Genomic DNA, 144,179 nt, shown 5'->3' on the forward strand with positions numbered 1-144,179 from the left:
AAATCATATCATAACTCACACAAATAGATGTGTTGACAAGGGAGTTAATGACGGGTTGCTATATTTAGAAAGTTCACCGTTTGTTAAAGGCGGAATCAATAACAAACATATGGTTGCTTAAAACGTATTCAAAGGTAATCAACACAAACAAGATTTACTCAAAAGATTTCCATTTATATAAATGAATCATACAAAGTGGATAATCGTTTTAGGGTTTCTTGATAAGGAAGGTTTTTAGCCGTCACACATAAAATTCTTTCTTAATAAATGCGAATGTCTACCTTGTTGTGTTTTTTGTGTGTTTTTATCCAGGCGTGCCCTAAATTATTCTATTTATAGGCCTGACACCTGTGGACAACAGTCATTCCTTGTAGAAACCCTATCCGATAATATATATTCAAATTACATATTCAGAAATATTCTAAGTGTAAAACAAGTCTTCCGGGTAGGCTTTGCATCAATCTTGTCTTTCCGAGTATGCTCGGCCATCCTTCATAACTTGGTAACATAGAAGTGTGCTCGGGATCAGTTTCCGGGTAGACTTTACTTGAAGAGTATTTTACCAAGTAAAATACTCACCTGGTAGACTTCAATCTTCTTGGCTTTATCAGACTTTGCCCGACAAATCCTTACAAGCAACCTTGTTTTTCAATGGTCCTATCAACTCCTTGCCTGGAATAAGCTTATTAGCAAAGTGTGCTCGGAGGCACTTTACCTTGCTAGAGTTGAATCCTGCCCAATGATACTTGTGATACTTCATTAAACACTGGGCATACCCGGACCATCTTTATTAATGAATACCTTGCCCGATCTCCAAATACTTGGTTTCTTGAGCTTGGTTAGCCTAAAGCTTACTCGGAAGTGAACTTTACTTGGCTATGAAAAACAACCTTCTTGATAAAGTGATCCTTGCCCGGACTTGCATATATTAGTGAACCATACCCGGTAATGCACTAGTTTGCAAACCCTGCTCGGATATTCACTAAAAAAGACTTAGTGAAGATAACCTTGCCCGATAGACAAAATATCGTGCCCGGCTAAGTAAAAGTATGCTCGGAGGTTTAAGGTGTGCCCGGATCCATACTTAGCGAATTCTGAGGAGGTTGAGAAGATTCCAATCTTCCGTCTGATCAGTTTTATGTCAAATCTTGACTCAACAATATGTATGATGCATGAAAGACGTATGTATGAATATGTATGATGTATGAACAAGATATGTATGAAATGTTGATGGTACGTGAACGCTCTTCGGAGATTGCACATATCGTCGAGGAAAGTATGTAAATGACAGGTATGTTATAGTAGCGCGAATGTAGGGAACCGACCCTAATAATGTCAGCGAATGAAGGGAACCGACCCTAATAGTATCGGCGAATGTAGGGAACCAACCCTAATAATATCGGCGAACGTAGGGAACCGACCCTAATAATATCAGCGAAGGTTATAGGGCGGAATGCTCTTTAAAACGCATATGTATGAATGAAAGTATGTAAGTAAGTACGAAAGAAAGAATGAAAGTACGTATGTAAGTAAGTGCGTAAGAAGATATGAAGGTATGTACCTCCGGGTGCATATGCTAGTATGTGAATGTATTGTATGTTGTATGATTAACTAGAACTCACTCAGCGTAGCTGACTTTTAGTATGCACGCAGGCTAATCGACTGAGGCAGTTGGCTTGAGGAAGACACATGGCAGGATCCGAGAGGCTGGCATCTGGAGATTTTCGTGATGTTTGAAATACTATGTTTTATGTTATGTTTTTGAAAGACACGTTATGGATGTTGTAATGAATGGTTGACTTTTATATTATTCCGCGAAAGTTTTTATTAACTCTTATATCTAGAACCGCGTTTATGAGTAAACCCAACATTAAAGTAGGCCTACCGGTAACGGGGCCTTACAAGTTGGTATCAGATCAAAATTCGAGAGATTTAAGAATCCTACATGCTTAGACTCGAACAGAGAATGGGATTAAACTAAGAAAATAAAGAAGATGCCAGTACGAGAATGCCATGTGTCACTCAAGCAAGCTAAGTAAAGGTAAAGTATGTGATTAAATTCACATGTAAAGTAGAATAATGAATAAATGTTCGCGTAGTAGCTAAATAAAGAATGTATGAATGCTAGCTTAATTGCAAGGGATAGGGTACGTGATGATATGAACTGTTTGATTTTCTAACTGTTAGAAATAGAACTAGCACAAATAGACTCATAAGAGGAAGTGTATAGGACACGGAAAGTAACGTGATCAGCTAATCACAGCTGGCCACTGTTATTTCCTGTTAGCCTTACTATCCTTGTACTAAATGGTTCTTTAAGTGATGACGTTTGTGTTTCCTTATAGAATACGAATGGCTGGAGCTAAGAAAGCTACTGGAAAAGGAGGGCGTACAGGACGTCGTGGTAGGCCACGTGTTGCCCGAGAGCCGTCAGTAGAGGCCGCTACTAACAATGAAGGCGAAGGAAGTGCAGCCGGTGGAAGTTCGAGTAACAACGAAGGGTATCAACTTGACCCTGTTGTTCAAGCTGCCATTGCTCAAGCGGTAGCTGCTGCTGCGAAGAACTGGAATGATGAAGGGTCTGCTGGAGGCCGTGAAAGAACCGCTGAAAGGGCGGAAAGAGATGGTAAGAAAAATGATGAAGGGGAGGGGGAAGAATCAAGCGTGGTTAAGTCAGTGAAGGTTGATGACAGGAAAAGGGGCCGAGGTGGGTGCAACTATAAGTCTTTCAAAGGTTATGGTCCACCGGAGCTAACCGGCTTGGGAGACGCAATCACTACTCTCCAATGGATAACCGCGATGGACAAAATTATCCGAATTAGCGAATGTCGTCCCGACCAAGCTGTGTGGTATGCTACCCAATCATTCGGGGAGGAGGCGATGTACTGGTGGGAGATAGTTGAGCAAAGGAAGATTCGAGAAGAGGTCAAGGCCTTGAGATGGGACGATCTAAAGGAGTTAGTGATGAAACGATTCTGTGCTGATGCAGAGATAGAGAAGGTTGAGATGAAGTTCTTGAGTCTGAAGGCGGGTAAGATGACGCACCGAGAATACCTCACTGAATTCAACCGTCTGTCAAGGTTGGTGCCAGACATGGTGAACACCGAGGCCAAGCGGATCAAATGCTACCTCAGGGGACTGCCACAGAATGTTCGTGTCTTGGTCAAGGCTGGTAGACCAGGTACTTTTGATTCTGTTGTGGGGCTCGCGGTAACGGTTTATGAGGACTTGACAGATGAGATGGCTATGGATGAGAAGAAGGAGAAGAAGTGGGTCGCGCCTGCCAAACGACCTGGTACTCAGATGTGGAATCCCAAGAACAAGCAACCGAGAGTGTGGGAGAAAAGGTCATGTAGGACGTGCGGAAAGATGCATGCTGGAGAGTGCAAGTGGGGCACTGGGACTGAGGTGTGCCGCAAGTGTGGGAAGTCCCATGGTGGGGAGTGTAGATTAGGGTTAAATGCCTGCTACAAATGTAGTAAGATGGGGCACTTTGCCCAAGATTGTTATGTGAAGCCCGCGTGTTATAAGTGCGGACAGACAGGTCACTTGGAGAGGACTTGTACGAGTGGTGAAGCAGGAGGGAGTGAGAAGAAAGATGCTGATCAAGCGAGGCCGAGAACAAGAGCCTACATGCTGACCCAGGAACAAGCTAGACAAGTTCCTGATGTTGTGACCGGTACGTTCCTAGTAAACGGTATTTCTGCTTCAGTATTATTTGATTCGGGTGCGAATAGAAGTTTTGTAACTACGACATCTAGTAAACTAGCTAAAATGAAACGTTGCCGAGTGTCTGAAACCTTCATAGTAGAAACCGCTAGTGAGACCTCGGTGAAAGTAACGAAAATGGTTAAGGACTGTAAGATAGAATTAGAAGGACATGAGTTCCCTGTTACCTTGTATGTCATGACCTTAGGAGGGTTCGATGTAGTTTTGGGAATGGATTGGTTGTCCGAGTATGAAGCTCAGACAGTATGTAGGAGTAGGATAATAAAGCTAAAGTCCTTGGATGGCAGTGCGGTGACGGTTTATGGTGATAAGGAAAGTTCAGGGCTTAACGTCATTTCGATGATAAAAGCCGAAGGGTTATTAAGGCGAGGGTGTGGTGCCTACCTGGCGTATGTTGTCAACGCTACGGCCGAGACAAAAGAAACGAAAGATGTTCCTATAGTGCGCGATTACCCAGAAGTATTTCCTGAGGATCTTCCGGGGTTGCCACCGGAGCGAGAGATAGAATTCCAGATAGACTTAGTACCATGAGCCCAGCCCATCGCGAAAGCGCCTTACCGTCTAGCCGTCTGAGATGAAAGAATTGATGTCCCAACTGCAAGAACTCCTCGACAAAGGTTTCATAAGACCAAGTGTTTCTCCTTGGGGCACGCCAGTGTTGTTCGTGAAGAAGAAAGATGGAAGTATGAGAATGTGCATAGACTATCGCGAGTTGAACAAGCTTACGGTAAAGAATAGATATCCTTTTCCAAGGATTGACGATCTGTTTGACCAACTGCAAGGGTCAAGTTGGTTCTCATGAATAGATCTCAGATCAGGCTATCATCTGTTGAAAGTGAAAGAGGCATGCCAGACATCCCTAAAACAGCGTTTCGGACGCGGTATGGACACTACGAGTTCCTCGTAATGTCATTCGGTCTAACGAATGCTCTTGCAGCATTTATGGATATGATGAACAGGGTGTGTCGACCAATGTTGGATAAGTCGATTATTGTCTTCATCGACGATATATTGATTTATTCCAAAAGCGAGTCTGATCATGCTGAGCATCTGCGACAAGTATTGGAGACTCTGAAGAAAGAGAAGTTGTATGCTAAGTTTTCGAAATGCGCGTTCTGGTTGCGAGAAGTGCAATTTCTAGGTCACGTGATCAATCCTGAAGGGATTACCGTGGACCCAGCTAAGATTGAGGCGATAACCAATTGGAAGACTCCGCAGAACCCGGCTGATATACAAAGCTTCTTAAGGTTAGCTGGCTACTATAGGAGATTCATCGAAGGTTTCTCCAAGATAGCCGCACCGTTGACCGGTATGACCCCAAAGTCAATAGTATTCAGTTTGGGTAAGTTTTAGGAAGAGGCTTTCCAGGAGTTAAAGAAGAGACTCACGCAAGCTCCAATCCTTGCTTTAACCGATGGTGATGAGGATTTGGTTGTTTGTAGTGATGCTTCGCAACGTGGGTTAGGTTGCGTGTTGATGCAACGAGGAAAGGTGATAGCTTACGCGTCTAGACAATTGAAAGTCCATGAGAGTACTTATCCGACGCATGATTTGGAGCTAGCAGCAGTAGTGCATGCTCTCAAGGTATGGAGACACTATCTGTATGGTACTAAGTGTACCATTTACACAGATCATAAGAGTTTAAAGTACTTCTTCGAGCAGAAGGAATTGAACATGAGGCAAAGAAGATGGTTAGAATTGATAAAGGATTACGACTGCGATATTAAGTACTACCCTGGTAAAGCTAACGTGGTAGCTGATGCTCTAAGCCGTGAGAATGAGGAAGTCATTGCAACAGTAAAGTCATATCAGCTAATTATGAACTCAAGCTTATTTGAAGAAATCATCAAGGTGCAGTCTGAAGTGCTGGTAGATGAAGGGCTAGTAAAGAAAGAAAGGATTTTTGGTCAGCAAGACGAGTTGATGGAAAACACGCATGGTGTTAGGACTAGGTTTGACCGCATGTGGATTCCACGCCATGGAGATCTCAGAGGTCGAATCTTAGATGAAGCTCATAAGTTAAGATATTCGATTCATCCAGGAGCTACGAAGATGTACCAAGATTTGAAAAGAGACTATTGGTGGCCATGAATGAAGAATGATGTGGTAGATTATGTCAGTAGGTGCTTAACTTGTTTACAAGTCAAGGCGGAGCATCAGAAGCCTTATGGGAAGATGCAACCTTTAGAGATACAAGAATGGAAATGGGAACACATCACCATGGATTTCATAACTAAGCTACCTCGTACAGCTAAGCATCATGATACCATCTGGGTGGTTGTGGACCGTTTGACCAAGAGTGCTCACTTTCTGCCTATACGAGAGGCTATCTCGTCAGAGACGTTAGCAAGCTTGTTCATTAAAGAGGTTGTATCTAAGCATGGAGTGCCGTTATCGATCGTGTCTGGTAGAGATACTCGGTTTACTTCGAGGTTTTGGAAGAAGTTCCATGAAGCTATGGGAACAAGATTGAACATCAGTACGGCGTATCATCCTCAAACAGACGGACAGTCTGAAAGAACGATCCAAACCCCTGAGGATATCCTACGTGCTTGTGTTTTAGACTTTGGAGGGAGTTGGGACGATCATCTGCATCTGGCAGAGTTCTCTTATAACAACAGCTACCATTCAAGTATTGGGATGCCACCGTTCGAGATGTTGTATGGAAGACGCTGTAGAACTCCAGTATGCTGGGGAGAGATTGGTCAGAAGGAGATGGGAAGCCTAGAAGTTGTGAAAGAAACCTCCTCAAGGTTGGACCATATCAAATCAAGAATGAAAGCTGCTCAAGACAGACAGAAGTCGTATGCCGATAAGCGGCGACGACCGATTGAGTTTAAAGTTGGTGATAATGTGATGCTCAAGGTCTCGCCTTGGAAAGGAATTATTCATTTTAGGAAGAGAGGAAAGTTAAGTCCGAGGTACATTGGACCGTTCAAGACTTTAGATCGAGTAGGTGAAGTGGCTTACAAGTTAGATTTGCCAGAAGAGTTAGAAGGAATTCACTCAACCTTCCATGTTTCTCATCTAAGAAAATGTCTAGCTGATGACATGTCGCACGTGCCATTAATGGACATTGAGGTTGATGAACAGTTGAACTACATTGAGCAACCAATCGAGATAGTTGACCGTAAGGAAAAGCAACTACGACGCAAGGTTATACCCTTAGTGAAAGTGATTTGGAAGCACCGCAAAGGATCTGATGCTACATGGGAAGTTGAAGAAGAAATGCGCAAATTTTATCCAAATTTGTTTATGTAATAGTTAGGTTTCGGGGACGAAACCTCTTTAAGGAGGGAAGACTTGTAACATCCTACTTTTGGTTATAATAATAAAATAAATTTCGCCTATTTTATAGTAGGTCGTTATCGGTTTAGATAACTAGAAAATGAGTTGGGCTAGTGTTGGGTTAAATGGATATGAGTTATGGACTAGGGTATGAAAGAAAGAAGGAAAGACCATGGGCTAAGCCCATGATCCATAAATATATAAACCTTTAATACCCAATTTTCATTCATTTACACATATTCCATACACCTCTCAAACACACACTTAAGCTCTCTCTCTCTCTCTCTCTCTAGTCTCTCTCTAGCCGAAACCAAGAAAGAATCTGAGCACCGACCCGAGGTAATGATAGTTTAATATTGTATGAGCTTAACCCGTTAGATATAGTCACGAAACGACGAGCCGACACCGTTAAACCGTTTAAGTCACAAAATCCGGGTGGAATCGGGTATAAACCGAACCTATTATGAGCTTAGGGGTCACCCTAGCTCAGATATGGATCGGGACGAAAAACGGTGAAAAACGAGTTAAACCTCGTTTTTCCGACGTGTTCGCGGTTTTCCGGCGGCGGCGCCGGAAATGTTAATACGAGGACGTCAGGGAATGTTCTGACATTCCCTGACCTAACCCTAGTTCGATACGGGAATTTAACGAATGACAGGTGATTCGCTAGCTGGTTCGTCTATAGGAACATAACGAACTAGCTACAGTTCGTGTTCAATTCGTTAAGTTGATTCGCTGAGGAAAGAATAACGAACTCGCCTTAGTTCGCGTCTAGATTCGTTAAGGAAAAGATAACGGATTCGTTATAGTCATTCGTTAGAAAAGATAACGAATTGGATGGACCAATTCGTTACCAGGACTGGTTCGTTATGGATTGATTCGTTATAAGATCCAGTTCGCTTAATAACCAGTTCTTTAAAGGGTTCACTTCGCTGCATGGATCAGTTCGTTAAGATAACACAATTCGTTAAGAACCAAGTAACGAACCAGAATTTTTAAAGAATGACAGAATGGTCCCCGGACTTAGAAAAGAAGAATTTAATTACAAAGAAGCCCTTGAACTGTTAAGTAGCAAATTACTTAATAATTCAAAATCTTAATGGAAAATGTGTTAAGACAGTTAATGAAAATAAAAATTTTTCCAAGCTGACCTGACAGCATAACCCCAGCCAGGGGCTCTGCCCCTTGGACCCCGCCAGGGGCTGCCGCCCCTAGAACCCCGCTGCCAGGAGCGCTGCCCCCGGACCCCCGTTCGTTGAGGGTATTAATTAAACTAGAAAGACGATATGTGTAGTGATAGTTTATTGATACGTATAATTATTATACAGTTAGTCGTGCACAGCTCAAGAAGGGAATAACCGTAAACGGTGAACGCAACCGCATTGAGGTAAGTTTCTAGCCCCACTTCCTTGTTATGTTTTCGGGGTTGTGTGCATAATCGATGTGATAGTCAATACACTTACCTTAGGTGGTAATTGTATGCCTTGTATGATTTATGTATGACGATTGCTTGACTGTGCGTGAACGATCTTCGGATATTGCATGTGCCGTCAAGTGTTAGTTAAAGGTATGATTGATATGTGTCAGGTCCCCGATTTCAGCTGTATCTTACTCAAATCATGTCATAACTCACACAAATAGATGTGTTGACAAGGGAGTTAATGACGGGTTGCTATATTTAGAAAGTTCATCGTTTGTTAAAGGCGGAATCAATAACAAACATATGGTTGCTTAAAACGTATTCAAAGGTAATCAACACAAACAAGATTTACTCAAAAGATTTCCATTTATATAAATGAATCATACAAAGTGGATAATCGTTTTAGGGTTACTTGATAAGGAAGGTTTTTAGCCGTCACACATAAAATTCTTTCTTAATAAATGCGAATGTCTACCTTGTTGTGTTTTTTGTTTGTTTTTATCCAGGCGTGCCCTAAATTATTCTATTTATAGGCCTGACACCTGTGGACAACAGTCATTCCTTGTAGAAACCCTATCCGATAATACATATTCAAATTACATATTCAGAAATATTCTAAGTGTAAAACAAGTCTTCCGGGTAGGCTTTGCATCAATCTTGTCTTTCCGAGTATGCTCGGCCATCCTTCATAACTTGGTAACATAGAAGTGTGCTCGGGATCAGTTTCCGGGTAGACTTTACTTGAAGAGTATTTTACCAAGTAAAATACTCACCTGGTAGACTTCAATCTTCTTGGCTTTATCAGACTTTGCCCGACAAATCCTTACAAGCAACCTTGTTCTTCAATGGTCCTATCAACTCCTTGCCTGGAATAAGCTTATTAGCAAAGTGTGCTCGGAGGCACTTTACCTTGCTAGAGTTGAATCCTGCCCAATGATACTTGTGATACTTCATTAAACACTGGGCATACCCGGACCATCTTTATTAATGAATACCTTGCCCGATCTCCAAATACTTGGTTTCTTGAGCTTGGTTAGCCTAAAGCTTACTCGGAAGTGAACTTTACTTGGCTATGAAAAACAACCTTCTTGATAAAGTGATCCTTGCCCGGACTTGCATATATTAGTGAACCATACCCGGTAATGCACTAGTTTGCAAACCCTGCTCGGATATTCACTAAAAAAGACTTAGTGAAGATAACCTTGCCCGATAGACAAAATATCGTGCCCGGCTAAGTAAAAGTATGCTCGGAGGTTTAAGGTGTGCCCGGATCCATACTTAGCGAATTCTGAGGAGGTTGAGAAGATTCCAATCTTCCGTCTGATCAGTTTTATGTCAAATCTTGACTCAACAATATGTATGATGCATGAAAGACGTATGTATGAATATGTATGATGTATGAACAAGATATGTATGAAATGTTGATGGTACGTGAACGCTCTTCGGAGATTGCACATATCGTCGAGGAAAGTATGTAAATGACAGGTATGTTATAGTAGCGCGAATGTAGGGAACCGACCCTAATAATGTCGGCGAATGAAGGGAACCGACCCTAATAGTATCGGCGAATGTAGGGAACCAACCCTAATAATATCGGCGAACGTAGGGAACCGACCCTAATAATATCAGCGAAGGTTATAGGGCGGAATGCTCTTTAAAACGCATATGTATGAATGAAAGTATCTAAGTAAGTACGAAAGAAAGAATGAAAGTACGTATGTAAGTAAGTGCGTAAGAAGATATGAAGGTATGTACCTCCGGGTGCATATGCTAGTATGTGAATGTATTGTATGTTGTATGATTAACTAGAACTCACTCAGCGTAGCTGACTTTTAGTATGCACGCAGGCTAATCGACTGAGGCAGTTGGCTTGAGGAAGACACATGGCAGGATCTGAGAGGCTGGCATCTGGAGATTTTCGTGATGTTTGAAATGCTATGTTTTATGTTATGTTTTTGAAAGACACGTTATGGATGTTGTAATGAATGGTTGACTTTTATATTATTCCGCGAAAGTTTTTATTAACTCTGACATCTAGAACCGCGTTTATGAGTAAATCCAACACTAAAGTAGGGCTACCGGTAACGGGGCCTTACAGTATGCAACCCTTTAACCTTCGCATATATTATTAGGGTATGCGACCCTTTAACCTTCGCATATATTATTAGAGTATGCAACCCTTTAACCTTCGCATATGTATGTCTTAATGTTGAATGTGATATTTATGAATGTATGCTTGACAGTACGTGAACGACCCTCGGGTATTGCACGTATTGTTAAGGCAAGTATAGTGTAGTATGTATGATATGAGTATGTGAATAAAGCTACTTCCTTATTCACATACTCATATCATACATACTACACTATACTTGCCTTAACAATACGTGCAATACCCGAGGGTCGTTCACGTACTGTCAAGCATACATTCATAACTATCACATTCAGCATTAAGACATACACTTACCATTTAAGGTAAATGTATTAACATTCACATCGAGTATGCACACAGCCCCGAAAACATAACAAGGAGGGCTAGAAACTCACCTGGACCTGTTTCTTTCTCCGTTTATCGTAATCCCTTTCTTTAACTGAGCTCGGCTAACTATATATGAGTTTCACGTATCAATACTCGTCCTATTGTATCATATTACTTTTTCTTAGATTTTAAGCGAACTTAATTTAAGCGGACAACATTAAGTGAACTTAGCTTTAGGTGAACTTAACTTTAAGCGAACTTAAACATAAAGCGAACTTTAGCTTTAGGCGAACTTAAACATTAAGCGAACTTAAGCTTTAGGCGAACTTAACTTTAAGAGAACTTTAAACATTAAGCGAACTTTAGCTTTAGGCGAACTTAACTTTAAGCGAACTTAAACATTAAGCGAACTTAGCTTTAGGCGAACTTAACTTGGCGAAGTTGCCCAGTAGCTTAACCCCCAAAATCATCCCCGTTTCATCGTGAAACTCTTGGATATGATATTAACCAAACCCGTGATCATTCCCATGGTCTTTTTCGGGTAAAACTTGACCCAGGGAATCGTAAAGTTTGGATCTTTAGGCTTAAAACGTTCAAAACTAGATCTAGGGCTTTCTTTAACGAGCCGTACATAGCCATGGGTCGTTAATTTCATTTTAAACATCAAGTTTGCAACTTTATCACATAATAAGGTCCATTTCACTATCCTACTACGTTTCATGCAAAACCGACTTCGTTTACCCGTTCTTGTCACAAACCGAACACTACCCGTTTTACCTGAAACGAACCAACTAACCCATTTACTATCAAGTTCATTACTTTATCAATTATCATGACCCGATCAATCATCCTACTAATTTTCATGTAAATCCATTCATGAAAAGTAAGCCTTTTTAACAAAAACGTACCTTTGAGGTTTTTGTCTGAAATCACTCGAGAGGCTCAAAACCATATCAAACTAGATCTAGGGCTTTCTTTAACGAGCCGTACATAGCCATGGGTTCATTAAGTTCATTTTAAACATCAAGTTTGCAACTTTATCACATAATAAGGTCCGTTTCACTATCCTACTAAGTTTCATGCAAAACCGACTTCGTTTACCCGTTCTTGTCACAAACCGAACACTACCCATTTTACCCGAAACGAACCAACTAACCCGTTTACTATCAAGTTCATTACTTTATCAATTATCATGACCCGATCAATCATCCTACTAATTTTCATGTAAATCCGTTCATGAAAAGTAAGCCTTTTTAACAAAAACGTACCTTTGAGGTTTTTGTCTGAAATCACTCGAGAGGCTCAAAACCATATCAAACAAACTCCGATTCGAGTGATTCAAGCGGCCACGGAACCGTCTTGTCCCTATCTACAAACCCATCAGCTCAACTTCGCTGGAAACGGCCGCTACAGTCGCCGGAATAGTGGAACAGTGACCGGAAATCTTCATTTTGAGCTGCTACGGTTTTGCTAATAAAAACCGTACTTCCCGACCTATGATCAAAGATCTAATCGGTGGGAATCTTCAGTTATATACCGTGAACACTCAGTTAAAATTTGAGACCGATCCGACGGCTAGATCTCCGGGAATCTTTGTGTCTTTGTGGGTGGTTTTCTCAAAAACGGGAATTGGGTTAAGTGTGTGTTTTGATGGTGTAGGCTATGGTGTAGAGATGTATGAAAATGGAAAGGTTTAGAGTTTTAAGGGGTATTTATACTCCCTTAAGCCCATTGACCTTAGGCCCATCTTTCCTTTTTGGTCCATAATTAATTACATCTAACTAGCCTACTAATCCTTCCATCTTTATTATTTTTCTATTTTTCTATTAACTCAAGTAAACTTTTCCGTCTTAAATAAATAATATATTAATTATTTATTCTTGTAAATTTCGGGATGTTACAGTACAGTTGGCGTGTCCATGGCGTCCCATGGGTTTTACACCCAACTAGACATTTTAAAATAATAAAACACAATAAAGGGTGTAACCGTTTAGCCGATTACGTTAAACGCTTAAAGTGTCGGTCGCATGACAATTTCCACTATGACGGGGTCACACTCCCTAGTTTTAAGTGAAAAAAAGCAAAAACAAAGCTAGGAAATTCTCAATGAACTTTCCGATAATAAAAAGCAATCTAATAAAATTAAAAATATATATATTTTTTTTAGGTTGAGGCGTAGCCTCAGAGTTATAAAAACATTTTGAGAATGAGACATAGTCTCGGGGTAAAAAAAATATTTTGAGAGTGAAGCATAGCTTCAGAATTGTGTGTGCATAACAATAAAATAAATAATTAATTAAGCACTTAAATAAGTACCTATTCTAGCTAGTAATTATGTAAGCTGTAAATAATCAAATAGAACACATCAGGTAAACAAATAAGCAAGTATGGGGTTCCTAAGCATGTTACTAAGGCACCACTAACGACCAATCTTAAACCTTCGGATCTGATACCAATCTGTCACACCCCAACCTATGGCGGAAATGTCGGGGCGTGAGCTGATTGCCACAGCTCTCAAGGTACTATCATGTAATTATAAAGCGACAATATCTAATTAATTTATTAATTATCAAACAACATTGAATACAACAAAAATAAAGAAATCACAAATACAAAACCAACTATTCTTGTATATGTATAACATCCTAAAGTCATCTCTACGTGAACTTCAGTTTGATAAGCAATCCAAACGATATAAGCTGCAAATGCTTACAAAATATATTTGTCAACAACACATGTTGAGTGAGTAGATCACCTGTTTTGAAACAAACTGATAATATATAATAATATAGATAATAGAATAAAAGTAAGCAAAACTGTTATCTGTGAGTATAAACAATGAAAATCATTAAGCAAGTAATGTGTGTCGGTGAAACCATTGCCAATGTGAATCGGGCTCCGGTCACTACGACGGTCGTATGATTATACTATGTGGATTAGGATGAGGATGGGATAACAACCAATCATAAAAACAGTAAACACATAAGCATATAACAAATACCACGGAGTCATTCAATTGATACACAACACAAAGATCACAGTGTTCATTTGAGAAATAATAGTGTAAGTAATTTGATAGTTGGTACGCAAGTGTCCCCAAAACATTTGTAAACAAGTAAAAATAGGGGAGTGATTACTCACCTGAAAATAAGCGCCTAAGATGGAATGTAGCGCAGGTTAAGCGAGTGAACTAGACGAGTTCGGTTTGACAAGTGACCCTAAATTATATAAAGGAACTAGGTTCAATATGAGGTTCGTATGAAATAATAGTAATCATAAGTAAACGTCGAGGGAACCTAGAATACTACCACATCTTAAATTATATTTTGGTATTCACAGTGATAATTGGTGTGTTTTAAGAATATATTTGTGTAAATATATATTCACTTGATTGTACAATAAAGATATCCTTCTTTTCCAACGTTATATGCATACTTGTGTACATATGACAATATGTTAAGTAAGTAATATATTTACCAACCATCGAAAACCGTGCATTTTAGGACCTGGTTTGTTTCAAAAATATATAGGTAATGTTTATATTATAATTTCTTCAAACTTACATAAAATGACAAGACTGGTGAATATTTATAATACTATATACATATGACATTAGATATATAATTTAATACCATAAAAAAGAAATGAAAAACTATTTTTTTTTTTTGAAGGCCAAGTTAATCATGAAAACCATGGTTTGGTTTATATAGAAAAGTTGTGGTAAAACAAGTATATATAAATATATTCATGAAAGAGAGGGATGAGCTACATGGTCTAGATCCCTAATCTCTATACTTGTTTTGAATATCGTCTATGATACCTATTTGATAAAGCCCATTAACATAATCCTTAGTATTGAGAGGTTTGGTCGTATTACCATTAATTAGAACCATAAGCCAATTGGGTTGTTCATACTGCGTCCTTGATATCTGATACAGAGTAAGAGGAAAACATGGCGGCCGCTATGGCTATCTTCATCGGTAGTTGTATGTCGTGATGGTTTTGAACAGAGGTGCAACGGCTTAGATCGGAAAACAAAAGAGACGTCGACGGCGATGTCCGGTGTTCAAAAACAACACAGAGAGATATGGGGTGTAACAATGCTTTGTATGGTCTTTCACGAATTTTCTTTTTAATGGAAGAATTTCATTAATGCCAAATTTAATGTCAATAACTAACCTATTAAAGCTATATTGTAATTGTAGTTGTCGGTTACTATGGGGAAAGGTTGTCAAAAAAAACCACGATTTCATTTCCAAATTTTCAATAAGTTTCCCTCTAGTGTTGGTAATAAGAAAATTGCATGTTGAGCTTTCTATAATTTAATTCAATTACTCACCATTTTATTATTCAAAATCATTTAATTATGTTTATTTACCCAAAACGTTTATTATTTGTTGATATCATCTATATCAATTCCGATGAAAGAAATTTGTCCGAATCCAAACACAATAATTTGTTTATTATAGATTAAATTACCAAAAACGAGGGTCGGTTATTAAACATTAATAAATTAAACGAAAAAACCCGAGTTGTTACATTATCCCCTACTTTTTGGAAATGTTGTCCCGAAATTAGAGAATACTAAAACAACTTTAGTATTTAAAATGGATAAATTTCGAGAAAGTAAAAAAAAAATTGCAAAATAAAGTTTAAAATATATCTAAATAATTTTGGGTGCACACTTAATTATCGAAATCCCCGTATGGAAGCCATGGTAAGTATGGTTGTGTGCGATAAATCAGACCCGAGGATGATGGCCGAAAAACGATAAAAAAATGTGAAATCATGATAAGGGCATGGTGGATACGCCGCTGGTACATCTTATATATAAGTGCCTTTATTATGTTTCTCATTTGTAAAGTTTTTCAAATCATGCAATGATTTGACATTATTCTTTGCTAAAAATAAATTCATGCAATTGTTTTATCAAGAGCGATGTTCGTTAATAATTACCTTTTTCTTTGATTTTATTTTAATTTCGGGACGAAATTTACAAAAAGTTTGGTATACTGTGACATTCGTCAAATTCGGGCCTCGATTTTTTTTCGTGTTGTAAACTTTTATTATGTAAACCCGACTCAACATTTTTGTTTCCTTCTTTAATTATTATATAATATTATTATATACCTCGATCATCAATAAATCGATGTTTGTCATGTTATAGTGTCGTTATGAAAAAACACAAGGGGTAATATTTGTCATTTTCGAATCTATATTATCATTTCTTAAGTTTAAAATCTTTTCATAAAATATGTCAAACTTGGAGGGCCTTTATCTAAATATGTAATATATATAGATATATGAACATAGAAAAAACCCTAACCCTAACTTTATACATTCAGCCCCCCCCCCCCCAGCCGTTTTTCGGCCAGCCCGATGTAAGGCCCCGAACCCGGTAGCCCTACTTTCGCGTCGGATTTACTCATAAACACAGTTCTTACAAATCAGAGTTCATTAAAACTTTCGCGGAATATAAAAACTTTCTTAAAACATTTCATATCAAAACACGTCTTGTCTTAAAACATCATTTTGCCTTTCAAAATAAACGAAACATTAAACTTAAACATCTTGAGTCTTCCGATGCCAGCCTCTTATTCAGTGCCACGTGTCTCCTCAAGCGAGATGCCTCCTCCTACTCACCTGCGTGCATACTAAAAGTCAGCTACGCTGAGTGAGTTCTAGTTAATCAAGCAACTTATCATACAACCACTACATGCATCATATACGTATCCGAAGACACGTAGTCCACTATCTAACCTGCTTACCTTACCACTTAGCCTCTTATTTACACCTACCACCTTACCACTTTGCCACTTTAATAACGTATAACGTTATGCCACTTTGCCACTTTGCCACTTTAATAACGTTTAACGTTATGCCACTTTGCCACTTTCCCACTTTAATGACGTAGTCACGTATAGGCTTACCCTGCCACGTACTATCGTCATGCCACTATCACTCTTACTATACCCTTGCCACTTCTAACACGCTCTACCTCTACTTATCTACAACATGCTTCATATCATTTACATAATAAGCAAGTCACATCATAGCATACATACACACTAATAACCACTTGGCAATCACTGTCCTTGGCGATGCGTGCAATATCCGAAGATCGTTCACGCACCAACAAGTATTATATAATAGCTACCTCGTATAAGATCTATAGCATACACTTACCACTTAAGGTAAGTGTATTCACACTTCACATCGAGTATGCACACAGCCCCGAAATCATAACAAGGAAATGGGGCTAGAAACTCACATGAACTCTGCTTCTTCCTCCGATAGTTGTAAATCCCTTCTTTAACTGAGCTCGGCTGACTGTATAAGTTACACGTATCAATACTCGCCTGATCTAATATGGCGGCCTAGTATTAGCTTACTTTTACTTATCGTTTATAATTTATTTTCTAATCGAACTCGACTTTAGGCGAAGTTAAACCTTAGGCGAACTTAGCTTTAGGCGAAGTTAAACCTTAAGCGAACTTAGCTTTAGGCGAAGTTAACCCTTAGGCGAACTTAGCTTTAGGCGAAGTTGTCATCAGGCGAACTTAGCTTTTAGGCGAAGTTGTCATCAGGCGAACTTAGCTTGCAGGCGAAGTTCATCAGGCGAACTTAGCTTGCAGGTGAAGTTGTCGGCTGCAGCTACTGTTCGTCCTTAATCATCTTCGTTTCTTAACCAAATAACTCGATTTAGGTATCCACGTAATCGTCTGACCAGCGCCTACAAACCCCAACCATCAAATCGGCCTAACATCGATGTTTAAGGGGTGCGATTTAGGCATATAGGTTACGGGTTCTTTTAGGTTAACAATTAACCTATCAAATGCTAATCAATTCCAGTAATATTTGTTGTTTTAGGTTCGTTTATAACAAACTAACACAGATCTATGATTTCCCAAATCAAACCGAACCTATACGAACGATTTCTAACTATAAACGTACCTTGAACGAGTCGAACTATGAACCCGGTTAAGCCTTGATGTTGTTTTGGTCCGTCACGACGTTCCAGCACCAACAAGCTCGGGTTTTCGCCTTCGGATCTTGGTTCGGGTTATAAGATGGTGTTGTATGTGTTTTGGTGGTGTATGGAATATGTGAGAATGAGGATTAAATGGTGATTAATGGTATTTATATTTAGGGATCATGGGCTTAAGCCCATGGACTCTCCTTCCTTCTTTCATAACCCAAGTCCATAACCCATATCCATTACCCAACACTAGCCCGACCCATACCAACTCCTACTCTATTTATTTATTTCCCGATAACCCGAGTAAACTTTCCCTCTATTATTATGTAATACAATTAATATTATTTTGGAAATTTCGGGATGTTACAAGTCTTCCCTCCTTAAAGTGGTTTCGTCCCCGAAACCTAACTTATTCCCTATAAAAGGAAAACTTCTTATATTTACACACTTTATTGAATCGCCTTTGCTTTCTGGGTTATCCCTCTTACTCCTGACTTGTAGTCATCGAGCGGTGATCATGTGTTTTAGCTATTACGGTAGCTTGTCCATGAAGCCCTCGATGTACCAAGCCTCGTATCGCCTTCCAGAGGAACCTTGTTTTATATAATAACGCTAACTCCTAAGGCGACGCTTTACCATCACACAACTATTTATCATAACCAACATGCATTCAAGATAAATTCATAGGTCGTTCATACAAAATCACAAGAAGTCACAAGTACTTCATAACATAAAAGAAAATCATTCAAGCTTGCTAAACAAACATAGGTTCAACTGTAACATAAAACACTCTTCAACTACTAAACATAAAACAACTGTGACATGCCACTTATTCTCCGGCAACCTCCTCAGCAGCTAATAGACCATCCTTTCACGCGTCTCCTCTTCCTTCCCCCACTGCCACGGCTTCTCCACACTCCCTAGCTATGTGACCTGACTTACCACACTTGTAATACTTCTGGTCCTCGGTGCATTCACGGGAGATGTGCCCCTTCCTCCCACATCGGTAGCACTGATTTGGACCAGCCTTGCATTCCCCCAAGTGCATCTTCCCGCACACCTTACATGCTTCCCTTCCTGCCATCTTCTGTGTTTTTCTCCCTGCACGCTCCACGACATCCCTAGCTCTTTTAGTTCCTTTCCCTTCTTCCTCATCTTCCACTTCCACATCATCCGCCGCCAGATCAACATAGACCATCTCCGCCAACTCGACCGCAGACTCAAAGGTAACAGGTTTGTTGGCCCTGACTAACATGCGGACCTTCTGGGGAAGTCCTCTAACATAGCACTTGATCCGTTTCGCCTCGGTGTTCACCATGTCAGGAACCAGCCTAGACATGCGGTTGAATTCAGTGATGTACTCACGATGTGTCATCTTGTCCGCCTTCAGATTCAGAAATTTCATCTCGGCCCTCTCAACCTCAGCATCAGCACAGAACCTTTTCATCACTAACTCCTTAAGGTCATCCCATCTCATGGCCTTAATCTCCTCTCGGGTCTTCCTTTGTTCCACAGTTTCCCACCAGTACATGGCCTCATCTTCAAATGACCGAGTGGCATAACCCACTGCTTGGTTGGGACGGCATTCGCTAATTCGGATTTTCTTGTCCATTGTGGTTATCCACTGGAGAGTAGCGATTGCGTCTCCCAACCCAGTCAGCTTTGGCGGGTCGCATCCTTTGAAGGACTTATAGTTGCACCCATCTTGGCCTCTTTTCCTGTCACCGACCTCCACAGACTTATCCTCACTCGAAGCCTCTCTTTCTCCCTCCCCATCCTTCCTACCATCACCACCCGCCCCTTCAGCAGTTCGTTCACGTCTTCCAGCAGATCTTTCGGGATTCAGGTTCTTCACAGCAGCAACTACAGCTTGAACAATGGCTGCTTGAACTGCAGGGCTAAGTTGAACCTCTTTGTTGTTGTTCTGGTCTCTTCCAGCTGCGCTTCCTTCATCTTCGGTGTTGGAAGCTTCTTCTACCGAGGGTTGCCAGACAGGACGAGGCCTACCACGACGTCCAGTGCGACCTCCAGTTCCAACAATTTCTCCAGCTCCAGCCATTAGTATTCTAAAAGGGAAAACACAAACGTCATCACTCTAGGAATTATTTAGCACATGATTTGTAAGTAGTAGTTAATGACGTTGATCAAGTGTAATTAACTATTTGCGTTACTCCTCAGGTTCTACATACTTCCCTTCATGATTTCACTTGTGCTTGTTTATACTCTTAAACAGTTAATCAGTTAAGATCAATTAATCCTATCCCTAACCTGCACTCATTCTTCATTTAGCAAATAAGCCAACATTAACATACACCATTTACCATACACTTTACCTTTACTGAGCTTGCTTGAGTGACACATGGCTATCTTGAACTGGCAACTTCTTTCTTTCTCATTTTAAATCTCATTCTCTGTTCGAGTCTAAGCATGTAAGATGCTTAAATCTCTCGAACTTATGCTCTGATACCAACTTGTAAGGCCCCGAACCCGGTAGCCCTACTTTCGCGTCGGATTTACTCATAAACACAGTTCTTACAAATCAGAGTTCATTAAAACTTTCGCGGAATATAAAAACTTTCTTAAAACATTTCATATCAAAACACGTCTTGTCTTAAAACATCATTTTGCCTTTCAAAATAAACGAAACATTAAACTTAAACATCTTGAGTCTTCCGATGCCAGCCTCTTATTCAGTGCCACGTGTCTCCTCAAGCGAGATGCCTCCTCCTACTCACCTGCGTGCATACTAAAAGTCAGCTACGCTGAGTGAGTTCTAGTTAATCAAGCAACTTATCATACAACCACTACATGCATCATATACGTATCCGAAGACACGTAGTCCACTATCTAACCTGCTTACCTTACCACTTAGCCTCTTATTTACACCTACCACCTTACCACTTTGCCACTTTAATAACGTATAACGTTATGCCACTTTGCCACTTTAATAACGTTTAACGTTATGCCACTTTGCCACTTTCCCACTTTAATGACGTAGTCACGTATAGGCTTACCCTGCCACGTACTATCGTCATGCCACTATCACTCTTACTACACCCTTGCCACTTCTAACACGCTCTACCTCTACTTATCTACAACATGCTTCATATCATTTACATAATAAGCAAGTCACATCATAGCATACATACACACTAATAACCACTTGGCAATCACTGTCCTTGGCGATGCGTGCAATATCCGAAGATCGTTCACGCACCAACAAGTATTATATAATAGCTACCTCGTATAACATCTATAGCATACACTTACCACTTAAGGTAAGTGTATTCACACTTCACATCGAGTATGCACACAGCCCCGAAAACATAACAAGGAAATGGGGCTAGAAACTCACCTGAACTCTGCTTCTTCCTCCGATAGTTGTAAATCCCTTCTTTAACTGAGCTCGGCTGACTGTATAAGTTACACGTATCAATACTTGCCTGATCTAATCTGGCGGCCTAGTATTAGCTTACTTTTACTTATCGTTTATAATTTATTTTCTAATCGAACTCGACTTTAGGCGAAGTTAAACCTTAGGCGAACTTAGCTTTAGGCGAAGTTTAACCTTAGGCGAACTTAGCTTTAGGCGAAGTTAAACCTTAGGCGAACTTAGCTTTAGGCGAAGTTAACCCTTAGGCGAACTTAGCTTTAGGCGAAGTTGTCATCAGGCGAACTTAGCTTTTAGGCGAAGTTGTCATCAGGCGAACTTAGCTTGCAGGCGAAGTTCATCAGGCGAACTTAGCTTGCAGGCGAAGTTGTCGGCTGCAGCTACTGTTCGTCCTTAATCATCTTCGTTTCTTAACCAAATAACTCGATTTAGGTATCCACGTAATCGTCTGACCAGCGCCTACAAACCCCAACCATCAAATCGGCCTAACATCGATGTTTAAGGGGTGCGATTTAGGCATATAGGTTACGGGTTCTTTTAGGTTAACAATTAACCTATCAAATGCTAATCAATTCCAGTAATATTTGTTGTTTTAGGTTCGTTTATAACAAACTAACACAGATCTATGATTTCCCAAATCAAACCGAACCTATACGAACGATTTCTAACTATAAACGTACCTTGAACGAGTCGAACTACGAACCCGGTTAAGCCTTGATGTTGTTTTGGTCCGTCACGACGTTCCAGCACCAACAAGCTCGGGTTTTCGCCTTCGGATCTTGGTTCGGGTTATAAGATGGTGTTGTGTGTATTTTGGTGGTGTATGGAATATGTGAGAATGAGGATTAAATGGTGATTAATGGTATTTATATTTAGGGATCATGGGCTTAAGCCCATGGACTCTCCTTCCTTCTTTCATAACCCAAGTCCATAACCCATATCCATTACCCAACACTAGCCCAACCCATACCAACTCCTACTCTATTTATTTATTTCCCGATAACCCGAGTAAACTTTTCCTCTATTATTAAGTAATACAATTAATATTATTTTGGAAATTTCAGGATGTTACACCTGAACCTCCAGCCACCCGTCTCCGACCGACGACCTCCGACGCCGTTTCCGGCCACCCTCTCCCCCCTGTAGCTCTAACACTGGCCACTCCCTCTTCCCCTCCCTCGTTTTTCTTTTCCGGCGAGCCTCTGCTCCGGCAGCCCCCTCCCTCTCCGCTCGTTTTTTCAGCGACCGGATAACCGGACGCCGGTGCACGTCGCAACCCTATCTCTCTCCGTCTCTATCTATCTCTCTCTGTCTCTCTCTATCTCTATCTCTCTCCGTCGGTCTCTCTCTCTCCCCGCCGTTCTCTCTCTCCGTCGCTCTCTCTCTCTCTCAGTCGCTCTCTCTCTCTCTCTCTCTCTCTCTCTCTCTCTCTCTCTCTCCGGCTGTAGTCTTCAATCTCCGGGTGGTATCGGCTCGGTTTTTCCCGGTGTAGAGCCACGACCTCATAAACATCTAAAAGGTAAATTAATAATGGGTTTTAGTGCTATCAGTTTTCGTATATCGATTATCATATTTAAATTGTTAATAACCGGTTATATATTTGGTTATATACTTTGAAACGAGTTGGACGGATATGGTGTTGTTTTGAATTGGGGGAAAAGATGAACGATCGGGTAATGGATATATTAAGTTCCTATGAGTTTAATTATCTTGGTTCGTTTGGTTTGTACATTAGTTATTAAACTAGAGGTCACGGGTTCGAGCCTAATCCTAGACCGGTTTCGGTGTTATTTTTTTATACTTAACAAAATTTTTATTACTATTAATACTAATATTACTACATAAAGATTATTTTTAGTATTATTATGTTTAACTTATTATTATATATATGTATTCATTACTAATATTATTATTATCATTATTTTTATAAATATTAAAGTTATTATTATTAATAAAGACCAAATTATTACTATTTATAAAAATCATATTTTTATCACTAATTAGTAACAATAATATTATTATATTTATTTTGTGAACTCGTTTAGAAATCGAATCAACATCGAGTATGGTATCGTTATTACTATCAATATTATTTATTATTATTATTATTATTATTATTTTTATCAACAACATTTTAATTAATACTAAGATCTTTATTCTTTAACTATTATTATTAGTATTATACTATATTAGTATTATTAATAATAATTATTGTTATTATTATTTTCATCGTTATCTTATATATCTATATATATATATATATAACATATCTTTTTAGAATAGTTATTATTATCATTACTATCATTATCATTAATAATATTATTATAAACTCTATTATCAATTCATTTTATAAAAATCGAACTCTTGATTTAAAACCCGTACTGTTTCTATTTAATATTGGTTTAGTTATTTAAAAGCCCAAATAAAATAATATTATTTTTGTTTTAATTATCAATTAAGTACGAGACCCTAATCGTTAACAAATTAACCGTTAACCCGATTAACAATCGGACCTTCTCGTTCAATGTTTCAAATGTAGTTTCAACTAAAGTTCAAGTTCATTAATATATTTTATTTATTCGTTTTCAATTAGCTTTCAAGTCGGATTCGTTAGTTTCATAGCAAGCTTTCTATATTTCGATCATTTATTATTTCTCGATTCGTCAATCGAGGTGAGTACATTCATACCCTGTTTTCCATCTTTCGTTTTGGGGTGACATATTATACTTATCAAACTAAATGTCTTTTTTGCTTGAATCTTAAACCCACAAACGTGATTGTATACCTTAAATAATTGCTCAATTTGGTGTTCTATGCTTACATGTTTATGTGTTTATCGTTTTTGGATTGTGGAACTATATATCCTAGACCATTTGGCAACCCCTCATGGCAAGGTGTCGTTAACGTTATGCAATTAACGATAACTATAAAATCCTAGACTACTTGGCAACCCCTTGTAGCTAGGTGGTGCTAATGTGTTTAGCAATAGTCAATAAAATCCTAAACTACTTGGCAACCCCTTGTAGCTAGGTGGCGCTAACGTAATTTCTATTAGCGATTGTCAATTTATCCAAGTTGTTGCTTTTATTTATTGTTTTGTATACAAGTTTTGTGGCTTTCTTTTATTATTATATACTTATATGCTCAAACTTATGAATTGATCACCAACCTTTGTGTTGACAAACTTTATTTTATGAAATGTTAAAGGTTTGACTTTTGTTGACTCGAGGACTTGACGGAAAAACGTTATCAAGACTATTAGGGTATTAGTAACACAAACAATATGATTGCTACTTGTTTTCAAATTTGTTTATATAAACGAGATGCGTTGTTTATTGATTTATGAAATAAAATAAGTTAATTAAATATTGTCACTTTAAACAGTGTCTTGTGTATTTGGGCAATCGGTTGCACCACGGCATGTTCCGCCGCCTTTGGTCGGGGTGTGACAGATTGGTATCAGAGCCACAAGACTATAAGATAGGTGGTTAGACATAACGACCTAGTATAGTCTTTACTTTAGGGTCCTTGTACGTGTTACCTACACGTGTTTACCCTACTTAATTGTTCAATACACTTGTTTATTTATATACTTATTTATTTTATCAAATCGTAAATATACACATACACACATTGTCATAGTACTCCAATGTATCATTACCTTAAAACGCAAAAACATTAGTTTTTATTGTGTTTTATGGATCACGAGCTTAACTTGGATCCCGTTGTTTCAAATCTCCTTAAAGATTGTCTCATATGAGATGACCACTTTAAGTAGTCGAATGCGAGCGTTCCGCTCGCCATCCTAATTTTCGGTGTCAAAACAATAGAACTGCGGTGGTACGTGGACTAGCGTTTTGACATGACGTTGTATTCTGATTTATTATTTTTGTTACAATCATTATTTGAGTCGAAGACGTGAAAAAGACGCGGTGGTACGTGCACAAGTTTAGGCTCCAACATGGTATTTTTGTAATAAAGGTTTTTAGTGTCGGAATATCAAGTCATGGTGGTTCATGCACGATTTTTCACTCTTAAAATCTTAAAACATTATTATTACATTTCAAGAATTTAAACCATTTTCCATTTCTTTTGTTATAAATTCTTATCACAAGCCTTCATTTATAAATGTTATATATTTTTTTTATATTGTTAATAATTCTTTTATATCTCGATTTTATATGGTAAAGTATTACACCAATTTTTTCATTTTGATTTCACAAGGATTTCTATTGCAAATTTTTTTCATTAAAAATCTCTTCGGTATAAGTTAAAAGCTCATAATAATAATAATAATAATAATAATAATATATAAGTATATATAGTTTGATCTATTCATAATGATTTTTAATATGTCATTTATTTTCATTAAGACTATTTACAACCAAAAATCTTATTATATAAATTTCATCATATTAAGAAAGTTTTATGATAAATTTCACCTCAACTTTTCAAGTAAATTTTCCTATTTTATAGACTATAAATTGTCTTTAAAGTCCTTGTACAAAAATTTTATAAAAATTTTATTTTTATAACTATTCCGTTTATTTGGGCGATCACTTCAAAAATTTTAATTATTTAAACTTCTCACGACATTTCTTAATTATACTACATTATATAATACACGTGGTAGAATTTTCGCCACCCAAATTTACAACTTTAATCATGCAATCTTTGGTTCATTATAAATTTTCGCAAATAAAAATTTCTATCATACGATTTTCCGCATTTTAAAATTCTTATGATAGTATTGCCATGAATTTTTCAAGAAAAGTCACAAACATATATCTTGTAGTTTTCTCGAAATCCTCACGCAAAACTTTATAGAAATTTTTATTTAAAGAAAAAAAATCGTTTACTTGTGATTTCTCGATTTACAATGCCATTCATTTTAACTTATCATGATATTCATCATTACACGATATTAAATAACGAACTTTGTAAAAAAATTCATTTCGCAACTTTATATTCCCAAAACGACACTCATCATTCAATGTTTGATACCTCATAATAAATTTTGACATTCAAATTACGTATTTTAAATTTCTTCATAAGCAAAAAAAAATTGTGTGATTCACACGCTCGGATCTCAAAAATTCTATTTATATAATATATATATATTCATATATATATATATATATATATATATATATATATTAACTTGTAATTTTTATTAACAAAATTTTCATGGATGTTTCAAATATTATTTATAAATTATGATAATTTCAAATTAATACTTGTTAATAGTCAAAAATCTCCATAAACACAACCCCAAGTCTCCAAACACCAGTATTCCCTCTCAAACTGCCGCCTCAAAAATCAAACCATCCTTCCACTACAAAAGCTTTCTCGCGTACTCAATTCTTTCCTCGGTATGACCGAACCCTAAACATCCAAAAGTATACCCTCACCTACCCAAACCCCATGCAAGTCCAAGATATACAAAAATCAACCCAACAAAAGGCCTTAACTATCGACACTCCCACGCCACGAAAACCTATCAATCTCACCATCCTAATACTTCAAAGACACCGACATACACACTCACGAATGCTTTGAACATATACAAACCAAAGTTTACCCAACTATGACTCAAAACCCTTCGACCCATACTATGTCGAGTCACAAACCATATCGCCACACCGTTCCTATACAACCATAGAGTTTGGTATCAAAATAGCAACCCAAACACTCCTTACAAAATACATGAATAAATCAAATCTTAACCCAAACTAGTCAAGATCAAATTATCCAACCCATTAACTTAGCCCGAGCTCAAATAAGCAAAACCCCACCCATTAGCCAAACCACTACTCACACAAATCATCTAAAGCCTAACCCACTCAAAAGACCTAAACTCAAAAAACCTCATAAATCCAACTCAAGAAAACCCAACTATGCAAGCCAACCGAAACACACTCACTCCTCCCCAAATTCCCAACCATTAACTATTCAGAGCCTAAAACCCATCCATGCACACGTAAGCTTCGTTTTACCCCTAAAATTATATATATATATATATATATATATATATATATATATATATATCCAACTAGTGTATTTATAACGACCTCATATGTTCAAATAATCACTTTTAAATTATAAATTCTTTCAAGGTTGACGATTTACGTATTTTGCTCATATTTTATAAATCATCTCTGTAGAATATAATATTGTCATGGCAACAAAAATTTGATTATGAGGATTTGCTTTCAAAGATTATTAAACGATTATATGGGTGATTTCAAGGATCATAAATATTGTCACCTAAGGTGATAAATCTCATAAAGACTTTATAAATACGAGGTTCCATTTTGAATGTTGAACGCGAGGTTGATACAATAACAAATTACAACTTTTCACCACTTTCATAAACTCAATGACCATGGTTTTGCAAATCTTTTGGGACGCGTTTATGAATATTTTATATTGTTACACAATTTTTTGGTCAATAACGATTTACGTGACTATCACCTCTGATTATCGCAAGCATCATCATTTTATATAATTTATTTTCATCACAATAACTTTATGTATACAAACTCCTTTAACGATTTGGGTTACAAGATTTACATTCAATAATGATTTAAATATTTTCCCAAGCAATGAGTTACCGCGATGCTTTGTTATTATGTACATTTGTTAGAAACAATAAAACGGCTTTACTTAAGACCCCAGTTTCAGTTTTAGTCTATTATATGCTACGCGGTTTACATATTTCGACATTAAATTCGAGTCTCACAATTATTGTGATTTTATTTTCATTTGATTGGATGTTTCGATGACAATATTATGCACATGAGATTTCATTTTTGTGTTTTGATATTCGTGACTGAATGCAAACTATTCAATAACAATTTGTGTAATACTTTCAAAACCTTAACTTCGCCAAAATCTCGTTTATCTTTTAAACGATATTATCATGACTATGTATTTATATTTGAGCATTTATGTAAACACGATTCTATACATTATTCTATAGTATTTTATTGTAACATCCTAATTTCGGTTTTATTAATAGAATAAATATCGTCTATTTTATAGTGGGTCGTTATCGGTTTAGAGAAATAGAATACGAGTTGGGCTAGTGTTGGGTTAAATGGATATGGATTATGGACTTGGATTATGAAAGAAAGAGGAAAGGACCATGGGCTTAAGCCCATGATCCATAATTACATAAACCATTAATCCCTCATTTAATTCATTCTCACACATTCCATACACCACCCAAAACACACACTTAAGATTTCTCTCTAATTCTTCCTTTTCTCTAGCCGAAATCAAGAAGGAAACCGAGCACCGGTCCGAGGTAACGATAGTTTAATATTGTATGAGCTTAACCCGTTAGATAAAGTTGTGAAACAACGAGCCGACACCGTTAAACCGTTTAAATCACGAGATCTGGGTGGAAGCGGGTATAAACCGAACCTATGATGAGCTTAGGGATCACCCTAGCTCAGATCTGGATCTAACGGGGCGAAAAACGGTGAAAAACGAGTTAAAAATCGTTTTTCCCGGTGAGTTCGCGTTTTTCCGGTGGCCTTCCGGCAATGACGGCGCCGGAAAAGTAGTACGAGGTTAAGGGTATGTCAGGGAATGTTCTGACATTCCCTGACCTAACCCTAGTTCGCTAACGGGAATTTAGCGAGTTAAGGGTGATTCGTTAAGTAGATTCGCTGAGGAAAGATAACGAACTAGCCTTAGTTCGTGTCCTGATTCGTTAAGGAAAAGATAACGAATTAACCCCCCCCCCCCTTCGTTATAGCCATTCGTTATAGCCATTCGTTAAAGGAGATAACGAATTAGAAGGTCCAATTCGTTACTTGAACTGATTCGCTATGTGGATTGGTTCGTACAAGGACGGATTCGTAAGAGGTCCAGTTCGCTAGAGGGCTCAGTTCTTTACAAATGACCAGTTCGCTAAGATAAGTCAATTCGTTAAAGATTGAACAACGAACTAGAAAGTTTAATAAAATGACAGAACAGTCCCTGGACTTAGAAAAAGAATGAATTAATTACAATTCACCCCTTGAACTTTTGAGTTAGCAAACTAATTAATGATTCGAAATTATAATGGAAAGTGTGTTACGACAGTTAATGAAAATAAAATTTTTCCAAGCTGACCTGGCAGCTCGACCCCAGCCAGGGGCTCTGCCCCTTGGACCCTGCTAGGGGCTGCCGCCCCTAGACCCCGCTGCCAGGGGCGCTGCCCCCCGGACCCCCGTTCGTTGTGGGTAGTAGCTAAGACTAGAAAGATGATATGAGTAGTGGTAGTTAATTGATACATGTAAATATTATACAGTTAGCCGTGCACAGCTCAAGAAGGGAATAACGATTAATGGAGAGCGTAACAGGATTCAGGTGAGTTTCTAGCCCCATTTATGTGCTATGTTTTCGGGGCTGTGTGCATACTCAATATGTTTGTTAATACGCTTATCCTAAGAGATAAGTGTATGCCTTATGTGAATAATGTGAAATATATGAATGATTGCTTGATGGTACGTGAACGATCTTCGGATATTGCACGTACTGTCAGGTTGTAACGCTATGTATAAGGTAAGTATGATATGTATGCTTATGTATATGAATGTGATAAAGTTAATAAAAGAAGGAAAGGATGGTTGTATGGTTGTATGGTTACGAAAAGGGTACCGAGCCCTAATAATACTCGAGGTATGATGTATGGTTGTATGGTAACGAAGAGGGAATCGAACCCTACTAATATTCGAGAACTAGGGAACCGAACCCTACTAATATTCGAGGAAAGAGGGTACCGAGCCCTAATAATACTCGAGAAAAGAGGGTACCGAGCCCTAATAATACTCGAGGAAGGAGAGTACCGAGCCCTAATAATACTCGAGGAATGTAGGGCGTAATGCTCTTTATAACGTAAGATATGAAAGCAAGTTAGTACAAAAGAAAGTAAGAAAGTATGAAAGTATGAAAGTAAGAAAGTATGAAAGTATGAAAGTATGAAAGTATGAATGAAAGAATATAAGTTTGTGTGTATTGTATAATGTATGATTAACTAGAACTCACTCAGCGTAGCTGACTTTTAGTATGCACGCAGGTGAGTAGGATGAGACAGCTCGCTTGAGGAGACACGTGGCACTGAATAAGAGGCTGGCATCGGAAGACTCAAGACGTTTAAGTCTAATGTTTTGTTTATTTTGAAAAACAAGATGACGTTTTAAGACAAGATGTGTTTTGTTATGAAATGTTTTATGAAAGCTTTTATATTCCGCGAATGTTTTAATTAACTCTGATATTTAGAACTGCGTTTATGAGTAAATCCAACACGAAAGTAGGGCTACCGGCAACGGGGCCTTACATTTATCTAATCTATTAACGGCCTATGTGTGGCTGTCTACAAGTTTTGGCGCTATTCAAAACTGTTATTATAATGACGATTATATAAATGGTTTCACAATAGTGGTCGTATTCACATTTTATCACATTTCGTCGATTGTTTTGGTTGTTAGTCAATACTGTTTTATTTATATTGATGCACGTATGCATTACCCCAAAGAAACTCGCCTCATTCTCGTGTTATCACATTTCATGTAATCATATCCTCAAATACTTATAACCTCAAGTTTGTTCACGCGTGAAACTCGTCGCACGATGTCATTATTAAAATTGTAACGTTGTTTACCCCGACCTCATGTACTCACTTATTGGACTTTTCATTTCTATTTATCGGGTTTCATTTTATCAATTTTATTTAGTATCTTGACTTATATACTTTGGTAATTATGTTGATGACTTTTGATTTCAATCCTTATTTCATATTGTTTACTCAAATTTTTATTTATTTATTTAATTGATCGTCTTACTTAATTTAAGCCGAATTGTTATTTTCGTCTTGGTTTATATTCTAAGACTTTATATTTTTTCGTTTATGTATCCCATTTTCCTACTTATTAAAAAGTCAATCCCGAATTTTTCCTACGCCAGTACTGTTTTGTCAATATTGGTAAAATTCAACAAATTTATTTACACATCTATTCTAAATATTTCAAAATAAATATGACACTTAAACCACACAATGGACGAACCATGTGGACCATACGATGATCTAAATAATTTTGGGTGCACACTTAATTATCGAAATCCCCGTATTGAAGCCATGGTAAGTACGGTTGTATGTGATAACTCAGACCCGAGGATGATGACAGAAAAACGATAAAAAATGCGAAATCATGATAAGGGCATGGTAGATACGCCGCTGGTACATCCTATATATAAGTGCCTTTATTATGTTTCTCATTTGTAGTGTTTTTCAAATCATGCAATGATTTGACGTTATTCTTTGCTAAAAAAAATCATGCAATTGTTTTAACAAGAGCGATGTTCGTTAATAATTACCTTTTTCTTTGATTTTATTTTAATTTCGGGATAAAATTTTCAAAAAGTTTAGGATACTGTGACATTCGTCAAATTCGGGCCTCGATTTGTTTTAGTTTTGTAAACTTTTATTATGTAAACCCAACTCAACATTTTTGTTTCCTTCTTTAATTATTATATAATATTATTATATACCTCGATCATCAATAAATCGATGTTTGTCATGTTATAGTGTCTTTTAGAAAAAACATAAGGGGTAATATTTGTCATTTTCGAATCTATATTATCATTTCTTAAGTTTAAAGCCTTTTCATAAATATGTAGAACATGGAGGGCCTTTATGTAAATATGTAATATATATATATATATATATGAACATAAAAAAACCCTAACCCTAACTTTATACATTCAACCCCCCCCCCCTAGCCGTTTTTCGGCGAGCCCGAACCTCCGGCCACCTGTCTCCGATCGGCGACCTCCGAAGCCATTTCCGGCCACCCTCTCCCCCCTGTAGCTTGTAGCTCTGACACCGGCCGCTCCCTCTTCCCATCCCTCGTTTTTCTTTTCCGGAGAGCCTCTGCTCCGGCAGCCCCCTCTCTCTCCGCTCGTCTTTTCGGCGACCGGAAAACCAGCCACCGGTGCACGTCGCAACCCAATCTCTCTTCGTTTCTCTCTTTCTCTCTCTGTCTCTCTCTATCTCTCTCTATCGGTCTCTCTCTCTCCCCGCCGTTCTCTCTCTCCATCGCTCTCTCTCTCTCTCTCTCTGGCTGCTGTCTTCAATCTCCGGCGGTATCGGCTCGATTTTTCCCGGTGTAGAGCCACGACCTCATAAACATCTAAAACGTAAATTAATATTGGGTTTTAGTGCTATCAGTTTTCGTATATCGATTATCATATTTAAATCGTTAATAACCGGTTATATATTTGGTTATATACTTTGAAACGGGTTGGATGGATATGGTGTGGTTTTGAATTGGGGGAAAAGATGAACGATCGGGTAATGGATATATTAAGTTCTTATGAGTTTAATTATCTTGGTTCGTTTGGTTTATACTTTAGTTATTAAATTAGAGGTCACGGGTTCGAGCCTAATCCTAGACCGGTTTCAGTTTTTTTATACTTAACAAAATTTTTATTAATATTAATACTAATATTACTACATAAAGATTATTTTTAGTATTATTATATTTAACTTATCATTATATATATGTATTCATTACTAATATTATTATTATCATTATTCTTATAAATGTTAAAGTTATTATTATTAATAAAGACCAAATTGTTACTATTTATCAAAATCATATTTTTATCACTAATTAGTAACAATAATATTATTATATTTATTTTGTGAACTCGTTTAGAAATCTAACCAACATCAAGTATGGTATCGTTATTACTATCGATATTATTTATTTTTATTGATATTTTTATCAACAACATTTTAATTAATACTAAGATCTTTATTCTTTAACTATTATTATTAGTATTATACTATATTAGTATTATTAATAATAATTATTGTTATTATTATTATCATCATTATCTTATATATCTATATATATATATATAAATATATATATATACTTATATATATAACATATCTTTTTAGAATTATTATTATCATTACTATCATTATCATTAACAATATTATTATAAACTCTATTATCAATTCATTTTATAAAAACCGAACTCTTGATTTAAAACCCATCTTGTTTCTATTTAATATTGGTTTAGTTATTTAAAAGCCCAAATAAAATAATATTATTTTTGTTTTGATTATCAATTAAGTATGAGTCCCTAATCGTTAACAAATTAACCGTTAACCCGATTAACAATTGGACCTTCTCGTTCAATGTTTCAAATGTAATTTCAACTAAAGTTCAAGTTCATTAATATATTTTATTTATTCGTTTTCAATTAGCTTTCAAGTCGGATTCGTTCGTTTCGTCGCAAGCTTTTTATATTTCGATCATTTATTATTTCTCGATTCGTCAATCGAGGTGAGTACTTTCATACCCCGTTTTCCATCTTTCGTTTTGGGTTGACATTTCATACTTATCAAACTAAATGTCTTATTTACTTGAATCTTAAACCCACAAACGTGATTGTATACCTTACTTAAATAATTGCTCGATTTGGTGTTCTATGCTTACATGCTTATGTGTTTATCGCTTTTGGATGGTGGAACTATAAATCCTAGACCATTTGGCAACCCCTCATGACAAGGTGTCGTTAACGTAATGCAATTAACAATAACTATAAAATCCTAGACTACTTGGCAACCCCTTGTAGCTAGGCGGTGCTAATGTGTTTAGCAATAGTCAATAAAATCCTAAACTACTTGGCAACCCCTTGTAGCTAGGTGGCGCTAACGTAATTCTATTAGCGATTGTCAATTTATCCAAGTTGTTTCTTTTATTTATTGTTTTGTATACATGTTTTGTGGCTTTTTTTTATTATTATATACTTATATGCTCAAACTTATGAATTGCTCACCAACCTTTGTGTTGACAAACTTTAATTTATGAAATGTTACAGGTTTGACTTTTGTTGACTCGAGGACTTGAAGGAAAAACGTTATCAAGACTATTAGGGTATTAGTAAAACGAACAATATGATTGCTACTTGTTTTCAAATTTTTTTATATGAACGAGATGTGTTGTTTATTGATTTATGAAATAAAATGAGTTAATTAAATATTGTCACTTTAAATAGTGTCTTGTGTATTTGGGCAATCGGTTGCACCCCGGCATGTCCCGCCACCTTTGATCAAGGTGTGACACCCTTGTCTTGAGGCACGCTAACTTCACTTAAACCGATAACCATTTCTTTTTTCTCGTATTAATTATTCGAGTTTCGCCAGTAGCGTATACAATCAAGAAACCATGGAAAAACAATGATAACTTCTCTATTTTAGCGCTTTGAAGTTTTTCATTTATCCACCTTTTATCAATCTAATATTAGATAATTTCCATCGTGTGTATATCTATATGGACGAGAAACCAATCACCATAATGAAATGAAAACGGAATATACACTTGGTCAACCTCCTAAAATCATGGATATGTATCTTTTCTCTAGCCACCATATTGTTTTATTTGTAAATGGAGGTTTTCTCTTCCATATGACCCAAATTCACGAATATGAGTATCACAAAACCCAGATAGCCCTTAAACGATGTCACACCCCAACCTACGACGGAATATGCTGGAGAGCAACTGATTGCACGGTAGTTCACAAGACACTATTAATAATAATGACAACAACTAATTAATTCATTTCATAAATCGAAGTACACCACAATACAAACACTTGGTCAACCTCCCAAAATCGTGGATATGTATATTTTCTCTAGCCACCATATTGTTTTATTTGTAAATGGAGGTTTTCTCATCCATGTGACCCAAATTCACGGGTATGGGTCTCACAAAACCCAGATAGCCCTTAAACGGTGTCACACCCCAACCTACGACGGAATATGCTGGAGAGCAATTGATTGCACGGTAGTTCACAAGACACTATTAATAATAATGACAATAACTAATTAATTTATTTCATAAATCGAAGTACACCACAATACAAACAAACGAAACAATATATCATAAAAATTAGCTTTTTATTTAATAACCTAGAATAAAACTAAATATCTACACAACATCCAATTCTTCAACTAGCAAACTTGTGACACGCGTAAAACTAGAGTTTGATCAACGCAGACTTAAGTGAGCATTACACAATTTTAGATTTATTATTATATTGTAAAACAAAACAAGTCATATACGAATATGAATAATTACAACATTAATTATATATAACAATTACCAAATAAAATTAATGTATACCATTTCGGTGTAACCTCAAAGCCAATTTACTGGGGTAATGTATGCATACTAGATGAGGATGAGGTGACCCAACAACCAAACAATAAAAATAAACAACATATAGCTTGTAATCGATGAGCAATAAATCCATATCGCATAAAATCAAATTGTGATTTCTGAGGTATAGATGTAAATAAACAAATTTGATATATATGGTACACATATTATCCCCAAAACTAAAAAATGACAAACGGGTGTGAATTATTCACTTTTGAAAGTTGACGAGCGAAAGAAAATAAGCAAATAAAACAAGCGGGCTAACTGATACAACACGAAACAACCTATAAATTTAATACATGAAAATAGCACTAAAACCGAGAAGAATCCAACTGAAATCGTATTAAAATCATTTACGTATTAAGAATTATAATGAAAAGAAGTTTTAAGCGAGCTGAGGCGGGTCAGAATCTGAACAGTGAAAACGGGCATGGGTTCTAGTCCACCACATGTAAAACATGAAAATAAATATAAAAGTCTTCTGGACTGAAAGCAAATTTTGACCAGAAGATACGTTAATTGTAAAATCCCCAATTTTACCCTAACATAAACCTTTAAAGGAATTTGATTAAATAGAACATGGTAATCTCTCAATACTTTAAAATTGAATGAGGGCTTTTAATTATATGATGAATTAGAACAACTTTGATGTACAAACTTACCCAGAATTCGGATTAGAACTAGGAGAAATTGAGAAGATGAAGAACTTTGACTTTTTAAAGTCAACCGACGAAGAACATTTGAGCTAGGACTAAAATTCGTATACGAGAGAGTGAATTGGTGATTTAAGAGCAGAGAATGAATGATAAGGCACATTAGTTTATACTGGAAAACGGATTTAGGCTTAATGTTTATCAACAAATCACTAAACTTGTTTAAAACTCAAACATAAGTAGGATAAACACTAAATCTCAATCAATAACTTAAACTAGACGATAAGATTCGTAGATTAATGATTGAGTATGCTTAGGGAAATTCTATAACTTTTGTATTTTAACTATAACACGATTCGGGTATACAATAAGATTCGTATATTAATGATGGAATATGCTTAGGGAAATCCTTTTGTCATACCGAAGATGTTTGTGTAGGAAGTTTTAAGTAAAGTGTGTAAATGAAGTCTCAATTAAAACCCGGGCCCACGTGAGGACATTTTGAATTCGTTTGAGATTCAAATTCATTTGAGATTTATTTCATAAACTGAAATTATTGGTCAATTTTATTAATGATCATTATAATGATGATTATTATTTTCGGTTTCAACTCTGCACTAATGACCATTATTATTATTATTAATGATCATTATGAGAGTGGTTATTAATTTCGGTTTTGTAATGCACTAATGGCCATTATTTGATATTTAATGGTCATTATCATTATTGATTATGATTCTATGGTTATATAAACGGATCATCTCTTGAGTTGACAAACCACGGAAAATACACCAACATACACACTTCTTCTTCTTCCTCTTTTCTACAACAACATTGTTACGGTTTTCGTTTCGGACAAGTGATCAAGTCCAGGCAGTACTACGCTTCTGCTTCAAACCGGAGTACCCTGGGAACAGACCGCGGATCTGTTTAAGGGAATCGTGTCAAACACAAGCCCGGTTCACCGTTTCTTGATTATTCCTTTTCTTATTTTCTGATTTTATTATACAAGATTTCCAACAAACTTAAACAGATTACTTATTATTATTCTTGTATTAACGGTGAACCTTATTTATAAACAGAGTTTGTGAGATTGTTGTTACAATCTTAAGACCTTATTTATAAGGTTTTTGGGTTCACGAAATGGTTTGAAATAAAAGTATTTAGATATTATAATCTTATAAATATTTTCTTTTGGGAAATTATGTGCGTAGTACAACTTGGTGTGTTTGGATTTTAGATCATGACGCAATCTTAAATCCTATACAGTGTTACAAAATGTAATATTTGATCAACCGTTTGGTGTTAGAAAACGTTTTGTGTAATCGCTTGTGTTCTAACTATAGTGTTAGAACTGATCTTGTAAAACCGTTGGGATTTTATTAGTTTTGTTTGACGATTTTTGCAATCGTTTGTGTCTAACACTTGTGTTAGAAATGGTTTTGAGTAAACCATTAGTTTCTTGTAAACGTTAAATATCTAACATCTATGTAAGATACGATTTATTTATAACGTTTTGTGTAAACGTTAATTTTCTAATAGATGTTTTAGAAAATTCAAGCTTTGCTACTTAAATGTAGTAATTGTAACAAGTTGATGTTATTTGAACATATTTGTTCAAGAGTATGGTTTCAAAAGTGAAACGAGGATATGAGGATATGTGTGCATGGATTTCTATTTGAGGGAATACTTGTATACATAATATAAAATGATATCACTGAGATGATTCATGTCGGATGACGAAAGTGTTGAAGATAATAACACTTGGAGATTTGATGTGTAAATGTCGTCAAAATAATTTCGTATAATAAACAACTTGTGAGTTGTTACGAAGATTAAAATCTAAGACGACACATCAAATATATAATCACATCATGAGATGGTAATAAAATAATGAGGTGAATATACTAAGATGAGAAAGTGATGTGTAATTCCTTGGAAATTCACTAAATGTGAATTATAACATATGAATTAATATATGTTAATGACGTATTAACTCCTTGGAAATTCACAAAGTGTGGATTGTAACATATGAATTAATATATGTTAATGACGTATTAACTCCTTGGAAATTCACAAAGTGTGGATTGTAACATATGAATTAATATATGTTAATGACGTATTAACTCCTTGGAAATCACTAAGTGTGAATTGTAACATATGGATTAATATATGGTAATGAGATATTTAAATCTTTGGATATTCATCATTGAAGATTCACCGAACCCCTCGAGATGATTCACACCGATGTGTGTAATTTAAAAGCAATTCCTACTCGTGGTGGGAACAAGTACTTCATCACGTTCATTGATGATAGTACAAGATATTGCTATGTTTACTTACTTAAAAGTAAGAACGAGGCTATTGATAAGTTTATCTTATTTAAAGCCAAAGTTGAGAATCAACTAAATCAAAAAATTAAAAGAGTAAGGAGTGACCGGGGAGGTGAATATGTTTCACCTTTTATTGACTTGTGTGAAAAAAGAAGGAATCATACATGAAGTCGCGCCTCCTTACTCCCCTCAATCAAATGGCATAGCGGAACGTAAGAACCGAACCTTGAAAGAAATAATGAATGCCATGATGATAAGTTCTGGGGTAAGCCTGGACATGTGGGCGGAAGCAATCTTATCGGATAATTATGTCTTAAACATGATACCGAATAAGAAGAAAGATCTAACTCCATATGAGTTATGGACGAGAATTAAACCACCATATAAATACTTGTGAGTGTGCTGCCTAGCCAAGGTAGTGGTGACTCCACCAAAACGCCTACTAATAGGACCCAAAACCGTGGATTGTGTGTTTATAGGATATATCCTTCCCGGTGGTGCATATCGATTTCTTGTGCATGATTCCAAGAATCCCGGAATAAACAATGGCACCATAATAGAAGCAAAGGATGCATCATGGTTTGAATATAAGTTCCCATGTTTACCGAGCTATTCTAAACCGGTTGAGGAAAGTATTCAAAACGAGAGTACCGGAGATGAACCTCGGGAACAAGCTGAGACAGAGGAGGTTGAAATCGGAAACAGTATACGGCAAAGGACTGAAAGTCCTTCGACCCTGATTTCCTTACCTACATGGTAGAAGAGGAACCTCAAACGTATCAACAAGCGGTGAACTCCGTTGAAGGACCTCAGTGGAGGGAGGCCATCAAATGCGAGATAGATTCTATCTTACAAAATCATACTTAGGAACTAGTGGATCTTCCTCAAGGGTGTAAACCACTAGGATATCGATGGATCTTCAAGAAGAAGATGAAACCTGATGGCACCATTGACAAGTATTAGGCAAGGTTGGTGATCAAAGGATATAAACAACGAGAAGGTTTAGATTACTTTGATACATATTCACCGGTTACGCGAATAACATCTAGAAGGTTGGTGCTTGCCATTGCCGCCATTAGAAACTTGGAAGTTCACCAAATGGATGTAAAAACGGCTTTCTTGAATGGAAATCTAGAGGAAGAGATTTACATGGAACAACCCGAAGGCTTCATAGCCGTTGGGCAAGAAAAGAAAGAATGTAAACTTGTGAAATCCTTGTATGGATTGAAACAAGCTCCTAAACAATGGCACCAAAATTTTGATCATGCCATGCCTGATGTTGGGTTCAAAATCAATGAATGTGACAAATGTGTGTACATAAAGGACACATCCGATGGATATGTCATATTGTGTCTATACGTAGATGATATGCTCATTGCTGGTAGTGATGACAAAATCATAACGTCCACTAAGAACATGTTAAAAGCAAGATTTGACATGAAGAACATGGGTCTTGCGGATGTGATTTTGGGAGTTAAAATCACACGAACCCAAAATTGACTTGATTTAAGTCAATCCCATTACGTGAGAAAAATTCTTGAGAAGTTTAATGCGAATGACTCTAATGTAGCTAGAACTCTCATTGACACGAGCCAACATCTAGCTAAGAATAGAGGTGAACCCGTTAACCAGTTGGAATACTCAAGAATTATTGGCAGTTTGATGTATCTTATGAGTTGCACTAGACCCGACTTAGCATATGCTGTGAGCAAGCTAAGTAGATACACAAGCAACCCAAGTTCAAGTCATTGGAACTGTGTGATTTGGTTGCTTCGGTACCTAAGATACACTAGAGAATACGGGTTATATTATAATAGATATCCTGCAGTTGTCGAAGGACATTGTGATGCAAATTGGATATCTGACACGAATGATTCCAAAGCAACAAGTGGGTATGTATTCACACTTGGAGGTGCTGCTATATCGTGGAAATCGTCTAAACAAACGGTTATAGCTAGATCCACGATGGAATCAGAATTCATCGCCCTAGATAAAGCGGGCGAAGAGGCAGAATGGTTACGTCAATTTGTTGAGGATATACCAAGATGGCCTAAGCCGGCATCGGCCATCTGTATACATTGGGATAGCCAATCGGAAATTGCCAGAGCTCATAGAACAATGTATAATGGTAAGAATAGACATATTAGACGTAGACATAATACGGTACGACAACTAATATCTACTGGAATTATCACTGTTGACTATGTGAAGTCAAAGGATAATATTGCGGATTCGCTAACAAAAGGCCTAAGTAGAGAGTTAGTTCATAAGTCGTCCATGGGAATGGGACTGAAGCCCTTGAAAAATTAAAGTTCATGCGAAGGAAACCTAACTCAACAGACAGGAAATCCCAAGAGTTGAGTTCAATAGGAAAACCTAATTGTATGAATTAATGCGGTCACTGTGGGGGGGATAACCCTACAATTTTAAGAGGGAGTTTACCACGTAGCAAGGTAACCTTCCTAGTCCATTCCTAAAACTGACAAGTGTGAGGCTAAGCATATGGCTTTTAATGATTCGACCAAGGTAGTCATACATGGTGAATCACCTATGTGAGAGAGAAGTGGGGTCGCTTCGAAGGGTGTTGTTGGGCACAACACTTAATAGCTCTTGCAGAACCAGGTGCATGTTCATGACCATAACGAACATAACTATGAGGACTTGACTTTGTCAGGGAGAGTCTTGTGTGAAGTGTATTGTCGTCTACACAAACGGCAGACGAGTTCAAAGACATCACAGTCTACTCAGAGCCAGTGGGCTAAGTATGCTTCATAAGCAAAGGTTCAAAGGATAACACCTACCTATTGTATGCAAGATTCAACTGCTGAAATCTAATCGGAATAATGTTGTTGTTTCGACCTCCATTCATGTGGGGGATTGTTAGAAGTTTTAAGTAAAGTGTGTGAATGAAGTCTCAATTAAAACCCGGGCCCACGTGAGGACATTTTTGAATTCGTTTAAGATTCAAATTCATTTGAGATTTATTTCATAAACTGAAATTGTTGGTCAATTTTATTACTGATCATTATGATGATGATTATTATTTTCGGTTTCAACTCTGCACTAATGACCATTATTATTAATGATCATTATGAGAATGGTTATTAGTTTTGGTTTTGTAATGCACTAATGGCCATTATTTGATATTTAATGGTCATTATCATTATTGATTATGATTCTATGGTTATATAAACGGACCATCTCTTGAGTTGACAAACCACGGAAAATACACCAACATACACACTTCTTCTTCTTCCTCTTTTCTACAACAACATTGTTACGGTTTTCGTTTCGGGCAAGTGATCAAGTCCGGCAGTACTACGCTTCTGCTTCGAACCGGAGTACCCTGGGAACATACCGCGGATCTGTTTAAGGGAATTGTGTCAAACACAAGCCCGGTTCACCGTTTCTTGATTATTCCTTTTCTTATTTTCTGATTATGAATGAATTTTATATTTTATACCAAGTCACATGGAACTTTACCACCCTTAGTTTCTTAGAGACTTTTGAATCCAATTATAGGGAAGAGATCGATATCATATCTAAATATGTACCCGTAAATGTACCCGAAAGTACTTGTACATAAAATCAGTAAATCCGGGTATCCACACTCGTACCCAATTTTATGGTCCGGTTACATGTACTTTAGGGTACGGTACTCGTTTTGGTACACTTTGTTATTTAAAAAAATATCTCCACTAAACTTGGTATAAAATATAAAATTCATTCATAATCAAGTAATGAATTTCAAAACATACGAAGTCTCCACAAAATAAATTTTAAAACAAAGTTAATTTATGCAAAGAAAGTTAACATTCGTTTAATCTTCATTGGTCATCTTTCAATTTTCCATTTCTTTGTTTATTGCTTCCTCAATTACTATAGAAAAACAAGAGAAAAGGAACTGATTCAACTTATATATATCATATGTTTTGAAATCCCGCTTGAAAGTTAAGTCATGAGTGTTGAAAACTTAAAAAAAACCCCTTATATTCAAAACGGGTACCAGTACCCGTAATACATGTACTTGTACTCGTATCTGTACCCGAAAGTACTCGTACCTAAAATCAGTAAATTTAGGTACCCGTACTCGTACCTTATATACACATACGGGTACCGATACTGGACGGGCACTGACACAAGTATTCAGGAAAAATATCTCATCCCTAAGCTATTCTACACCGTCACATTAACAATTTGGGTTTGGATAACCCATTCAATCATAATGCAAAGGTAACAATATAACCCGTAAGTTAAAGAATAAGATATACCCGCCATGGCCATTTTGTTGATCTCATGATAACTTCGAGTACAAGTAAATTCACTACACTCAATACACTCGATGGGAGATCAATTAATTGTCAGTTTGCAAATGAACTATACCACATTCAATTAATAATCATGGTGATTCATTCAATCACATATAAGACTCAACTTAGATTTATGATTCATATACGCTTATTATGACCTGGTAGTTAAAAACACATTATAGTTTATCATGAATTCATCCAATTATTGTAAGATTTTTATTTGAGTTTTGAGCATTTAATCAGACACCTTTTGTGTATGATATGCTTTAAGTTTTATGCTTGTTTTGCTATTATCCATATCCCAACCTAGATCAAAGCTCCTCACAATTAAACTTGTTCAAAGCTTGTATACGCTTTCATGCTTCATTTCAACCACAATTATATGAAAATTAATGAAGTAACACAAGATATTAAACATCGTAGGCAACTTGATGAAACTCAAGAAATACATTAAGGATACCGCGACACTATGGTGGTGACGTAGACACGAAGACGTTCAATGAGGTACGTGTACCTTGAAAACATGGGTTGAGTTTGTGCGGGAGCCCAATAGACAACTCAGGGAGTACGTTGAGAAAATAACCGATTACCCAAACTTAAGCAAGATCGACATTCAAGGAGCACGTTGAGATTACTCATATTTTGAGCAATGAATCAGTGTTTCTATTTATCTTGATGGAGCACAACATAACCATGATTGAAGACTAGATTGAAGCGACACAATGTTCAAGACCTTGCCTTAGCCATTGTAGTAGTTGAAACTTGAAAGCTTAGTCGACATTGGGGAGAAGCCATCACGTATATAAACTCGTGACTGAAGAAAATAGTGACCAGAAAAGTGGAGCCAAGTTGAACGATGCACAAACTTGAAAGCTTAATGTTGTGTAGTGATAAGAGGCTTGGAGTTTTTAACAAAGACCCAAGTTCAAACCTTACTGATAACACTTTAAAGGGGGATGAGTGACTCAATAAAGGAAAACTGAGATTTTTGTGATCTCCAGCTCGATCAGTAGGGCATTCGGGTTTTACCACTAGTGAGCCTTTGGACAGATGTGTTTTCCTCATAACTGAAAATAACTTGAGACGCTTAAGAATTCCATCCGATTAAATTAGATCAGCTGATAGTGACTTTTTGCCATTAGGTCAACCGGTACAAATAAACTAAGCAACTATATATTTGTTGGTTTTTAAGATAAAAGAAATGTAAATGTGTTTAAATTTAAACTAAATTAATATAAATTAAAAGTATTAAAGTAGAGAAAGAAAAGCCAACCACCTTTCATTATCCTCAAAACAATAAACACCAAATCAGAACCATCCATTCCACTTTCCTCTTATATCCACCCAATCAACGCTTCACACTTACGCCACGTCACGGATCCGCATAATACCCAACCCACCAATCACAACCCATTCACATCTCCTATATAACAACTCCCCACCACACCAATCCATCATCAATTATCAATCAATCAATCAATTCTCCCAATTTCCAAGCCCTAGAAATCTCAATCCACCAAATTCAATGGCACCGAAGGCCGAGAAGAAGCCAGCGGAGAAGAAACCCGCAGAGGAGAAGAAAACACCAGCAGCAGCCGAGAAGAAGCCGAAAGCCGGTAAGAAGCTGCCGAAGGAAGCCGGTGCAGGCGGAGTCGACAAGAAGAAGAAGCGAACGAAGAAGAGCGTGGAGACGTACAAGATCTACATCTTCAAGGTGCTGAAGCAGGTGCATCCGGACATCGGGATATCCAGCAAGGCCATGGGGATCATGAACAGCTTCATTAATGATATCTTTGAGAAGCTTGCCCAGGAGAGTTCAAGGCTGGCCAGGTATAACAAGAAGCCCACCATTACCTCCAGGGAGATTCAGACTGCGGTCAGGCTTGTCCTGCCCGGTGAATTGGCGAAGCATGCTGTGTCTGAGGGGACTAAGGCCGTCACTAAGTTTACCAGTTCGTAAATTTAGGGTTTCGTGTTGATGGCGTTTTTCTAAAATGGCTTTAGGGGTTATGTGTATTGTAATGACGTTTTTCTCAAAAAAAGCTTTAGTGGTTGTAACTGATGTTGTAGGATCTCGTAATTCGATTGGTTCGGGTTATGAGATTTGAAGAATTTGTAATAAAAATCTTTCGTTTTAGTAAATTGTGTTTTGAAGCTAAAATGTGTTGATGAAATGAACTTGTGATATGATTGTATACAACAATGGCAATGTTTGATTTGATCTATTCTATAATTTTGGTAAAGGTTGTGATCTCAACAGGGATTGAGATATAGCTGTGGATGCTTTTTTATACAAACTTATATTCTTCTATCAAATTTGTTGTATTATAACGAATGTGTTTAAAGGCCTGTTTGATTTTTGGTTGGATATATTGGAAGAACTCAAATCCAATGGTAAAGCCGGGGACAAGTATTTGAGTATCATATTAACATGTTTGGATTTTACCTATCCGAATGTACGAACCTGTTTTACTTGTATCCAAGCAGAAATGATGAATAGGCTTGAAATAACATGTTAGGTAAGGTTACATTTCTGTTCTAACATAAAGGAATTTTGTGCATGTTGGTTGAATTGGTTTGTCGTGTGTCGAACTTAATGTTTGGCTAGTGCAAAAGCTACTCACAAATCATGCTACCTTCACATATGTAAGTCAAAAACGCTCTATATAGGCATATGAGGTAGTTAAATCGCGCTTTTGAGTAAGGGCTACAAGAACTTCTACTATCATGAAGTAGTTAAATTGTGTTTTTGAATGAGGGCGATACAACCTTCTAATATGAATCCCACTAGACTGTTTTGGACATGTCTTTATTTGCGCATAATCATTAGTGTGACATGTACCGTTAAACGAAACTCATGTTCACAAATAGAAAATAAACAGGTTTGATACACGAAAGGTTCTATTGCCATATAGGTTTGATACTCAAAACTTCAAATTGAAATATATGCACTTCTTGTAGAAATCTGTATTTCTAGAATGTCGTAGATACCTTTCTAAAACGTGTGGGACTCACTTTCAAATTAAATTGTTTCATATGTTGTGAAATCAATAATCGAAAAAATAGAAAAGTTTCGAGAAAACCGAGAATGAACTCTCTTTATAAACCCATGTTCTAATTTGCGTGTTTCACACGCACTAAAATATTCTTTTATAAGTAAGGAACAATTATAACAATTATCTTGATATGATATGATATAATAAGTAAAGTAATATTTCACATTTTATCCTTTTCTTTTTCACAATTTTCTAGTATGTCAATAATCAATCAAATGTGTAATTGTTAAAGAAGAAGAAGAGGGGTTTTGGTATGGCAAAGAGATTGGTTGGTTCGCAGTTATTTGTGAGCGGTAATCTATCTTTCTCTCTAATCTAAACCACTTTCGAAACCCTAATTCCTCTTTAGCAATTGAATATTATAATTATTATATTCAGGATTGTCGTTTTACACTACACCAAAGGACTTGAAAAGATTGTGTTCACCATTCGGTCCAATCACTGAAGGTACATACATACATACATCTTTGATGTCCAGATTGTTAGAATCAAATATCAACCCTAGTAATTAATTAACTAATATGTTGCAGCTAGACTTGTTGTTGATCCAAGAACTCAGAGGCCCAAGGGATTTGGGTTTGTCACCTTTGAATCACAAGTTGATGCCCACAATGCACTGAAAGTCATCAATGGGAAGGTAGGTTTGGTTCACTTAATCTTTGTCACCTGTTGACTTATTTGCTTGAGGAAACTAAATTGTGATTATGGCTCCATTTACTATCGAGGAAATAGTGTAACAGGTCACTTTTGTAAGGAAAGTTTAGATTTTTACTCAATGTAGATTAAGCTTTAAGTTAGTGCTGAATAATGATTAATCATTGCACATCTTGATATTATAATCTAGGAATCCGTTGTTTAGCATAATCTGATGTAAGAATATATTCAGACTTCACTAGTCCAGTTTGTGTGTGCTTGAGCTGCATATGGGAATAGTGAAATACCTAAAGCCGAGGCTTCACCACTGATCATTTTAGTATCTTATCATGTGGAAGCCTATTGTTTTACGGACTTATTTTGTTTTCTTTATCTGTTTGCATTAGTAATCACCATGATAGAAAAGTCGCCATCATTGTTTCTATACGATAATCATACATGCAGTTGATATTTCCTCCATGTTGTATGTTTTGACTTTGAGCCGTTGAGGCAAACACTGGTATTTTTCAGATGTAAAATTGATACAGATTTTCTTCGCATTTGTTCGTTTAACCTTTTTGTCTGAACTATGTTTTGTTATATATTTCACTGTGATTATTAAATCATCTACCTATAGATTCAACAGTAGTATCTAATGCATAACTGCACATGCAATGGGAGAAATCTTTCATCATTATCATTTTCGGCTCACAAAATCTACTATTTTCTTCGTTAAGTTGACTCGCATAGCCTACTTTCTTCGTATACTTTTCTTTGGCTGATAAGTAGCTCTTTTGGTCTAAAACCTTCTTCTAGTACCATTTTTAGCTTAAAAATCATGCACTCCATATGAGTAAGATGAAATTCCTGTTATCTTGCATATGCATAAACATGGAAAAAGTATCACAAATATAACAAAGTTTAATCAAACAATATGACAAGTAATATAATGATATGCTCAGACAGAGTAACAAAGTTGCAATGATTCTTACGACTTACTGGTTCTGATACTCTTATTGGTCCTGCATGTAACATGTGTATTATTTATATCATTAGTACAAATGTGACGTGGTCTAGTGTTCTTAAGATCCTATTTTTACAATTTTTCTGTTCTCCAGATTGGTTTATCAATGTTGTCCCCTACACGTTCATTACTATAATTTTAACTGAGCTTATGTTTGGCCTTCTTATGATACCTTTTTAACCTAAAATGATGCAAGTAATTATTTCTTAAGAAATCTCGCCTATAGTCATGGAACTCTTGATTGCATTTGTCTCGATTATGGTCTTGTGATCACTCTTAGAAACTTTAGGAACTTTATACTCTCAGAAGCTCTCGAGTAAAAACTCTTTTACTTTTTTTTTGTCAAGAGGTTGAAGACTGCTTATATTCGACCTCTGACAGCTCAATCCATGATCCATGGGTTACATAATTACCCTGCACTTTTTGCTGACAAAGGGTTCAATCCAACCAATTGCTGATATCAGATTAATATACATTCCTATTGTGTTCACACAAATTATAGAATATTAATTACCAATTATTTTATATAATCCGTACGCCATTTTCAAGAAACCCAAATGCTGATATCAAATCATATGCCATTCTTAATTCATTAAGCAGAGAATCTTGTTATCATCTTAACTATAGTTCTTAACCTAATTTTTTGGGAACGGATAATAGATGGTAGATTGATCTGTGTTGAAGTTGCCAAGCACGTAACACCTAAAGAGGGAGATTACACTACCATATGAAGTACTTTCCATCATCCATGATAGTCTTGGAACTTCCGAATGTGAATGATAGGAAATATGCTCTAGTTCTAGTCTAAATGCCATTTACTTATATTACTATAAAGGGTATCAAAAACCAATAAGGAGAGAGGAGAGTATGTTTATGTTTAAGATAGTATTGCCATGGCTCCTGCAAATGCAGTGAGAGAGGGCTAGGCCCTGGAATCTCTTGCTACTTTTTTTTAGGTTTCCGTAATACAATCGTTCGGTCCTTTGTTTTTCTTATTCTCTTCTCTAAACTTAACCAATTACAATCAGAACGTATCAAACCCTATCAGTGAATGGGTAGCAAATTGAAAAGTTACTGCAGGAATACTTGATTGTTAGGCCTACTTTCTTATACTTTTCATTGGCTTGATAAGTAGCTCTTTTTCTAAAACCTTCTTTTAGTACCATTTTCAGCTTAAATAGCGTCACATCTAATATGCTCTTACACTATTACCGAATTTCTAGTGAGCAATTTAATGTCTTGATATAAAATACGCATTTAGCAAGAACTGATCTGGAAATCCAGTTCCTCATTACAAATATAGTACACAATTGTATTAAACAATATGATAGTAATGTTAGGCTCAGAAAAAGTAATAAAGTTCAAATGATTCCTACGACATACTAGTTCCGATGCTTATATTGGTCCTGCATGTCACATGTGTATTATTTATTACATTAGTATAACAATGTAATAAGGTCTAGTGTTCTTAAAGTTCTTTTTCTGACCATCGTGTCTTTTACTATTTTCCGTATTCTCCAGATAGGTTTACTAATGTTATCCACTACACATTCGTTACTATAATGTTAATTAAGCTTATGTTTGGCCTTCTTATAAAACCTTTTTAACCTAAAATGATGTGAGTAATAAAGAAACTGCGCCTACAGTCATGAGCTCTTGATTGCATGTATCTCAATCATGGTCTTGTGATCACTCTTAGATTTAGGAAGTTTATATTGTCAGAATGTCTCGAGTAGAAACTCTTCACTTTTCTTTGTTAAAAGGTTGAATACTGCTCATCTTCAAGACTTCAACCTCTGGACAGCTCAATCCATGATCCATGGGTTACATGATTACCCTGCACTTTTTGTGACAAAGGTTTCAATCCAAGTAATTGCTGATATCAGACTAAAATACATTCCTGTTCCAGCTACATATATTTTACAACTTCTAATTACCATGTCTTTCATAAAGTCTGTAGACCAATGTCGGAAATCCAAATGCTGATATCAATTCATATGCACATGGAATTCCTAACGCCTACATCCTTTACTTATTTGATACGTGCTTACAGTTGTATTACTCTTCTAACCATACCAAGCTAATTACCTGGTTAAAACAGAAACATTGCCAGTAGTTTATACATGCTTGCAAAGAAAAGTTTTACACTGTCTATTTATTCCCAATAGTGTTTAAGGGTTATGAATATGTATAGAAGATCTGTAACTTTAGAGAATTTATGTAAATGGTTAATTTTGTAAGGAAAGTTTAGATTTTTACTGAATGAAGATTAAGCTTTATGTTAGTACTGAATAATGATTAATCATTGCATGTCTTAATCTTATAATCTAGGAATCTGTTGTTTAGCATATCTGATGTTGGAAGATCTTTAGTCTTCACTAGTTAAGTTAGTATACGCTTGAGCTGTATATGGAAATACCCAAAGCTGAGGCTTCACCACTGAACATTCTGTTATCTTATCATGTGAAAGCCTTGTTTTACGTACTTAATATGTTTTCTTAATCTGTTTACGTAGTAATTACCATGATTAAAAGAAACCATTATCATTGTTTCTATACGATGATCATGTATTTAGTTGTATCTTTCGTTTTATATAATGACTTTGAGATCAAACGTCGTATTTTTCACATGCAGAACTGATGCATATTTTCTTCACAGTTTTTGGTTAAATTTTTCTGTTTGCACTATATTTTGTTATACATTTCACATTGAAACATTATTATTTGTTATACATAGTGTATAAAAAGTAGAAAAATAATAAAATAAGTATATGTGAGTCATATGTTATCAAATGCGTTAGGCGCACTTAAGGCGCATAGGCCTCTTCGAGGGCCTAGGCGCTAGGCGCAAAAAAAGCGCGGGTCTCAAATAAGCGCACTTAAAAGCGCGGGTGGGCAAAAGTGAAATTGCACTAATTTTGACGTTATTTTACTAATCTCGTGAAAATAACGTTAAAATTGACGGACGGTTAATCAGGCATCATGTAGTGGCGTTGATAGCTGAAAGATAAGGGTACATGCACCGATCAGCCGGTGTCTCGATGATTGAGTGCTATGTGCCTTATGTCCAAGGCTTGATGCAAAACTACTATCGAGCCGGGGGTCTCACCGGAAGCAGCCTCTCTATCCCTATGGGGTAGAGGTAAGGCTGCCTACATCTTACCCTCCTCAGACCCTACCATAGCTTTGCTATTGGTGGGATATACTGAGTACGACGGCGGCGGCGGCGGCGGCGGCGGCGGCGGCGGCGACGACGACGACGACGAAATAAAAAAAACATCTAAAACAAAATTTGTAATGGAAAATATTACTTTTTTTTAATACCAAAATATTTCAAAACCATAATCCTCAACATAAAGTACCGAATCATCTATAAACCCAAAGCAAGTACCAAAATGATCAATCTCTGGTTATTCATGAAAAATCTTGAAATGTTACTAATGTGATCAACTGCTATAATAGAAGAATTTTGAAATGTTTATTGTAGCCATAATAATGGATGTTACCAAAGTGATCAAATGGGAGAAGTTATTATTTATTTTGATTTTGATAACTTTGTTCTTGGCTTCTTGCTTTGTGATATTGAATAAGCAGAGATCATCATTTTATAACGATATTGTGTTAATTTTGTTAAACCCATTAATTTTAGGTGAGTTCTTTAACTAAGTTAAGTGATAAATCAAAAACAAGTTAAATAGAATCAAGCTAAAAAAACAAAAAAAAAAATAGCGACTAATTGCCTAAAATTGCGCCTGTTTTTAAGGAAGGCGCTGCAGGTGCGCGAACTGAAAAAAAAACGCCTAGGCGCAGAAAAGCAATGCTTTTAATAATTATGATGTAAGTATGAAAAAGATAGAGAATGAGATGTGACAGGGTTTTCATCACTGAACATTTTATCTTATCATGTGGAAGCCTATTGTTTTACCGACTCATTCTTAATCTGTTTGCGTAGTAATCATCATGATAGAAAAGTTACCATCGTTGTTTCTATATGATCATCATACATGTAGTTGCTATATCCTCTGTTTTGTATGTTTTGACTTTGAGGACCCCTAGTATTTTTTCACATGTAAAACTGATACAGATTTTCTTCACATGTTTTGTTATATATTTTACTGCAGTTATTAAGTTATTAGCTATAGGATCAACAGCAGTATCTAACGCACAATTGCACATGCAATCGGAACATTCTTTCATCATTATCATTTTCGGCTCACAAAATCTACTATTTTCTTCGCTAAGTTGACTGGCATGGCCTACTTTTTTCTTATACTTTTCTTTGGCTTGATAAGCAGCTCTTTTTTGGGCTAAAACCTTCTTTTAGTACCTTTTTTAGCTTAAAATGCATGCACTTCTTATGAGATGAAATTCCCATTATCTTGCATATGCATATGCATAAACATGGAAACAGTATCACAAATATTACACGAAGTTGAATTAAACAATATGACGAGTAATGATAGGCTCAGAAAGAGTAATAAAGTTACAATGGTTCTTACCACTTACTGGTTGTCTAGTTCTGATGCTCTTATTGGTCCTACATGACACATGTTTATTATTTATATCGTTTATACAAAAATGGAATGAGGTCTACTGTTCTTAAGATTCTATTTTTGACTGTTGTGCCTTTTACTATTTTTGTATTCTCCAAATAGGTTGATTAATGTTATCCACTGCACGCTCGTTACCATATTTTTAATTGAGCTTACCTTTTTAACCTAAAATGATGTGAGTAATTGTTTTTGAAGAAACCGCACCTATAGTCATAGAAGTATGGAACTCTTGATTGCATTTGTCTCAGTATTCACTCTTAGATACTTTAGGAAGTTTATATTTGCAGAAGCTCTGAGCAAAAACTCTTTTAGTTTTCTTTGTCAAAAGGTTGAATACTGCTCATCTTCAACCTCTGAACAGCTCAATCCATGGGTCACATGATTACCCTGCACGCTTTTTTTGTCAACAAAGGGTTCAATCCAACCAATTTCTGATATCAGACTAAAATACATTCCCATTGCAGCCACACAGGTTTTACATTTTTAATTATCATTTATTTCATAAAATCTGTAGACCAATTTCAGGAAACCTAAATGCTGATATCAAATCATATGCAGATGGAATTCCTAATGCTTACATCCTTTAGACCTTTACGTATTGATGCATGCTTATAGTTTCCATTTTCAGTTTACAATGAAATCACAGAAGAACAACCAAGTTAAGGTGATCTAATCATCTTTCTTCTGAGATTTGGTAGATTTTGTTGGTGATTTGGTAGATTTTGCAGTTGTCTTCTTTGCCGAATACTGATTGATCATTACACGTCTTAATTTTATAATCAAGGGACATGTTGTCTAGCATAATCTGATGTTAGAACTTAGAAGATCTTTACTTCACTAGCCAAGTTAGTATTCTTGAGCTGCATATGGAATGCTTGTGATTCTTATGAGTGGAATAAGGGGAGAGAATTCAACTTGTTTTTGTCCAGGCTCAAACATACAAAATAGGTACTACTCTTAGATTGATATATAATAATATAAGGCTTCACCATTGAAATTTTTATCTAATCACGTGAATGCCTATTGGTTTACAAACTTAATTTGCTTTCTTGACCTTGTTGCATAGTATGCTACATTTTGTAGTTTTTTGACTTTGAGGTTAAATGTAGTATCTTTCACATATAAAATGATACAGATTAGCTACTACGTTTTGTTATACTTCACTGCAATTGTTATGTTATCTAGCTATAGGCTCAGCAATAGTATCGAATGCGTGTGCAATCGACACAATCCTTCATCATTATCATTTTCAGTGCACAGCTATTTTCTACATTTATAAGCGGCTTTTTATTAGGTCTAAAACCTTCTTTTTAGTGCCGTGTTCAGCTTAAAAGGCGCATGCTCCTTATGCGATGAAAAGTCCTATGTTCTTGCACGTGCATCCTCATACACAATGAAAAGTCCTCCTTATGCGAACATTTTAATGTCTTGATATAAAATATGCATTAAGCAGAACTTGTCTAGGAATCCAAATTATCCAATTCCTCTTATGAAATATACATAAAAGCAAAATCACAAGTATTGTACAAAATTTAATTAAACAATAGAGTGATAAAGCTGTATTGATTCTTACGACATTCCTACATGTCACATGTGTATTATTTATATCATAAGCACAACATTGTGATGACGTCTAGTGTTATTAAAGTGGCGGATCTAGAAGAAAAATTCAAGGATATCCAAAAAAATATTTCATATCAAGAGAGGTTTTGCTATATTATAATGAAGAGAGTGAGTAAAGTTTTGGGGTATACAATACATAAAATTACACTTCTCCAAGAAAGTTGAGGGGTATCCCGGATTCCCGGCACCTGCCCCCACATAGGTCCGCCACTGTTTATTAAGATTCTATTTCTGAGTGGCATGTCTTCTTTACTAGCTTCCTATTATCCAGATTATTTATTGATGAGATCCACCATAATTTGTTACTATAAACTTAATTGAGCTTATGTTCGATATCCTTATGATCCCTTATATAACCTACAATGCTGCGAGTAATCATTCCTTTTTTTTTTCCTAAAGTAACTGCGCCTATAGTCATGGAACTCTTGATTGCATTTGTCTTGGTTGTGTTCATGTGTTCAGACTTAGAAACTTTAGGAACTTTATATTCTCCGAAGCTCGCAAGTAAAAACTCTCCACTTTTCTTGGTCACAATGAGATCTTTGAAATTTGGTAGGCAATTAGGCAAAAGATTGAATAATGTTCATCTTCAACCTCTGGACAGGTCAATCCATCATTCACGGGTTACATGATTACCCTGCATAATTTGTCGACATAAGGTTCAATCACACCAATTGTGGATATCAGATATTCAGATTAGTCTACATGGAATTCCTGTTGCAGACACATAAGTTTTATAAATTGAAGAAACCTAAAATGCTGATATCAAATCATATGCACATGGAATTACAGTTGAATCTTGTTATTATCATAATTACTGTTGTTAACCTAATTTTTTGGATTTTTGGGCACAGATAATAGATGGTAGATTGATCTTTGTCGAAGTTGCCAAGCCCGTAACACCTAAAGAGGGAGCTGACACTACTAAATGAAGTGCTTCCCATGAAATTTCTGATTATGAATGGGCTTACAAATTGTAGAATTACTGCAGGAACACTTGATTGTTAGGGCACAATATCTTCATTAATTTTGCTCGTGTAGCCTAATACTTTTTTTGGCTTGATAAGTTGGTGTAAACCTACTTTTAGTACCATTTTCTGCTTAAAAGGCACACCCTACTTATGAGATGAAATTCCCATTTTCAAGCTCTTGACACAATTCAATCAAGCATTTCAAAATATCTTGATATAAAATATGCATTAAGCAACAACTTATCTGAAAATCCAATTTCTTTAATGAAATAAACATGGAAACAATATCACAAATCTCCTACAAAGTTGAATTAAACGATAGGCTCAGAAAGAGTGATAAATTTTAAATGATTCTAGTGTTCTTAAAGTTTCTATTTCATGTTGTGGTGACGTTTTACTAATTTCCTAATATCTAGATAGGTTGAATGAGGAGATCCACTAGAAGTTTGTTTCTATAAAGATATGAGAACTTATATTTGGCCTAATTATGGTCCCTGTTTTAACCTTATTAGATGATGTGAGCGACCAGTGGCGGAGCCAGAATTTATAACCAATGGGGTCCTCTTTTTTCGGTATTCGGATTTTTTGGGTTGGTCGTAGTTCAGGTCGGGGCCGGACTAGGAACATATAAAAAACAATATCATAATAGCAAAAATATGATCATTACTCGTTAGAAAATACACAAAATCACACAAATACAACTCGAACGTCGTTAATATCTTTTGAACATCAAATGCACTAACGGTTGTTGTGATGTGAGTTTGTGTTAGTGATCGATTCGATATGATTAATTACCCCGATTTAGCCTTTTCTAATAGACAAACACTTCTAAAAATTTAAGATAATAACACTATAGCCTTTGTTCCAATTGTGTGCTTGTCTCATTCATAAAAACAACACTTTTTAAAGGCATTGAAACTAAAAAGCATGAAGGATATAAGCATTTCTAATGGGCCAACTGAACCACTCACTAAAATCTGGTGACATATTGTAAATTAAAAGGATAAAAGATAAAAAAAAAATTACAAAAACAGGACTCAAACAGAGTAAAACCCGTGACCTTACTAATATAAACAACGGAATTTTCCACTAGACTAGAGTTGTTTTTAACAATATGGGTTCCATCAAATAATTATTAGGGGTCCATAAAATACTTAACATATTGTCTCTAAGAAAATTTCAAAAATCATTGGTGTCCCGGGACCCCAACCCACTTAATGTGGGGCGGCCCCTGTGAGCGACTATACATTTTTTCTTTTTTTAAGAGGAACTCTTGAATGCAAGTGTATTGGTTATGTTGTTGTGACCACTCTTAGACCACGTGTAGTCAAAACTCTTCACATATATGCGTTGTAAACACGTGGCATCCCCGTCAGCAATGGAGAGTTTTGCAAAAAGTAGTGTAGTGGGAAAAGGTCCACAACTCTTCTACAATAATTACATATATTTCCCCATCTCCCCTTCCCACACACAACTTTATTAAAACTCGAGCCGAACTTACGTTTTGTACACAACGCTTGTGCCAAAACGCCTAAGGAAAAAGCCAGGGGGCGATTTTTCCCTGGCATTTTGTGGCCAAAACACCACACCTTGTGGCGACTACAGATGGTCTTAGGGTGTGTTTGGGATTCCTTATTTAAAGTGAAAAGAACTTTTTGTGATAAGTAGAAAAGGCTTTGTGATATTTGATAAGGAGTTTTAAAAAAAGTGTTTGGATTAATATAAGTCAATAAGTTATTGTTTTAAAAGTGTTTGATTTAACTTATTGATGTAAAATGAATTGGAATAAGGGTGGAAAGGGTATTTCAAAACATATAAGGAGATAAGTTAGGATTTTCCAACTTATTTTAAACCCATCTTTTAACTTTATCAATAAGGAGAAACCCATAAGTTCTTATAACTTCCCAAACACTAAAATGGAGAAAAAAAGACTTATTCAATTTCATAAGTTATAAGGAGAGAAAAATAAGGAATCTGAAGAAACACTAAGTGACCCTGTACAGATTATAGATAATCTGGGGGTTAAGTAATGTTTCCCACGGATGAGGTCTAGCTGAGAAGGCTGTTCTTCAGGAGACCTGCAAAACAAACACCGTAAGCTCGTCACTGAGAAGGGGGGGGGGTTCCTCCTTGTGACCACCCTCCGGCGTGAGAATCAGACTAGGTTGCTCTGAATATAAGTGTATATTAAGAGATTGCTAGATAACTGGATAGCAGATGATCTTACCATTCCAAGATGTTGGAGTATTTATAGCCGAAGGTAGGTTTTCTAGAAGGTACAGCCGGCTGAATAGTATTCCTGTTCAACCAACAGTGGATTACGCACAGGCCATACTGGTTGGTGGGTAGGTTACGGCCAACAGTAACAAAGTCGGCTGCACTATTCCACCAACTGTAGACTATGCACGTCCCACTTACTGTGGATTGTACGCAGGCCATGCTGGTTGGTGAATAGGTTACGGCCAACAGTAACACTATTCCACCAACTGTAGGCTGCGCATGCTCCACAGTAAGGGTTGGTGAGTAGGCAGCGGCTAATAGTGACAAACAGTACTAGAGGGTGCTCCTCCTCGCACTGTTGTCGGTGAGCTGTCACCCTGTGATTGGCTCATGGGCTGTTCTGGTCAGATCGTCTGTCCTATCCATACCTTGGTAGGTATGGTACAAAAGATCTTTCAGAATCAGACTGGCTCATTTGGGCGGGATTGTTCCCGCCTTGCTCATTCCTTCACGTGACTGCTGAAGTAGCTAGTGTCTTGTGCGTGTAGCCCTGCTGTCTGCGGGTAGCCTTCCCTGATGGCTTGCATCCGCAACTGCGGGAACAGGCGGGGTACTTCACCATTGGGAGGCTTTCCCTGCGTGTACAGCTTGCGTACTGCGCGTAAGATTCTATGAGCATGGTGGGTCCTGCGGGAGCAGATGGCCTTTGCGCAGACGTCCCTGTTCAAGGTGAGTCTTGCGGGACCAACTGGTCTCTGCTGGGACCTACCTCTTCAAGTCCCCCCAGTCCAATGTTCTTCTCACGAATGTTTAATAAAGTGAGGTGAACTTTTGGACTTTAAGCAAGGGGTTTTGAAAAGGGTTTAGTTTTAAGGTTCTCCGTGGGGATTCTTCCCGCGGGTTTCCTAATGTCACTTGCAAAAATTCCCGATTTTTTTTTTTTGCTTGATCTTTGGGTATGATGCGGGTAGGTATGTAACCTTCTCGCAAGTCAGGAGCGTTGAGTCTCACTTGTGGATTCTCCTTGAGGTTTTAGTGGTTTTGAACATAGTGATCAATTATGTTTAAACCACCAATTCCATCCTGGAGCCTCAAACAATGTAGTTCTCGACGTTCCCGCTATGCGGGGATGTTATTTCCGTTTCCGCAAGCATTGCCCAGAAGATCCTTCTTGGTTTCAATTCCCTGCGGAGCGCTAGGTACGTGAAGGGTTTTGCCTGAACACTGTACCCGCGCTCGTCTTACGGTTACTTTACTTTCAAGGTGCCCCTGGCATCAATTCCCTGCGGGTGCTAGGTATGTGAAGGGTTTTGCCTTAACACTGCACCCGCACCCGTCTTATAGTTACTTTGTTGCCGGGGTATTCTTGGCTTCAATTCCCTGCGGGTGCAAGGTATGTGAAGGGTTTTGCCTTAACACTGTACCCGCGTCCGTCTTATGGTTACTTGGTTGCCAAGGTAAGGGGTGTTTTCCCGCTTACTTTTGAATCTTTTTGAATTTTGAAATTCAAAAGGTTGGTAAGGATAAGAACAATCCAAACATCTGAAACGCCGTGCGACAGTTTCTTCTGACTGTGTCAGGACGTGCAGGAAGTTATGGTGACGTGACAGAACATGGTCATTCCAGTCGCTTTTTCAGGCGCGTGGGCGTGTTTTTTCGGGCGCGTGGCCGCGAAGTTACTGGCACGTCCTTTCAACAGCTGTTGCCAGCTTGCTTTTTGCCACGTGTCATAGTTTCATTGCACTGTCGATTTCTCTCTCCTCCGCATTAAATTCACCGCATTAATTGCGATTACTATATAAAGGGGAAGAGGGTTATTTGCAATTCACACTTTCACCTCTCTTCTTCTTCTTCTTAGTGATTTCCGGCAAATACTCCCCTTTTTCAGGCAAGCATTTTCCCGAAATCACTCTTCTTTCTGCAAAAATGTCTTCTCATGATGCTGAAGCTGTAGCCGACGATAGGAGTACTGCTGGCGAGTGCCAGTGTGCTCTACCTGTCGATCAGTACCAGTACATCGTCAGGAAGTTCATGCTCGAGTCTCTCGAGCCTGAGTTTCCTGAATCTCACCAGACTGTGTACGATGCCCCCAGTGGCAAGATCGGGGTATATGCTGCATTCTTTGTTTATGGAAACCTTAGGTTCCCATTGACAAAGTTTATGTACCGTGTCCTGGAGAGGCACGGGGTGCACCTGACCGAGGTGCATCCGATGGCGATTGCCAAGGTCCGGCACTTCGAGTGGGTGTGCCGGATTCTGGGTATTGAGCCCTACGTGGACCGCCTGATGACCTTCTATACTTGGAGGTGCGTCCAAGGGTGGTACACCCTGACAACCCGTATTAAGGGTTTAAAGATCTGCGTGACCGAGCGCACTCTCCGATCGTGGAAGCGGGAGTTCTTCTACATCTCTGCCCGCGCCATCCCCATTGCTATGAAGTTCAAGAAGGGTCAAGCGCTTCCGAGCCTTCACGCTTCCAGCTACCAGGAGGCGGAATGGTTCGCGAAGATATCCCGGGTCCAATCTCCGGTTTACCGGTTTGCGGAGTCCGGGATGGTGCTGCTGGGGATGAGCCGGGTATGGAAGGATGCGTCTCGGTTTCCTATCCTTCTCGAATACGGTTTGAACTCTATTCCTTATGGTATGTCTTGTCTTTCTTGCTGATATTAGTTTATTTTCTAACTGTTTCTTTTCTTTCAGAGGGGAATAATTTGGAGTCGCTCCTGTTCCCGCGGGAAGCTGACAGTCCCGTGCGGGTGGGCACTCGTGCTCTGGACGACAATGAGTTGCCCATCCTGGAGCAAACGGCGGATAGGTTTGTGGAGGTCTATCCGCCGGGCCAAGAGATCCTGAGCCACCGGCGGCCAGGTAAGGAGATATTTTATCCCGAACCCCTCAATGCTGTACCCGCTTTTGGAAATCCTTACATCCTATCTTCTGAGGAATCCGCAGATGGTCCTCCCCTTGTGCGGAAGAAGAAGACTGCTGCCGGCGTGAAGGGGAAGGAGAAGGCCTCCACAGCTGATCCAGTGGTTCTATCTGACACGGAGTCAGATAGTGAAGAGGTGGCGGGGAAGCCCGGTGGTGAGAAGACCACTGCTCCGGAGGCTACGACCGTTACCTCCGGAGAACCAACGAAGACGACGGTGACCGGTACCAAGAGGCCGGCTCCATCGGGTTCCTCCCCGCCCGTCCGTACGTTCAGGGTCAAGAAAACCCGTAAGTATAATCATAATGCCTTTGTAGATTTGTCACTTCATAATTTTCTTTTAACACTTTCTTCTTTGTGCAGGCGTGGATGTTGACGCAATCCGGGGTGAAACGCAGGGGAGTACCTCCTCGCCAATGACGGTAGGCTCGGTCAGCCTTCCTGAGGCGTCGACCCAGTCGCCTGCGCCTGCATCCGCTGGTCCAGTTGCTCGTTCCGTCGAGCCAACTGTTCCGGCCGAGATGACGTCACCGCCGGCCGTGAGTGCGATTTTTACAGCATCCTTCACGGAACCGGCGGTTACTGCTGCTTTTAAGGAGGCGGCGACCGCGGCGGAGACCACGACGGCGACCACGGCGGCTGCCACCATGCCCGCGCCACCGGCACCGACAGCCGGACCATCAGGTACGCGCAGGGCTTCCCGCCGATCTTTGCCACCTTCCCATCTGCCTGACCTGTTGGATGGATTTCCTTTAGGTTCAGGTGATGGGTTTGGCGGATATCGGCCTGTCATTGACCCTACAGGTGCGTAGGGTTCCTTTGTTTTTCCCTTTTTTTTATCATCTTTTCCTTACAGTCTTTGTTTCTTTTGCAGTGTCGGATTCCAATGAAGTGTATGTTCCACGATGGAACATACGCCGAGGAACAACCCTTCGTACCCCTGTGGAGTGCGTGGACTGGGCTCGCCACGCTGCTCCTCATGGTGCGTTGGGGGAAGCCATGGCTAGCTACCAGGAGGGTAGGCTAACCAATGAGCTTCGGGTTCTCCAGGCCCGGATGCAGCCGCGCATCGAGCTGCTTTGTCGTGAAAACGACAAGTTGAAAGCAGCTCGCGCCAAAGACGTATCTGAAGCGCGTGCTCTCCGGGAGGAGAACCAACAGCTGGCGGCAGCTGCCGCCGCCAAGGAGAAGGCCTTCAAGGCCCTCGAGGTTGAAGTTCAGGCGCGACTCGAGGCCCGTTCCAAGGCTGCCCAAGCTGTGAATGAACAGCTTCGGCTGGCCAGGGAAACTGCGCGAAACGCAACCGAGAGGGCTGCCCAGGCTGAAGCCGTTGCTGAGCCTCTGCGTTTGGAGAATGAGGAGCTGAAAGGCAAATTAGAGGCTCTCCAACGCGCTCATGATGCCTTGGCAATGGAAGATGCCAAGAAACTCCAGGAAATCCTGGACCAGAGGGGGGTGCTTGACCAAACCGAGCGGAAGCTTAAGGGCGTCGAAGAGGCTGCCGCTAAGGAAGTTTTACTTGCCAACCTTAACAAGAGCGAAGCCGAACGCGCCCATACCGAAGCTCAAGCTGCCCTCCAATGGCTTCTTCGAGAAGCGTTGCCTCAGGTATGTTTAGATTTATCTTCACGCATTTCTTTTGTAAGAAAAGGTTCTAATACTTGTATTTTTTTCTTTGTAGGTTGTGCGTCGGGTCTTTTCAGAGACCTCCTACGATGATGCTATGACCGCAGCCCTCAACGCTTCTCATGATGATGGGGAAAAGGCCGGCTTCATGCTTGGTCTAGGGTTTGTTGAGAAAGGCGTCCCGCCTTCCAACTTCCCTTTGTTCGATGTGGATACCGAAGCCATTTACGACCAAGCATTGAACCAATACGCCGCCTTCCCGCATCCAGTGGTGGAAAAGGTGGATGAAGTAGCTGTTGCTGATGATGGGTTAGCTGTCCTCAAAGCTTTCCTCGAACCACCCCGTTCTTCTGACGGAGCGGGTCCTAGTGGAGGCGGCCCTGAAGCTTGACCCCGAAGATCCCTTTCCATTGCTTAGACTTGTATAGATTCTCTTCTAGGCGGGTAGTAACCCGGCCATTCTTGTAATATATTATTGAAATATAAATCTTTTTGCGTATAAGATTGTTATTTCCTTCTTTGGATTCCTTGCTTTATAAACTCATGACTTGCATACTTAGTTTAAGTTAGCAATTTTCCAAGTGTTCTAGAATAAGTTAACCTCTTGAACGTGGTTGATGATGGGTTAAAGTTTCGCTTCCTCTTTCGTGATTGTGCGGGTAGAACCGTCACTTGCACTTGGTAGGATGGCTAAACTTTAACCTTTATCTGACCTGCGTGCAGGTTTTCCTCATTTCTAAGTATTTAGGATAAGTTAACCTTTGAACGTGGTTGATAGTGGGTTAAAGTTTCGCTTCCTCCTTCGTGATTGTGCGGATAGAACCGTCACTTGCACTTGGTAGGATGGCTAAACTTTACCCATACCTGACCTGCGTGTAGGGTTTCCTTTTTTCCTTGTATTTTTTTTTTTTTTTTTTTTTTTTTTTTTTTTTTTAGGATAACCTTTGAACGTGGTAAATGATAGTTTAAAGTTTTGCTTCCTTATTTGTGATTGTGCGGATAAGACCGTCACTTGCACTTACAAGGATGGCTAAACTTTACTTACATCATACCTGCGTGTAGGTTTCCCTTATTTTTAACGTTGTGTTTATGCGGGTTTTGCCGCCTTCCACACGTAACGACTTACTTCTCCCCCTTTATGTGGTAAACACCGGCACCAGTGGGGAGTTCATAAGAATAAAGGTAAACACATTATGAAAGGAGAATCATTTCCATTAGAAGTGGCTCTTGGCCTTTTCTTTACAAGTTTTGGAATTGATCTACATATAACATTTGCGTAATTGAGCTCCATTCCATGTTCTTGGGATGGGAGTGCCATCGAGCCTTTCGAGCCGGTATGCGCCCTTTCCCAGAACTTGTTTGATAACATATGGCCCTTCCCAGACTGGGGCCAACTTTCCTGGGCGTTCTTGGTTCGAAGCCTCGTTGTTACGCAGTATGTAGTCTCCTTCCTTGAAGTTGCAGAGTTTTACCCGCGTGTTGTAGTACTTTTGCATTTGTCGTTTGTAATTCTCTTCACGCACTGCGGCTAAGTCTCTGCGTTCCTCGGTTAGCATAAGATCCAACCGTCTTTCCGCATCATTGTCTTCTGGCTGACTCAAGACCCTTGGTGAGGGTAGACCAATTTCGACCGGGACCATGGCTTCCGTGCCATAAGTGAGGCTGAACGGGGTTTCCCCCGTACTGGCCTTCTTCAGCGTTCTGTTTGCCCAAAGGACGTGCGGAAGCTCGTCCACCCAGCCGGATCTGTGTTTCAAAAGTCTTTTCTTGATGCCTTCGACGATGCTCTTGTTTGCTCTTTCCACCTCACCATTACCTTGCGGGTGTGCCACTGAGGTAAAGGTGTGGGTGATTTGAAGTTCTTTCAGCCACTGCTGTAGCTTCTTGTCAGCAAAGTTGGTGCCGTTATCGCTCACCAGATTCTGTGGAAGTCCAAAACGACAGATAATAAATTCCCAAATAAATTTTTTAATATGTTTTGCGGTTGTTTGGGCTAAAGGTTTTGCTTCTATCCACTTGGTGAAGTAGTCGATAGCTACCACTAGGAACTGAACATTTCCTGCTGCTGTAGGAAATGGGCCTGTCACATCGATGGCCCACTTCTGAAATGGCCACGAAGAAGTGACTGGAACCAGTTCGTTTTTGGGGCGATGCGTGTTAGGTGCGTAAAGCTGGCAAGACCTGCATTTTCTGATGTATGCCAGTGCATCCGTATGCATCCCCGGCCAAAAGTATCCCGCGTTGTTTAGCTTGGCTACAACAGCGCGGGGGCCTGCGTGTACCCCACAGATGCCTTCGTGTACTTCCCTTAGGAGGTAGTCGGCATCTTGGTTGTCCACGCATCTCAAGAGTGGGCCAAGAAAGTTACGTCTGTAAAGGATGTCATTGACGAGTTGATAATTCAGTGCTTTACAGCGTAGTTTTCTTGCCTGTGTTTTTGACTCTGGTAGTATTCCTGCTGCAAGGTAATTTATTATTGGTGTCATCCATGTTTCTGTATTGTTCTGGATGACACAAATTTCCTTGTGCGGGACTGATGGTGCTTCGAGGAGTTCAATGCGGATGTCCTTTCCCAAGTGGGTGAAGGCTAGAGATGCAAGCTTGCTTAACTCATCCGCAGATTTGTTTTCGCTGCGCTTGACGTGTATGACTTTACAATCACTAAAATCACGCATAAGGGTTTTTGCCTGGGCGAGGTACAGGGCCATGGTGTCATTCACAGCCGTGTATGTTCCATTTATTTGGTTGGCCACCAGCATGGAATCCACGTGGGCTTCTAAGTTTTTCACTCCCATCTTACGCGCAATTCTCAAACCGGCCAAGAATGCTTCATATTCGGCTTCGTTATTCGTACTTGGAAAGTCCAGCCGAATAGCGTAAGTATATTCTTGGCCTGCTGGGTTGGTTAATTTTAACCCTGCGCCTGAACCCTCGTTACTGGCTGCTCCATCAGTGTAGAGTCGCCAGACATCATTGACGTCCTGTGCTGGGGAGGGTTGAGCCTCCTCCTGGCACTCTTTTTCCCGCGAAACGGGGACTTCTGCAATAAAATCGGCCAAGACCTGGCCTTTTATGGCTGGTCTTGGCTTGTACTTAATTGCATATTCTCCCAATTCAATTGCCCATTTGGCTAGACGTCCCGATAATTCGGGTTTGCCTAGAACATTTGAGAGTTTGAAGTTGGTGAGAATGGTGATTGGGTGGCCCTGGAAATATCGTCTTAACCTGCGTGAAGCGTGTATAAGTGCTAAGACCAATTTTTCGAGGGTAGAGTACTGGGTTTCTACGTCTGTTAGTACACGGCTAACATAATAGATTGGCATCTGGATGCCCTTTCGTTCTACTAGCAAGACTGCCCCGGTTGCTCTATCTGTTGCGGAAAGGTATAGGATTAACTCCTCTCCCGCTTGTGGTGCTGTAAGCGTTGGGAGTTCGATCAGGCGTGACCGAATCTCCTGAAAAGCTGCTTCCGCTTCTGGTGTCCAGCGGAAGTGCGTTTTCTTCAAGCAGTTTCTCAGTGTTGACACGAAAGGAAACGACTTATCCGCATGGTTTGCCAAGAAGCGATTAAGTGCGACTAGTCGCCCATTCAGTGTCTGAGCCTGTTTGATGGTGGTAGGTGATTCCATTTTAACAATGGCTTCGACCTTTTCAGGGTTCGCTCTAAAGCCATCTTTAGTAACAATGACTCCCAAGAACTTCCCTTCTTCCATCCCAAATGAACACTTGCTCGGGTTGAGCTTCATGTTTATCTTTCGGAGCGTGTTGAAAGTTTCTTCAATGTCTTTCAACATCGCCTCAGGCTCGAGGCTTTTGATGACCAAATCATCCATATAGACTTCCAAGTTTCTCCCGATTTGGGCATGAAACTCTTTGTCCATTAGTCGTTGGTACGTGGACCCTGCATTCTTAAGTCCGAATGGCATCATTTTATAACAAAATGTACCATCGGGCGTCCGAAATGCGGTTTTGTCCTGGTCATCAATGGCCATGTGGATTTGGTGGTACCCCTTATACGCATCCAAGAAGCATTTAAGGCGAAATGGCGCCAACGAATCCACTTTGAGATCAATTTCTGGTAACGGATAACAATCTTTGGGGCATGCTTTGTTCAAATCTTTGAAATCTATGCACATGCGCCATTGTTTGTCATTCTTCGGTACCATTACGGGATTTGCAACCCATGTTTGATATCTACTAACGCGTACGATGCCTGCGTCAAGGAGTTCCTTGACTTGGGTTCTACACGCGTTAGTTTGTTCAGGCCCCATTACCCTGCGCTTTTGTACGATTGGCGTAACAGCCGGATCGCATTTGAGCTTATGCTCCGCCTTACTTCGGGGTACACCAGTCATGTCAGCTGGTGTCCACGCAAAGATGTCAGCGTTTTTCTGCAGTAAGCGCTTGAGTAAGGTGCGGGTGGGATCAACAATTGTTGGTCCAATGGTAACGGCCTGGTCGGGGTATTTGCCATTGAAGGCCCATTTTTCCGGTTCAGTGACGGTTGGTTTAGCCTTCTTCGGTTTGGGTTTAGATGAGACAGATGCAATGCATACCTGGGGAATGCCAGAGATCATTGCTACACCCTCAGCTGTTGGCCATCCCATCATGCCGTGGACTGAAGATACCACGGCGTTGAATCTTGCCATCCCATCTCTTCCGAATAGGATGTCGTATGTGTGGTGTGGCTTTTTCATCACGACAAAATCCACGTCTTCTGTGCGTGAATGATTCCCATCAGTAAGAGTAACGGGGAAAGATAGGATACCCAGGGGTGTTTCTGTACTGCCATCAAACCCTTCCATTGAAGCGTAGACCGTTTCCAAGCGTTCCTTGTCTTCATCATCCAGCTTATCAAAGAACTGCCTGTTCATCACTGTCGACGAAGCGCCGTTGTCAGCAAGAGTGCGGGAGGTGATGTAGTGCCCCAGCTGGCTTCTGATGACGATGGGGCCTTCTTTGCTGGGGCCTCCTGGCACTCGCGGGAAGCGCACCTCAGCTTCCTTCCACGCGCATGGTTCTATCACCCGTCTTTTTCTTCCTCTGACCTTGCCATGAACCATGTTGATGCTGATGTCGACGGGCTTTCGTCCGTTACCTCTGTACCGGTTGTCATTCCTTCCTCCCTTCCTGATCGATGCCACGAGATGTGCAAGCCTTCCATCCTTAACAAATGTTTCAATAATATCCTTCAAGGATGTGCACTCTTCAGTACCATGACCCTTTGTCCCGTGGAAATCACAGGATTTGCTTTGATCCGCATTAGGTTTCTGCCGGATCGATGGGGCTTTGGGCCATGGCAATTTTTCCGTGGCAAATATCTCCGTGACGCTCTTTGTGAGTGGCGTCCACCGGTGTTTTCGATTTGAAGGGTGTGTGTTGTCCCTTCCGCCAACAAGAGGGCGAGAGCTGGATGAGGTGTCAAAGTTTACCCTTGACTGCCAAATACCTAGCCTCCTCTTTTTGTTCTGCCGGGCGATCCGGACATTGTTCTCTCTTGTCCTCTGCGTGTAGAGGTGCGTACTCTGGGGAAGGTCCCTTCCCAGTTGCTTTTCCGTCTCGGCAAAGCGCTTTGCCGCCGTCATGATGGCATCCCATGTGGATGGCATGCCATCCTTACCCGTCAACGTGCGGATAAGTTCTGGGTATTCGGCGCCTTGGATAAAGGCGGCGCGAACCAGATCCTCACTTATGTTGCCGAGACTAAGCTTTTTGGAGTTGAAGCGAGTGATGAAGTCTAGTAAAGATTCATCCTCCTCTCTCACGCAGTTGAGGATCGTCCACTGCTCTTCAGTGTACTTCCTCTGTTGGCTGAAGTGCTGGCTGAACTTGTTCTGAAAGTCCGCCCAGTCATATATGTGGTGGATCGGTAAACGATCGAACCATGCCCTGGCTGCTCCGACCAGAGTCATCTGGAACATGTAGCACCACGTGGGTTCCGTCCAGTTGCTGACGGTAGCCCCCGCAATGAACCTGTTCAGATGGTCGTCTGGGTCGGATAGACCATCATAAGTGCCAATGTTTGACATTTGTTTGGCACTTCTCGGGGCGATTGCCTCCGCAATGTCTCTTGCGAATTTTGACCTTCCTGCATTTGTAGCAGTTGGTCTAAAGGTTTTGGAGAAGTCACGCGGGTTTCTCTCCGCGATTGGTTTAAAAGCTTCCCCAAAATTCCTTTTTGGTTGGACGTCCGTGTCCTTACGCTTCCCTTTCGCCTTATGGCGAGGGTTCGCGTCGGTATCAGACTCCAACTCGTCTTCTGAGTACTCGCAGTCACTGCTCATATTGAGGTGTTGGCGAGTACTGGTGAATTCGTCAGCCTGTTGAGCTGAACGCAAGCGTTCATCCAATTCGGCTTGGAATTCTCTTTGCCGTGCTTCGGCCCACGCCTTCACTTGATCTAGTGTTTGGCGAGGGACCTTCGTTCGTTTTTCCAGTTGGGTATCGGTGAACCCCAATGGAATATTTACTCCACTTGCCCCGGCTTGGGTAGTCGGGGTAGTGTTCGTAAGGATTGTATAACCGCCGGTGTTCCCCCCTGTTGCTGGGGTGGTTACCGGGGTTTCTTGGTCAGTTACAGGCCTTTGGACCGGAGTAACGTTAACCATTTCTTCAGAAATTGTGAAAACTAAAATAGTTCTAGCTTTTATGCACGGATGGCGCCAATGAAGAAACACTAAGTGACCCTGTACAGATTATAGATAATCTGGGGGTTAAGTAATGTTTCCCACGGATGAGGTCTAGCTGAGAAGGCTGTTCTTCAGGAGACCTGCAAAACAAACACCGTAAGCTCGTCACTGAGAAGGGGGGGTTCCTCCTTGTGACCACCCTCCGGCGTGAGAATCAGACTAGGTTGCTCTGAATATAAGTGTATATTAAGAGATTGCTAGATAACTGGATAGCAGATGATCTTACCATTCCAAGATGTTGGAGTATTTATAGCCGAAGGTAGGTTTTCTAGAAGGTACAGCCGGCTGAATAGTATTCCTGTTCAACCAACAGTGGATTACGCACAGGCCATACTGGTTGGTGGGTAGGTTACGGCCAACAGTAACAAAGTCGGCTGCACTATTCCACCAACTGTAGACTATGCACGTCCCACTTACTGTGGATTGTACGCAGGCCATGCTGGTTGGTGAATAGGTTACGGCCAACAGTAACACTATTCCACCAACTGTAGGCTGCGCATGCTCCACAGTAAGGGTTGGTGAGTAGGCAGCGGCTAATAGTGACAAACAGTACTAGAGGGTGCTCCTCCTCGCACTGTTGTCGGTGAGCTGTCACCCTGTGATTGGCTCATGGGCTGTTCTGGTCAGATCGTCTGTCCTATCCATACCTTGGTAGGTATGGTACAAAAGATCTTTCAGAATCAGACTGGCTCATTTGGGCGGGATTGTTCCCGCCTTGCTCATTCCTTCACGTGACTGCTGAAGTAGCTAGTGTCTTGTGCGTGTAGCCCTGCTGTCTGCGGGTAGCCTTCCCTGATGGCTTGCATCCGCAACTGCGGGAACAGGCGGGGTACTTCACCATTGGGAGGCTTTCCCTGCGTGTACAGCTTGCGTACTGCGCGTAAGATTCTATGAGCATGGTGGGTCCTGCGGGAGCAGATGGCCTTTGCGCAGACGTCCCTGTTCAAGGTGAGTCTTGCGGGACCAACTGGTCTCTGCTGGGACCTACCTCTTCAGAATCCCAAACACCCCCTTATAAACTCAAGTTTATCTGTATTACATTGATGAAATTTTATGATTTCACAATATCTATTTTAGGCCTTAACAAAGCGCACCTATAGTCGTGGAGCTCTTGATTGCATTTGTCTTGGTAATGTTTTGCAATATATTCTTTTATATTCCCTAATAAAAAAAACTCGATTCACTTTTCTTGGTAAAAATGAGATGTTTTGAAATTTGGTGGGCTAAAGGTTAAATAATGTTCATCTTCAACCTCTGCACATATGAAATTTTCAATTTCAGATGGCAACTCTTTCTTGAAATCTAGAAACTCAAATATATCTACCGAGAACGCCTACATTCTTTACCTGTTGATACACACACAGTTAAAGCTTATATTACTCTTTAACAATATCGACTTTCTGCTGTATATCTCTGCTGAAATCAAAAACTTTTACAACATTAGCTTTATTTCCCATTAACTTTTCATATTTGTAGAGTGTCTGCAACTTCATAGAATTTAACAGACGGAAATTTAAAATGAAAACGTTGATTGTTGGAGCTTCTATTATTATGCATCTACAATAACAAATGATTAACAGCACCATTTGGTTCAAGCCAACATCGCATTAGGATAGAAAATGTAACAAGAACCAGTAAATAATTAAAACAGAAACCAGAGGTTGGTTTCTTCCATTCACATAATGAAACAACCATAAACGCCAAACTAAAATTCCATTTTCATTTAACTACAATAAACCCATAAAAACAACATTCAACTTAAACATCCCTAATCAGCTTTCTTCGGAGACTTGGTGGACTTCGTGGGTGTCTTCGCCTCTTTAGCAGCAGTCTTCTTAGGCAACAACACCGGGTTAATGTTAGGTAGAACACCACCATGAGCAATGGTCACGCCCGACAACAGTTTCCCAAGCTCATCATCATTCCTAATCGCCAAAAGCACATGCCTTGGGATTATTCTTGTCTTCTTATTATCTCTTGCTGCATTTCCAGCCAACTCCAAAACCTAATTCCAAAAAATAAACAATTAGCATTAAACCCATAAAAAGCCACAAATTATAACACCCATCTAGTAATAATCGAAACCCTAATTTGCAAATTTATTAATTTCAATAAACCCACAAAAATCAACTCCAAAACCAAAATAATATTAGACCCAGAAAAAAGAAAACCCGCAAATTGTAACAATCAAAACCCTAATTTGCAAACTTAGCAAAATGAACAAAACCCTGAGAAATGAAATTAGAAATTGGGAATTTAGTGAGCTTACTTCAGCAGCAAGGTATTCAAGAACGGCAGCGAGGTAAACCGGAGCTCCGGTACCGACCCGTTTGGCATAGCGTCCGTTCTTGAGGTAACGGCCAATTCTTCCGACGGGGAACTGCAGACCGGCTTTGATGGAGCGGGTGACGGCCTTCTTCCTTGGGCCGCCAGCCTTGCGTCCTGCCGCAACCTTTTTAGCTTTTCCACTGGTTTCCATTTCTCCTCAATTAATAATATTCTCTCTCTGAATGTGTATGGAAATGGAAATGGAAATGGAAATGGAAATGGAAATGAATATTGTGTTTGGTTCACCGGTGAATTTGTTTATATATTGGGTGGTGGAGGATCGGACGGATTGAACCGGGCTGTTTCCAGCGGTTGGGTCTGGGGTTGATCAACGTCTCAGATTTGTTTCTCTTGATCCGCGTCAAACTTAATTGGCCAATCACAAGGCTGCGTCAATTTTTTGAATTTGCACGGGTGTTTTAGTATTTTTCGTTTTTTCCCGCCGGTTTAGTGTTCCTGGGTTTGATTATTTGACATTGACATACTAATTAGGTTACTTTGAACATGTTATAAATTAAAATAGCATTAAAGATAGGTTTAGACGACTTCAAACAGTTTTCCTTGTGTTCCCATGTCTCAAAATGCTATTGCTGATATTATTTCTAAGGTATAAAACAGTCATGCTAAAGATGATTTCAAACAGCTTGCTCTTGATAATAATGTTTTTTGCGTTGTTGACTGTGGTTTTGCCAACAAAAATGTCTCATAGTACTAAGCAGCACATCTCATAGTACACCATATAACATCCAAATATATTTAACACTTAATATATTAACATAAAGTGGATCACTATAATATAAGAGACATCAAACATGTGTAGTAATATAAAAGTGTTATTAATAACACTATAAATTCCGCAGTCAAATTACAATACTGGATAGATATAAACACTAACGATACCTGACAGACATTACCGGAGGTAATCGGACGAACGTTACCGGACGTTCACGAACACCATCGAACGGACTTGGCCCTTGTCCGTGTTCGTCCGTTAAGCTTACCGAACGAAATTGTGTGTCCATGTCCGGTTCGTTTATTAAACGGACGAACATAAACGAACTTCTTGAGGAACGGACGCCCGGACGTCCGCCGGACGTCCGGTTCGCCTTAGGTTGGGGTGTGACACTACAACAATCTCTCTGTTCAAAATATATATTTTCAATCACCAACTAGTATGTTTCCGTTCAACAATCAAATGCTCGGTTTTGGTCAACGTAAATAATCCACGACCGAACCCATCTACACCAACCCCTTAAACCTCGTATTTGCTCGACCCGCAAATGGCCACGTACATACAATATCTAGGTTTCGGAATCCCTAACCCAAATATGATGTATGGTTTCCAAAACCCAACTATGATGGTCGGTTCTGGTTCCCAACCCAACGACGAGACGATGCCAGAGACACAAATCAACCCAGAGCCACAACCCCCCCCCCCCCCCCGGAGACTTGTGGCGGTTCGAGCCAACGTGGAGGCTGACGTGGGAGAAAACACTCAAAGAAACCCCTCGACGAACCTGGGACTAAAAAGATAACTATACTGTGGAAAACGACGAGTATGAACTATTTGCTCGGGCGTGGTGCTCGGTATCGAAAGATGCCGAATGTTATAAGTTTTTAACAGATATATGTTTTTTTTATTTTTTAGAATAAGCATTAAACTTTTAATATTTTTATTTTTTTAGTGAACTATCAAGAAATGGGTGTATTTTGAAACAAAATTAAAAATTTATTCCATGAACTTGGCGGTGACTCGCGTCGGGAAAAACATTTTGTAATGTCAAAATGGATCAATATAAACTCCAAATGCATTGTTTACCATACGGTTCACTCTCGGATGGTTGACACGTGGGGTAGCGGTGTCTTTGACGCGGATATCATTGAAAGGGTGTTGGTAGAGTTTCAACAGAAGTCGGGGAACTTCCATTACATGAACTGTTGGAAACATCCGAGGTTTCACCCTAAGTGGTGCTTCGTGAACCCCACCAGCACCGGAAGTTTTTGGCCTAACAAAAGGTCTAAAACATCGTCTTCGGTTGAACCATAAACGCCAAGGTCTGATGCTCGAAACTTCAACTTAAGTGATAATGAAGACGAAAATGCCTATGCGGATGTTTCCGAGATCCCTCGACCACCGGGTAGAAGAACCAAGGGAAGGGTAAATGGGTCGTGTCGTCGGCGTCAACGGGTTCGAATGCCGAAATGGAAAGTCATTTCAGATAAACGAACATTCGACTCAAAGGTATACAAGACCTTGGAGCTCAATGTCTTAAAGTAAATTTGGACACCGTTGAAGTACTTACAAGGAAGGAATTTGACAACGACATCGAGGTTTTAACAAACAAGCTATCTAAAGACCACCCGGGAGTCCAATATCTAAAATCAATTCAGCAAAATAAAATTTCTGAAAAATACAGCATTTAGTCTTATTATTATTGTTGTAATTTTTATTTTTAAATTTAATGTATTTTTTATTTTAATGTAGTTTTTTTTAATTTAATGTATTTTTTTATTTTAATGTAGTTTTTTTAATTTAAAATTTAATTATTTAATGAATAAACCAAAAAATATATAAAAGTGACCGGACGTCAATGACACAAAATGCCACTACACCCTCTTTTTATGAAAAGCCAAATCTTTGAACGAACGTAACATGACGTAAAATGCTTATATGTGAAGCATCTTGACTATACATGATCTGATGATCGAGCTTTCCCTGAGTTGACCATCTCCACCCACGTGCCCACGTCGTATTCGCACAGCTAGCAAAACTTACATATCTATGTGACAACCAAAGAACTACTTCCTTTACGAAAGCTTTTATTTTTTTAATCAATCATTTCAAAAGGTTTAACCATTAAATTCATGGAATATAAGTTTACTATTAGGTGATTTTTTCTCTCTTTAAATAGATAGATTGTTTAAATAAGGTGTGGGTTCGTCGAGTCGTATGAATTAGGTAGCTTATATTAAGAACTTTAAATAGTTATTTCGTATAGTATAACTTCTAGTGTGTCACCTTATGTTCACGCATCCTTAATAAAAGTTATGCTTTGTTGATGTAGATTAATACATCACAAGTTTGGTTTGTGTGTGTAATCGGTTCTTATTCGTGTATACATGTATATTTAAAGTGTACACATACGTATGCTATAAAAGGATATTGCGGTTATGTGTGAGTTATTTATACTATACATTATGGCGATCTAAACACATCGTAGGTCTCTAACAAAGTGGTCGAGTTTCTAGAAAGTGACAACAATACTAGATTACTGGTTATGCCACCTTACTGAAAACATAGGGTGTGTGACTATTTTAGTGCTCGAATGAGGGTAGTTTGAATTCATACCACCCCCGATGGCTAAATCATGTCAACTTATCAGGAAGTGATAATGGTGTCACATGTAGCTAAAGGTAGTTACAACATACAGAGGACAAAATACATGGGCATATACATGATTTTTGTGTAGGTTAACAAAAGGCTTGAGTCTTCTTGCCTTTCAGTTATTAAAAAAACGCATCATATCCGTCTTAGATAACGGAGGGTTGGTTGGGCCATTGACCACAACAAAGGGATCATATACTGTGGGCCTGAGTGGCCACAATGTAGACTTGCATCATACTTTGTTACCAATAACACAAATTGATAACACATCGGCCTAGGCATCATACATTTATAACATGTAGGTTTTCAACAACTTGAGTTCCTTAATTGTCTTCTTTATTAACCATGACACCATCATACGAAACTATGAACTATTATCGCTCTATGTAATAAGTAGCGTGCGAGTAAAGTTACACAATATTCATCTTAAAAAATGTTGAAAGGTATTATATACTTTGAGATGTCTAAATATGAGCAACATCACTCAAACTATATTTTGACATGCAAAATAATAAAGTTTTACTATTTTTCACACCACCAAACCCTTTATAATTTGTCATTTATTAGGGCATTATGTATACCGATGGAGCGATAAGCCACGTAATCAAATATATCACCCCTTGATTCAGACGAGCCGGGGGTCTTACCGGAAGCAGCCTCTCTATCCCTATGGGGTAAAGGTAAGGCTGCCTACATCTTACCCTCCTCAGACCCTACCATAGCTTTGCTATTTGTGGGATATATTGAGTACGATGATGATGATGATGATTCAGACATTAGAAATCAACCACAACAAATCAACAATGATTAATGTGGTATATGAAAACCCTCTGTATTACTTTAGCCACTCCACATGTATCGTATCAATGAGATCTCTAACAAACATTCTAGCAAATATAAAGATCTTTTTCTTTATGCCTTTTGTTTTTGTATGTGAGAGAGAGGGCGGGAGGGGGAGAGAAAGCATTTGAAAAAACAATACCAGTTTAAATGGGAGATGAGTAAACATAAACAGGTTCACATCTTGTATACCAAATGGATGTTCGTGTCACTAAAGATGCAATATGCAATCATACTGGGTGATACAACAGAATCGCGGTATCTCTTATCATATTTGAGATACACGAGCAAAAGTGTGATGTGAAAATCGACAACATAGACATTCACGATGCATTCATAGCCTCACGGGATCAAACTGATTTTGTGGGTGTTTGGGATTCCTTATTTTTACCTCCTTATAACTTATTTTTGAAATAAGTTATAAGTTACTACATCGTAACTTATCAACTTATCCCCTCACATGTAAAACAATCCCAAACACATTTCTAACTTTTTCAATAAGTTATAAGTCATATGTTGACTAAAATAAACCATCTCAAACATCCCTTTTATACAAGTGAAAGGTGGTACATGACCTATATACACACCAAGTTGCCTTATTGTTTTTCTTGTATATGTTTTTGTTTCGAAGTTAAATATAACTTGACCTTGGTATTGTGACCAAGTCCAAGCGTGAAACAAGTGGAATGACCAACCCGTTCAAAGTGAAGCAGTAATTAAACCTAACCAAATATCAAAGATGTTTTATTTAGTTTCTAGCATGCCCAAATCTCTCTTTCACCTGCAAACTTATTATTCCTGATTTGCTTCAAAGTTTCCCTTTATTTATATAATAATAATAATAATTCAATCCAATCATACCCTCTTCATCTCCTCCCATCAATCAATCATCCGCCATGGTAAACATTAATATTAATCTATTATTAGCTATTACTAATTTGAGTTTCAAACCCTAATTTGCTTCTGAATTGTTCTCTTTTGGATCTGATTCTACCTAGTTTTGATGATAATTTATTTTAGGAATTGTTGTCTTTTACCTGTTGATTTTAGTTACTTCAGGCAGACGGTGTTGATTTACATTATTGCTGCAGGAGCTACTATATTATTGGGTCTGAAATATTCTGATATGACACCAACCTAACACGAAATTCGCGGGTTTGGGTTAAACCCCCAAATCCTGTTAGCTAAACGGGTTGGGTTCAAGTCAACTCACGTGGGTTGACCCATTTCATTTTTATTTGTTTTTTTTAAATGTATTTTATGTTACAAATTAAATCGGTTAGGTATTTTATTCCCAAGTGTAAAATTAAAAATGAAATTCACACAAGATTTTATTATTAAAATGTATTTTTTTACATAAATTTGTACTTTTTGTTGTAAAAATGTAAATTTAAAATATTAATATGTCAAAAAAAGTATTATATTTTGGGTCAAAGGGGTCGCGTTCGGGTTCGGGTTCACGAGTCTGACATGATTTTCAGGCCGTGTACTGGTTCGTGTTCGGTTGGGCCCGCCAACTCGCAAGCACGACTCGTTTAACACCACCTAAGGCCTCAACTGTCTTCAAAAGTGCTCAATTGTGATGGTTTATGATACTATTAATTCCTTACACTCAGTAGTGTCTATGTATGAATAATAGTTGTTTAAAGACAAACTATACTAAGTGATTGTGTTGATACTTGATGAGTGCTGCTGTATGTGTTATCATCTTTTGATAATAGCTATATAATATGCAAGTTGGGTTGTATCTTTATTTTATTATTGATGTTGAACCTTGTGGGGGTTAGTACTGCAACATATTCAATGTTCTTTGTTTGGACCCTATGTAGCATTGACACATTATTTGGTTAATCTGTTGGAATGTTTTTTATATGTAGGCTAACGCGGCATCTGGGATGGCGGTGCATGATGAATGCAAGCTAAGGTTTCTGGAGTTAAAGGCTAAAAGAACCTTCCGATACATTATCTTCAAGATTGAGGAGAAACAAAAGCAAGTGATTGTGGAAAAAGTTGGCGAGCCGACTCAAAGCCACCAGGATTTTGCTGCCTGTCTTCCTGAATCTGAGTGTCGTTATGCTGTTTTTGACTATGACTTTGTTACAGAAGAGAATTGCCAAAAAAGCAGGATCTTTTTCATTGCATGGTAAGACGTTGAAATAAAATTTATTTTTATAAAATCATGGTGTGATTGTTCTTTTTATTTTGTTAATGTTGTAAAGGTCTCCTGATACTGCACGGGTGAGAAGCAAGATGATTTACGCAAGCTCTAAGGATAGATTCAAGCGGGAATTGGATGGGATTCAGGTGGAGCTTCAAGCAACGGATCCAACAGAGATGGATCTTGAGGTTTTTAAAAGCCGGGCCAACTAATTAAATGGTATGGTCATTGCATCAGAGATGTTAATAGTTTGCATTTTTGGGGTTATGGATGATGATGGTTTATTGTCAACTGTTGGTCTTCTATCTTTGTCTTCAAATGTTTTGTGTTGGAAACTTGCGATACACCCGGATGATAATAACTTCTGGTAATGTTTGATGTGTCGATGTTTAGATTTAGAGCATCAAACTCTGATACCATGATAAAAGTATTTGTTTATTATGAAAGCCATAAAACCCATTAGAACTTTAGAAGACAACAAATGAATTCATAAGCTTGGTGAAAACAAAACATTTATACACATTCAAGAACATAGACCTGAGTAAGGCACATGAATCTTTTGGTTTTGAATATTTTCCTTCTGCATCTTTTAGCAGCAGTTGGTTTCAAGAATCAAGATCCCATCCTTCTATCTATTATTTTTAAACAATTTTTAAAAATGCAATTAAACTGTTCGATATCGGTCAAATGAGCCACTTACTTGCTCAATGATGGGTTACATCGGTTAACAGTTCCTGCCTTTGCGGGTTGAGTAGAACTGTGACAAGTAAAAAGAGCTTACATAATATATTTGTTCCTTACAAACCACTACAAGATTTATTCACTCAATTACGTTGGGCATGCTTTACATATTTCTATACTAAGTGAGCGCATATTGCATCTTCAACTAAGTTCCAACAACAACTAGCGGATAGTACAAAAGCACATACATTTGTCTTCCGCAAAACAAATGACACTCATTGAGACCATACCATTGGTAAGGATGACTCCCAGAATCAACATAAATCCATTCTTGAATCGTGATACTTGGTTGGAAATTAGGTTGGGATTAATAAGATATTTGACATTGCTGACACATGTTTCTTTGAATCGTCATTGATTAACGATGGGCTACAATGAGGAATTACTGATAACTTTAGCAACACTGTACTTATATACTTTTTTTGACGAATAGTGACGAAGTGCTGGTTGCTGTTGATTATTTGTAATTTTACAGATGAGTATTTCCTGGTAGCATTGGTGATATTCAAATTTCTTAAAAAATAATATAAATATATTGAAGTTTTTAGATTTGAAAAATAGTTTATAAACTGCGAATTTTTTTTACAAAGCTTACAAATAACAAAAATGCAATATAAACCTAAAAATTCCAATATGAATAAAAAAAATAAAATACAAATATGTTTGTACAAAATATATATTGAAAAAATATATACATCCATGGTGGATTGTAGAGTGTACACCGTATTTCATAGCTTGCACCTCTACCAATTTGGCTTCGTTAGGCGCCTCCAGTGCTTACCAAAATTTTGTCAAGACTACTGTAACATGCAAACATTAAACAATTGAATAGTAATTCTATATAAATAATATTGCTACGTACATCTAGATGAGGATGTGGAGCATGAGATCTCTCCATGCTCAAAGTATAAGATATCGGTCATGGTGTAACATGGATCGATATAACATAACCGTTATAGATATAACATATCCATTATTTAAGTATTAATTAAGAAGTGTTCTAATGTCCGTCTAAGAGCGATCAATAACATGCTAACGCATTTAAAAATGAGTGACCATATAAAAAAGAATTATTGCGTTTGTTAATTTTTTAACGACATGCGTGTATGTTTCATAGACACACGAGTGGTGGATCCATGTCCTGTCATTTTACTTTCTCCATATCTATTTCGGTACAAAATGATCCAATATCAGACAAGATATTTATTTGCAGACCAACCGGTATGTTTTGATGGTTAGAAATGGAAGAAACTACTAGTACTAGAAACTAATGAGAGACAAATGACAACAAAAGCAAACTGTTCTTAGTTAGCAAAGAATATGTAATGAAGACAAGCTCAAACTTGTAACCAACTGAAGAAGCGTGGATCGACTTACTTGTATACGATCAACGTTCCTCGGGTACGAGTGTGCTATATCACCGATGGTTTTCCGAGATACGAGTTCTTCCACCTACAAAACGAACAGCACCGTGAGCTTACCCCTCAGAAATGGACAGAGGGGTCCTCTTTGGGGTAACCCTCCGGTGTGAGAATGAGATATTGTAGGAGAAGATAAGAATGTGAAAATGAGTAAGGACTTGGAATATATTTTCTTGCCTAACCCCAACTGTGGAGGTGGTGTGGTATTTATAGTATTAGGGTTTCCAATGATTGAGCTCAGACCCAATTAGGGCCTTTTTGGCCTCCTCCTATTGCTTCGCGCCACGTGTACTTTGGACACCTGGTGCTTTTTCATTGATTATTCTCTGACCAAGGTATTTTACCTGGCCCATGTGCCATCACGTGGTGGCACATGGGTTTTGCTGAGTTGTCCACCCTTCATTGGCAGCTGTCAACATCAGCACATTCTTTATTCCTTAAAAGATACCTTCTGGAAGGTTGTCTGATGAGTACAATCATGGTTGTCCTTATCCTGATTTGGATTAGGCTATTGTCTCATTTGTTATGTGTCGCTTACGTGCGGCCTTTATGCGCCTATCCCGGGGATGCGCAAGGTCTTCTCTTTATTCTCACGCGCAGATGTTTCATGCGCAGATGTGTTATGCGTGAGCATATGTGATATGCGTGAGCATATGTGATGCGTGAGCATATGTGATATGCGTGAGCATATGTGATATGCGCCACGCGCATAGGTTTTGGCTTTGTGTCTTCATGACATCCTGATTTCAAGCCTCTTGTCTATATCTTGTGGGTTGACCCGCCCCGCTCGATGTTAAGGCGGGTGCATACCCCTTCAAGCCCCCCAGTCTAATGTGTGTATTGTCTCGCGCGAGCGAGGTAAGATAGATATTAGACTTAATAATTTTCTTTTTTAATAGGGCTTGTTTTTTCTTTTTCTTTTCTTGTACGCGCGTTGCGCGAATTTCCATCCCTTTGGTTAAAACGAAATCGTCAATGCACGTGGTTGGTTGGTGCTGACATGCATCAAAGATGGAGACGTTATGTGTCAGACCTTTCGCGTGCTCGAGGTGCTACAGTTGCCTTTCACGTCTCCTCATACAGTGTCAGGAACACGTGTCGCGCTTATGTTGGCCTACGCCTGGGCGTGGGGGCGCGTGAGCGTAGATCTGATTATTACTTGTTTCTCTTTCTCTCCCCTGGGCCTATAAAACCAAACCTTTTGAACAGTTTTTTCTTCATCTCCATTGTCATTTTCAGAGCTTTTGCTTCTTCAATTTACATTCCGATTAAGAGCCTTTATCTTTGCTTCCAGATTTCCGTGCTTAAAGTAACCATATTGTTCGATTCGCAATTGTATGTCTGATAACCCAGACACCACAATTTCCCCTAGTAAAGGCCGTGTAAAATCAGTGGTTATGTCTACTTTGAAGAAGACCGGCAAGGGTAAACGGGTTGCCGAGGCCTCGTCGGAGGAGGGAGGGAAGAACAAGGCGGTGAAGAGATGGGATGAGATTCCCTGCAAGTTGAAACAATCTGACTTTGATAATCTCGTCGCCTCTCAGGGTTTTCTCCCTGAGTATGGCTGTCTGCTCCCGGCGACCGGGCAAACGGCGGCGGATCCTCCCGCCGGCTATATCTCTTTATACTCTCATTTTTTCACCCACTGTAATCTTCGTCTTCTAATGATGAGGTTTATAGGTGCGCTCCTCCAGTTTTACGGGATTCATATATCTCAGGTTCATCCCTGTGGACTAGTGCGCATGACTCATTTTGAGTTCATGTGCAAAGTCAGCGTGAGGAGCCCACCCCTCGGCGCTTTCAATATTTTTATAAGCCGAAAATCCAAGATTCTTGGTTCTCATTCACACCGCGCAGTCAGAAGGTTAAGTGCTGCACTGTTTCCTTCAAAAGCCTTCATGACTGGGCTGAAAAATTCTTTTATATCAAGGCTGGTGTGATTCCCATCCGCATGACTATGCGCGCGATTACTTCCGCGCCCGCGGATGATGACGTTCTTAAGAATCCATCTGGCGCGTGGGTTAAGAAGTTATCTGCTGAACCATCCCCCGCCAGGAAAATTTGCGAGGAAGCGTTGGTGGGGGTTGGCATGAGCAAGAGGTGGATTGACAGCGGGACTGAGCCTGTCATCCATGTTGATGGCTCAGGTGGGTTGTTTGTTCATTGCATTAATTTTGCGCGAGTATAATTCGGTTTGCTGATATCACTTGTCTTGTTTTATGCAGAAAGCAAGGAATACATCCACGCCGCCTATGACGAGCATACGGAAGGTGGCTCTATCGCGCTGAGCGTTGGGAAAGTTGCTTTCCCTGATCGCTTCGATGATATGTTCATCCCTGTCGATTTAGAATTTTGTTTTTACAGCGATGCGCCTGGTAAGCCTTTGTATTTGTGCTTAGGCCCTTAGAGTACCAAATTTGGTTTTAACATTTCTGTTGCGCGTATTGTAGATGCGCTCGCTAATTATGAGTTGGAGCTTGTGGAAGAGGAAGTGGAGGAGGAAGAAGCTGAAGCGCAAAAACTCAAGCGCAAGGCTAAAGGCAAAACTGGCGCAGGGGCCAGTAAAAAACAGAAAAAAGATGATGCCTCTGTTGCCCAGAATCTTCCTCCTACTCAAGCGAAGGGACAAGAGAAAACCAAGGGTTTTACCTCCAAGTTTTCTTCGTCTTCTTTGCCTCAAGGTGTGGGCAGTCCTCCAGTCCACACGAGGTATGGTGCCGCCACCTCATCCCTGCGCGCGGCGGACCAGGAAAGCGGCGCTGCGCCTGCTGTTTTGTCTTCTCTAACAGGTATACTTTGTTTATATTTTGTGGTTTTTATGAGCGTGATTCCGATAGAGTTATTAATGAAGCTTTGTTCACTCAAATGTTTGTAGAGCCGGCAACATGGGTGGCTCAACCTCAGGCGCAGCAAGGTGCCAAGGCTATGCCGAAAATTGTTTTGAAGTTCTCTGTTTTGCCCTCAAAAAGGGGGAAAATGGACTTCATGGCGATGCTTAATTCGCGGACTGCGGTGCGCCAAGGTATATATTGCGCTTTGATTGTCTGATTTTTTCCTTTAGTTCAAGTCATGAATCATTTCTCCTTGTTGGTTTTTTCATAGGAATTATAGCTGGCACACAAGCTGCTGGTGGTACCACTAGCGCTGGCGCCGCTAGTTCTGTTCCTACTCCCACAAGTACTGAATCTCCCCTCATTGGGATCACTAAGGAGCAGAAGACTATTTTTCGCGCTACTCTAACAGCGTCAAGACCTCCCTCACCTCCTCCTGCGCGCAACCCTCGTAAGACTATTTTTGATTCTTCCAAGTCGCAGGAGAAGAGACCTGTTCTAGAGGATGATGAGGAGGTTAATTCTGAAGGTTCTGATGGTGGCCGCGCAAGCCCTATAGCGCCACAAGATTTTGTGGCGCAGCCTTTTTCTCATGGGGCAGGCAGGAGCTCATCAGCTGGCACTAATCTTTCTGCCGGTTCTCCTCAGGTATAAGCTTATTTTGCTCCGCTGTGCAGACTTCCAAATTAGTGTTTAGATGACTAAACGTTTCTTTGCGTTGCTTTGTGTTTGCAGGAAGCCGATCACATATACCGCCCGAGCTGGAATATCACTGAAGAGAGCTCATTTCAATCCTTGGGCGTATGTGAAGACTTTTGGGCTCACTCTGTTCCTCCAGCTGAAAGGAGGTTTCAAGAGGATCGCGCTCGCGTGGACTTGCTGAATGACCACCTTTTTGCTGGGTCTTCGTTTTTTGCTGCCTCCCAAGAGCTTCGCAATGATTATATAAAGGTACGTGATGCCCTTGCGGAGGCCAAGCAAGAGGCTAAGGTTTCTGCTTGGAATCTTTTTGATGCCCGAGAGAGGGCTGAGAAACTCAAAGCAGAACTTAGCGAGAACCGGGCAAGTGCCAACGCTGCTTTTGTGAAGCGCGGACTTGAGCTGCAAGCTGCGCGGGAGAAGCTGCAAGCGGCAGAGGCAGATGCGGCCAAGTACGCGAGTCGAGCGCGTGACCTGGAGTTGGAAGCAGAGGCGCGTGACCAAACTATTGCGCAGGTTAATACTGACAAATCTTTATTGGAGAGTGAGGTTGCGCGCCTGAAGAAAGAGCCCGATGCTGCGCGAGCGGAAAAGAATGAAGCCTTGGCGGCAGCAGCTTCTGACAAAGAAGAGCTAAAACAAGCCAAGGAAACTGTTGAGTTGTTAAACTCTCAAATCCCTGCTCTTGAGACGTCTGTTTCTTCCCTCGCGCAGGACCGTCAATGGCTGATTTCACAGGGTGTGACTCGTTGCGCTTATGCGATGAAATACTCAGACGAGTTTCAGACCCTTGTGATGGATTGTAATGCGGCGTCGCGCTTGGTGGGTCGGGCTGAAGGGTTTAATGATGGTTATGAATATGGCATGCTAAAGAAGAATCCATCCGACTACCCTTATCAGCTCGACGTTGTCTGCGCTGACATGGCTGAGGTGGGGGATAAGTACTTGAATACTCCAATTCCCATCCTTGAGCAGGTATTTTAACCTTAATGAGTTTACTTGACTTATTTTCATAATCTTTTGTACTCATACTGTTCCTTGTGACTTGCAGATAGCCGCGCTTGCTGACCAGCCCGATCTTGGCGCGTTAAAGAAATTACTTGATGAATGTGAAGGGACTGGTGGCAGTGATGATGGCGCGGGCAATGCTACCTCTGCCAGCGGCTCTGGCGTGGCCAAAGGACCTGCTCCTGACGCTGTCATGACAGAAGACGACTATATTCAAGACGAACAGCTTGATTATGGTAAGTTTGGAGATGACGAGGAACGGGCTGCGCCAGATGCTGAGGGAGGGAATAATGATGAGGAAGATGAAGAGGCTGATATTGATATAGAGACTAGAAAAGCCCTTCCTGTTTTTTTTTTTTTTTTTGTAGTTTTTACCTCATCATTTGTAAATTTGTAAACTTCCAAGTTTCGGAATAAAATTTTGTTTTTCCCTTATTCGCATCTTGTGCATTCCAATTCATCTATTTTATTGCATGTGTGTGCTTGTTGAATATAGGGTATGCTTACACATTAAAACTTGAACAAGGTTGTAAGGAAATTATTTTTACTTAATCCTTAACAGTTGTCATATTTCAAGTTATTTTGCAATATTCTGAATATGCTGACATGTGCCTTAGCATTTCATTATTCCTCTTTTGCGCGACGTTATCGTGCATTTATTATTGGGAATTAAGAATGAGTTTATTAGCCTTTACGTGTCAGTATGTGTTACTCTGCTTATATCCGTTATAATCCCATGCGCGGCCCCGACCTGAGACCCTAACAACTATGCTTTGGCATGTGCTTTGCCTTAGTTGTGCTTAGGTATTTTTATGGTCCAGCTGCGCAATAGGTAGGATGGATGCTATGAGTAATTTGAGCTAAGGCTCATATTATTGGGCTAAGGCCCTGAGCTAAGGCTCATATTATTGGGCTAAGGCCCTGACGTTTTAGAGTTAAAACTCGTTAACGCGTTTGAGCTTGAAGCTCGCGCATGTATGTTTTACTTCGTTTTATTTTTAGTTTGATGTCAATACAATGTTGTCATATTGCTCAAAATTAATAAAGGGAAGTGTAAAACATGTATGCAAAAGGTAATAGAACGCATATTAAGAGAAAATAGCGCGTATCATTATTCATAATGGCTTAAAAAGCCTTGATTACAAACTTGACAACTTTTACATGAAACATTTTCTAAGTTGTGCTGCGTTCCATGTGCGCGGGATCTTCTTTCCATTTAAATCTTTTAAAGCGTATGCGCCTTTTCCCAATTCTTCCGAGACTTGATAAGGTCCCTCCCAGTTGGGAGACATCTTTCCCGGAGGTATTGCGCGACTAGCTTCATTGTTCCGAAGGACAAAATCATTCTTCTTGAAGTGGCATTCTTTCACGCGCTGATTGTAGTATTTTTCTAGCTTTTTCTTGTATGTGGCTTCACTGATGATAGCCGCCTCTCTGCGTCCTTCAAGTAAATTGAGATCCAACCTCCTTTCGCGCTCGTTATCCGTCTTACTCATCATGAGCACTCTATAGGATGGGCATCCAATCTCTGCTGGAATCATAGCCTCCGTTCCATAGATTAGGCTGAACGGGGACTCGCCATTGCTGGTTTTGCTTAATGTCTTGTGCGCCCACAGGACACTGGGTAACTCCTCGACCCATGCATGGGACTCTCCCTCCAACCTTTTCTTCAGCCCATTCAGCAAGCTTTGGTTCGCGTGTTCCACTTGGCCATTCCCTTGAGGGTGGTATACTGAAGTGAAGACCTGGTTGATGCGCAATTCCTTGAGCCAACTGGATATCTTCCTGTCAGTGAATTGTTTGCCATTGTCGCTCACGATTTCCATGGGCAGGCCAAAACGGCATACGATGTGGCTCCAAATAAATTGCTTCATTGCCTCAGCTGTGATTTTTGCCAGTGGTTTGGCTTCAACCCATTTTGTGAAATAGTCTACTGCCACTACCAAAAACTTTACTCGCCCTGGCGCTTGTGGTAAGGGACCCACAATATCGATTGCCCACTTGTGGAAAGGCCATGCAGAGATCACCGGAATCAAGTTGTTATTTGGCCGCATGGTGTTTGGCGCATAGCTCTGACACACTTTGCATTTTTGGATTTCTTTTAACGCGTCCAAGTACATGCCTGGCCAATAGTAACCTGCGTTCATTGCCTTGGCAACCACCATGCACGGGCCAGCATGTATTCCACAGATTCTTCGCGTATCTCTCTGATCACATAGCTTGCTTCCTCAGCGTCTAGGCATTTCATGAGCGGTCCAAGATAAGAGCGTCGATATAACGTACCATCAAGCAGTTCGTAGTTCTGCGACTTGTGTCTTATCTTCCTCGCCTGCGCGCGATCGTCTGGTACCTTTCCCTCCTTCAAAAATTCCATTATTGGAGTTATCCATGATGAAGGTGTTGTATGAATTACAAGGACAGACTTCGCTCCTACTGACGGGTTGCTCATTACTTCCACCCTGACATCTTTGCCAAAATGATCGAAGCTGGTTGATGCCATCTTGCTTAGCGCGTCGGCAGACTTATTTTCACTGCGCGGAATGTGTATGATTCTGAAAGAGTCAAATTGTTCGGTGAGTTTCTTCGCCTGCTCTAGATACAGAGGCATGGTGTTCTCCTTGGCATCATGAAGGCCATTGAGTTGTGCTGCTACCAGGTATGAATCTACATGAGCCTCTAGCTTTTTAACTCCGAACTTGCGCGCGATGCGCAAACCAGCCAGCAGGGCTTCATACTCAGCTTCATTGTTGATGCTCTTGAAATCCAACCTGATTGCGTAAGTATACTCATGATTTTCTGGATCCACCAGTTTGAGGCCTGCGCCGGACCCTTCGTTGTTTGAAGCTCCATCAGTGAATAATCTCCAAACGTTTTCTTCATTATTGGCTTGCGGAGGGTCTACTTCGCGCTGAGCCTCTTCGACTTTTCCTTCAGGGATTTCTGCGATGAAATTAGCTAAGACTTGTCCATTGATTGCTGGACGGGGCTTATAGGTGATCGTGTGCTCCCCTAATTCCAGCGCCCATTTTGTCAGCCTTCCTGAGAGCGCGGGACGTCGCAAGACTTGCTGGATGTTGTAATCAGTCAGGACTTCAATAGGATGACCATTGAAATATCTGTGAAGCTTGCGCGACGCATGCGTTAGTGATAAAACTAACTTTTCTATGATGGTGTAGCGCGTCTCAGGATCTGTCAGCACCCGACTTACATAATAAATTGGTGTTTGGATTCCCTTGCGATCCGCCAATAATACTGCGCCAATGGCGCGCTCTCCTGCTGACAGGTACAACGTTAAAGTTTCACCAGGTAGTGGAGCTGTGAGCGCAGGAAGATTTATCAGACATTCCTTTATCTCATTGAAAGCTTGCTCGGCCTCAGGCATCCACTTGAATTGGCTTTTCTTTAAGCAATTTCTCAATGTGTTAATGAATGGGGTAGATTTGCTTGCATGGTTTGCTAGAAACCTGTTAATTGATACCAATCTACCATTCAACTTTTGAACTTCCTTCATGGTGGATGGTGAGGGCATGCCGAGGATAGCCTCCACCTTTTCTGGGTTCACCTTGAAACCATCCTTGGTGACCATTACGCCGAGAAATTTCCCTTCTTCCACGCCGAATATGCATTTGTTCGGGTTGAGCTTCATGTTTACTTCCTTTAGGCGCCGAAGGGTTTCTTCGATGTCTTTGAGCATTTGTTTTTCCTCCCTGCTTTTAATCACCAAATCATCCACGTAGACTTCTAAGTTTTTTCCAATCTGCTCGTTGAAAATTGCGTCCATGAGTCTTTGGTAAGTGGCTCCTGCATTCTTCAAACCAAAGGGCATTTTTGTGTAACAGAAAACACCCTTGTCAGTTCTGAAAGCAGTCTTGTCTTCATCCTGTGGTGCCATTTGAATTTGGTGATAGCCCTTATAGGCATCCAGGAAACATTTGAGCTTAAATGGCACCACAGAGTCCACTTTCATGTCAATGTTTGGGAGGGGGTAACAATCTTTTGGACACGCCTTGTTGAGGTCCTTGAAATCAATACACATTCTCCATGACCCATTGCTCTTCCTTACCATCACAGGATTGGCTACCCATGTTTGGTATCGTATTGGGCGAATGATATTCGCGCGCAGTAGATCTTCTACTTGCTCATTCATGGCCTTTGCCTTCTCGTCTCCCGTGACTCTTTTCTTTTGAGCAATTGGCTCTACAGACTTGAATGTGTTGAGAGAGTGCTGCGCCAGGTCTCGCGGAACCCCAGTCATATCAGAATGTTGCCACGCGAAGACTGACATATACGTTGTGAGCAATCTTTTCATTCTCACTCTTGTGTCATCTGATATCGTAGCTCCGATTGTGATTGTCTGTTCTGGGAATTTTGGGTTGAGAATCCATTCCTCTGGCGCGTTGTTTGCCACTGGAAGCTTCATTCTCCCTTCTCGAGGTATACTTGTTACTGCGCATAAATGATCTCGATACACAAATGTTACTCCTGTTGGTGTTGGGAACCCCAACGCGCCATGCGCTGGTGACGGTATGGCGTTGAATTGGGCAATCGTTCCTCTACCCAAGATCATACTATGGCATGAAGTGGTGGGCAAGACCAGGAAGTTGACAATTTCAGCTCGCTTGTGCTTCTCATCCCCCATAATTAGTTCGAATTGTATCTGACCTAGGGGGTGAATAATTTCGTTTGAGACACCCGAGATTGGTGCACTCACAACTTCGAGCCTTGCTTGGTCTTATGGATCCAACTTCCTGAAACATTGCTCATACATGATGTCTGACTCACTACCGGTGTCCACCAGGACTCTTGACACCTCATAATGAGCGATGTGTGCAGTGATGACTAGAGGACTGCTGATAGACGGGCCTCCTCTGATTCTTGGAAAGATTACTTGTTGCTCGCGCCAATCCCCTTGGATTTGCGCGCTTCTCTTCCTCGATCTTTGCCCTTGCTTTCTTCCTTCAGCTACACAAATTCTTTTGAATTTTTTACTGGCTGAGGCTCCGTCTGGTTGTTCATTCTCTGGTCTTGGATTTTTTACCAGGTGAGCCAACTTGCCTGATTTCACATCCTTTTCGATTGCATCCTTCAAATGATGGCATGCATCGGTGTTGTGCCCTGTAGATTTGTGAAATTCACAATATTTGCCACTGTTCGGTGGTCCTCTATGGAGTAATGGCCTGGGGCTTTTAAACTGGACATTCTCTGTGCTTAACACTTGCGAAGGCGTTTTGGTGAGGGGAGTCCATATTCTTGGTAGAGGTCTGTTAGGCTCTCTGCCACCTTCCTTCTTGTCACCTTCTCCGCGATTAAGAATGTCTTTTTGGGGTGGGGGTGAACTTTGTTGTGCTTGCTTTTCTGCGGAAGAATAATTGGTTTGTTGCAACCTGGACCATACGGAGTTTTGTTTGCCCCTCCTTTCATTGTTGCGTGGTGCTTCTGTTCGATGCCTTTTATCTCTTGCTCTTTCTTGGGCAATTTGTTTTTCATTTCGCGCGAAGACTCGCGATGCTTCCATAAGCTTAGCCCAAGTGGTTGGCATGCCTTCTCTGCTCACGAGAGCTCTGCGGAGTTGATCACTGCGCGCACCTTGTATAAAGGCCACGCGCAAGAGTTGTTCAGTGATGCCTCCAATTGCAAGAGATTCCTGATTGAAACGAGTTATGTAGTCTTCAATGGTTTCATCATTTCTGCGTACGCAGTGCATGATGTCATCGGGGTCGCGTGTGTGTCTGCGTTGCTGTATAAAGTGAGCCTGGAATTTTTCCAATAGCTCTTCGAACCCATCGATTTGTCCTGTCGGCAAGCTTTCGAACCAGACACGCGCTGCACCCGTGAGGCAGCGAGCAAACATGTGACACCATGTTGGCATCGTCCAGCTTTCTAAGTTTCCAGTGTTATAAAAACCTTGTAAGAAATCATCTGGATCTGTTGTACCATCGTACTTGCCTAAACCACTTGGCATCTTGGTTTTGTGTTGAATGGGAGCCTTCGCAATGCGCTCAGTGAATTTTGAATGTTTTACCAAGATGGCTGGCCTATATGGTGTGGTTACGTCCACTTGCGCTTTCGCTTGTGGGTTGTATGGTGTGTATAAATCCATATCAGCTTTGGCTCCAGGTGCTATGTGCATGTGTGCGCGAAGCTGTGAACCTCCTGCATGAGTATCTCGCGTCTTCTTCATGCTGTGCACCTCTTCCTCATCACTAATATCAGCTTGTTCGGTGTGAACAGAATGACCGTCTTGCAGCGCGCGCGTCTTTTTTGCTGTTCCCTGAATGGTTTGTTTATCAAATGCGAGCCTTTGTGTTAAATCGGCTAACTTTTTGTGTTTTACCAACTCATTGTATTTGTTCATTAGACGCCGTTGTTCGTTTATGAGCCATTCTTTAGGGTCATTGGTTTCAACTTCCGGGTCCATTGGTCCTTTCTGTTTTGTACCAGTCAGATTTTGGAACGTGAGATCGTCTGGGGGAGTTTCAGTTTGATCATGAGGTGTTGTGTTGAAGGGATGGTTACTGGTGGTGCGCGCAGTGTCACGCGGCGCCCTCAGAACCTGATGTCCCTCATTAACATCCTCAAGCTCATTATCCTCCAGAACTTGATCGTTTTTTTGAACACCGGAAACCATGGTAAAGATTTTCAGAGAGAAAATTGATGAAGTAGTGGTTTTGTTGCCGTTGTAACAGGTGATGGCGCCAATGAAGAAGCGTGGATCGACTTACTTGTATACGATCAACGTTCCTCGGGTACGAGTGTGCTATATCACCGATGGTTTTCCGAGATACGAGTTCTTCCACCTACAAAACGAACAGCACCGTGAGCTTACCCCTCAGAAAGGGACAGAGGGGTCCTCTTTGGGGTAACCCTCCGGTGTGAGAATGAGATATTGTAGGAGAAGATAAGAATGTGAAAATGAGTGAGGACTTGGAATATATTTTCTTGCCTAACCCCAACTGTGGAGGTGGTGTGGTATTTATAGTATTAGGGTTTCCAATGATTGAGCTCAGACCCAATTAGGGCCTTTTTGGCCTCCTCCTATTGCTTCGCGCCACGTGTACTTAGGACACCTGGTGCTTTTTCATTGATTATTCTCTGACCAAGGTATTTTACCTGACCCATGTGAAATCACGTGGTGGCACATGGGTTTTGCTGAGTTGTCCACCCTTCATTGGCAGCTGTCAACATCAGCACATTCTTTATTCCTTAAAAGATACCTTTTGGAAGGTTGTCTGATGAGTACAATCATGGTTGTCCTTATCCTGATTTGGATTAGGCTATTGTCTCATTTGTTATGTGTCGCTTACGCGCGACCTTTATGCGCCTATCCTGGGGATGCGCAAGGTCTTCTCTTTATTCTCACGCGCAGATGTTTCATGCGCATATGTGTTATGCGTGAACATGTGATATGCGTGAGCATATGTGATGCGTGAGCATATGTGATGCGTGAGCATATGTGATATGCGCCACGCGCATAGGTTTTGGCTTTGTGTCTTCATGACATCCTGATTTCAAGCCTCTTGTCTATATCTTGTGGGTTGACCCGCCCCGCTCGATGTTAAGGCGGGTGCATACCCCTTCACCTACCAAACACGTTTATTCCATATTTATACAATAAGTAAATTATCAGGTTATGAATATTATTCTGGCATCCCCACACACATTAAATTTTGGTTTTTATGACAGAAAATGGACTATCCTTTTAACCGGTGTGTGTGTGTTTTTTTAAGAAAATTATGATTAATTGCGGAAGCACTATGCCTGCCAAATTTGACCCATTAACCATCTCAAAAACGGATTGATATGGGTCATTTTTAAAAAGTTTTGGGTTGATATGGATGACTGTTTCTCATAGAATGGGCCATATGATCTGGCCTGTTCAGACGTTTCCATCCATTACTTAAGTCCTCGCAACTCCAAACGTAGTAAGAGCGTGCCCCTTTTATGTTAGATCCTTTTCCAACTCATTTTCTATGTCATGATGGACCGATGGTTAAAATATGAACATGTACATCTTTCTTCCGTTTATTTTCATGTAAACTTTCATAAAGCATGTATTCACTCGCATCACAATGACAAAAAAACCCTGCCTAACTCCATACATTTCTAACCCAAAATGTATCCAATTTCATTAGCATTTTTATGGCTACCAAAACTCCAAAATAATCAAAGTTATAGACCAAGAACTAGCGGTTTTCGTGTGCCAAACTACGAGTATATATATCATGTTCATGTTAAGTGTTCAACTCACTCGCTCTTAACGTATCAAGCTTAAACATAGAAGCGTTTTGAGGAGTCCTTCGAAGACAATAGCGCTTAATTAGACAACATGTTGGCCTTCTTAAACGCTCACTTCTTGGCTCTCGTCGTCGGTCTCTTAGGTATTGATTTATATAATTGGATGCCAATTAGTGACTAATTATGACTCACAAAGGTGATTTCACGTTATACATATGATGCTTACGCAGGTAATATTATATCGTTCCTTGTGTTCCTAGCCCCGCTGTAAGTCATACAAACTCAAAACATTGTTTCAATACTAAAGTCATGATTTTTTTTTTATAAAATTCTAATTGTTTTACTTCTTTAGACCAACATTTTACAAGATTTACCGAAAGAAATCCTCGGAAGGATACCAAGCAGTACCCTACATGGTGGCTCTCTTCAGTGCGGCCTTGTTGTTGTACTATGCGGTTCTGAAGACGAATGCATACATGATCATCAGCATCAACTGCATTGGATGCTTTATTGAAATAGCTTACCTTTCAATATACATATTTTATGCAACTAACAGTTCCAGGGTACAAAATCTTAACTACACTGATTAAAATTTCTTTTAGTGATCCATGTTACGCAGCACAACGATGCTTTGATAGTGTTTTCTAATTGCTCAACCTTTTGGGGGCCTAATGCGGAGTCTAAAATCAATACCTTTTTCGTTGAAAAAAATTGTTTTTAGGATCCTAACACGTGTGAATGTAATGACACATTTTTTATGTACGATTCTAATAAGACATCACATGAAGTTTGTTTTAGTGAAAAAACATGTCAAAACAATGTTTTCAGGACCATACTGGACAACGAATCTATCGCCTTACCGGTTCACTGGTCAGACGGGATTTAAAAACCGTGTAAACCCACGGTTTCAAATGGGAAACAGTAAAAGAGGCTTAACTTGACTGGTTTCATGCCTGGTCATCTGAAAACACTGCTTTCAAGTATAACAATTTTTTTGCTAATCAAAACCTGAAAACTTTAAACACTAAAACTAAGAGGCCCTTAAATATGAGGACCCCAAGATTTGATAGTTCCATCATGTTACTAACATTGTTGCTTTTAGATATCCACAATAAAGTTTATATCTATATTCAATGTGGGTGGACTCGGTACGGTTATGCTAGTCTCTTTGATGTTGGTGAAAGGCCCCAAAAGAGTTGAACTTGTAGGATGGATTTGTGCGGTCATCAATCTAACAGTCTTCGCGGCACCTCTAAGCGTCATGGTAAGAACATACAGCGACCACACAAATGTCACAAAAATAACTATGATCCAAATATGATCTGTTCGTGCAGCGGAGGGTGATTCGGACAAGGAGTGTGGAGTACATGCCGTTCATGCTCTCCTTCTCTCTCACCTTGTGCGCCACCGCATGGTTCTTCTATGGCTTCTTTGTAAACGATTTTTATATAGCGGTAAGTAAAGAGCGTTTTTAGCTACTAATGATTTCGTCACTATCTGTTTTAAGATAATGATGCTGGTTTGTGTTAATAGGTACCAAACGTAGCTGGATTCTTGTTTGGGATAGCTCAGATGATACTTTATTGCATATACAAGGATTCCGATAAGAAAAATGATAAGGATCAAACAGAGAAACCGAATAAAAAACGGACAGATAAAGAAGAATTTGAGGTGGAAGTGACGGTCAACGACCAATCCAACCGTCACGAATAATAAATTGGTTCAAGAAACAAGAGAATAAGCATATGTATTTTGTAAGAGTTACAAGTGTGACTAAGATTTTCTATTCACATACATGGTTGATTATAATATGAAAAGGCTGAAGTGAAGTATCCTTGTGGGTTGTAGTATTGGGGTTACAAGTTTGTTATAAGATCAATAAACTGTTGTTACTTTTGTGCTTCAAATAATATCTCAGTTATTAGGTTTTGAACTTTATGTCATATTTTAAGGCTACAAAACTCCAATGTGCTTCATTCACCCGTGAAGAAGCCGAGGAAAAGGTGGGAAAAAATAGGGCCAGCCGGGAATATCATCCCTAATTTGTTCTGTTTTTTTCCCCATCGGATCCCTCCCGAGGATTTTGGTACTTTTTGATGAGAAATTAGATCGGGGAACTAGGAGTGGCGAAACTTGGACGAAAACACTGGGGGTAGCCGGACTCGATACGTATAAAAAGGTTTCATACACCGAGGTGCCCGGGCTCAAAACTTTTGGACGAAAACAGGTAAATGACACTACGTATAAAAGTTTTTGAATGAAAACACATAAATTTACACTATTTAGCAAAATAAATGTGGGTGGTCAAAGTCACAATACAAACTTCGCCCTTGACCAGGATGGAGCATGTCTACGTTACTCATTCATCGTGCTTTTGGCTTAAGTGTTAGAAATATAAATTTACTAAAAGTCGTTAAATAGAAAAAAAAAACTTAAAATTTTGGCTTCGCTCAGGTTAGAACCGGAGACCTTCAGTATATTTTCTTTCCTGAAAATTTCCCCCTCAATTCCAAACCCTAATAATTAATTCCTCTCGTCTGCAGCCACAAATTGTGTAAAAAATCCAGTCTTTCTTTCATTCATTCTTCTGGTAATATATTGTACAATGGCCGGTGCTGCTTTCGACATGTCGCTTGATGATCTCATCAAAAACAACAAGAAATTCAATGGCCGTGGTCGGGGCCGGTCCTCTGGACCTGTACGTCGTGTCAATAGCCGCGGTGGTAATAGAGCCACTCCTTACGGAGGCCCTAAGGTTGATTGCTTTAGATTCGATGCGTAATTAAGTTAATTTGGCTGCTTTTAGATAGATTTAGTATGTTTTGTAAAGGTTTGTTTTATATGTCTAATTTAGGCACCGGCTGCGGCTTGGAAGCATAATCTGTTCGGCGCGGATCAGAGCATGGGGAATCCGTCTGCAATTGAGACCGGGACGAAGCTTTACGTATCGAATCTTGATTACGGAGTCTCCAATGAGGATATTAAGGTAATTGCTACTTTGTTTACTTATCAAATTTTGATTAGAAGGTTGGTTTAGGTGCGTGGTTCGGTATTTAGATTAGCGCTTCGTTTTGGTATTTGATATTTCATGATTGAATTGCCTAGGGGTGTTCTCGGTTTGGTTTTGGCTAAAACAATAGTTATTAAATGCGACAGGCGCACACAAGGCGAACTTGCCTGCCCTAGGCGGTAGGCGCTAGGCGCAAAAAAGACGTGGCCTGAGACAAAAAAAACGCACTTAAATAAAAAAATTCACAAAAAAAATTAAAAAAACTGCATATTAATAATCTAAAAACAAAACTGAATATTAATAATCTAATAATCTAAAACAAAACTGAATATTACTAATCTAATAATTTAAAACAAAAATTAAAACAAAATGCATATTACTAATCTAATAATCTAAAACAAAATAAAAAAAAAACTGCATATTAATAATCTAATAATCTAAAACAAAACTGAATATTAATAATCTAAAACAGAAATTAAAACAAAACTGAATATTAAGAAGCTCATAATGTAAAACAGAAATTTAAACAAAACATAATATTAACAACCTTATAATCTAAAAAAAAACCCTGTGTTTTCTTAAACTTCTGGTCGACTGCTGCTGCTTGAAGCGATATAAGATATATTTAATGAGTTGAAAGAAATTATATAGATAAAGTTTATCTGTTAATTTTGTTAACCCCTAAAATATATGGTAAGTTGTTAAATATTTATCACAGAAAATCAAACTAAATAAAAATAATAATATAGACTTGCCGCTTTTCTTCCTGATTTGTCGACCTGATTCAACATAGGCGATGTTATGTCGCTTCGCCCAGAAACCTCGCCTAGGCGCAGGGGCGCATCGCCTTTGATAACTATGGCTAAAACGTTTAATTTTTAAATTTTTGAAAACTGTTTGGTTTTTCGGGTTTTGTTTCTGCTACTTGAGCTTGGAAATTTTGAGTTGAAAAAAAAAGAACCAAAATAATGTGTTTGGGACTAAATCATTTTGTTAATTAGTAACTTATTGTTTATTATAGGCTAAAGGGAATATCTCATAGAATATTAACCAAGTTTCAAAAGTGTTCCAATTAGGTCACTCATACAATTTTTCTTCAAATTGGGTCGCTAAATCTTCAAATCGATCCTCATTTTGTGCGTCTAGAAAGCAATGAAGGAGAAGATGTGGGTGTCGGGATTTGCAATATATGTGATGTTTAAAAACTTTAAAAAAAGCGTTAATTGTATTAAAAATAAAAAATAGAAGACAAAATCCACGTTACACTCGACATCAACATCAAAAAATGGATAAAAGGATTTTCTCATTGAAACAAAAACAAAACATGTTAAAACCTATAATTTAATAAAATATGAAACTTGAGTGACTTAATTGGAACACTTTTTAAACTTAACTGACCTAATTGGAAGACTTTTGAAACTTGGTTACTTTTCTACATTAAAAAAATGATAAATTCGGTTTGGTTTGGTTTTTATTACATGGAAAACCAAAAACGTAATTTTTGCGAAAACATAAGATGAAATTGTCAGTTTTTATTTCGGTTTGGTGCTTTTGGTTTTCTGCACACCCCTAGTCATTAAATTGATATTATTGCTGCTTGTTATTGATTGAGCTAAGAAATACAAAATTGATGTGTACTTTTAAGTTTGTTAGGACTTCTTTGACTGATCTACATTATGAAAAGATTTTTGCTGAAAATTAGAGAAATACTTGGTTAATCTTACATGGACGAGCTTAATTTGATCTACAGGGGCTTTTTGCTGAATTTGGTGATCTGAAAAAGTATTCTATTCATTATGACAGAAGTGGGAGATCCAAGGTACTGTTTAATGCTTGTATATTCATGTTGGAGAAGATTTTGCTATATTTTTCTGCTATAAATTATAATTTAATTGTCTTTTAGGGAACTGCTGATATTGTGTATTCAAGACGACAAGATGCCTTAGCAGCTATCAAGAGGTATAACAATGTGCAGCTTGATGGGAAGCCAATGAAAATAGAGTTAGTGGGAGTAAACCTTCTAGCTCCTGCTGCAAATGCTTCCTTTGCAAACAACTCGACTGGAAACATGAATGGTTATCCTAGAAGGTATGCTTTTAATTGTCATTAGATAACATGCGTCTACTTATTGATATCTCACTTTGTACAATTTTGGTGCATATATGAAACAGTGGACAAGGTAAGAACGGTGGATTTGGAAGGCCACGTGGCGGTGTTAGTGGAGGGCGTGGGTTTGCTGCGAGAGGGGGGCGTGGTGGACGTGGAAGAGGAGGTCGTGGAGAGAAAATATCTGCAGACGATCTTGATGCTGATCTGGCAAAGTACCATGCAGAGTCAATGGAAACTAATTAAATCGTTTCTCGTGCTTGTTGATCTTACTTGAAAGCGTATGCGTGTTGGAACAAGTATTGTCTGTATTCTATGACCATCCAACTCTCTAGGCTAAGGACAAAAGCACTAGGGGAAGGATCTAGAACCCTAGTTTTGTTGGCATTGTTGCTGTTTTTTGTTTCAATTTGTGAGAACATTTATCTAGTTGATGGACCATTGCAATCACTATGATTTTCGGTTTGTGGGCCCTACTTTCACTAGCTTCTCTTTTTCCGAGGCATTAAAAGAACATTCTTGTCTATATCTTCACTAACTTACCTGGAAGATGATGGAAGAGACTGTTACCATCAGCTGTCTGTCATGTATCATACATCAGCATCACTCTGAGGTAGTTTTCTACTTCTTTTTGTTTATATTTGTGTGTGTTTAGCTCTGTAATTTGATGTGTAGTAGGTGATTTGGTCTTAGTATGTACATATATGGTCATTTTATGACGATGAAGTGTGAGTTTTTTAGCTTGCACTAACCTGTTGACAATTTTGGAAAACAGGTATCTAGAACAAGATGTAGATGCCAGCATATGATGTTACGTTAGGGGTTTAATCTCATTAAGCTAGTCAATTTCTTTATGCCGGTGAATGGGGGTGGCAGTCTAATTTTTTGAATATGGAAGAAGAAAGAAAGATGTGATATTGGGCATGCAAGCTGATACTAAACATCTGGAGCTGTAATGCAGGAAGTGAGGAAACTAGCATGATGATTTAGCCATTTAGGTAAAGATTTTTCATTTAGCCCTGCTTGCGGTGCGCACATATGATGTATATATGTGTGAACCCTCGGGTGGGCAAAAGTGAAATTGCACTAATTTTGACGTTATTTTACTAATCTCGTGAAAATAACGTTAAAAGTGACGGACGGTTAATCAGGCATCATGTAGTGGCGTTGATAGCTGAAAGATAAGGGTACATGCACCGATCAGCTGGTGTCCCGATGATTGAGTGCTATGTGCCTTATGTCCAAGGCTTGATGCAAAACTACTATCGAGCCGGGGGTCTCACCGGAAGCAGCCTCTCTATCCCTATGGGGTAGAGGTAAGGCTGCCTACATCTTACCCTCCTCAGACCCTACCATAGCTTTGCTATTGGTGGGATATACTGAGTACGATGATGATGATGATGATGATGATTTTTCATTCTACATTTGGACGGTAACATCTACTTATAGGACCTATGTGAGGCGAGGCTTAGTTGTTGGAAGCCACCCCCAGATTGTTCATCTTTATCCTGTGAATTAGGTCCTTATTTTACCCTCTAGTGTAGAACCACAAAAGACAAGACTTTGCTTTTTTAGGGAGTAGGGGCATGATATGCAAGGTCACCTTCACATCTGCTTATTGGTTTTTCTAGTGGCAGAGTTGATGAATATGTTGATATTTTTAAATGGTACACCGCAGTTATTCAAAACGATGGGAGATTTTGCCATTTCGGTTGATGGCAGGATCCCCATAAAGGTGCGATGTCCACGGCTTTCGACTTTTCGAAAGCATTTTTGAGACCAGTCTCTTTCGGATGCGAAGAAGTGTTTTGATTGAAGGTGATAACGTGCTCTTCAATCGACAATGATAGGTGATTCCAGATCTTTTGAAGTATGTTTGATTGCTTGGTTTGACAAGAGTTTCTACCTAGGTTATGATTTGGAAGGGAAAACTTCAAAATCCAGGTATTTTCCAAAGGGGAACTATAAATCTGTCTCCCAACTTTTTAAGATTTCAAGGAACCCTTTAATTCTATAAATGTGGAAAAATGTTGTGTTTCTTTATATCTTAGTATGTTGTATGTTAGACAGCTTGTTTAGTAATTGTCATGAAGAAACACTATTATAAAAAGTTGAAATCACCAGAACTGGAGTCAGTTTTGTCATAGGTCAAGAAAGGTTTGTCGATGGTCATTTTAAGATGGAAGGGTGTTAAAAGAATATTTTAAGTAGAGAACTACCAGACTCTTATAAACGCATGTAGTGTATATGACCAAGCCAAGCAAAAAAAAATATATATATATGAACAAAGCAAGGACCGAAGCATGATAAAAGATTTTCTTTAATTGCATATATGTATTAACGGAAGCAAAAGGGTCGATTTAAACTTTGTAAAATTTGGTTCGGTTCCAAGTGTGCTATGACTATAAAAGATTTTGGGTCAAAAGCCTGGAGTTGGAATCGATGTGATTATTAGTACTCAACTATTGAATGATTACTTTGGAGTTTGGATTATCTAGCATTTATATGTAGTCTCTGTGTTAAGAATTATGGTTCTTCAGATCTTGTTGCAATTACAGAGATGTTTTAGGTGGTCACTAGCATACATGATAGCGGCTTAGATTACAAGGGGTCTAAGTGGGTGTTTTTAGGGGAATGGTACAGTTGTGTTTTTATAAGTGGGATGGCGGAAGGTATACGTAGATCACTACGTAGATCACTTCTTCTACAGACCCTAACAATAAGTTTGTTACGGGTGGGATTTACATGGTATGGTGGTTGTAACTTGTAGCATACATGTATAGATGACAAACGTAGTATCTTTTCTAAGTTTGTGCAACTGATAACAAATGTTGTCTCAAGGATAGGTTGGGCTGAAAGTGTATATTTGAGTTTCAAATCATGTATCACTGATTTTCACTCTTGAAATAGCCTAGACCACGCTGTCCAAATAAACCTACTGTTGATTTATATATGATAACATGTATAAAGCATGCCAAAGGGAGTGAGATTAATGCTTAAAATTGGGTTCTTGGCTCAAACCATCAACGAAACTTAAAAACTTAATAGTTTTTGCCGCCACCACCCCCACCATTACTATCACTGTCATTGCTGCCATTGTTGTCATCATCACCGCCACCGTCACCACAACCTAACCACCGTCGTTGCTGCCACCACCACTGTCACTGTAGCCACCACCTCTGCCATTATCATTTTGTTATTTTGGTTATTTTTCCTTCTTTTGGTAATTTTTTTATTTTTATTTTGAGGCAAGTGTATTTTTCTTATTTGTGTTTTATTCATTAGTTTTTTCCTACTTTCCAAACAACACAAAGTAATAAGACTATTCACAACGCTAACGAGTGCACTAACAACATGCAGTCCTAGTAGCATGTCATATCAACTTTTCTTATTCTTTCCACATGCACATGTTACTCTCAACGCTACCATGTTCATCCTTCTCACATGCAACCTTATTATTTTCACATCATCATTATACTTTATATTTTTATTTAACAAATATTTTCTTTTTATTCAAGAAATAATTTAAACAACCAAATAAAATTTGGCTTTCTTGATTGATACCCTCATTTAAGAGATAGTATGTTTGTCGTGGTCTTTGGTCCATTGAATTGTTCGAATAATATGAGATATTTGAAGATTTTATAAAGTATGAGATAGTTGTGTAAAATTTGGTTGAACTTTGTAGTTCTATTTATAATGGGAAAAAACTAGCCGTTAGGAAGGAAAAAAAGCTAGCGTTAGGAAAAAAATTAGCCTTATCGAATAGCCTTGTTGAATTATTATTTATTTAATATTATTAATATGTGTGTTTCTTAGTTAAATAAGTTATTTATAACTGTAATTATTACTTATTATAATTAATTTATATTTATAAAACTTATTGATGCAAATTAACAAAAGAGCCGTTCAAAAAATTTAACACTTAAATGGCGTGGGCCCCATATGAATGCATTTGCATCACACGGTATGACAAACCTGTTTTTAAATGTAAAGATGAATCAATGATGTATGTGAAGCATGCACTTGCCAACTCAGCTAAGTGCATGACTCATACCTTGCGTTGGAGTCAGTCTAATTCATTACACTCCCGTAATTTAACCATACAAAACAATAGTATATTTTATATATTTATTTCTGACTTTAAAATTGTTTTTCGGTTGAACGTATGTATACCTTAACTTTTTTATATCACCTTGGTGTAAAGTTTTACTTTGTAGTTTGTATGTGATTACATGTAAACTTTTTTTTTCATTGTGGTGATGAGGGGTTCCGGTTTCCTCGGGTGCATCGGTGCCTATGTGAATCAAATTGATTTTTATTTGAGTGCAAACAAAGTAATAAAGAAAGAGTACTAAAACTATAATAAAAAGGTGAAAGAATAAAAATGGACACGTGACTCATGGAGCAAACTTGTGGTTTAACTTAACCCACATCAAATTGACCAAAAATTCATTCTACCCTTTTAGAAAAGAAGCTTAGGTATATAAACTATTTGGTCACTTGTTTTTGACAAACAAAATGATCTTACTAATAATAATTATATCCGGGCATCATTTATCTACAACTTTGAACGAGCAAGATAAGATATACATGGTGAGAACATGATAATTTATTTGAACTGTCATTCGTTGCAACGGAGTCGATCAATGTAGGTGTTGTGTGTTTAACCAAAACCATTAGTTTAAAACATCCTTAAAAACCACTAGCCTAAATTTGCTATAACAAATAAAAACATAAATATATTTGCTTAATGTTTGTGTGGTTTGTTAGTTACCTTTCATTCAACTGCTTTTGCATATGGTATGCAGGTTCATTATATTGATGGGGTAACAGGAGTAGCAAAGAGACTAGTGAAACTGGGCGTTTCATGAAGTATGATATATAGCTTTTTAGATTTTAACTATTTTAGTTTGCTATTCTGTTAATAATGACAATTTCAAGCATTCGCCAATTGCCAGCAACAACCAAGTTGCATATTGTTTCAATTAGATTGTTGTGGTCAAATTTTCATCTGTTAAATGTCTCAACACAAGTGCTGCCTGGTACCATTAACTCATCATCCATTAAGACATAGTTAACGATATTGCAAACAAGCTCATAACCAACAACTAACAGGATCCACCATCCCATAAGCGTTCTTCGGACTTTGTCCACAATCTGGTTTTTAACCGCCATGCTTCCCAGTTTGTATTTGCAATTCTCCTCCAGAAGAAACCTGTATACTTCCCATTCACCGTTCTCTGTTGAATGTCTTCCGATCTCAGCCTGCATTCATATTCACTATTCATCATCTTCATATGCTTAGTTAAACACAGTAAAAGCTTCTTACCGAGAAGACGCATATCCCAAGAACCTTGAGTGCAAGTGTCGTGTCATAGAAAACCATCGGTCGTCCCCTTCCAGACAACTCAACTGGATTAGCCACCACAAGTTCAGTATCCAGTCCACGGTTCGTTATAATAACACGCAACGGGTGAAGCATTTCCAACTTCAAACGAGATATCACTTCTTCTTGCTTCTCAACATTCAAAATCTTCAGCCCGTCCCTTTGCCGAATAAACAGATCCAAGTCACGGTGCCCCTTGTTAACCGGTGAGAATCGCCCATAAGCTATCTGTTAATGTTAAAAAAAGGTACAACAATTAAATACCAGATGTAATTGACCATGTAACATATATTAAATATAAAAGAAACCAAGTATGTATAACCTGTATATCAAAGTCTTTTAATATGCGCATGATGTCATAGAGGAAACCTTTGTGATCAACACAGTTAATTTGAAGGAGTGAATGAGCTGGACTCAGTGAGTTATCAATCATGACAGTTGCATGCTTTAATTTTTTGACATCTGGACTAAGAGCTAGTGAAAGCTCTTGTTTTTCTGTTATTTTGGATTGAAATATTTCTGCAGCAGCCGTCTGAGAAAGAGAGGAGATGCGTGGGACGCTATCATTCTTGTAACCTGCTGAGCGGATATCGACACTCGTACATGATTCGCCTAAAACCGCAAGTAATTTATCACACGCGTCGTCTCTCCTCTTTTTTGTATGTAATAGTTCCCTGCAATTATCAGTTTAAATTAGCAGCCATGTTGTTGTATAGAAAGAAACATGTCCAATTTGTAAGCTATGTGATAACATTTATACAAGCACGCCACGTATGCAGTTTTAAGTTGATCTACAGCTACATGATAATTTATATTATTGGCTGTAATTGTCAATGTTAGCTAAAAGAGGAACTCAACGTGCACGCTCTTAGATAGTTTTAACTAACTATTGCAAGTAAGTAATCGTTGTTAGAAATAGAGGATCAACTCTGTAATCAGCCATTCATGATAACTTGAGACATGCCATTTGTTCAACACCTCTATTGACTTTAACTGACGATGGATGAACCTAATCAGTGGGCAAAGAGGCTAATTTTGGCTCAAGGGTGGTACGACACTACATAGTGCATACCATTCAACCATCCAAATGACAATGTCCCCATTTCAGTATCTACACGCTATCCTCCTCTAATCCATCCTCTCTACATTCTTCAAGAATTTAACACAGCAGTCGAAGATTTGTTCAAGGACAGAAAAGCGATGATACAATTGCTTAAACAGTCTCTCCAAAGCAAATGAAACAGCATGCAGCTGCTCACCGTTATGACCGCACATTTAATATTGGTACTTGGGAACTACAACCCTATGTCCAATCTACTCTTATCAACACAAATTTTTCAAACTTGCACCCCGTTACTATGGTCCTTACTTGACTCTAGATAAGATCAGATCAGCTGCATATCAATTGGACCTTCCCTCAAATGTGCTCATACTAAAACGAGCACATGGTCTCGTGGCCACAACCAACTCCGCTTCCTTCTGCTCCTCGTTTCTTCTTGGAACCGAGAACCATTCTTGATCGCCAACCAGTCAAGAAAGACAACAAGCCATGTTGTTCATGTTTTGGTCCCCACTGACATCAACTTCCGGTTAGTGAAGCTTTTAGGAGTTCATGGACGATTTTAAGCTTCGTTCCAAACTTGGAGACAAAATATTAAAAAAAAAGGAGAAGTACTGTAAATGTTAATAGAATATTAGCTGCAACTGTCAATTAGCTAATAGAGGAACTATATGTGTAAACTCTTAGATAGTTTCAACTGCTGCAAGTTAGTAATATTTGTTAGAAAGAGAAGATCAGCTCTGTAATAAATCACTCATTATAATAAGAAGAATCTAATCCATCTCTAAGACTTTCTCTCTACATCCTAACATATTAATAATGCACAAACAAAATTGCAATAATAAAAATAGAGTGTAGAGTCCAAAGAAAGAAAGAGTACTAAGAAACAAACCCTCACAAGTTATCGGTGATAAAGAAAAGGTCCAAGACACGACCATCAGGGGTGGTTGTTACTTTCACTCTCTGGATCATAAGCTCAAGCTCGCAAAGAACTCGAGTCACATCTAAATTAGCAAATAAAAAAAGAAAAATAAGCTGGAAAATGTAATAATCAAATTGCAAAAATTAAAACAGAAAAATGCAAGTACCATTCAATAGTCCCTTGCGATCTGTGCTGCAAAATGTGAGAAGATACACTTGAGAAGCCTCGGGTTTGGGTGGTGTCTCGTTTAAGCAAGCGGATACAGAAAAAGCTGGACAGACTGCTAAGAGGCGTTCTTTTATGTTTGACCATCTTACAGTAGGTGAAGTTGGGGTTGGAAACACCCATAATACTATGTAGCACCATATTCCATCCGTTGTAATATCTAAACCAAATACACAAGTTCCATTAACCAAATTAATATATATGTTTGAATCACATACAAATGTAATGAACATAATCACAAACTGGCCACAATCATTATGCAAATTGTGTACAAACCTCAGATAATGTTGACTAATGCCCCAAATCACTGACCACAAACTCACAAGATGATTCAGATTTAGATTTGTGGTTTAACTTACCCAGAGTCCAGAGTCCAGACCAAAGGTGGGCAAAAAAACTGGTTCCGGACACGACCCGGCGATTCCTACCTGGAACCAGATCTGACCCTACCGACCCTTGGAATCAGACCTGACCCTACCGACCCACGGGTATGGACTAGGTTTCAGTTCCTTAGAAAAATCGTACCCGGAACCGGACCTGGCCCGCGACAGCTGGAACCGGTTCAACCTCTACAAGGTCAAAACCAGGGTACGACCCGGCCAAAACCCAATAAAAACATGGCAAGCCCGCCCAGTTAAATACCTGACCATACCCGGGCCGGAACCATTTTCTACCTGACCCGTTGACTTTTGTTGACCATACCAGAACCGATTCCTACCCGGTTTCAGTTCCTAAAAATACCCGATCTGTGCACCTTACGTATTAAGGGTTTTGGATCAAATACAACTGAATTTACGTGCTAAACGTGAGAATCAAGTAGAGTAATTATGTAATTACACATAATCATAGAGTAATTACATAATTACTCTACTTGTATATATATAACTACTCTACTTGATTATCACGTTAACATCATTTGTACGTTAGCTTTCCCTGTGTGTTAATTTATGAATAATAACTAATGCATGTAGCATATTGTTCACTCCAAAAAGCCCTGACTATAAACATCAATTGGACAACTGACTGATATTTGAACAATAAAAACAATTACTAACCTCCTTTGACAATATAGAGACCAAAATCAAGAATAATCCAACAAATATCACAACCAAGCCCAGCTTTATCAGGACAATTCACTGTACACAAACGGGTCACCCGGTTTCTTCCCTTTCTGGATCACCACCGCGTCATCACTCGGCATACCCATATCAGGCACTGCACCAGCCGCCTGAAACGACCAGCATCCTCCGCTATTCGCCGCAGTTGCATCGTCTCTAGTAAAATACCTCGCCAGCTTGACTGAATAATACACACCACCCAATTCACTACACCTAGGGTTTGGGTTTGATATGAACCTTGAAAATACTAATTAATAAATTAAAGCAAACCATATGTGACTATCAGTAACCATGCCAGCAAACAAGATTTATTTTGGTTATGTTCGGTCCCACGTGGCACGACAAAGACAAACATTCGTGGAAAACAATTTAAATACCAATCACTCATTGACATTATTATTATTTATTTGAAAGTAGATAATTTTTAATTCATTCCAAATCAATAATTGCATAAACAAAAACAAATAAAAAATAAACAATCAATACCTTCTCGCAATCGTGTTAAAAAATTTAATGTCTGCTTTCTCGAACATGAATTTCACAATCCATAGAATTACTTGAACATTCTAATTCCCTAACAATATTACAACCAACGCAATCGTGTTAAAACAATTCAATGTCTGCTTCCTTGAACATGAATTTCACAATCCATAGAATTACTTAAATATTCTAATTCCCTAACAATATTACAACAACGGCCAAAATGTTTTCACTTCCAATTCCATAGAATTACTTCAAAAAAACTTTTTAAATCAAACGCTACCACTCCGAGAATGTTCTTTGTGGATATGTATAAAAATAACTAGTCAGATGCTCGTACAATGTAGCGGGAAACAACACTTAAAAGGTTTTAGCGAGCCAAGCCTAGCTCGAGTCGAACATTATACCGAGCCGACTCACCTCAACTCGAAATTAAAGATAAAACCTTAAACACAAGTTCGCCTTGATTATTTTGATATTTATTTATATGATTTGAGTACCTTTAATTATATTTTTGTAAAACATATCAAAAGAAAATAATATTTATATAAACATGAGGGGTCAAAGTTGTAAGTAATTCTTAAAAAAATAAAATTTGATTAAAGTTGAGGTACTATACATGTAATTAATTTTTAATTGTAAAACTAACTTGTACATTCATGCATATATTCATACATTAATGACTTGTACAATTTAAACCGTTTATCTATTTTACAAAAAAAATTATATTGGCACGTCAATAAAAATAAGCTCGTTAAATGAGTATGTTCAGATTTAGTTTTAATCATATTTTTATAAAAGATATAACAAGAAAACCAAAAGGAATAAAGTTAAGAGTAAAAATTAGGTAAACATGATGGATGAAAGTTGTAATTATTTCTTAAATTAATAAAATTTGACTAAAGTTGAGGTACCAAACTTGTAATTATAGTTGTTAAATCAAATGAACGTGTTTAGATTGTATTTAAAAGACCACTTTGTCCTTTGTTACACTTATAACTTATGCATTACAAATTTTAAATCCCTTAAAACAAACATTTTAATATGCCTTTATTTGGTGTATTATATATAGTAAAGATAAAGATGTGTTTTTGAAACGACAGTTTGTTTTTATGTTTTCGTTAAAAACGAGTTTTCGTTTTGGGTTTGCATTTTAATAAAATCGTAAAAACCGAACTAGAATTATGAAATGCATAGTTTAAACCAGATTCATAATAATTAAATATAAACTATTAACTAACTAAAAAGTTTAGACTAAATTAATTATTTCTGACAACTTATTTTTCGGCCCAATGCTTTTGGGGCCTAAATGATAAAACCGAACTGAACAACTAAAAAAATCATAACAAAAAACCTGAAACCGAATGTTTTTTATAAACAAAAAACATAGATTAGAAGAGGCAGCTTTTAATGACCTTCTCATAGATTAAAGTATGTCAAATTCTAAACAAGTCCAGCCTTCAACAATTCCTCCTGCATAATCAAATAAATATATATTAGTTGTATTAGTTGTCATAATAATTAAATATAAACTATTAACTAACTAAAAAAACTGAAACCGAATGTTTTTTATAAACAAAAAACATAGATTAGAAGAGGCAGCTTTTAATGACCTTCTCATAGATTAAAGTATGTCAATATCTTAACAAGTCTAGCCTTCAACAATTCCTCCTGCATAATCAAATAAATATATATTAGTTGTATTGAAGTTAGCACAACTATATTAGTTGAATATAGATGGAATTACCTGTAAAAGAAATCCTCCTAAATATACGTTCGACACATAGCGTGCGTGACGATCCATGTAGTACACGTGGATGTCCAAACATTTACCTTTAACCCTATTAGATCATCCTTTATGGTAAGGAGCTTCGAAACCTCTCTCCAGTGTAACATCAGCGCCATGTAACCACCAGGGGCTTTGAAGCCCCTAACTAATAATGCACTGCTGTGGTTTAATGCCCATTAGCACCAATATATACATATATATATGTATGTGTGAGCGCTTGAGAGAGGATAGTGAGGGGAGCCCACCATATTGTTTAACCGCGCTGGCCATTGCCTTGCCCCGATCTTCGTCACCCTTGGTTCATTGGCACCTCGCTATGATGTTCGATGCCCAAATCACCCAACAAACCGTCTTGAGGGCACCCCATAGTTGTTGGTCTTAAAAAGCTTCCACTTCACGTATTGACCATCATCTTGTTTAAGAACACATAACATCGATACGACATTCAGTCTGTTGGGTTTGTGGAGGCTTGTGCTCGGTTTGAGTCCGCTTTACAATGGGTTAATAAAGATGGAAGACATGAGAAGTTTAGAACCGGTTCAATATTTCTTTATTAGGACCCACTTATATTATCTTGTTTCTTAAACTAGAAACCCTAACTAGTCTCTATATAATGTAATCGTTATACATGTAATTCAGCAGTAACAATAATAAAATACTTAGTTGCAACCATATATTAGTTTAAACCGAACCACGTAAATCTCACATATTCATCTTCATTTATTTTTCTCTTACAATATTGTTTGTTTTTGTTTCATAACACAAATGACATAATTTTGATATTAAAAACATAAAATCATTCCACCAAGATGGAGAATGACAACAAAGCTAATAATAAAACAAGATTACAATTAATAACCTAAAAAATGACTTGGTTTTGATATTTGAAAACCTCAAAAGTCCCTAGATCTAACTACCTACCCACCGAACCCATATAGAGTACGGCCTTGTCTCTTCAAGGCATAAACAACATCCATGGCAGTGACAGTTTTCCGACGAGCGTGTTCAGTGTAAGTCACAGCGTCTCTAATAACATTCTCTAGAAAGATCTTGAGGACGCCACGTGTCTCCTCATAGATCAAGCCACTGATACGCTTGACACCACCTCTACGAGCCAACCTACGGATGGCGGGTTTGGTGATACCTTGGATGTTGTCTCGAAGGACCTTCCTGTGACGCTTGGCTCCGCCTTTGCCAAGACCCTTACCACCCTTACCACGGCCAGACATTGTTGTTGTTTGGTTTGAGATTTAAGCTTTGAATTGTGAGTTGATGGTTTTGGGTGGTGATGGGTTTTGTAGATGTGGGTTTGGATGAAGGCGGGATGTGAAAATTTTGAGATGTGGGGTGTCCAGATTGTGGCGGTTGCGCGAAGGGTGAAGTGAAATTGTGGCCGTTTGATTATGATTGAATGGACGGTGGATGAGTGGTGTGGATTGTGATCCGTGTGGTGTGCTTCTTCCGTGAGTGTAAAACCAAACACTATGGTGTTTAAAAGAGTTCATATTTAGAGTTTTGTGAGTTTAATCAAGGAATCTATTTTTATTTTTAAGACACAAAAATATCTTAAATGGGAAAAATTTTCCTGAACGTAATTAGTCGAGCTTAACAAGTTTATTACTTACAAAAGATTTTATCTGGTCACTTAAATTTTTATAGTACAAAAAAAATAGTGTTTAACATCCAAAAACTGGTTTCACTTTGCCAAACTCGAGTCTTCATCACGATTGATGTCCATATCCTTACCTAAAAGTATATGAATACATAGAACAGTTACCAGGTGAGTATACCCAACCGAACAAACCAACCAGAATCAAAACGTAAAAAAAGCAATTGAAAAGGCCAACTACAACGAACCACACACTGGTTGACTTATGGTACACCGCTCTGTCACTCTTATTCAGTGTACGAGACCAATGTATACAGTGGGCATGTGACGAATGCAAACTTACAGGCCAACGTATGGTACGCAACATGTGTATCTTTAGAGTCAAGATCTCATTTTAACGCAATTATTTAGCATCCATGTTTCGTCCAATGTGAACCTGTTAAACGAGTTTAACCCCTATTAACTTCCTTAATACACGTATTTGGACACCACTTTCAAGTTATGGAAGCACATAAGGGTGTGTGTAGCGGTGGGCGACAAAGTGTAGTTTTGGGGCGAAAGGATAATGGATCCTCAGCATAAAATTCATGCCCTAACAGGCGCCACATCGCGCAAAACGCCCCATTTTTAGTCCATCCACTACACATAGCCTAATTGGTGACTTTTTCATACAAGATGTAAGTGTCACGCTAATATAGTACCATGACTCTCAACTTTCACACAAAAAATGTCACACCACTTGTAGCTTCAATCAACACCACGTGTGGGTCACAAGCAGAGGTGAAGCTAGCATAGTTTGAGGGGTAACTCGTGTTACCCCTCAACTTTCATAACAAATTGCATTTTCAATGCAACTTTTTTCTTCTTAGTTTTATGTATCAGCTACATATGAACAATTTTTTTTTAATCTGTGCTACTCCTCAACTTTATCTTCAAAATCCACCACTAGCACACGTCTTATGACTCTAAGCATTTAGGCGCACAGACAAAGTACTTGTAACTCTGGTCAAACACCACATACATGTCACTTACGACTTCACATTTAATCAATTTAGCATCGACAAGACATTAAATCTGAAGTAGTCTATCTACCCAATCTATTAAATTAATATATGTTTTTCACATGGCCTTCAAATATGTCATCCACATGGATGCCAACTAACTAATTTCCATTTATACATATTACACTTAATTAACAATTTTTTTAATTACCATTCCTTCAATTTAATAAATTTTTATGTTAGATAATATAACAATTAATGCATTTATTACTACTTAATATTTATTAATTGGCTCAATTAAACCAATCATGACTATGCTACAACATAGGGTCAGGCTAAACGTACCCCCTGGTTGCTTGTCATACCCCCCTGGAAAAACCAACTTTCATATTACCCCTTAAAATCATATAATTACCAAATTAGCACAAAATTAAGGATTTCATATTTTTTTTACAAGTCGCGTTTTTTATGATTTAGGGTTCGGTTATAGGGTTTAGGGTTTGGGTTTTGGTTTTTCGGGTTTAGGGTTTAGGGTTTAGGTTTTAGGGTTTAGGGTTTAGGGTTCGGGTTTAGGGTTTAGGTTTTCGGGTTTAGGGTTTAGGATTTCGGGTTTAAGGTTTGGGTTTAGGTTTTCGGGTTTAGGGTTTAGGGTTTAGGGTTCGGGTTTAGGGTTTAGGGTTTAGGGTTTATTTTGTAAAAGATAAAGAGGTAAAATAAGGATATTAAAAATATATATACTATTAAAATTAAAGAAAAGATATTATAAATATTTACAAAATTAATACTAAAAAAATAAATTAATAGTAAGTAATAGTTGATAATTTTTAATTTGATATATGTAGTGGAGATTATTAAGTGAAAAAAATGTTGTAGGAACTAATATGTATATAAATAATGTTATGAGTTAATAGTAATTAATCTAATAACTTCATGGGGATGTATATTTAGTGAAAATGGTGTAAGGGGGGGGGGGTACGTTTAGCAGCACCCAATGACATAATACTGGAGTACTAATTGTTTTAAATATATATGCTATAATTATAATTGTTTCATATCTCATAATATATACTTCATGTTTGATTTAACATATAACTTGTATCGAATATGCAAACATTTTTTATTGACATTATATCAATTTTCAACCCATGTAATACACGAGTACTAACCTAGTAAATTAGTAATCATATTGAAGCACATTACGTATACTTGTACTTTCCTTATTTACATTTAAATCGCTACCTGTAACATCCAGAAACATTTGGATAAATTTTTCACAACTTTCAAAAGTTGAAGGATCAAATATGTTCCCAAAAAGATAGGAACAACACCCCAAATACATACAGCGAAAACCAACACAAAAAAATGAGAAAAACAGAAAATTAGTTGATCGCTGCTCTACACGACGGATATAATTAATGTCCATCGCGATATGCAAAGGACAAAGAAAATATCTGAAATTGAGCAGTGTCACGCTACACGATGATCTTACCCATTTATCCATCGCGATACGCGAATACCACGTTAAGTAACCAGGGGCACATGTCGAACCATGTGTCGACACGTGGCGAGTCGTTAAGCCACGTGGCAACCCTCAGATTTACAAAGGCATAGTGCTACGCGACAACCTGTTCTTCAGCTCGCCACGATACGCGACAGATCACAATTTCAGCCTATAAAAGAGAGGGCACAACATGAGCTCATTCCACAAACCGCAATCCCAAACACACTCTCAAACACACACATTTTACCTCGTAAAGCGTGATGATGAGACCTAGCCCCGAAGTTCCGACGGTTTATTTCCCGATACACGACGTAAAGTAGATGTGCAGTCCAATTGATCTTAACCTTTTCACTCCAAGTATACGTAATAAGGTAGGGGTTCCGCTTAAATATTTTAATATATGGCTTAGACCCTAGTCGGTGGTATATCCTAAACCTTAAAAAGTTTAAATATGTATTTTTAGCTTTTTATATATAAAAGTTATTGTTAAAATAATGTTTCTTCATGACTAATAAACATAAGATGCTACATACAAGGGTTATAATCAAATTGACATTTATTCTTGTAGAATAAACATAAATAGACGTTTATTTGTGAAGAAGAAACGTAACACATAATTGTTAATAAAAAGGAATACTATATGTCTAAATGTGTTATTTAAATAATGATTTATCATGCTTTAAAGCAATGAAAATTAGACTAAAGGTCTAAAGTTAGATCAATTGATCTAGATATTTATGCAAATTATTATCGTAACTACATGTTCGAGATAACGTGCACAACATAAATCACTGAGACACACTAATCATAATAGAGGTGAATACGCTCAAACTTTTACAACTATTTAAACAAGTTATAGAAACAAACTTTACATGGGATTATATATCCCTAAAAGTTTTAAAACAAATGTAGTCGTTGGCCTTCATGCTATCATATACGTTTGTCTAGATCCTTACATATGTGGTCAGTCGGTGGACACACCGCACCACGCTTGGTTATTACTCCACCATGACGGGCCGACCCAAGTTATACCCGCATGGGGAATGGTCTCGTGTATATTGGTATTTGCCAAGTACTCGAACGCTGCGCTGTTTGCTGAACGGTTTTGAGTTGAGCTTAAGTTTGTAAAAGTATTTCGGAACTTGATTATTATCTTTGCCATGATGTAAGGAATAATTAAGTATATATGTAAGGAATAATTAAGTATATAAAATGTTTTAGAGTTGATGTGTTCACTAATATGTGTTGCTGACGTATTTTATAAACTATTTTACATGTAATGAGTAATAGATGATAGAAGGTGGTGTCTTAGCCACTAGACGATCTAATGACCCAAACATTTCGATTTAATGTAAAAATATGTAAATAATGTTTTCAAAGTTAAACACTTTTGTATCATCTAACAGGTGTATAAGTCCAAAGTTTTAAAATATAATATTATTTTATTATATTAAAGACTCCCGCAACACATATACTCTGATATATTTACAAAACATCAACCAATGTTAGTCACACGCCTATGTCTATGAAGTCGGGTGTGGCATTACCTCTGCCCAAATATATTTGCTAGGCCTTGAATTCCCTTATTGGTTTGTTGACCTCCTAGGTCAAACCATCGCATATTGGTGTAGTAATTCAAATGATATATGAATCAAATTTACCAATACATTTGTATCATTTAAAAATTTGTTTAGACAAACACGTGAAGCTTATCGTAGGATCTCGAACCGACTATGATGTGTTGTCACACCCCGACCAAAGGCGGCGGAACATGCCGAGGTGTGACGATTGCCCATAAGCACATGACACTATTTAAAGCGACAATATTTAATAAACTCATTTCATTTTACCACATCAAAAATGTCACATAGCAATATTCATAAGATTGTCACAACAAAATATAACAAATCATAGCAAATCATATATTGTTCATTTTTCTAATATCCTAAAGGTCTTGATGACGTTTTCTTCACAATCCCAAATCAACCAAGATGCAAACCTGTAACATTTCATAAAATAAAATTTATCAACACAAAGGTTGGTGAGCAATTCATAAGTTTGAGCATAATAGTATATAGTAAGGAAAGCCACAAAACTCGTATACGAAACAATAAACAAAAGCAAGAACTTGGATAAATAGATATCGCTAACACATTAGCGACACCTAGATATAAAGGGATGCCAAATAGTCTAGGATTTTATAGTTATCATTAATTGCATTACGTTAACGACACCTTGCTATAAGGGGTTGCCATATAGACTAGGATTTTATAGTTCCAACAACCAAAAGCGATAAACACATAGGCATATAATCATAGAACACCAAACCGAGCAATTATTTAAGTAAAGTATACAAAACGTTTGTGGTTTAAGATTCAAGTATAAAGCATTTAGTTGAATAAGTATGAAATGTCACCCCCAAAACAAAAGATGGAAAACGGGGTATGAAAGTACTCACATTCAAGTATTAAACTTGGTTCGGAAAAAGTCAGGTAAACGGAAGGACGAGTCTAACAAGCAAAGCCTAAAAATAAAAATAAAAGCCTTGAATTAGAAAGGTTGTTTTAGGAATGCTTTAAAATAAAAGACACGAAATGTAAACAATTAAAGTTTAAGGTTTATAAAGTAACTATTTTAGAAATTATAGAAATAATCCTTTATAAATGTAAGTTTGCTCGGAACCGGGTTAAAGTATCTAACCTTAATATTTACTCAATCTATGTTAAGTAATATGGTGGGTAAAAATGCAGAATGCAAGTCCCTTTAGAATAAAGATACTAAAATGGGTTTTTAACGAGTGTTTGGGTTGTTGGTTCGGGTCTTGATAATTGGTCAAACCCAAAGTCAACTTTCCAAAATATTAAATGTTTTGAGAACTAACAACGCACGTTGAGCGAGTGTTCGGTTTTGTCGGTCCAAACCCATAACCAAAGAGCTTGATAAATAAGCAAGATAAGTATAAGTTAGCATGGTTAGTAAGCAATAATAAAGTTATATGGTTAGATGCGGAAAAGTGTATAACAAAGACCACGAAAGTCCTCAATATAGCCTTGCCTTACGAGGCCTGAAACTTAACCAACCGAGGTCGGATAAGTAACTACCAAAGGTAACAAGGGTTTTATTATGTATATGTTGTGCCATATGATTCAAGTATTAGTTAATAGTTAGTAAACTAATTACAATGAAAAGCTACATCAGTTTGACTTTGAAAGTCAAACCCGACATAAACATGAAAATAACCTTGTTAAGTCTTTGAATTTGAGTGAGGGAAAGACTTATGAGCAGGGATTTATGTTAGAGAGTGCCTTGTATTTATAGGATGAGCTAAATTTGGTTAAACAAGTGATTTAGAGGGTAAAACTCAGATTTAATGGACCAAAGAACCAACAAGGAGACATAAGAGACAATCTGGTCTGCACCAGGTCACTATACGCGGCGTATAGGGGTATCCCTGGGGTGATGGCTAGTGATGTCTTTCAAAAATGACAAAATGGTCCCCGGAGTTCGTTTTAAGTGATTTTAACGCGTTTTAAGGCCCGAAAAGGATGTTTTCAAGACCCAACAAGTGTAAAACAATATTGTAACATAAAAACCATCATTTTGATTATATCATAAGTGTCGGTTTACAAAACGGGTCGGTTTACATAATAAACGAATCACAAACGAATACAAACGAGTACAAACAGGACCCGATTTTGACGAATGTTACAGTATCCCCTACTTTAAGAAATTTCGTCCTGAAATTAAGACGAAGACAATGAAGCAAACAAGTGTGGATACTTCTCTTTCATAGTCTCTTCTCGTTCCCAAGTGAATTTCGCGCCACGCCGTGATTCCCATCAAACTTTGATTAAATGAATACGACTACGCTTGGTTTTCTTCTCGTTGTGATCCATGATCTCAACGGGTCGCTCAACCATAAGCATCGACTTATCGACATGTATTTCGTCGAGGGGTTTATGGAGATTACCCTCGGCTAAACACTTTTTAAGATTTGAAACATGAAACGTTGGATGAACACCGACAAGTTCTTGCGGTAGTTTGAGTCGATAAGCTACTTTCCCAACATGCTCAAGAATTTTGAAAAGACCAACAAAACGAGGAGCTAGCTTACCCTTTTTTCCAAAACGGACTACCCCCTTCCAAGGAGATACTTTTAGAAGGACAAGATTGTCAACATTAAATTCGATCGGTTTTCGCCGTTTGTCGGCGTAACTCTTTTGACGACTTCTAGCAGCTTGGAGGTTCTTACGGATTGATCAATCACATCGGTGGCTTCTTGGACCATTTCTGGTCCCGTTATTTGAGCTTCACTGATTTCGTCCCAACTAATCGGGGAACGACATTTGCGACCGTAAAGAGCTTGAAAAGGAGCCATATCAAAGCTGGAATGATAACTGTTGTTATACGAGAACTCGATGAAAGGGATGTGAGAATCCCAATTCCCACCAAATTCAAGAACACACACTCGTAGCATATCCTCGAGTGTTTGAATCGTAGGATTGACCGTCCGTTTGAGGATGATAAGCGGTGCTAAGATCGAGACGTGTTTCCAAGGTTTCTTGAAGAGATCGCCAAAAATGAGAGGTAGAACGAGCATCGCGATCGGAGATTATTAATGTGCTTAAAACAATCAGTTAAATATTAACTAAACTAAACAAGTAATAAAAACTAGACTTAAGACTCAACTACATAAAACACCGACAAGTGAACCGGTCAATTGTACTAAAGCTAAATAAGTCCGAAATATCGAACCCACATGACCCTATAAATTACGTTAATTAGCTAATTAGACTCGACTTACGACGTGACTATTTATTATTAATGTTTTAAGGTTTTTTTTAACTAATATTTTAAACTAAGAAATTAAATAAACAAGTAAACTAGAGACAAGCAATTAATCACAAGATCGAAACCAAATAAGAGAAGGAATCTACCTAGGTAAGAATCCCATGCATCAACAATCATCAAGCAATGGACAAATAACATGATATGGAAACTGATTTCTTAATATATTCATCTAACAAACCTTAAAGGACCCTTGACAGAATCAAATGACATCCCAAAGAATAATTATTAGATTATTAAGCAATCAGTAATATTGATTTCCTCACGATTATCAAATAGGGTTAATTAATAGTATCTAAAGCAAGTAATCTCACGAAACACTAAACCCTATATAACTTGATAAGCTAAACACGACATCATGAACGAGGATCAACACAATAAGCAAGAATATTGTCACTAATCTATCCTAACATGCGATTGACCAAGACACATGAACAACTCCTCACCTTACAGCTATTGGAATTTAGCAGAACATTCAAACCCTAACCAACTATCAACTAGCTTCTATGATCTAATGGGCCCATTCAATCACAATAATCAAAACACCAAGTAATGATTAAACATAAACCCTAAATCTAAAGAACACAATCAAGAGATAGAAGATCTATGTGAAGCAATAGTTAATAATAAATCAAGATAACAGATACTCATATGCATCATGAAAACAAAATCAAGTCTTTAATATTAATATAACGAAACCATAATCAAAACATTAGTCCAAAGCAAGAATCAGATCGACACATGTTCATCAAACCTAGGTAGACATGAAGTCTAGCCTAGCATAGTCATAATCAAAGACAAATAACTAAACCAAAGAACAAAGAGAAACATTATAAAGATTAATGAACAAAGATCAATGAAAAAGAACGAAAGAACCCGTCTTAATCGACCCTTGAACACCCGTATAAAAGCTTGATGATCTTCTCTCTTCCTAGCCTCCAAAACACCTTCAATCTTAGCTAAAAACCTTGGAAAATCGGCTGCCAAAGTGTCTCCTCCGTTTAGGTTTATAATCATTTATATATTAAACGAGCCGGGCCTTGGAATTTGCAAAACGAGTGACCAGTAGACCCTAGGCGCCGCGCGACCCCCTTGGTCCTTAAGCTCCGCGCGGCGCGGCTTGCTCTAAGGAGGGCTCCAACGAAATTTTTTGTTATTTCTTGTTATTTGTTGCTTCAATAAGTTAGATCTCATCCTTAACTTCCAAGCAACGATAGAACCTTCTAGACCTTCTTTCCCTTGATCACCAAGCCACCATCTACATGAAAATAAACCAAAACTCGTAAGTGAAGTAATCATGTAACCAATGATGAGCAAAACGAGCATAAACTTCGCATGAAATGATAAAAGGAATTAAGATTACACTTGCAAGACACCAAAATATCTAAAACACGATAATCATATAAATCTTGACTCAAAACCTTAAATTAATAAAAGATAAACGAAACACGAATCAAACCGAACTCAAAACATTAAAGAAACAGAACTTTACACGGGATTAGAGATGTATAAATAGATGTATATAAAATATCCCCACACTAACTCTTTTTTCATCCCTGAAAAAGTCTGATGCAGTTGGATCAGAATCGGAAAATATAGTCTTACAAACATATAAGTTAATTTTTAAAGCTTAGAAAAACGCAAAAACCGCGATCACCGATATTGTTGTCCACTTAAACCCATGTCTTAATCTTTACCGGGACAAATAAGATCCGACAATTAGTACTCAGTGGTTTACACAATTAAGACCCGCTTATTTTCAGCTTTTACCGGACCAGATCACCCCAACTTGACTTAGACCTCAAAATTAGCAGAATTAAAACTTTTGTTGCTCTATTTTTTTTCATGAATAGTTAAGACGATCATGGGTATTGTTTATCCACCTAAGCTTAAGCATCAAAGTCTACCAAGCAGCCATTAGATATGATTAAGGTTCAATTAATTAATAGCTAGTGTTCCCCACAACATGATATACCCCCGTTATCAAGCAATACCCCGAACCCATCACCATAGGTGAGCACGCAAAATTTCATCTGTAGGGCTTACATATAGCGTGTCCATTGTGGTCTGTTTCTTAATGATAATGAGACGCGAGCAAGGGGACCCCACATGGCTAACAGCATGGATGATCAAGTCTGTAGTGAATTTGTACTTTTGTGATCATGTTTAAAGACTTATGAGGGTTTGCTCTTTTTGGTATTATTTTAAATATCCACAACCCCACTTAGGAATTGTGAATACCCAAATGAATAGATTGCATACAGACCCATGGTCTCCGGACCCGAAGCATCCCATCAATACAAGATTTAAGGTTATAAAACCATACGACAATGAGGTGTAAAACACTAAACTAGTAGTTTAAGATTTATACATAGGCTACACGACATACTCTAACGTTAAATCTACCCAAGCATAATATGATAACGTATTCAGATTTTTTAAACTTTTTGAAATTTTCTCTTTTCATACCAATAATTGAGGCTTGAGTATGGCTGACCTTTCATTACTTATCTTCCACGGACAAAAGGCTTTACCCACAAAAGATTTCCGTTTTAACCATTTTATCAAATTGCCCTTACATTTTCAAGGCTGAGCCTACCGACACATCCCAAGTTAAGTGCGTTTTCTTTCATTTATCTCATATTATTAGTAGTTTGAAAAACCGATTTCCGATAAATATCATCATTTCCCACTTAAGCGCAAGAATTATAATCAAGGGACATTTTTTAAAACATTTTTCAAAATTTTATATGTTTTTTTTATTTTAAAAATTAAATTTAAACTATGACTCAAATATCCTATCCCCACACTTAAACTTACAGAATGGGAACAATCAAGACTAGGATCCATGCCCGAGATAAATGATTCTATCGAATAAACTGGGTGACATAGATCAATGAGACCGTCTTGACCAATCGGATGTCTCATGGACTTAGCCAAATTGGTGGCACTATCATCACCGGCTCTAAAAATGATCTTACTTTCAAACACATCAATGACCGCCCTAGCAGTACGTAAAAACGGACGACCCAAAATGATTGGAACTCTCTCGTCGGCCTCCATATCTAAAACAACAAAATCAGTATGGAAAACCAAATTATCTACCTTAACGAGCAAATTCTCTATGACACCCCTTGGATACTTAATGGAACGATCGGCTAAAGACAACGTCATACGAGTAGGGGTGAGCTCTCCTAGGTCTAGCTTTTCGTACAAAGAATATGTCATAAGGTTTATACTAGCTCCTAGATCGGCTAATGCTTGACACGTTGTATTACTTCCGAAAAGGCATGGAATGGTAAAAACACCGGGGTCGGGTAATTTCTCAGGAACTTTATTGAGAACTACTGCAGAACACTCTCCAGTTAAGGGCACAGTCGAAAGCTCCTCCAACTTATCCTTTCTTTTAAGAAGGTCTTTCAAAAATTTGGCGTATTTAGGCATATGCTGAAGGACTTCTACGAACGGAAGGTTGACATTCAATAGGCTAAATATATTAAGTAAATGCCCATAATCTTTCGTATACATTTGATTCTTTAGACGGGCAGGATAAGGGACATGGGCTAGGTCGATGGTGTGTGGTGGTGGTCGGACTCCAACCAGCTTCTTATCGGTGTTTTTCTTAACTTGCGGCTCTATGATTGGTGTTGTACTATTTGACTTACCTGGAGCCTCTACCTCTATCTCCTCATCTATCAACTCATCGTCCCCATCTTCCCTAATTTCTATACTAACTACCTCCGGACCAAAAACCCTACCACTACGAGTGGAGATGGCTTTCAATTGAGCAGCCAAATTAGTTTGAGGGATACCCGAAAACTGACCTGGGGGCCTTTCTTCTAAACGACGAGCAATATCACCAACAGTCCTTTGAATATCGAGAATAGAAGATTGTTGATTCTTGAATATCAAATTATGTTCAGCAAACTTTTTCTGTGTAACTTGATCTCTCTCCAAGATTAGCTTCATTATCTCTTCCAAACGCCCGATCCCACAGTTCGAATCCTACACATTATTTTGAACATTAGCACCATTGGTATTATTTTCATTAAAATACTGACCTTGTCCTTGATTATAAGAGTTTTGAAATCCGGGTGGTGCACCCGACGGACGCCAATTAGCATTATTCTGATTCGGGTTCGGGTTCTTGTAGGTGTTCCAATTCTGACTGTTGTTGTTGTTGTAATTATTGGGAAACCTACTCTGACCAGCAACAAAATCGACCTGTTGATTCATCACCCAACACTCCAACGTACCATGTCCACCCCTAAAAAACTCACACCTATCCACCTTGGCCTTCAGCTCCTTACCTCTCTAGTTAGTGATTCCAAAGCAGCAGCCACACTAGTATCCAGATTAACCTGGTGTACACCTCGAGCAGATGGGGATGTACTGCTGACGGGAGTGGAATTTCCATGATGTGGCTCTTTGGCAAGGTCTGACTGAGCGAAGCTCTCAAACATCTCGCCAGTAAACTTCCTCCTACGGCCGTGTCGAACCGTACTTGGGTTTCGTAGTTCAACCCATTGTAAAATTTTTCCACGAGAGCCCATGGTGTGAGACCATTCCGTGAGCAACGAGCTAGCATGTTCTGAAAACGGTCCCAAGCATGACAATATTGCTCCCCCGGCTCCATGTGAAACGAGTGAATCTGATCGTGAAGAATAGCCGCTTTAGCCGGTGGGAAGTAACTCTTGATAAATGCAGAACGTAGTGCTTCCCAAGTGGTGAACATGCCAGGTGGCTGCATGTCAAGCCAAGTAGCTGCTTTACCTGCAAGTGAAAACGGAAACAAATGTAAGAAAATAGCATCTTCGGTAGCACCTTGTAAATTAAAAGTTTTAAGAACGCGGTAAAGTCAGTTAATGTGAGCCAGTCCATCCTCGTCATCACGCCCTGTGAACTCATTAGTTTGAACGATGTTGTTCATGACGTATGACGGAATCTGCCACGATTTGGGATTGTTGATTGCGGGAACGACGATGCATGACTGGTTCCCGGTTAAACCATCGAAGGCTTGAGCAGCAATTGTTCTGTCGTCGGCCACAGTACCCACAGGACTCTATAAATTACGTTAATTAGCTAATTAGACTCGACTTACGACACGACTATTTATTATTAATGTTTTAAGGGGGTTTTTTAAACTAATATTTTAAACTAAGAAATTAAATAAACAAGTAAACTAGAGACAAGCAATTAATCACAAGATCGAAACCAAATAAGAGAAGGAATCTACCTAGGTAAGAATCCCATGCATCAACAATCATCAAGCAATGGACAAATAACATGATATGGAAACTGATTTCTAAATATATTCATCTAACAAACCTTAAAGGACCCTTGACCGAATCAAACGACATTCAAAAGAATAATTATTAGATTATTAAGCAATCAATAATATTGATTTCCTCACGGTTATCATATAGGGTTAATTAATAGTATCTAAAGCAAGTAATCTCACGAAACACTAAACCCTAGATAACTTGATAAGCTAAAAACGACATCATGAAGTCTAGCCTAGCATAGTCATAATCAAAGACAAATAACTAAACCAAAGAACAAAGAGAAACATCATAAAGATTAATGAACAAAGATCTATGAAAAAGAACGAAAGAACCCGTCTTAATCAACCCTTGATCACCCGTATAAAAATCTTGATGATCTTCTCTCCTCCAAAACACCTTCAATCTTAGCTAAAAACCTTGGAAAATCGGCTGCCAAAGTGTCTCCTCCGTTTAGGTTTATAATCCTTTATACATTAAACGAGCTGTGCCTTGGAATTTTCAAAACGAGTGACCAGTAGGCCCTAGGCGCCGCACGACCCCCTTGGTACTTAGGCTCCGCGCGGCGCGGCTTGCTCTAAGGAGGGCTCCAACAAATATTTTTGTTATTTCTTTTTATTTGTTGCTTCAATAAGTTAGATCTCATCCTTAACTTCCAAGCAATAATAGAACCTTCTAGACCTTCTTTCCCTTGATCACCAAGCTACCATCTACATGAAAATAAATCAAAACTCGTAAGTGAAGTAATCATGTAACCAATGATGAACAAAACGAGCATAAACTTCGCATGAAATGATAAAAAGAATTAAGATTACACTTGCAAGACACCAAAATATCTAAAACACGATAATCATATAAATCTTGACTCAAAACCTTAAATTAATAAAAGATTAACGAAACACGAATCAAACCGAACTCAAAACATTAAAGAAACACAACTTTACATGGGATTCGAGATGTATAAATAGCTGTATATCAATTATAGACAATGGTAAACTGTGTCGGCACACAATTTCCCAAACATAGATTTGAGCAAGTTGCTCGACATAATATTTCTTGCGGATCGGAATGAAATGAGCAGACTTGGTTAAATGATCAATAATCACCCAAATACTATCATTTGCTTTTTGGGTGTTGGGTAGTTTAGTGATAAAGTCCATAGCTATGTCTTACCATTTCGAAACGGGAATCGGTGGTTACTTGAGTAAACCAAAAGGTCTTTGATTGAGCAAGTAAGACATTTAGATACAAACAACGCTACGTCCTTTTTCATACCCGACCACCAAAAGGTAGCACAAAGATCGAAATACATTTTATCCGCACCGGGATGAACGGAATTACCGCTAATTGTGAGCTTCGTCGAGTATACAAGTACGAAGATCATCGTGATTGGGAACCCACAAACGATTAAGAAAGTACAAAAGACCATCGGGTTTGGTTTTGAGTTCAAGTTCGGCTCCATATAAGATTTCGTCGTACATGTTACCTTTTTCAACGGAGGTACGTTGAGCTTGAAAGATACGGATTTGAAGATCGGTTTGAACAACAACGCTTAGGAGCAGAACGGATTTAACATTAACCTTTCGTCTTAGGGCGTCGGCGACAACATTTGCTTTACCGGGATGGTAGCGAATCTCGCAATCGTTATCACTAAGTAATTCGGCCCATCGTCGTTGTCTCATGTTGAGATCTTGTAACATCCCGTTTTCCGTTAGGTTAATAATTAATAATAATATTAAGTAGTATGAGTTGGGCTTGTGTTTGGTTAAGCAAAATGGGTAATGGACTTGGGTTAATAAGAAAGGAAGAAAGACCATGGGCTCAAGCCCATGACCCATAGTATATAAAACATAATTATGCCATAAGTCATTCATTTACCACCCATTCCATACATCACCCAAAACACACACTTAGCTCCCTTTCATCCTACTTTCTCTCTCTAGCAGAAACAAAGAAGAAGAACCGATCCCGACCCGAGGTAATGAAAGTATGATATTGTATAGATCCAAACCCGCTAGATCTAGCCGCAAAACGACGAGCCGACACCCAAAACCGTTAAAGTCACGAGATACGGATGGAATCAGGTATAAACTGATCCAAAGATGAGCTTAGGGTTCACCCTAGCTCAGATCTGGATCGAACGGGACGAAAAACGGTGTAAAATGGGGTAAAATACGTTTTTTCGGCAACCGCTTAGTTTTCCGGCACGACGGCGCCGAAAAGGCGGCGCGAGTATTTAAGGTTGTCAGAGAATGTTTCTGACATTCTCTGTCCTAACGTAACCCTAATTCGTTACGGAAACATAACGAATTAACCCCCGGTTCGTTATGCTAAATCACTATGGAAGGATAACGAATTAGCTTCATTCGCTAACTAATTCATTAAGCAATTCGTATGCCAATTCGTTAATGAAAGAATGACGAACTAGCCCCAGTTCGTTAAGTCCAATTCGTTATGAGGACTGGTTCGTTATAAGGGTTCAATTCACTATGAAGTTCAATTCGTTAACCAGACCAAATGAATGAAGTCCAAACTCATTAAAAGGACCAGTTCGTTATAAGGTCCATTTCGTTACAAGGACCAGTTCGTTATAATAGTCAATTCGTTATAAAGTAACGAATAGGTTCATTCGTTATGAACCCAATTCGTTAGGAACTGGGTAACGAACTAGAAGTTTAATAAAATGACAGAACAGTCCATGGACTTAGAGAACTATGATTTAATTACATAGAAGCCCCTGAATTTTATTAATATATGAAAGATACCTTTAAAAGGTTAACGAGTAACGATTAACTAACCGGTTAACGAATCAATGAAGTAAAACCGGCTTAGACGCTTAAGATTAATTGCGTAAACAACAAGAATAAGCTAGAGCAGTATTTAATATATGAAATGATTATACAGTTAGTCTCGCTCAGCTATAGAAATGGACAACCATAAATGGTGAACGTAATCGCATTCAGGTGAGTTTCTAGCTCCACTTCCTTGTTATGTTTTCGGGGCTGTGTGCATACTCTATGTGATAGTTAATACACTTAGCTTAAGTGGTAAGTGTATGCCTTGTATGATTCATGTATGATGAATGCTTGACGGTGCATGAACGATCTTCGGATATTGCACGTATTGTTAAGGAAAGTATGTAAAGAAAGGTATGGTATGGTTGCACAGAACAAAGGGACCAGACCCTAATAATATCTGTGAGGATAGGGAATAGACCCTTATAATATCTGTGAGGGTAGGGACCAGAACCTTATAATATCTGCGATGTTAGGGACTAGACCCTTATAATATCTGTGATGTTGGGGACCAGAACCTTATAATATCTGTGATCTTAGGGACCAGACTGTAACATCATGAAAATTTCGAGTTCAAAATGTCAAATTTACAAAGTTGAGGGACCAATTCTACCAATTTCCAAACCTTGGGATTTAAAAATAAAAATTCTGATTTTCTGTCCCATAGCGATACTCGACGGGACAAAGGCCAAGCTCATCGCGTATTGCGAAGGGCTTAGTCAAACCTTCTAGAAGAAGGTCAACGGCGATACGCGATCATCGTGGAACCTACGTCATCGCGTATCGCGATGACGTGGCCTGACACCTCTGTCCCGATACGTGGCCACACGTGGCACGTCGTCCGCCACGTGTGCACACGTGGCATACTGTCTGGCACGTGTCCCGATACGTGGCCACACGTGGCACGTCGTCCGCCACGTGTCAACACGTGGCACACCGTCTGCCACGTGGCGACACGTGGCAGACCTATATGGTGACTGGCCTGGGCTACGTCGCGATACGCGATGGGTGACCAGGAGGGCATCGCGTATCGCGATGGGCCTCTGGACTTTGCCTATAAATAGGAAGTCCAGGATCTCACTTTTCACACCACAAATTTAGTATTCCACTCTCTCTTTAACATCTCACTAGATTCTCATATCCACATTATCGATCCACCTCGAAAACCGTGCCCCGATTCCTTGATTGTCGTGTCGTTTCCAAGAAGTTCGTGCCATCTTCCACCGACGTATCAACCAAGAAGGCGTTTTGTGTGTGTAAAATGATGCTCTCACAACTAAGCTTTAAATTTATTAAACGAAAATCCTAAAGAAGCCACACAAAACCGGCAAGTGTACCGATCACTAATAGTATAACACTAAGGAAGTCCGAGTGTCGAACACAAGGACACGCGAAAACGAATTTAATTTAACCCTAAATAAGACTCACCTAAGAATAATATATTTTTTATGATTTTTAATTATTAACTACTTAACCTAACTTAAATTAACTTAAAAGACTTAAATTAAGAAAACTAGACGAAACTGTGAAAATACGATTTATCAATGGGAAAAACGTCTACCTAGGTAAGAATCCTATTGAAGGTATAATAAGCTATTGGATTGTAGAATCTCACGACACCGGTTCCTAAGGAATAACACAACTAAGGTTCACTCAGGAAGCTAGATTACCTCTCGGTCTCACTAACAAACCCTAACCTACACTTAGTTGATTTTAAGAACAAACCGGGTGACGAATTGTTAACGTGCTCTAATGCCGACTCTCCTGTCGGTCTCACCGACACACTACCCTAATGGAGACGAATACTACTCAACCAAGGATAGAGGAACAATTTATTTCAACTTAAACTAGGTCAACTAATCGCTCACAAGCCCAAACCCGACAAGAACCGAACCCGCTCTCGCGCGATCCTAATCTTAACAAGTAAAAACTATGAGACGACCCTACTTCCTATCACCTCTCGGTCTCTAAGAAGGTGTCTACCCGCTGATTATGTTTAATTAATACACTCACTTAAACCCTACGGTTGTACTTCCCGCAAACAAACCCTAAACACTAGGTAAAGAGTCCTAACAAGCAACAATCAATCAAAACTCATTCAATTAATCAAATCAAGAGGTATATGAGTGTAATTAACAAATTCACAGCCACTAAACAGAACCTAATTCAATGTTAAAACAAACTGTTGGTGCATAGATGTCAGTAGTTCATATGTCTAATGTCTGTAATCGAGTCTGTAATATTGTTTATGTAATTGTTTGTTTAGAAGCGAAGTTATTGACAAGTTCGCTTAGGCGAACTTGTTAACCAAGCGAAGTTGTTGACAAGTTCGCCAGGCGAAGTTGTCTATAACTTCGCTCGTTCAACAAGTTCGCCTAGGCGAACTTGTTGAACGAGCGAAGTTATAGACAACTTCGCCTGAGGCGAAGTTGTCGTGTATTTAAATAGTTTACGGCTTACTGTTTAAGGTTAATCAGTTGTTAGAGTTTTGATTGATCGTTTTGGTTGTAATTCAGTAAGTCTATTGACGTGAGTCTGTAAGTAACACGGTTCGAGTTATCAATATAACGTGTGGTTGTTCGTATCGTGTGTACGTGTGTTCGTGAGTACATGTTGAACCGCTCCCGAGAACCGCTCGGTTCAATATCATCTGTAGCCACATGGTTCAATATCATCTGTAACCGCTCGGTTCGTGAGTACAGAGTAGCCACATGGTTCAATATCATCTGTAAAAAACGTGGGTATATGATGAACCGCTCCCGAGACATCGCCCTTCTTTCGTGATGGAGCGTTTCTTCGAATGGGCTACTCTGGTCCATTAGGAGATACCCAGAGGAGGAAGGGTTTCCTTCTAGACCAGTGGCGCTTCCTCATGCACGTTATGATAGTGTGCATGTCGGGGAGGAAGGCGGGCACAGATGGTATGGGTGCGACCATGCAGTCTGCCATGACTGCACTGACCTATAACAAGCGTTATAGCTTCAGTCAAATGGTCTTCTACGAGATTGATAGACAAAGACGGGCGATGTCTCGGGAGCGGTTCATTATGTACCCACGCTTTTTACAGATGATATTGAACCATGTGGCTCCGAGTCTACCTCAGAGACGCCCGATCAGATACATCGAATCAGTGAGCAAACGTATTTTTGCTCAATGCCGCACGTCAAGTGCGAGGAGCAACCCTGAACGTCGTCCCAGGCATACTCCTCTATTTGGGTTTTTAATCAACCCAGAGTATGTTCCTGCTGGTGGGGACGAGTTCAGAGATCCTCAACCGTGACAGGCAAGAGCAACTCAAGGTGTTCCTGCTCCTGCTGTGCCTGTTGTGTCTACTGCAGAGGATATAGACCTTGACGCTGTTTTTGGAGGTCAAGGCTATTTTGATATGGATCATGTGGAAGAGGTGCAGGTCTCGGCTGCACAAGGTTTGGGTGTGAGTATGACTAGAGCAGCTATGTCGATGGCTGACTCCGATTTGGATGAGATTATGAATGAGGGGAGACGGTTGATGGTGTCTAGAGAGAGAACGATTGGGAAGAGGAAGAGAACGGAAGATGATGATGAGTCGGAAGAAGAAGAAGACATACATAAGCTGATTAGAAGATAAAGACGGGAGAGGACAGGTGCTGGCATGGGAGCTGGAGAGACTTCAAGGACTGTACGATTTGCTCCGGCCGCACTGTCTGGTATGTCCATTGTTCCTTCTTCTGTACAGGTGACAAGTACAAGCGCTGCGGATGTTCCCGTGGTGGCTACATCATCGGCTGGCACTCCATCCATCATTGCTATCCAGACGTCGATTCCGGAGATCGTGTCTCTACCACCGCCAACGCTTACTCAGTCGGTGGTAGCTGCATGTTTTGTGGAGTCAACGGTTATTACTGCTGCAGGGTTATCAGGCATGGTACCACCTGCGGTTACGCCTGCTTCTGGTGTCTTGCCTTCGCCTACTTCAGATTCAGAGAGAATAGCTTCACTAGAGCGGATCGTGGCAGAGCAGTCGAAGACTATTCAAAGCCTAGTGGAAGCAAATCAACTACAGGCATCCCTCCTGGTTGAGCATGGGAAAGTTATAGATGCCTTGAAGGAGTTCTTGGCATCTCAGGGGGAGATGAGCTGTAAGGGCGACGAGCTCAGAACGAAGAAGAGAAACGACCGTGACGATGATCCCAATGCATCGAAAGATGCAGGTGGTGAGCTGCCAAGAACTTCTCAAGCTCTTGGTACTTCCACAGCTGAGGGGGAGTCTACCGACGTGGCTGGTGGTTCTGGTGATGATGTGGTGTTAGTTGAGGATGATGTGATTGATGCGCTGAAGGAGCTTGATGATGATATGTTCAGCGACGATGTACTGTTTGATGAAGATGCGCTGCCGAGTGATGTGATTGAAAAGATCGGTGAGCAGATTGTGATTGAAGATGGAATAGAAGAGGGGGAGATAGTAGAAGAAGGAGTTGAACACGAGATCCCTGATGTAGAGAAAGCCGACATGGGTGCTGATTTGGATGAGACTGAGTGGGAGGAGCAGCCTAGGTGGAAGGAAGGCTGTGCTCATTGGTTTATTAAGACCAAGAAGCCTGCTGTTCCAGCCATGTTCAAGAAAAGTTATAACATCAAAGGCTATGCTGAGTCGAAGAAGGGAATTATCTGTTGGATTTATGATGAACAGATAAAGTTGTTTGTGGTGAAGCGTTATGATGGTATTCAATACTTCAAGAGAATGTTGAGATCTCTCAATACGTTGCCGGAATGCGAGGTGAAGGATTTGGCCAGATTGGGCCTGATAAATAGAAGTGACAACAATATGGCAAGAATGATTGAGAAGATTGTGTGGAAAGAAGGCATAAAAGAAAAGAAGTTTGAACTATTAAAGCCACAGAAGGGAAAGCTCGTGGAGGATACAGAGAGGGGATTGAGAGCAGATGGCAAGCCATGGATGGTGATGAAGTACAAACCGATCCGATGCATCAAGGAGGTTCCAATGAAGACTATGCCTCAAGATGTGTTGAAGAATCTAAAATGGTGGTACGTTGATTGCCAGACTGCTGAAGCCGTGATGGAAGACGAAGATGAACAAGAAGTGCTGAGGGTGTATGACCCGATGCATCTTGTTAACTTATCGAAAGCTGATTTGCAAGCGTTGAATGAAAAGAAGATATTCTATATTCCTGCTTGGAAGGATGAACCAAGGAAATATCAGCGAGTAGTCATGGTATGTGTTAGAGAAGGAGTGCACGCTTAAAGATACAGGATTACGAGACAAGAGCTGAAAGATCAAGATATGAAGCTACTGCCAAGGGGGAGTCTGTTGGTGCATAGATGTCAGTAGTTCATATGTCTAATGTCTGTAATCGAGTCTGTAATATTGTTTATGTAATTGTTTGTTTAGAAGCGAAGTTGTTGACAAGTTCGCTTAGGCGAACTTGTTAACCAAGCGAAGTTGTTGACAAGTTCGCCTAGGCGAACTTGTTGAACGAGCGAAGTTATAGACAACTTTGCCTGAGGCGAAGTTGTCGTGTATTTAAATAGTTTACGGCTTACTGTTTAAGGTTAATCAGTTGTTGAGTTTTGATTGATCGTTTTGGTTATTTACGTGTAATTCATTGAGTCGAGTGACGTGAGGTCGAGAGGCTGTAAGTAACACGGTTCAAGTTATTAATATAACGTGGTTTTGTTCGTATTGTGTTCGTGTGTTCGTGAGCTAATATTCTACGTCCGTAACGATCTACACAGGGATTCCGCACCTGTGTATATCGGGATATCTCGTGTGATCCGTCCAGGGAACCTACACAAACTTTACATTAACAATTCAAGCCATGATCATCAACAATCCAAACTACTTACTAAAACCTAACAATAATCATCTAACCTATGTAGAACTAACAAGTTTAGCTACACATTAAGTTTGGACAGCAGCATATTGTTAGGATAAACATCATAAACATTAACATAAACAGAATAAAACTCATTCAATGATCAAGAACAATCAAACACAAGTCAAACTTCAAATTACTTGCAAAACAATCCAACAAAAAACTTAAACTTAACAAGTTAGGGTTCTTGAACAAAAGACAAAGTTTATGAATGAATTACTTAAGCTTATAGCTGAGATTATGAATGTATAAGAAGCCTAGCTGCTGTACCAAGTTAACCCGAGCATTCCTTCTTTTTCCCTTTAGCCGCCACCAACCTAGCCGCCACTTTTTTCTTTCTTTTTCTCCTTGCTGATTTCCGATCGGCCTATAGGCTGAGTTAATGTTTTTATTTTTTTTTCTTTTAATTAATATAATAAGGCATGTAAGGCTTGAACTTGTGAGCTTGGGTCGGGCCTTGACTTGTAGTATTAAAACTTGACCAAATAAGCCCCTAAAGTTTTCATATTTAACTCTTTTTCCATCAACTTTCATAACCTACAGGTAAACATTCAATCTTTGTAAAATTAAGCAAAAACAAGCCATAAATCTTAATAATTAAACTAATTAAGAAATTAAATCATGATAAAATGATAAGGAAAGTAAGTGTGTTTTACAACACATCAGCGTTTGTTATATTCTGACACCATGGCGGCTAGTCTCAAGAAGTGTGCCGACGATTGGTGAAGTACTGGTGTCCATCGTGTTGCGTGCCAAGGACGGGTATCAAGAGGAGGGGGTTGAAAAAAAAGATAAAGAAGGCTAAAGTGGTGTTGAAGTGCTGCTCGAATAAATTAGAGTTGTAAGCCGAGCAAAGGTAGGCGTAACACCGATGAAAATAATAATAAAATATTATAAAAGGCTTAAACCTTAAGTCGAGGTTATACTCGATACCTCGATGAATAAAAGAAAACATAACAAAGAAAGAATAAAAGATAAGATTGTGAATATTGATATATATATATGTGTGTGTGTGTGTAAGTATATATATTCTTTGTTATGAAAATATTATTTAAGTAATAATACCTATTCTTAAATAATTAGGAAAAGAAAGAATACGTTTCTTAGAGAAGAAGAAACGTAGGTTTTTTTTTTAAATTACTTTTAAAACTAAAGGTTTTAAAGTAATTGTCCATCGAGGTAAAGATTATAAAATAAGACTAAAGGTCTTAAGCCGGATTGTATATCCGACTAACAAATGGTTATACTCATACTATAGGTGCGAGATAGCAAGGGAAAGACCCTTGGACGGTGTTTGAAGCCGATCCCAAATTGAAAAGGTGAATACGCCCCCAAACTTTACAAACTAGTTTCAAACGAGTCAAATGTGTTATATGAAAATGATTTACAAGGGACTATGTGTCCCTAAAACCGTTATAAATAGGAGTATAAGCCTAGCCCTCAGGCTGTAGTATACGTTTGTCTGGATCCTTACATATGTGGTATTACGCGGTGGGCACATCGCACCACACCTGGTCGTAGGACGCTTTCCTGCGGGGAGCACGACGATGTGTATACATACAGGTACTTAACTAAGTCGAACGCTGCGGTGTTTGCTGAGGTATTTAGTGTAGAGACACGAGTTTATAAACGTGTTGTTTTAACTTTGTTATTCCTAAGCCACGATGGGCCGAGGCAGGCGTAGTCTTGAGGGGTAATAAAGTAAAAGAAAATAATTTAGCGTCAGCATATTCACCAGCATTCGTTGCTGACGTATTTTATTTACATTTTGCAGGTAATCAAAGTTAATACTTGACGAACGAAGAAGCTCAAAGATATCCGATGGCTCGGATCTTTTTGTATAAACTTATAACTTAAACAGGTATTTTATAATCCTGTATTTTGTTAAGTAAATAATTTATAGTAAATCCACAAGTTTTATAAGATTTCCACTCAAACCCGTAACTCTGATTTATTTACAATTGTGGTACCAACTGTTGGTCATACTCCTAGGCCTTAGATTGGGGTGTGGCAGGTTGGTATCAGAGCCATCGATCTTAGCGAATTAGGTATTACAAGATAATACCTAAGCTTTGATCCAAGTATAGGAAAAAATTTCATTACTTGTTTATTTGAAATAGGGATAAGATAGGCTGGTAAACGTTTTCTTTCCCTCCTCACTCTAAACCACCCAAAATGTTAGATTTCATTCAAGAGCATGATGGAGAACTATGTGCGAAAAGCAAAGGAGGCTTGAATTGTCGAACCACTATGCAAGGATAACATAAATGAAGATTATTACGAAGCATTTTTCGATCAAGATGTGGACCATGACCTAACCAAACCATTTCAATACCCCGGTACTGAACAAAACCCGATCAATCTGCCCAACGATACACCATGGCAAGGATATCTAGCACCAAGACACTCAAGCTACCATCCGCCAAGTATCCGTATGTATCATATCTCTGAAGTTCCAATATACCATCCATCAGAAATCCCCACATATCAACCATCCGAGATACCTCAATACTATCCAACTGGAGTTCCAACATACCTACCTCAAAATCCCCACCCATCATATGCTTTCCTCTCCAATCGACCAATCAAGGAAGAACCAAGATCTCCCTCATCTGACTGGATGCAATGCCATTCCGATCAACGAAGATGGCATACTGGAAGCTCTGCTTTCGATTCTGTTGACTCCCGTCCCAGCAATAGTGAAGGACCCTCTCGTAAACCCAAGATGAGAGTGATGATGCCCTATGAAAGTTTCCGAATGCCTTCGATTGTGAAAGAGACTGCTCTACTCATGGAAGAGGAGGAACCTGAAGAAGAGGAGTAACCTGAGGAAAAAGAAGAAGACTCCAAGGAAGAATATGAGGAAGAACCAGAAGAGGAATACCCTGGTAATCCTAATGAGATGTCAACACCAATGGAGGAATCACTCTCTTCCCAAAACCCAAGCTATGTTTCTGTTGATCCTTATGTGCAATACCTCGAGAAACTCAAGAACCAAGCTTTATCAAGTTTCCACCTTTTCAAGGCACGATCCCGACGGAAGAAGATCAAGCCAATGAAATTCGAGAACAAAATGAAGTTGTCGAAGCTTTCTTACACAACTCATCCGACGTGACTGCATCTCCGTATTCATAACCGAATAATCATTATGGCATGGTGATGATGGGTTACCGCGACCCACCTCCAAAATACGGATACTCCAATGAAATCCCTCAGTCAACGAAGGAACACTTGGACCGAGCCTTACATGAGATGGACGATTTGAGGAAAAAGATAGTCGTTGATGGAAAGGAAAAAAAGAAGATAGGTGAGACGCTTCTTCGAAAATGCAACAAGTTGACAAAGGTTGTGAAAAAGTTTATGAAGGATTGAAGCGATGGTAACAAAGAGGTGTTTTCAAGAGTTGAAGTTAATGTGTTAAGTTAGCTTTTGATGCTATGTGTAATAAAGGTTGTAATAAGAAATAAGGATAGGTGAATATATATCAAATGAACTATATTTATAAGTATGTTGTAAAAATAATGTATATATCATTTTATGATATATATATATGTATAATAAAGAAAAATGTATGTTTAAAGAATGAAATTTGTTAAATTTCAGAAAGAAATATTGAAAAGAAAAGATAATGTCTCAACAAAGTAACAACATAGAGAATGCACGAAAAGAAACTGAAATAAAAAAAGAAAATGGGAAAGACCCCGAGAATAAACAAGATGAACCTATCCCTGATAAATATATGAGTCAAATACAGAAAATGATAAAGGATGCAGTTAGGGAAGAATCTATGGCTAGATCTCAATCGAAACATTCTAAACATCCACAATTTGTTAATCTTTCCCATAAATCCGTTAAATCTCGACCTAAACCATCTCATGTAGAAGAAAGTGTTCATGAGTCCAATGCTGATGGTGGGGTTAGGTAAGAATTCAAAAAGTTGAAGATTGGAGGATGTTCGTTTAAAGACTTTAAGTACTTTGGACCAAAGGAGTTTCATGGTGATAAATGAGCCATTTGGACCGTGAGGTGGCTAAAAGAGGTGGAATCAATAGTGATTATAAGCAAGTGTTCTGATCAAGAGAAGATTCAATATTCAGCTCAAATGTTTAAAGGTGAAGTGTTAGAATGGTGGAACACTATGATCATTAGCAAGGGACGACAAACGTTGTACAATCTCACGTGGGAAGAATTCAAAGAGATACTGATGGCGATGTTTTGTCCAATGCACGAGACCGATAAAATTCAAACCAAATTTCTGAACCATAAATTTGTAAGAACAAATCTTCACGATTACAATACTAAATTCCACGAATATTGTCTTTAGTTCCCTAGCTGGTTAACCCAGAGTCCAACAAATCCACGACATGGTAAGGTCACACTTGCCACAAACCGTCGACTCCACGATGGAATTGGCTGGTTATCTGATGGGCGGCATGATCCGCCATAAAAATAAGGATAAAAAGGTCGTGTCATCTAACGATCAAAGATGGACTGGAGGAAGCGCCCGATTCAAGGGCAAAGGCGTAAACCAACACCAAAATCGATTCAATTATAATGCCACGCCATGCAAAACATGTAAAAGATATCACAAGGGTCGATGTAACTTCGCTCCGTCTATAAAAGTCTGTGAATCATGCAATCGACCTGGCCACGCAACGGCAGACTGTTGGAGAAAATGATGACGTGCTACAACTGCAAGGAAATGGGGCATCTAAGCTTCGAGTGCCCCAAGAACAAACCCGTGACTGGTGGTGCGGGTGGAAGTGGTCAAAACAAGAAAGGAAACGCAAGAGTCTTCGTACTCGACACGAAACAAGCTGCTGACATGCCGGAAACCATCACTGGTATGTTTCTAGTCAACGACACCTATGCTAGAGTTTTGTTTGATTCGGGTGCCAATTTAAGTTTTATAGATTATAATTTTTGTAGTCTATTAAACGAACCTTAAACAAAATTAAATAAAACTCTAAGCGTCGAGACTGCTAGCGGCGAAATTGTCAAAATCTCTGAAGCCCTTGAAAACGGAAAAATTCTCTTAGCTGGTTATATTCTGCCTATTCAACTGTTGCCTATGACTCTTGCTGGTTTTGACATTGTACTTGGTATGGATTGGTTATCCGATAACCATGCTCGTATCATTTGCAATAGCAAAACTATCGAACTTCGAGCCCCTGATAAACGAACCATTCGAATTGAAGGGGACAAAGATACGGGCCAAGTTAGCATAATTTCAATGGTTAGAGGTAACAAATGTTTGAATCAAGGATGCTTAGCATTCATGGCCTACATCACTGAAGAATCCAAACCAAAAGAGGTAAAGGACGTACCTGTAGTCTCCGACTTTTCTGATGTCTTTCCTGATGAACTTCCTGGAATCCCTCCAGATCGTGAAGTATAGTTTAGGATCGATCTTATTCGCGGTACTGCTCCGATCGCAAAGGCACCGTATCTTCTTGCTCCAACCGAAATGAAAGAATTAAAGAAACAACTTGATGAGCTTCTTGATAAAGGCTTCATTCGACCAAGTTCGTCACCATAGGGAGCGCCAATTCTATTCGTTAAAAAGAAGGATGGATAATGCGTATATGTATCGATTATCGTGAGTTGAACAAAGTCACAATCAAAAACCGTTATCCACTTCCTCGAATCGATTATCTTTTTGACCAACTTCAAGGTTCTAGCTTCTTTTTCAAAATTGATCTTCGTTCTGGTTATCATTGTCACACCCTCAAAATCCACTAACGGAGTTTTACCGTCAGAGAGTGTGAACTAACAGGATCGGAATCGTTAGTTATAATCAAACACCAAAAATAAAGTTTTCAAACAACCAAGACATCAAGTCTTAAGTAAAAATGCGGAAGCGTAAATCGTAAACCAAAACAGTTGCGCCACACAGGACGACTTAAAAACACAAGTTGTCAAGACATAAATTAAAAGCAGTTTTTAAAACAATGATGTTTAGCGAATGCATGTCCTAAACCTCGCGCCCGCCTCGGCTAACTGAGAATAACATACTAAAAGTGTCAACACAGGGTTGGTGAGTTCACAAGTTTATATAAATAAAGCGTTTGCGTTTGCGTTTACATTTTGCGTTTGCGTTTGCGTTACCAGATAGTGTTAAGTCAATTTATATATCACTTGTAAGGCTAAGTGGCAAACAAACTAACCAAAGTCCTTCATAACATCGAACCGGTTAATATTTGGATAATAGCGAGTCACTGTTGAGTAGTACTACTGGGTTTGACAAACCCCACCCAACTCTAAACTTGACTGTAGGTCGAGTGGGTGTAATTTTGTCTAACACATTACCATGGTCGTGGTTGACATGGTGGCAAGGCAATTGATAAACAGTCAGCTTCGGTGTCGAACACTTAGTGATACTTGTTGATAGGTTAGCTACCTATTGATATATAAATTGACTTAACACTATCTGGTAACGCAAACGCAAACGCAAAATGTAAACGCAAACGCAAACACTTTATTTATATAAACTTGTGAACTCACCAACCCTGTGTTGACACTTTTAATATGTTATTCTCAGGTAGCCGAGGCGGGCGCGCGGTTTAGGACATGCATTCGCTAAACATCATTGTTTTAAAAACTGCTTTTAATTTCTGTCTTGACAACTTGTGTTTTTAAGTCGTCCTGTGTGGCGCAACTGTTTTGGTTTACGATTTACGCTTCCGCATTTTTACTTAAGACTTGATGTCTTGGTTGTTTGAAAACTTTATTTTTGGTGTTTGATTATAACTAATGATTCCGATCCTGTTAGTTCACACTCTCTGACGGTAAAACTCCGTTAGTGGATTTTGAGGGTGTGACAGATTGGTATCAGAGCCATTGGTTATAGCGAACTAGAATTGCATGCATACTAGACTATAACCGCAACGACCCATTAGTTATGATCTTACACACTGCATATAATTAAATAGATATGATATATATTTAGTTACTCATTTTCTTTATCTCTTAACCTCATTCATTCGTACGCGTGTAACCTATACACGACTTATCCTGTAAGGATGTCGACGCCATCGTCATCATCATCCGACCCGATGTCTCACGCCCCTGAAAAGGAACCGCATCTTCCCAACTCATCACCACCCCGAGTAGTCCCGGCATTAGCAGCACCCGCACCGAAGAGGTATCGCTCATCTGGAGACGTGTACGAGGACAATGGTCACTGAAGTTGGTACCCCGAGTCTAGTCGAGCGGATCGTTTACTGTGTGCAAGTTCCACCGCTACCTCTCCCAGGTTGTCCTACATCCTTCAAAACGCTACCACCCCTGACACTCCCGATGGAGCGCACTTTCGCAGCCCTCGTTTCTTGTTTAGAGCGTGAGGTTGACATTATGCACTCGACTATAGCAAACGTGAGAGAATTGAAAGAGAATGGAATCAATGTCCGAGAGAGAATTTCTTTCTTGACCGAAGCCATGAAGGAAGTTCAGGATACTCGTGTTCAGCAAATGGAGATAATGAACAAAATGCAAGCAGAGATGATAGATTTGCGTAACCAAATTTTTAGTGCAAGAGCCCTTGCAGCGACAGCTCTAGCCCGCTGCGACACACTAGGGTCGCAGATTGCCCCGGATGCAGAAGAAGCTGAGGAAGAACCCGAGGAAGATACTGAGGATGATGCACACTCGGACGTGTTCTCAGGCGACGACATCTCAGGATGATAACACCTAGATGTCTGGAAGAAACGCTGGTCATGGTCGCGGTAACATTAACCTAACCGCAGCAGAACTCCAAACCCTACTGAATGACCATGCGGGGGCAGCTCTAGCTGCGCACGTTCAGAATCAAGCCAGAGGTCAAGCCGGAGTCTGTACTTTCAAGAACTACCTAGACTGCAAGCCTAATTCATTTGACGGAACTGAGGGAGCCATAGGTTTCCTGCGTTGGGCCGAGAAGACAGAGTCAACTTTTGAGATGTGTAACTGTCCACCAGCCAGCAGGGTCAAGTTCGCTGCTGGAATACTGCAAGATTCCGCCCTCACCTGGTGAAACTCTAATGTGCAAATTTTTGGGTTGGAATTGGCAAACGCTATGAACTGGGAGGAATTCAAGAATATGATGTGGGAAGAGTATTGTCCCAGAGAGGAAATCGCGAAGTTGGAGTCGGAATTTTAGGCGCTGAAAATGGTGGGTTCCGAGATTGAAGCCTACACCACCCGTTCCCACGAACTGGCGGTGATGTGTCTGCGGATGGTTGACCCGCCGAGTAAGGGAATCGAGATGTATATCGACGGTTTGGTACCCCAGATTCAGGGTATGGTGACGTCTTCCAAACCGGCTAAAATTCAGCAAGCGATCCGAATAGCCCACAAACTAACGGACCAAGAAGTGGCACAAGGTGCGTTACCACCTAGAGGTTCCACCTCTAAAACCCGTGACAACTCAAGCACTGACAACAACAACAACTCTGGTAATGGAAAGAGGAAATTTGACAACACCAGGTCCTCATCATCGACACCCCACAGCAACAACACCACCGTAAACCCAAAATCGCTCGGAACTTCAATAATCAGGGTTCAACAATAACAACAACGGTGGCGGACAGGGTTCGAGTTGCTATGCTGGAAAGCACCCGAAGTGCAACAAGTGCAACTATCACCATGCTGGCCCATGCGACCGTATCAAGTGTTTGCGATGTGGTAAATTGGGTCATCAGGCCAAGGACTGTAGGGGAGACCTAGCGGTTAAGGGTGCTCCTAAACAGCCTACAGCAACGAAAGGGTGCTTTGAGTGTGGTCAAGAGGGTCACTTCAGGAAGGATTGTCCCAAACTGAAGCAGAATGAGAACAATGAAGGCAATAACAGTGGCAGGAGCAGTGGTAAAGGTATAACTTTCGTCATTGGGTCGGGCCAGGCCCGCAGAGATCCGAATATGGTTACCGGTAAGTTCCCTGTGAATGACTGTTCTGCTTCTGTTTTGTTTGACACTGGAGCTGATAGGAGTTTTGTATCGAAAGCATTTAGTAAACTCTTAGACTTAACTCCAACCCCGTTAGATGCTAAGTTTCCTGTTGAATTAGCTGACGGTAAGTCTATAGAAACAACTCATGTACTAGCGGGATGTAAGTTGAAACTGTCAGGTCATACCTTCGATATCGACCTCATACCCTTTATGCTTGGTAGTTTCGATGTCGTTGTCGGCATGGACTGGCTATCCGAGAATAGAGCTAAGATTATATGTCACGACAAGATAGTCTATATCACTACCTTTTCCGGCGAAATCATCTCGATACAGGGCGAGAAGAGCGGCATGACTACAAGCGTCATCACCCTCATGAAGGCGCATAAATATTTACGAAAGGGTCATCTGGCGATTTTAGCTCATATTATCGAGAAACCCGCGGAGGAGAAGCGAATCGAAGACATACCGATTGTGCGAGATTTTCCGGAAGTCATCCCGAAGGATTTGCCTGGACTCCCACCTATTTGACAAGTCGACTTCCAAATCGAATTAGCCCCGGTGCTGCACCCATAGCACGAGCCTCGTATCGGCTCGCACCGGCGGAACTTCAGGAGTTGTCCACTCAACTATAAGACTTGTTGGATAAAGGTTTCATCCGACCCAGCTCATCACCATGGGAGCCCGTGTCTTATTTGTTTGAAAGAAAGATGGGACTTTCCGCATGTGCATCGATTACCGGGAGCTGAACAAGGTTACGATCAAGAACCGTTATCCCCTCCCCTGAATTGATGATCTGTTCGACCAGCTTCAAGGATCGAGTTACTACTCGAAGATCGATTTGAGATCTGGTTACCATCAATTAAGAGTGCGCGAAGAAGACATTTCAAAGACGGCATTCAGAACTCGGTACGGTCACTACGAGTTTTCGGTTATGCCTTTTGTCTTAACCAACGCACCAGCCGTATTTATGGATCTCATGAACAGAGTATGCAAGGCGTACCTCGACAAGTTTGTGATTGTTTTCATTGATGATATCCTCGTGTACTCCAAGAACAAGACCGACCACGAAGAACACCTGAGGTTGATCCTAGAATTGCTGAAGAAGGAACAACTGTACGTTAAACTCTCGAAATGCGAATTTTGGCTTCGCGAGGTTCATTTCTTAGGACATGTGATCAATGAGAATGGTATCCATGTCGATCCCGGCAAGGTAGAGGCCATCAAAAACTGGGAAGCACCTAAGACTCTGACTGAGGTGCGACAATTCCTAGGACTGGCTGGCTACTACTGACGTTTCATCGAGGGATTTTCAAAGATTGCTCAACCCCTCACCGCATTGACACAAAAGGGTACTAAGTACAATTGGGGTGATGCGCAGGAATCTGCTTTCCAACTGTTGAAAACCAAACTCTGTAGCGCCCCAATCCTATCCCTCCCCGAGGGAACAGAAAACTTTGAAGTGCACTGTGATGCATCGATACAGGGTCTCGGTTGCGTGTTAATGCAACTCGAGAAAGTTATAGCCTATGCCTCTCGACAAATATGGATCCACGAGAAGAACTACACGACCCATGACCTGGAACTTGGAACTGTGGTGTTTGCTCTTAAGATATGGAGGAATTACTCGTACGGTACCAAGTTTACCATTTATACCGACCACAAGAGCCTCCAGCATTTCTACGATCAGAAGGAGCTGAACATGCGACAACGTCGTTGGGTCGAGCTACTTAAGGATTATGACTGTGCCATCAAGTACCACCCTGGCAAGGCCAATGTAGTGGCCGATGCTCTCAGCAGAAAAGAAACCGATAAACCTAGACGAGTGCGAGCATTACAACTCACGATTCACGCCAACTTACCTGATCAGATTCGTGATGCTCAACTCTAAGCCTTGAAAGACGATAATCTCCCATCAGAACTCATGCGGGGCATGAACAAGCAACTTGAAACCAAATCGGACGGGGTCCGATATTTTGAAAACCGGATTTGGGTCCCTCGATACGGAGACTTGAGGAATCTGGTGATGGACGAAGCACACAAGTCCCGATATTCCATTCACCCTGGCTCAGATAAAATGTACCATGACCTAAAGGCACTTTACTGGTGGCCAAACATGAAAGCCGACATTGCCACCTACGTGAGCAAATGCTTGACTTGTGCAAGAGTCAAAGTGGAATATCATAAACCATCTGGTCTGCTACAGCAACCGGATCTTCCAACGTGGAAATGGGAACACATTTCCGTGGATTTCATCACGGGATTACCCAAAACACTGACGGGATGCGATACCATATGGGTGATTGTTGACCGGTTGACTAAGTCTGCGCATTTCTTAGCGATCAAGGAATCGGACAAAATGGAAAGACTGACTCGCATCTATATGAAAAAAAGTAGTGTCTAGACACGGAGTGCCTGTCTCAATCATATCTTATCGAGATTCCCGTTTCACTTCGCACTTCTGGAAGTCACTACAGAGCGCACTAGGCACCCGCCTTGATATGAGCACAGCATACCATCCTCAAACGGATGGGCAAAGTGAGTGCACCATTCAGACCTTGGAAGACATGTTGTGTGCATGCGTTTTGGATTTCGGAAAAAGTTGGGAACCTCACTTGCCTTTGGTAGAGTTTTCGTATAATAACAGCTACCACACAAGCATTAAAGCAGCGCCGTTTGAAGCGTTGTACGGACGAAAGTGTCGATCACCTCTCTGCTGGGCAGAGGTGGGTGATAGCCAAATCACTGGTCCAGAACTAGTACTTGAAACCTCTAAAAAGATTGTCCAAATCCGAAACCGAATGGCAGCAGCACGAGATCGCCAAAAGAGTTACGCTGACAAGCGCCGAAAACCTCTGGAATTCCAAGTGAACGACCAAGTTTTACTCAAAGTCTCACCTTGGAAATGTGTAGTCCGCTTTGGAAAGCGAAAAAAACTCAACCCACGATACGTTTGCCCATACCGGATAACAGAACGCGTTGGTCCGGTAGCATACCGATTGGATTTACCAACAGAACTCAGTGGCGTACATAACGTTTTTCATGTATCCAACTTGAAGAAATGCCTTTCTGACGAAACCCAAGCAGTTCCTTTGGGCGAGTTGCAATTTGATGAACAACTACGATTCATCGAAGAACCAGTCGAAGTTTTGGATTGGGAAACCAAAACACTCAAACACAGCAAAATTCCAATCGTTAAAGTTCGTTGGAACTCGAGACGTGGACCAGAGTTCATGTGGGAATGCGAGGATCAAATGATGAAGAAGTATCCTCACCATTTTGAAGGGCAAACCAAGCACTGAAAACCACGAAAGCCGACAAACCGCCACAAATCACCAGAGGTATGAATTAAATTTCAGGACGAAATTTCTTTCTACTAGGGGATGATATGACAAACTAAAATTTTTTTTTCCTTTTTCAGACACCCATCGCGACTTGACTAAAATTTTCGGGACGCAAATTCTTTCAACATGGGAATGATGTGACACTCGACAATTTCAGGTTAACTCCGTTAATCCGAACTCCGTTAATTCAAACTTAAGATCACACGAACTATAACGCATATCTCATTACATTTAAACTAGGGTTTAGATGACGCATGACAATCACTACACAAGTAGTCTTTCGGAATTTCACCGAAACACACATGAGTCGACTCAAACCGTTGGTGAACGAACAATAAATATCATGAACAAGTATTTGATAACTATGTGTTAAGTTATGTGTTACTTGATATTTATGTGTATGAAATTAATTATGAATGGTATTAACTAAGTTGTGCTAGAAATCAAGTAACTAGAAGTGCATGGGGTAAAGTGTAACATGTATTATATTTGATAAATATATAAACAAGTTAAATTGTCCTAACCCTAATTCCCCACCCTTTCTCACGGCTGCTCTCCCTCCTCTCTCTCCCTTTGGCGATCGTAAACCCCCCCACACACACATACAAGATAATTTTCAAGCTTGTTGTGAAGAATTGAAGGTTCAAGAAGCTAACTAGGTAATATAAACACCATATCTAATTTATTCTATCATTTAATTGTATGATTAAACCTGTAATCATAAACCCTATGTGATACATATGTTGTTTGTTGATGATTTAGGGTTACATGCATGATTGTTAGTTCATAGGTTAATTGTTTATTGAGTTTTGATGAAAACTGATGCTGGACAGATTATTGAATTCGTGTTTGGACGACTGTAACTCGATGTTAATGTTATGTTTTTATGAGATTGTTGATTCTACAGTATACTAGGTTGAGCCTAGTTTCTGAAAGGTCCAAGTTTGTAATTTTTGGACATATAAAAGTCTGTTTTTATTATTTTACAAAACTGTTATGCAAGGCTGATTTGGGAGACCTGCTGTTAGGTTGTTTTGCAACTAAGATATCTCATAAACTACAAGACCAAATGGGTTGGTTCCACTTATGGAAGAAAATACATTGAGTTAGAAACCTAACCCAATTGGTCT

The 144,179-nt window shown here is 39.1% G+C and overlaps 7 protein-coding genes and 1 pseudogene across 8 annotated transcripts; 5 read left to right on the plus strand and 3 right to left on the minus strand.

Annotated features, from left to right (window-relative positions):
• Positions 1-44,248: 44,248 nt before the first annotated feature.
• On the plus strand, positions 44,249-44,816 carry LOC143590513 (histone H2B). The gene has a single exon (XM_077070970.1). It carries the CDS (start codon positions 44,333-44,335, stop codon positions 44,765-44,767), a length of 435 nt encoding a protein of 144 aa, XP_076927085.1. The 5' UTR covers positions 44,249-44,332; the 3' UTR covers positions 44,768-44,816.
• A 1,282-nt stretch (positions 44,817-46,098) lies between these two features.
• Positions 46,099-54,700, plus strand: LOC143590517 (small RNA-binding protein 11, chloroplastic-like). The gene is made up of 4 exons (XM_077070973.1): positions 46,099-46,156; positions 46,242-46,310; positions 46,394-46,500; positions 54,550-54,700. Exons 1-4 carry the CDS (start codon positions 46,117-46,119, stop codon positions 54,625-54,627), a joined length of 294 nt encoding a protein of 97 aa, XP_076927088.1. The 5' UTR covers positions 46,099-46,116; the 3' UTR covers positions 54,628-54,700.
• A 15,032-nt stretch (positions 54,701-69,732) lies between these two features.
• LOC143590514 (histone H2A-like) lies at positions 69,733-70,624 on the minus strand. Its single transcript, XM_077070971.1, has 2 exons — positions 70,400-70,624; positions 69,733-70,135 (listed from the first exon to the last, which is right to left on the minus strand). The coding sequence occupies exons 1-2, from the start codon at positions 70,607-70,609 to the stop codon at positions 69,899-69,901; spliced, it is 447 nt and encodes a 148-aa protein (XP_076927086.1). The 5' UTR covers positions 70,610-70,624; the 3' UTR covers positions 69,733-69,898.
• A 4,848-nt stretch (positions 70,625-75,472) lies between these two features.
• Positions 75,473-77,136, plus strand: LOC143590516 (actin-depolymerizing factor 1). Its single transcript, XM_077070972.1, has 3 exons — positions 75,473-75,582; positions 76,561-76,826; positions 76,903-77,136. The coding sequence occupies exons 1-3, from the start codon at positions 75,580-75,582 to the stop codon at positions 77,051-77,053; spliced, it is 420 nt and encodes a 139-aa protein (XP_076927087.1). The 5' UTR covers positions 75,473-75,579; the 3' UTR covers positions 77,054-77,136.
• A 14,461-nt stretch (positions 77,137-91,597) lies between these two features.
• On the plus strand, positions 91,598-93,683 carry LOC143590518 (bidirectional sugar transporter NEC1-like). The gene is made up of 6 exons (XM_077070974.1): positions 91,598-91,919; positions 92,007-92,043; positions 92,129-92,339; positions 92,879-93,040; positions 93,111-93,230; positions 93,310-93,683. Exons 1-6 carry the CDS (start codon positions 91,868-91,870, stop codon positions 93,487-93,489), a joined length of 762 nt encoding a protein of 253 aa, XP_076927089.1. The 5' UTR covers positions 91,598-91,867; the 3' UTR covers positions 93,490-93,683.
• A 698-nt stretch (positions 93,684-94,381) lies between these two features.
• Positions 94,382-97,342, plus strand: LOC143590519 (THO complex subunit 4A-like). The gene is made up of 5 exons (XM_077070975.1): positions 94,382-94,531; positions 94,631-94,762; positions 96,537-96,605; positions 96,690-96,874; positions 96,958-97,342. The coding sequence occupies exons 1-5, from the start codon at positions 94,382-94,384 to the stop codon at positions 97,136-97,138; spliced, it is 717 nt and encodes a 238-aa protein (XP_076927090.1). The 3' UTR covers positions 97,139-97,342.
• A 4,560-nt stretch (positions 97,343-101,902) lies between these two features.
• On the minus strand, positions 101,903-105,781 carry LOC143590521 (ACT domain-containing protein ACR9-like; annotated as a pseudogene). Its single transcript, XR_013145481.1, has 6 exons — positions 105,544-105,781; positions 104,430-104,648; positions 104,240-104,345; positions 102,604-102,955; positions 102,225-102,509; positions 101,903-102,160 (listed from the first exon to the last, which is right to left on the minus strand). The product of XR_013145481.1 is annotated as an ACT domain-containing protein ACR9-like (transcript).
• A 3,001-nt stretch (positions 105,782-108,782) lies between these two features.
• On the minus strand, positions 108,783-109,127 carry LOC143590520 (histone H4). Its single transcript, XM_077070976.1, has one exon. It carries the CDS (start codon positions 109,102-109,104, stop codon positions 108,793-108,795), a length of 312 nt encoding a protein of 103 aa, XP_076927091.1. The 5' UTR covers positions 109,105-109,127; the 3' UTR covers positions 108,783-108,792.
• Positions 109,128-144,179: the final 35,052 nt, after the last annotated feature.

Source organism: Bidens hawaiensis, unplaced genomic scaffold (genome assembly GCF_021521415.1).
Source record: "Bidens hawaiensis isolate Kalapana, Puna unplaced genomic scaffold, B.hawaiensis_p1.1 tig00038621_1, whole genome shotgun sequence".
NCBI classification, from domain to species: Eukaryota; Viridiplantae; Streptophyta; class Magnoliopsida; order Asterales; family Asteraceae; genus Bidens; species Bidens hawaiensis.

Excerpts from the sequence above, each read along its gene's own strand:
- LOC143590513 (XM_077070970.1), top strand. The coding sequence starts at position 44,333 with ATGGCACCGAAGGCCGAGAAGAAGCCAGCGGAGAAGAAACCCGCAGAG.
- LOC143590517 (XM_077070973.1), top strand. The coding sequence starts at position 46,117 with ATGGCAAAGAGATTGGTTGGTTCGCAGTTATTTGTGAGCG. Across the intron at positions 46,157-46,241 it reads TTCGCAGTTATTTGTGAGCG|GATTGTCGTTTTACACTACA; the intron begins GTAATCTATCTT and ends TATTATATTCAG. Across the intron at positions 46,501-54,549 it reads TGAAAGTCATCAATGGGAAG|ATAATAGATGGTAGATTGAT; the intron begins GTAGGTTTGGTT and ends TTTTGGGCACAG.
- LOC143590514 (XM_077070971.1), bottom strand. The coding sequence starts at position 70,609 with ATGGAAACCAGTGGAAAAGCTAAAAAGGTTGCGGCAGGACGCAAGGCT. Across the intron at positions 70,136-70,399 it reads TTGAATACCTTGCTGCTGAA|GTTTTGGAGTTGGCTGGAAA; the intron begins GTAAGCTCACTA and ends TTTTGGAATTAG.
- LOC143590516 (XM_077070972.1), top strand. Across the intron at positions 76,827-76,902 it reads AGGATCTTTTTCATTGCATG|GTCTCCTGATACTGCACGGG; the intron begins GTAAGACGTTGA and ends AATGTTGTAAAG.
- LOC143590518 (XM_077070974.1), top strand. The coding sequence starts at position 91,868 with ATGTTGGCCTTCTTAAACGCTCACTTCTTGGCTCTCGTCGTCGGTCTC. Across the intron at positions 92,044-92,128 it reads CTTGTGTTCCTAGCCCCGCT|ACCAACATTTTACAAGATTT; the intron begins GTAAGTCATACA and ends TTACTTCTTTAG. Across the intron at positions 92,340-92,878 it reads ATGCAACTAACAGTTCCAGG|ATATCCACAATAAAGTTTAT; the intron begins GTACAAAATCTT and ends TGTTGCTTTTAG.
- LOC143590519 (XM_077070975.1), top strand. The coding sequence starts at position 94,382 with ATGGCCGGTGCTGCTTTCGACATGTCGCTTGATGATCTCATCAAAAAC. Across the intron at positions 94,763-96,536 it reads TCTCCAATGAGGATATTAAG|GGGCTTTTTGCTGAATTTGG; the intron begins GTAATTGCTACT and ends TTTGATCTACAG. Across the intron at positions 96,875-96,957 it reads ATGAATGGTTATCCTAGAAG|TGGACAAGGTAAGAACGGTG; the intron begins GTATGCTTTTAA and ends TATATGAAACAG.
- LOC143590520 (XM_077070976.1), bottom strand. The coding sequence starts at position 109,104 with ATGTCTGGCCGTGGTAAGGGTGGTAAGGGTCTTGGCAAAGGCGGAGCC.